At 37.9% G+C, this 144,179-nt stretch overlaps 3 protein-coding genes across 5 annotated transcripts in view; 2 read left to right on the top strand and 1 right to left on the bottom strand.

The window, feature by feature from the left end:
* SPRED1 (sprouty related EVH1 domain containing 1) overlaps window positions 1–16,311 on the top strand; it is a 64,717-nt gene extending 48,406 nt beyond the window's left edge. For both annotated transcript variants that reach the window (XM_029964115.1, XM_029964117.1), the window contains 2 exons: window positions 6,209–6,367; window positions 11,104–16,311. In XM_029964115.1, the coding sequence (XP_029819975.1) occupies window positions 6,209–6,367; window positions 11,104–11,763 (819 nt within the window). In that variant the 3' untranslated portion in view covers window positions 11,764–16,311. The remainder of the gene's footprint in view (window positions 1–6,208; window positions 6,368–11,103) is intronic.
* Window positions 16,312–43,165: 26,854 nt separating this feature from the next.
* On the top strand, window positions 43,166–61,095 carry FAM98B (family with sequence similarity 98 member B). 2 transcript variants are annotated; one of them, XM_018082898.2, is made up of 8 exons: window positions 43,166–43,267; window positions 44,056–44,204; window positions 44,996–45,130; window positions 45,816–45,994; window positions 53,412–53,492; window positions 53,878–53,994; window positions 56,345–56,512; window positions 57,857–61,095. In XM_018082898.2, the coding sequence occupies exons 1-8, from the start codon at window positions 43,203–43,205 to the stop codon at window positions 58,205–58,207; spliced, it is 1,245 nt and encodes a 414-aa protein (XP_017938387.2). In that variant the 5' UTR covers window positions 43,166–43,202; the 3' UTR covers window positions 58,208–61,095. The 2 variants fall into 2 exon arrangements, with proteins under 2 accessions (XP_017938387.2, XP_029820137.1); XM_029964277.1 differs by lacking the exon at window positions 43,166–43,267 and adding an exon at window positions 43,601–43,680.
* Window positions 61,096–62,036: 941 nt separating this feature from the next.
* On the bottom strand, window positions 62,037–102,463 carry RASGRP1 (RAS guanyl releasing protein 1). Its single transcript, XM_029964257.1, has 16 exons — window positions 102,289–102,463; window positions 87,302–87,407; window positions 85,564–85,626; window positions 83,438–83,569; window positions 82,237–82,390; window positions 79,106–79,279; window positions 78,229–78,345; window positions 76,292–76,567; window positions 74,063–74,143; window positions 73,366–73,470; window positions 72,402–72,511; window positions 71,648–71,792; window positions 70,914–70,950; window positions 70,183–70,329; window positions 66,543–66,916; window positions 62,037–65,127 (listed from the first exon to the last, which is right to left on the bottom strand). The coding sequence occupies exons 1-16, from the start codon at window positions 102,362–102,364 to the stop codon at window positions 64,993–64,995; spliced, it is 2,232 nt and encodes a 743-aa protein (XP_029820117.1). The 5' UTR covers window positions 102,365–102,463; the 3' UTR covers window positions 62,037–64,992.
* Window positions 102,464–144,179: the final 41,716 nt, after the last annotated feature.

Genomic DNA, 144,179 nt, shown 5'->3' with positions numbered 1-144,179 from the left:
TAAAATAAACACATATATTTTAAAAACATTCTTTATAAAACGTGTATGTATATATATACACAATATATATATTACAGGTACAAACAATCGTATGTTGTACAAACTATCTTTTATGTGGTAGAACCATCTTTTACATTCTAGATATAAAATGTAATTTCACACATTACATTTGGGGATTTGTGCCATGGATAAGTGGCAAGAATTGCTTGCTTTCAAAAGGCAAAAAAGGTAGCCAGTATCTCTTACCATATCTCTACCTACCAAAGTAAAATAAGTGATACTAGCATTGCCTGTCAATAACAATACCAGAAGAGAGGGGGAAAAAAGTGCAAGGAAGACTGAACACACCCTGCTTTAGCAGGTTTATGTATCAGTAACGAAGCTGTAACTGCAGGGTTATGAATGTCATTGTAGAAAAGCTGCATTTTAGTTACAGGCACCAGGTCTAGTCACCAAGAATACCTTTGAAATACCAAATAGTGTACATTCTCCCTCACATTATTAATTCCTTCCCCTTCCATGATTGATACTGTTGTAAATGAAACTCAATACCCCGGGGTTTTTTAACTGGTGCATTTTTCTTTAAAGATAATGACTGTGTATTTGAAGAGTCATGTTGACTTCCACTCCCCCACTTCTTGCCTCTATGTAGTTTAAAAGACCTAATGATTTTTTGTTTTGCTGTTTTATAAGCTCTTTTACCAAGTCTCTAATAGTATTTTTGAGTAAATTTTGGAGTGTATCTATGCAAGGGCATTTTAGAGTGTGGGTAGAATATAAGGGCAGTTTTGCCTATACTGTTCTAGTCAGCAGGAATCCTGTATTTAGTGTATATTTGAAGTATGAATATAGTATGTAGTTTGTACATAAATTTTATTACCATTGTTTTTGATTTTTTTGTAATGAAGATGACCAGTGATGAAGAAAGCTAAACATGCTTCTTAAGTTATTTTATTTGGTGCTACAGAGAGCAAATAAAATGACCCAAGTAAGATCAAAACTGATCTTCTCAGTGATAGTGTTGTGAAACCTCAGTGCCTCCTTGTAATAATTATTATTACATTTTATAGAAGTAGCAAGCAGAAACAGTGATTGTCCAAAGGTTGTATGTGCATCTCTTAAATGCAGATCCAAAAACTGAATTCTTGTGCTTTCTAGGCTAGCATTTGGCTTCCTATGTTGTATCTTGGGTTACTAGATTTTTTTGGGTTTTATTTACATTTTGTAAATAAAATCAAACAGAGAAAGCACTCTTTTTACTGAAGATCAAATTTATCATTTTAAGAAGACATAGCTTCATTATAGTTTCTTTAACTGTTCTGAGTTCACAAATAATGTTAGTCTCAGTATTAAAAGAATACAATCAAAGGTTTTCATACTTGTTTCTAATGGTTGCTTAAATTATTACGATTATTATTAGTTGTTTAGTTAACCTATTAGATGTAAATTGCTTATATCATCAAATAAGCCTTAGTCTTACCAGATTAATCTCAAATAGAAATATACAAATGAGATAATGAAGAGGTATCTGACTTTGTGAAATGTTGGTAAATTGAGCCTGCAAATGTATATATACTTACGTGGAAATATACACTGGGAATTTGTTTGGGTAGGAAATTTGGATGGTTTTGGTATAAAATGATGCATTTTGAATGTAGTAGATGAGCATCTTGTTTAAGTCAGTTTACTTGTTTGTTAAAATATTGGCTTGTATTCTTTTCCTCTACCAAATATAAACTTCTTGCTCTAAAACTCATATAGCTTAACTGAAGAAAAAAGCCATAAAAATCAGAATTTTTTTTTTCTTAGAATAAATCTAATCAATGAAATCTAGAACTCATGCATTTAAAATTATTTTTATGTGGGTTTTGGATCCTGAAGTGCATAAGTCTTGCTTTTGAGAACTGAAAAATAGAGCAGTTGAGTCTTAATTTCTTTCAGGTTTTGTTGATTCAGCCATACTGGTGTTATTTATAGGCTACCAGCACATTTTAACAGTTTTGAAGTAGTAAGAAATGGATCACTTATGCTTTTCAGTTTCTTAGTACTGGCAGAAGAAAACTGTAGACTGATAAATTATAAGCAGAAGAAAAAGTTTGGCTTGTTCTTTCAGAAGTAAGTAAGTTGGGCTTTTTGCTAATACAAAGCTGGAAAACGCCTGCAACTTACATCATAAGTGGTTTTGGTGCAGTCAGGAAGGACATTAACAGTTCATATGCCTCTTTGTAAATACACTATTTAGAGACCTTTTCATAACTGCATTATTTAGTGACCACTCAATTTATTTTGTCTGTAACAAAAGGTTTGAAGAACTTGTTATTTTTGTATTAAGTATTATTTTTCTAAAATAAATTATGACCTATGAGGAAATGTGAAATAATTTACCCTTGTTTTTATGGAGAAGACAGTACTACATGGTAAATCAGTAAAGATTAGCAATATTTAGTGCAGTTAATAAATTGACTAGGCCCAATTCCTAGAACTAAAAGTAATACTAATTCACATTATCAATTTAAAATAAATCTAATCATATACTGTGCTAAAATATTTGGGTTTATTAAGTTTTTCTGTTGGAGTTGTATTCTAGAAACAGGAGGAATTATATTTTTTCTTCCTCACCCTAACAACCTCTTTGCATCTAGTGTGCTGTATATATTCAGGTAAAACAGCCTTTGAAGAAAGAAGCTTGTCAAATGTCTTATTTTTTACTTCAAACTGTACAAAATATTCGGAGTAATCTAGTTCATATTTCACTCCATGTCAGAAACACATACCTGAAAATAGTAGTTTCTTTGCCAAATATACTGCTCCATCAGTCTTAGAAATAGCTAAAGCAGAAGGAAGTTATTCAGATGTTTTTGAAACCTGTATCATCTAGTCACAATTGAAAAATTAAGGAAAAAACATTTAAACATTCTTGTGTTGGTTAGCATCAAACAGCAGATTTTCAGGCCTCATGGGAAGTAAATGCAAGAACTGGGATGCAACGGAAATGTGGTCTCTCATCCATCCTTCTGTGTAATCATTAAACTTACTTAAAGCAGAACATTTTTAACAATGTTTGCAGAACAATGTTGAATTCTCTCCCGGACTTAACTCTGGCAAACTGGGAGAAGTAAGGAGAGAAAATTTGAAGAAGTCTGGTTTTCATTTTCTCTACAGCTGTCATCTGGCTTTGAATTCTGCTGGAGAGCTACAGCTGGAGTCATTTTATTGCTTTACCCAGCATCCTTTTGCCTGTGCGCACAGAAATGTTTTAGTAGTCTTGGAAAAAAAATCAGAGTATCTCTTAGCAACCATAGGACAGTAATTATTATACCAGCAGCTGGGAGCAAACCAGATTTCCGTTGTGCATTAAAAACTGGCGTAGGTTACTTTACAGATGATACTGAATAACCTATGCCAGTAGTGTACTCTGCAGGCTGTGGTTAAAGGATATCAAATGTGGGCGGTGTAATTGCTTTGGACAGTAGAAAAGGGGAATATGTGCTTCTGTGTTTGTGTGTGATATTCTGTATATTTAATATAACAAGCTTAGTTCTTGTGGAAAACTTTATATGTTTGCTTTTTACTTAAATGGATTTTCAATACAAAAGCCTTTTTGTTTTCTAGGGCCTCCTACTTCAGATTGTCAGTATTTCCATTATAAATGTGGGGTTTCAGGTGTTTATGACCTTATCATAAAACATCAGATTGGAGTAGGAAGTGTTCAATGAAAAGCTTTCTGGATACGAATAAACGTGGTTTGACTGTATCTAAACTACAGTTTAATTAAAACCACAGAATTCATGATTTTCATCTGGCATTTCTGTTGTTCTGCATAGTGAATATTTATTGGCTAAAAAAGATCATAATTGACCTGATTGCTTTTTGGTTTTCATAAATATCAGAAGTTCAGCTGTGTCCACTTACCTGTAGTATCTAGGTTGGTAAGCTGAGCATTGTGCTTTCGAAAAGGCTGTCTTATGAGTTCTTGCCTTGCAAAAGATCAGGTGCCTTTCTCTGTCTCCTGCCACCCCGAAATTTGTCCTTGAAGTCAATTAGCTTGAATTGTGATGTTCATTTTGGAATTTTCTAAAAGCATTCTTTGATAATTGCTGCGTGTAGGGCACAAAGGTTTGCTTTAAGAGTACGGTTTGTTTTTCATACATCATTGTCTGGCACTGTTAGTTAGCACTGAAATAGATGATTGTTGCCTGTGTCCTTCATTAGATGAAGCCTTCCTTGACTGCGAGCGCATACGTGTCCTTTTTGCTCTGTAGTGTAGGTAGTTTACTGCTGAAGAAAAAAGGTGTCAGTCACCTGCAGGGACAGGAAATAATGCAGGCTGTTGCAAATCTCACCCAGGGATAAAGACTGGCTTGCGGGTAGTATCTTTTTTCCCTGGGAAGGAGTAGTAGTTTTTGCAGCTTGCTCCATTCTCCCTAGACCATTCAAATTTATAATAGCAGGGGGAGGGGAGCAAGGGGGAAACAGGGTGCTTATCACTGTGGTTTCTATAAAATGGCTTCTAGCTGTTAGCTGAAATGTTTGTAATAACTTTTAACGTTGTTCAAACCAAAAATAGTTGTAGGCATTTCTTCCTTGTTTTGAATGCAGCTCTTCTGTGGATTGAACCACTGTTTGGAAGCTTTTTGTCGTTGGGCAATATACCTGCAGGAATGCCTTCTGCTAGGAAGATGTTTGATATTGCACTAATATTTGATGCTTTTTGCTCCTAAAATAAATGTACATCTATGAAGTCTAACTGCCAGTCATTTCAACATTTCTTTAATACTCCTTTCTCGAGAGTGTTTGACCAGAATATTGAATTTTGACAATAACAGGGTCAGTTGCTTAGTGTTGTTGTCACACTCAAGGATCTGCAAAAAGTACTTCTTTCTGAAGTTTTGCCTGTCTTCAAAATTTCATGGGAACTTTAACCTGATTGAGTAAGCTATTATCTTTCTTGGGGTGTATGCTTTCTAGTATTCATTAAGCTGATCATTAATTAATTACTAAATTTAATGTTTTTCCACTCAGTGCTTTTAAGCAATACATAAATTTTTTAGTGATGTGATGATTTCCTTTCTCCTAAAAATCAGCTACAGACCCGCTACTTCCAGTTTCTCTAGATAGTCTTAGAACTTGATACATTAGGTTTTTACATACATGAGGTGCTAATGTAATCCCAGAATAAGTTCCTTAAGTATTTTGATAAATGAACCTGACAAAACTTTCAGTTTGCCTCTGCCTCAGTAGTTTTCTGCAGTGTTTTTATTCTTCTCCTCTTAATGTTTTCTTGATATATACAAGTCCTTGTAATAAAGCTAAAACATTCTCATTGCTGGAAGTTGGATGATGCCAGAATTTTCTCAGTGCTATCAGATGATGACAGCCAGTTAACTTTACAGCATCTCTCAATACAAACAAAACATCCTACAGTACATTTTTGGCAGCCCAATGGGATTAGTATCAAAATGTTCTGCTGTATCCTAAGTATACCCCAGTCAGTTAAGCTTAAAGAATGAGGACTGTTTGTTTTTCTATTCATTTCAGAAGCTGGATCACCTCACAAGCCAGTATTCCACGCAAACATACATCCTCTTCTTTATTCTAAATGGCACAGGTCCTGCAGATATAATGATATGTTGCCACATGGTCTCACTTTTGTATCAAATTGCCTGATATAACCTTAATTTCTTTAAAAGTCAGTCATTAGTTGTTTAATACACACTTGCTGTAATTAGATATTGTTAATTAGTGTACGTTAAAACTGACTTTCTGATCCTTTCCAGCTGATCTTGCTTTTAATTTATTAAAAGGTCTGACTAGCTTTTGTCTTATTAGTCTCAGAAGTTTTTTTTTTCTCCAGTTGTATTTTTGTAAATACTGGCAGCCTCATGGGTGGTTAGAGAAAGCATAATCTCAGAGACTGGGCTAATCTCTGCTTCCTTAAAGAAGTCTGATTTGGCAACTGAGTTCGGAAGGTGTGTATCTGAAGTGCCCAGTTGTACCCTCTGCAGAGATGAAACTTTGTATTTACCAAGGCTGACTCATAGTAAAGAAAATACTTGCCTACTTCTAAGTGCTTTAAAAATACTTCTATTTTTAGATGCCTCTAACACATTACATAGAATATTAACACATTTATATGTGAACTTGGTGGGTTTGGTGTGGTTTTTGTATAAATGCAAAATCATTTCAAGGGAGTTCTTATGTGTTCTAGACTGCTCAAGAAAATACATCAGGTTCATTAATGAAAGATCACCTTTTTCAACATGAAACTGTAGTAACCAGTGAAACCTACAACAGTGCGAATTTAAGGCCTTCAGCATTTGAGGATTTCAACACCAGGAGAGCCTGTTTTCCTAACCAACCTAACCAGGTAAGAATACCAATAAAAGAAGCTGTTCTTATTTGCTTGCTGTATTAATGGCACAGTATTTAGTTTCTGACAAGAAATCACTTTGTTCTAAGTCCCTGTGTGTAGTATTATACTCTCAACTTATTGAAATTACCAATATAGGCTTTGCAGCTGAAATATTATAGCATTATTATGGCAGAGATAAAGCTTTGTGAAGGTATTTACCTGTGTTTGTATTGCACCAGACTACATTAATAAATCTTTATTTTCTTTGAATTCAATTTTTGTATTACAGACTTCAGTATCTGCAGCCTTGAAAAGCTGTTAAAAATTTTTCAGAAAATGTTATTTGGCCATGAGCTCAATCTTGGTTATACGTATACTAATAATGTTTTGATTAGAAATACTGAAAAGTGTCTTTAAAACTGATTTCTTGGATGGATTGCAAAGTAGTGCACTTCTGCTAAATATTTTTAGTGAAACATTGCTTATCCTCTCTAACTGCCTATTAAAACTAAAATACTCTATTTTGGTTCACAAAGGAAAAGAATGTATCAGTTATGTATAAAAAGTATTCAGCCACTGGTACAGCTTTTCCTCTAGCACTATACATTTTTCTTTTTTCTAAAGCTCAAAGAATTTGACAGTTTTTGTAGCCTGTAGAAGTAGACTTAACAGTAAGTTGGATAATAATTAATTTGAGGGTCTTATGTCTAGAAGCCTGGGAAGCTTTTATGTCAAGAAGCAAACACATGGGAAGCTGTTAGAATATGTAAATAACAGCAGTCAAAGTAGAATGCAAGTTCAAGTAGTTTTAAAGACTTGTCAGAAATATTTCTGTTCCTTGAAATAGAGCTTTTTAGTACTCTCAGTCATTTTTGCAGAGAAAGATAGGATTGTATTAAAGTCTTGTATCAGCTGCTCTTAAACTGCTTTATTGGGCAAAAGAGGTGAGCAGTATCATCTGGAGAACTAAGCAAAGAGCTCAAAATTTTGAACTTCTGATTTTTAATCATTGATCTGCTCTGGTTATCTCTTTGTGTAAGCCACCTCATATTTTTGTTTGTTCTGTTCATCAAGAGGTACATATTTTTCCCTCTTCCTATTTACTTGCAAATAGAATTGTAAATATTTTTTAGAATAGAATGGACAGGTGATTAGGTTATTGCAGCTAACGTAATAACTACAGTAACCAATGATGTGTGTGCTGTTAGTCTTCATTGAGTTGTAAAGAAAAGTGCAGTAGCTTAAAATACCTGTTTTAAGAGCGTGTATAAAATTGGCTACTGAGTAAATGATAATTTAAGCTGTGGTATACTGAGTAGTTTGTGTCTGTCTAATAGAAATTAAATAGTAATTTTTTTGAAATTACAATGCTCCAATTGAAAACTGCAGTTATGAGAGATTCCATGAAAATTTAAGTAGATATTCTTTAAAATATTCTTATCATATTTTGTCACCATCTGCAACTGATATTCCATGCTTTTTGCATGGTCTTGTGGTACACACATTTAGAATATAGGCAAGTCAACAAAACCTCACATTCTGTATATGCACATGCTGCACTGTCTCAGCTAAACTCCATGCATGTGACCAGGTGGTACAGCAAATCTTGAGCTAATTACCTGTTTTGTTTCAATTTTACGTAAATAAGTTTGAACACACTTACTGTGCTCGTAAGTTGAACAGCTTGAGAAGTGTGCGCTCAAACTAAAGTGATTAATGACAATTCAGATCTTTACCTGTAGTACTTTGGCTATTAGTAGAAAATACTTAAGTCCCTCAGCTTTTCAGCTTCTGATACGTGGATGCATGTTTAACTTAAATTTAGTGGTTTGCGATGATAGATTCAGCTGCTGGTGTCCTCATATTGTGAAGTTGCAAGCTCAGCAAAGACAGGTGTATCTGTTTGGGCAGAAACAGCAAAGGCTACAGTACCAAGCAAGTGACCGTGCCTTGTTTAGAGGTGCATCCCTTCAAGTAAGGTGCAATACTTGTGGGTTCAGGCGTGTCAACAAAAATTTTCTCTCTAATTTCCATCTGGCTAATCATGTTCATAATCAGATTTGTTGTAGAATTTCAGTTTGCTGTAATATTCCTACTCCCTTCCTGCTTCAGCTGGCATACAGAGATGGCATACTGAGTTTTAATTTTGAATGTTTAGAGGACTGTGTCTGTTATTCTCATTGAATTTTGCTGGTATTTGTACTTAACTGAATTTGAATTGTGTATTGTTCTTAAGTTTTCATGTGTTCATGTAGGTCCCATTAAACACCCAACAAGTAAGCACTTCATTTAAATAAAGCTTTTCCAACATTTCTCCAGTTTGCTTGTTTTTCAGCATTTCCCACTTTCTTTCTTAAAAAAATACTTCTCAACATCAGTTGTATAAAGAACGTGTAGCGGTGTGTTGTTTGTAACATGTCAGTTCTTAAATATTTTTAGGTGTTGGGCTGGGGACTCGAAAAAATTAAATGAGTTATGTGTATATGATGTGTTCTGCTCAAGCAAATAAAAAGCCTTCAAAGGCTGAGGAGAGGTCAGATTTTACAGTTGTTAGCATTTGTAGTGATCTTTAATGGCTATTAGCTGTCTGGGGAATGGGAGGTTGAGGGTGGGTTTTTTTGTTTGAGGTTTTAGGGTTTTTTCCTTTAAACAATGGGTTTTATTTAATGTCTTAAATGTGTGCGTAATATTCTATGTGGACAGTGGGGTAACGATCCTTTATGCCTGTAACATATGGGACTCTAATGACATTTTTGCTGCTTTTCCCCTTAAATAAATTTATGCTGTAAAGTGCTCAAGAAAGCCAATTAGCCATAGCTATTTATTGGCGCTAAACAATACTCTTCCTCTTGTTTGAAAACAGAGTAGAGTTGAGAAGAACTCTGCTTTTATAAGCAAAGGGGAAGCCTGACTGCTTGTATAGGAGCCAGGGGTAGTATGGAAGAGAAGCAATGTTAGCTAAATAGGATATAACCTTTCTTCTTCTTATATCCTTGAGACCTTGTGGAAGTCCAACTATGTGGCTTAGAGCCACGGGAAAAAAAAACATTATTATTGTTAGCATATTCCAGTTGAGAGTCTCAGGGCAAAGCAGCTCTAATTACAGTTCTTTAGTTATCACACAAGGATTGTTGAGCAGGGAAGTGATGGTTAGAGCAGGCTACAGATATTCTTACATAATCAGAAGATGGCATATTTTAATAAGTTCTTTCTTCCTCTTTCGCAGCTGCCTTCCCTTCTCCCTCCTCTGTCTCCTACCCCAAAACCAGGACATGCAGACTTCAGTGTAGAAGTAAAGTAGAAGTGTTTTAACATCATTTTCAGTAGTTTTCTGTCACACACTGCAACAGATTAGGAACATGCAGTTCAACTGTTGTCCTCGACTTTGGAATGGTGACACATTAATTCTCATTAATTTGAGTATTAATAAGGTAAACGCTCCCAAAGCAACCATACTGGTGCCAAAGATGCATTCCCAAATAATTCATGATTCTGGAGACTTTGTAAGGCTAATAGGTTAGGGAGTGGAGATTTTTTTGGTGCTTTCTGTGAGGTGGTTTACAGGCTGTGCACTTGACAGAAGGAGAAGGTGGAATTTGACTTGAAGCCCACTTTTAATCTGTCTCTGATTATAATAGCCCTACAGTGTAGGAAAATAATTGCCTATCTGTAAGGTAGGAATACTGGGACGTACTGAGACCTTTGCACTGTCTGCTATTTTCAGGAGCTACTTTGATACACATGCGAAATTTTTATCCTGTCATTATTTGCACCTTTTCTTGCAAGTCACTTGTAATGTGATTTCAGTAACACTTAGTGGCAGTCCACTATCTTACACTTTTATCTGAGGTCTTCAGTATTTCAGTTCAGATGATTCTATGAATTTTGCCACCTTTGACAACTTTCCTATGCCCCCATGCCCTCTCATTGTAAGGCAGAACAAGAACTCTCTCTTATTTCTCTACTGTTTGTTTTGTGCATGTTTAGCACGTTCCTTCTTACCTGCTTTTTAAAGTCTTGAATTATAGTCAGTTCATTACAAGCTGAGAATTTAGGAAGTACTTAGGTGTTTGCTAGTGTCCTAAACTAATGAATTTAAGTACTGTAATTGTAGTAATTTAAGTACTGTAATTGGCTAAGGGGAAATGTCTTTAGAAGCTGATGGATCATCATACTGAATATTATTCTTCACATGATAAAATCCTCATTTAGAATGCAGCTTTGAGAATAAGTAACAAATATTGAGTACTCTTGTTATAAAATGGAGAGAGTTCAAAAATTTAAGACAGGAATAAAGGAAAGCTTCTCCTAGATAATACAAAAGTGAATGTATCAGGGAGTTAGTCCTAAAGCAGCAGATCATCGCTGACGTGAAATCAGCACGTTCACGTAAGGCATAATTAATCTGTGGAGTTAGTTTCCACCGAAAGATGTTAACACCCTAATTTTGAGCATAATTCAAAGAGCAGCATCAAGTTTTGTGTGGATAGCAAAATGTTCAAAGATCTTACAAGGTATTGAAAAGTCAGGAAAGAATACTAAAGCTCATAGACCTAATACCATGCAAAAGACTCATTACTGTGGGGAAGTTTGTAAATTGTGATAGTGAGAAAATAAGCTGGATTTTTTTATTGTCAAGCAGCAAGGAAAAAAAGTGTCGTTTTTTAATTTTCTAATTTGAGTTTTACATTGTAGGTGGATGTAAATTTGAGACTTCACTGTAGTAAACTTCTCTTACTTTGCCATTTCAGGTCCCACTGAAGTCCATCAGACACGTTAGTTTTCAGGACGAAGATGAAATTGTTAGGATAAACCCTCGTGACATTTTGATACGTCGTTATGCAGACTACAGGCATCCTGACATGTGGAAGAACGACCTGGAGAGGGATGATGCAGACTCAAATATACCATTTTCTAAATCAGACAGTAAAAAATCTGACTATTTATACCCATGTGGGGATGGAACTAAGTTGAATTCCCTGAAAGACTCGAAGAGTTCTGTGGTATTTAAAACTCAGCCTTCCTCATCAAAATTTAAAAACTCAAAAAGAAGAAAAGAGGATGGTGAGCGTTCCCGCTGTATATACTGCCAGGAAAGGTTTAATCATGAAGATAATGGCAGAGGAAAATGTCAAGATGCGCCAGATCCTATTAAAAGATGTATCTACCAAGTTAGTTGCATGCTTTGCGCAGAGAGCATGCTGTATCACTGCATGTCAGACTCTGAAGGAGATTTCTCTGATCCTTGCTCGTGTGACACTAGTGATGACAAGTTCTGCTTACGCTGGTTAGCACTGGTGGCACTCTCTTTTATTGCTCCATGTATGTGCTGCTACCTCCCCTTGAGAGCATGCCATCACTGTGGTGAGGTGTGTGGGTGCTGTGGAGGAAAGCATAAAGCTGCGGGATGAATCAGTCTTGTGCCAAACAGAGCTGAAAAATCTTTGTTTCCAGGAAGCATCTAACTTGGATTTGTGGAAGCTTTTTGGCAAGCTGAAGGGAATCTTCTTTCACATAAGAGATACTTGATGTGGAGGAAGCAACAAGACTTGTCAGACCTTGGCATTTTACAAGTGGTAGCCACGCCTAACTATTTCCTTTGAGTGCGTGGCATTTGTTGCGAGTTGTGAAGGAGATCTTGCAAAGGAAAGCCTGTTCTTATTATTGGCTATAAAATGAGTATATAAACTATGATTATACTAAAAGAGATTAACTTTTGCCACTTTGTACATTCATGGTTTAGGTGAGGGGGCTCTTTTAAAAGGATTAAACTTACCTGATGGGAAATTTTAACTAAAAGTGCACTAGTGACAGTTGATTTAAGATTAAGAAAAGTTAATACTTGGCAAATGAGAAATAAAACTGATTTTAAGTGCAACTAAATCACTTATTAATAGTTTTTTGGAAGCAACTTTATGTATAAATAACAAATGTTTATATTTAACTAAATGTGTAAGGTACGAATTATTACATGTTAAACTTTCCTTCCCTCCGATATAGTAGGTATGGACCATATCTACTGTCACATTCCATGGTAGTATTTTAAATATTTAATTAGTTAATTTAGTTGCATTTTTATTCCAGATGGACGAATTGATATTTTCAGTCCTGGTTCCCTTCAGCTACAGTTTGTGTTGAATTGTATCCATACATTCTGATAATCTAAAAACCTTTAAAATATTAATTATTCTAGTCTCAAGTGACCAATATTTTTTGTTAAGCACAGATGTAATTGTCTAAAATGTTCTTGTTAGAACATAACATTTATTTTTATATATAAATGACTTTGATTTCAACATAATAGCAAAAAGGACGTTTTTCTGTTGTTCAACCAGCAAGTTGTTTTCTTTTGGGGTGTCCTCCAAAAATATTTTCTTGCATATTCAGATGTTCATTAAGCAAAAGGTACATTAAGGCAGTTGTAACAAATTGTCATCAGTGTTCTTGTTTATCCTTCTGTTAAACTAGGATCCTGTTCAGCTGTTTATCAAGTACTATGATTAAAACAAAAGATTAATAACAAAAGTGAAATTGTTCTCATTATTTTGAACCACAACTTTTTCTAATTTGAATGGGCAAGAACAAAAGTACTGTGTGTTTTGTTCAAAAACAACAACAAAAGACTTAGCTTGAGAAATAAATTACAGCCTAGGCAAAACTGAGTGAACTTCTTAATTGGGAACTTTCAAGGCGGTGGTGGGGGAGTGGTGGTGGAGAGTGAGAGAGCATGTGTATGTGTGTGTATGCACGATGATATATTGTCTATGATATTTCTTATGGTTTTGGACTTACCAAGTCTTTAACTTTCAGGTAAGAATTAACTAATTAACCCATACAGAATTTTTTTAAAACATTACGTGTTTTGCTCTGTTATGAAGTAACAAACATGTTACTTCTTGTTAAAGACGTACAACACTAAAAACAGTCATAATTTATCAGTGAAGGTGCCTGTTTGACATCTTGGCTGGAGTGGGACAGACTCTCCTCAGTATACCCTTGTTATTAAACAAACGACCTAATTGAGTCATTTTAAAAGATGCACATGACTTACTTTTCTCACTTCTATGCATTTTTTTCAGTATATTTTGTGTAATTTTTTTCTGCCTGTACCAGTCCCCTTAATTTTCCTTTGTAGCCCAGAAGTAAAATGAGCAAATGTAAATAACTTTATCTCTCTGTAAAATACTTTTTGAAAGAAAACATTTATATTTATACTACAGCTTGAATTGGCCACCTTGTGTATATAGATCATCTGAAAGTATTATTTCACATTGAAAAAGAAGACAAATATCTTGATAACTATAGAAGTTACAGAAGAGCTTCTAGTTTTGTATTAAGAGTTGACTGGATGACTCAAGTCCAAGAATATGATACGGTAGCAGCAATCTTGGTTTTTACTGTTTATATATTTGAAAGCTGCTACTCTGGTTGGTTTTCATGCTTCACACATTTTCAGCTAAACTTGGTTGCCTAGAATAGACTGTTAACTTTAAAAACAACTTTCATTTAAAAAAAGGTGATGTTTTCCTAGTGAATGAGAGGAATTTATAATTTCTGAATGCTGGGTTCCTCATTCAAGGTGGCGAGGTATGAACAACCTAAGAAAAGAACTTGCTGGCTGTATAGAAAAATACTATATAATCGTATTATGTATATACTTCAGAAAGAAATTAGTTTAACAGTTTCCTCTGAGCACTATACAACACAGTGAAACTCCTGGTCCTGTACTGTATTTTATATGAAACATATATGCTTTAATATTTTTATTGAATGTGTGCATTAATATTTTTACCTTGCATTTAACCACTTTGCTGCTAAAATGTTTTCACCTTTTGCTTTTCTCTTTGAAGAATTGCTTCATCTAAAAAAGAGTTACTGAACGGACGTATGCTCACTTGTTCTTGTGCTGGAAGTGTCAGCCTGCATGCCTGGTTTGAGAGCAACTAACTGAATGCAAAGCTACAAGATTACAAAAGGGTTGGTGTTAGTAGCCTGCATGTGTACCTTTTTTTCTGGTGTTAAGAATCTTACCCACTGTTGTATTTGGGAGAGAAGTAGTGGAAGGTGGACATATGGCAAACCCATTCCAGAAAAGGCTGCTACATCTGCGTATCTTTTGTTTTTGGTGGCATGTTACATTTATCCTATCTCTTCTGAAATACTTTCTTAAGCATTTGGAAAGAGAGGAATTTCTTCCCCAATCCATACTCTTCCTCTTGCTTTTAATGTCAGAGTTGTAGTTTGTCAGCCATGTAGTAGCAGAGCTTTGTGCTGCTTGGAGGGGACCCGAGCCTTTGGAAACCGTCACTGAATATTAAGTCCCTCGCTTGTTGAAAGCCTCGGTTACCGTGAAAATTAAGTATTTCCCCTTGAAAGTGCGGAAAGAAGTTAAATGACAGCAGCACTCGTGCACCATCTACTGGGGGAAAAGTGACGTTCAGGCGCGGTATTGGATTAAATCGTCATTTAACTGGCCATTGGTGCACGATTAAGTTACACGAATATGTTACGCTTTAGCTATGAATTTACAGGATTGTAATTTGGAATCTTACTGTGATTTCTTATCTCATCATGCTTCTTAAGTGCCATTATTAACACTGAAGTACAAATCCTTTAACCATATATTTTGTTAGGTTTAAAATAGTTACAATGGCCTGTTACACAGGAGCATAAAAATCAGAAATGAAATTAAAATTCTTTTGATTCTGTCACTGAGTTTATAAGAAGTATTTTTTTTATTCTTATTTTATCTATTTCCCCTCTTGAAGTTCTTTCCACAGCAAAGTGATGGAGCTTTGATGTTCACACGGAGGGAATCTGGCCTTTTGGTTTGTGATATAAATCAAGTTTCGAGTATGCACAGGTGGGTGCGTGCACTCACATATGCAATTCAGTAGCTGCGAAAAGTATATCTACAGTTGTGTGCACAGTTAAAGCAATATTTGATAATATCCTACAATTATTATGGTAACTATTTAGTAAACAACAGCAAATGCTGGCATAAAACTCTTCCAGAGCTTAAGGAAGGGATGTTCCAAACAGTCTTAACCAATGCAGTTTCCTCTAGAGAAGGAAAGGTATTTTGAAGAATGCCTTAATTGTGGTTGTTGGAATATAACATTCCCATTTTGGATGAGTTCTCTTCAGAATGATCTGTCCATGTGTACCTGGAGGATAATGTTGAACTCCTATGTAAATAATGCCCAGGTTTAAATGAGACTTTAAATCTTCTCTGAACTTATGGCACAGTGTGCAGCCAGTACAGCTATACATTCTTATTAGTAAAATGAAGATCAGGCTCAGGGCTGGCAATGAAAACAAGAACTTTAAAAAGATGCCTTATGGTACTGTTAGTCCAGCGGTGGATAAAACTTCTGTTTCCTTTGGTGCACTGATGAAAAAAAAGAGGGGTTGGGGGCTTGTTTGGGTTTGTTTGGGGGGTTTTCTTCCCTGAAGGTTTCTCTCTCTTAATTGCAAAAGTTGTGGTTCGTTAAAGAAATCAAACATTTGGTGAAGAAGCAGCCTTCATGTTCAAAGCTGCAGTATAAGCTGTACATGGTTTTCCTTCTTTTGCTTGGTGCCATTTGCTTTCCACCCTAATGACCTCAAAGTGCCTCATGTGTATATTGTTTCCATTAAACCTCAACTGCTATTTGTTTCTAGTAATTGATGTATAATTTAGGTAACTCATCCCATAGGTGTTTCCTTTATGAATATAGCTTGTTACTTTGAGTATATAATGTAAATATGTCTTTAAGTTTGTAACTGGTTTGTTACATCATATCCTTGTAAGTTGACATAGCAGATAACACCATAAAAATTGTTTTAATGTTTTTTTCTTGTAATTACCTGATTAAAACTATCTTAAAAATGAAGCAGCTAACATGTTTTTTCCATTCTGTGCTGGGATTACTCTGAACAGTGCATATGAAATAAAACATTGCAGCTCAAGAACAGAACAGAAAGAAGTAAATAGAAGTATTACTTTCAAGCTCCAGCATCTTCCATCGTAAGAACCACTTTTAATAGCTGTTATAATGTTTTAAAGAAAAATGTGCTTATACCAGCTTGCTTTTTATCTACAGCAGTACTTGTCCTTGACATCATGCTATGGAGGTCAAGATTTCTTTTATAAACCGTATATATATGTTCCCACTTGACCCCACCACAAAAATGTGTATCTGAATATAATACTAACCTTTGTGTAAGTTAAAGAATTAGATATACACCAGAAAACAAAGCAAAAGTAATTATTCCATGAAGAAAAATGAACAAGTAGAAATCTGTGAGGCTATAATTTGAAAGCTCAGTGGTCAGGGTTTAGGATGGATTATTCTAAATTGAAATGTATTTGCCTCTGGGTTTTGCAGATGTTTTATTATTGGTTACAGCCAATAGAGTAATTCTCACTGTTCATTTGATAAGTTGCTAACTTGAATAATTTTATTACTACCAGGTGTAATCATTACATGGACTATTAACTATTGATACTTGAGCTTTTAATTGATGATTTGAAAATGCAGCTCTACAAGAGAAATAAAACAGACAAATGGATTGAGTGACTGATAAGGTGAGGGGTTAATAGAGAAAATTATAGAATTACGCAAAAACCACATATGAGAAAGTGGCTCAGCATTAAACATGGTTTCGTACAAATTAAAAACCTAATGTTACATCTCAGCCAAATCCACCTTAATGTTATGGATAATGCACAGTCTTCTGGTTTTGAACAAGAAGAAGGGATAGGTAAGGAACTCTTCTCGTTATATTCTTTTTTCTCATTCTTTTTTCTTGTTCTTTTCTTTTTTCTCATTTATTTATTTTTTGTTTCTTCTTTTTTTTTCCTCGTTCTTTTTTTCTTTACAGCTACATCAAACTCAGTTGCTGGAACTTATAAAATAAATGGAAAAACTGAAGTTAATCCACAGACTACAGTCTGTAGACCACAGACCTGGTGGCCAGTTTCTAAAAAGAATTCATAAAAGTATACCAGTTAGCCTTTGTCATTAAGCAGTTAATACTCAGTATTTTGCATCACTGTTTCTTGAACCTTTTAGCTTACTGTCATGGATTGATATGTGCTCCTGTACCAGGACAGAAAGACTTCGGTCTGTAGGATTATATCATCACTTCCATCATTTGAGAACACTGAGTTCTAATTTAATAGATTGGAAACAGACATAACAAGTAAATGGATGAGAATAAAAAATAATACCACATTTTATGTCTTAGAATTGAGGCTGGACAACATGTGTGTGCACACACAATGGGATTTGATTAAATTATGCTTTGAGTAATGCATAATGTGAAACAATAACAATATTTTGTTTTACCTAGAAGGGAAAAAAAAAAGAGATAAGTCTCTTCTTCAAGAAGCTTGTATCTTCAGCTATCCATGCCCTGACTTGAGAAGTTTGAGAATATTTGAGAAAATAATGACTATGACAGAATAAGCTGCTCAGATGAATTGTGATTTCAGTTAAGTGCTGGTTTGGCAGACTCCAGGCACATCTCAGTACCCACAAAATATATCCAAAGGGTTTTTAGCAATGTGTGATTATTTATGTCATTTGGAGGTAATGCACAGAAACAACTATTTCGTGTTTGGCATTTACTGTTTGGGGTTTTTTTTAAAACCTCCAACAAAAACCTCTTCTACCTTCTGGTTTTGAGCAATATGTATCATATTTTTGCGTAATAAGTAAGCTGACCAAAAAACTCAGTATTTGGTGGGAGGATAGATGGAGAGGAAAGAAAAAAAACACATGGCCAGGAAAGCTCTTTTTAGTTCCTATCCAGGCTTACATGGTAGGTAGATATATATATATAGGTAGACGATGAAGCAATGCCTAAATGAAAAACTGTTGCAGTAGGATCTGCTGTCTAAAAATGGAGATTTTATAGAAAGACAGATTTAGCTGCTTTCCATGATAATGTGCAACCTCACTATGAGATAGTTCTGATTTCACCATGACGGACAATATGCAGACATTAAAAAGCTTGCGAACAATGCAAAATACTGGGGGGGTGGTGTGATTGTAGAACCATAGTCAGTGGAATCAATAATAACTTTCATAGAATCAACCGGGTTGGAAAAGACCTCTGAGATCATCAAGTCCAACCCTTGATCCAACACTGCCGTGGTTACTAGACAATGGCACTAAGTGCCACATCCAGTTTCTTCTTAAATATCTCCAGGGATGGAGAATCCACCATCTCTGTGGGCAGCCCATTCCAATATCTGATTACTCTCTCTGTAAAAAATTTCTTCCTAATATCCAACCTAAACCTCCTCTGGCACAGCTTAAGACCGTGCCCTCTTGTCCTACTGCTGGTTGTCTGGGAGAAGAGACCAACCCCCACCTGGCTAGAACCTCCTGGCAGGGAGTTGTAGAGAGTGATGAGGTCTCCCCTGAGTCTCCTCCAGGCTAAACAGCCCCAGCTCCCTCAGCCTCTCCTCATAGGACTTGTGCTCCAGTCCCTTCACCAGCCTTGTTGCTCTTCTCTGGACCTGCTCCAGCACCTCAATATCCTTCCTGAACTGAGGGGCCCAGAACTGGACACAGTACTCCAGGTGTGGCCTCACCAGTGCTGAGTACAGGAGAAGAATCACTTCCCTGCTCCTGCTGGCCACACTGTTCCTGATCCAGGCCAGGATGCCATTGGCCTTCTTGGCCACCTGGGCACACTGCTGGCTCATGTTCAGCTTCCTGTCAATCCAAACTCCCAGGTCCCTTTGTGCCTGGCTGCTCTCCAGCCACTCTGTGCCCAGCCTGTAGCGCTGCAGGGGGTTGTTGTAGCCAAAGTGGAAGACCCGACACTTCACCTTGTTGAACCTCATCCCGTTGGAATCAGCCCATCTCTCCAGCTTGTCCAGGTCCCTCTGAAGAGCCCTCCTGCCTTCCAGCAGATCAACACTCCCCCTCAACTTGGTGTCATCTGCAAATTTGCTAATGGTACACTCAATCCCCTCATCCAGATCATCAGTAAAGATATTAAGCGGAACTGGGCCCAACACTGATCCCTGAGGGACACCACTGGTGACCAGCTGCCAACTGGATGCAGCACCGTTCACCACCACTCTCTGGGCCCGACCCTCCAGCCAGTTCTTATCTTTGAAAGGGAAGGAGATACTTCTAAACATAGATCCAGTATTGATAAATCAAATCTGTTTCTCTTATCAGTGCTACAATTAGCTGTAAGAAAGCCTTTTATGATGATTAAATTTCCTGTTTCATGCAAAACTGGCCTTGAGTTTATGGGCTATCTCCCCTACTTCAGTATTGCAACTTGCCAAACCATTCCTGTATGAACTCTCCTTCCAATACTACATTTGTAGGATACAGATCCATTTACAGTTATTTTGAGATCTCCTAGCCGTCCATGTAGGTACCTTGGCATTTTGTATCCCATATAAACAGCAAGTAGTGAAGTGAACTATTTCTTTCAAAGTGAGGATATGAGACTATTTTTTCTGAAGTAAAAAAGAGTTGTGAAAACGTATTACTGCTGTTAGTAGTTATCACTGTCCCTTTGCTGGAGCTGGCTGACTCTTTGTGCCTGCCAATGTGCTTAGGTGCTTTTCTGTTGTTGCTTTATGTTGCCTTTGAGAGGAGTGTTATGGTGACTTGATCTTTCCTATGTTTTTCCCATAATTCATTCCCTTTTTCCTTCTGTGTTGTCTGAAGTCTTCTTCAGCTTACTCTGCCAGCATATAGGGTTTTTACAGGCTGTGTGTGCATCTGATGATGATAGCTGCTGATTACCAAGTGTCCATTATAAACAGTATTCAAAAGTTGTATTGTAAGGTCCAAAAGGTTTAAAATATTGCATCGCTCTTGAATATGGTAATACTGAGACTTTTTCTCTGTTATGTGGGCTTGCAGCCACAGACTGACCAATCCAAAGAATTGGTTTCCAAGTCTGATGTGGTTTTACCTAAGTTTTTTGCCTATTTGCATTTAACTGTCTACAAGATGACTAATGGGCTGAACTCTGCAGAACATTATTGGGTGACTCTTTCCAAGCGGAGGTGCAAAACCAAACCCTGAAGCTCTAAACAATTCTTGGTTTGCTCTCATGCTCTAACAATCACATCAGTAATACAGTTAAATAATTTTTACAGTTGAAACTATGTTGAAACCAACATGGTGGAACAAATTAGTTTGGGACAGTGTTATTGTTTACTTTGGCTGAACACCAGGTATCCTCTGGGCCTGCGCCCAATCCCTCCGGAGGGAAGGGGAGAGGGGAAGGGGCAAAAGAAGGGAAAAAAAAAACCATGGAATCAAAGCTGCTAATATTTACACAAAGAGGGAAGATGTTATAAACACTATTCACGCAGAGAAGAACTAAAAATAAAGATACTTCCCCACAACCAACACTCTTCTCCCCTGAAGGAACTGCCTGACTGCTCCACTGAGCTACCTGGAAGAGAAGGGGCCACTTGCTTCCTTCCTGTCTATTTTATATCTGAGCTGACGTAACATGGTATGGAATGCCCTTATTGGTAAAATACACATCAAATGACCTGTCCTATCTGTTTTCTTCTCAGGGAGAGTAACAAACCCATTACAGACGGTTGTCACTATTGGCCTTCAACAGTACTACGAATGGTTGAGGCACCAGCGGGGCAGGATCCACTGTTCTTGTTTTCCATGATGTTATGGCTAAGTGTTAAAAATGCTTCTTATGAAGAAGAGAGCTCTTCTTCTTTCAGGGCTACTTTTGTTATGAGAATGCTGCAGTGACTGTTCCTTCTTATCTGGGTGTGGGGTCTTCAGTTCTTAAAAAACTGGAAATTAGTGGAGACATGAGAAGTGAGAATGGTGATCCCCACAAGCTGAAGAGGTACACCGTGGGACAGAGGTTAAATTTTATGTGTGGAATCAGGAGAATGGAGAGGGAGGGCAGAGGAAGAGGAGCATCATCTGGGCCCTGTTCACAAAATTAATCTCTTTGGAATGAGTTGACAAGTGATGCAGTATTCACAGGAGATTTCAAACATTCTGAATACAGCTATGCACCTTTTGACTTCCCCAGGGCCTTTGAGTCTTATTGTGAATGATTAGAGGACTGGGCAATCACTAACCACGTGAAGTACATCAAGGGAAAGTGCCGGATTCTGCACTTGAAATGGGGCAACCCCGGATATACGTACAGACTGGGGAATGAAATGCTGAAAAGCAATGCCATGGAAAGGCACCTGGGGGTCCTGGTCGATGGCAAGCTGAAGATGAGTCAGCAGTGCCTTGGCACCCAGGAGGGCCAACCATGTCCTGGGGGGCATCAGGCAAAGCATCGCCAGCCAGTCGAGGGAGGGGATTATCCTGCTCTGCTCTGCACTGGTGTGGCCTCACCTTGAATATTGTGTGCAGTTATAATTATATAGGAAAAATAACAATATAAGAAAGATATTAAGCTATTAAAGAGTGTCCAAAAGAGGGCAAGAAAGATGGCAACGGGCCTTGAGAGGAAGCCATATGAGGAGCAGCTGGGGTCACTTGGTCTGTTCAGCCTGGAGGAAACTGAGGGGAAATCTCATTGCAGTCTAAAACTTCCTTGTGACGGGAAGAGGAGGGACAGGTACAGGACTGTGGGGACCAGTGACAGGACCCAAGGGAATGTCCTGAAGTTGTGTCAGGAGTTTAAATTAGATTTTAGGAAAAGATTTTTCACCCAGAGGATGGTTGGGCACTGGAATAGGCTCCCCAAGGAAGTGGTTATGGCACCAAGACTGACAGAGTTCAAGAAGCATCTGGATGATCCTCTCAGGCACATGGTGTGACTCTTGGGGATGGCCAAGGGCTAAGGGTTGGACTTAATGATCCTTGTGGGTGCCTTCTAACTCAGCATATTCTGTGATTAAGTCTGATACAGTCCATGTCCTGGCTCTTCCATAATAGGCACTGTCTCAGAAATCCACCAAGTGATAGTACAGAACGCTTCTCCTTGTAAATAGTGCATGTCTAGGATTTGCACAGATGAATAGCTAATTGGTTGATATTGAAGGTTGACTGCTCTCCAGACATTTCAGTTAATGCTGTGTTCTAAAATGGTGGTGGTATCCAGACTTGTGAGTAATTCTAGCTTGTGGCAGACTTGCGTAGACATCTCTTTGTTAGCTACATTAATAGAGTAAGCTTATGTAAGTCATGGTTGTGAAGGAGTATCCAGAAGGCTTTAGTGCATTTGGAGCTGGTTGATCAGAGAGGTGGATTCCGAACTCAATCTGCTCAAACTGACCCTGTTTTGGGCAGGCAAGGTTGGACTAGGTGATCTCCAGAACTCAGTTACTGCATCAGCAATTCTGTGGCTTGTTTTTCAAGAAAACTAAATTTTTTGAAGCAAGAGAGCAGGTTCAGAATAAGTGATACGATTTTGTGCCTGCTAAATCTGGTCTCTAATTTGGAGGCAAATACTACTGTTAATGCTTGAATTTTCAAGTTACCATCAAGTTACCATCATTTTAGTCATGTCATCATTATAACTCAATGTTTTTCACCATCAGAATTATTAAAATTTTAATATATTTCATGAACAAAGGCTTTTTTAATATAAGTAATAGGTATTAACATGGTGTTGAGGTGAGGGGGAAAGCTATTCCAACTGTTAGTAAGCTTAAAAGTATGCACAGGTGTTTGTGTAAGTAGTGAACAGCTGCTTCACATGCTCTTTTGGCATAAAAAAAATGTTTTCCCAGAGTTGCTAACTAATTTCAAGATAGCTTAGTTAAAAAAAAAAAAAAATCAGGCCCTCCAAACCTTTTCCAGATTACCAATCTGTCTTAAAAGCATCTCTAAAACCTGTCTGGAATCTGAGGCCTGAGCAAAGCCAGGCAAAAATGTCTGAGCAGTGTTTATTTGGAAGGCACACACACCTGCTCAGACTGAAGCAGCAGCAACAGGGTGAGACTGGATGTGGGTGTGCTAACACAGGCAGAGTTAGCAGCTAGTCAGAGGCTCTGGGACCCTGTACCTACTACAAAATTTAAACTGTTCTTAGTAGCCAGAGCCAAAGGATAGGTGGGGACTTGAGGAGGCTGAGTCATTCTCCTTCATGCCTCTACTAAAAAATGGAAGTAATGTTACTGCACACAAACATCCATCCCATTTTTAGACAAACATTTGTCTCAAGTGAATACTAGAATAAATTTTAACTATATAATTGACAGTTCACATTTCTTAGTCCTGTTTCTCTCTCATGAAGTTTAAAATAATGAAATATGCTAAAAACCTTGGTACTTTTTGTGTTTCTGGAAAATTCAAAAGTACCTGAACTGCATCATTTGCTTGTTGGGTGTTTTGTTGCCTATGGATCCTGCTAGTTTACCTCCAGCCAGCACTGAAGTGGTAAGTCTGGCTCATCAGCTTACTCAGTAACATGCTGATCATGACTCAAGTCCTTCCTGCACTATCCTTGATGATTTAATGCTCTCTGTAGCTTTTCTCTCTATTAATCTACCAGTCTTTTCAAAAAATGTTCTGTTATTGCCTGAAGTCTCTCTTCCTTTTAGACTAGTCCTGTCTTTGCTCTCCCGAGTCCTCATTTGTTCAGCCTGACACCTCTGAACCAACTCACATTCATGAGTGTGGCAGCAGTTCTGACCACTGATAGTATTGTCCTCCAGTATTTATTAATGACGGATTTCTTGGTAAACACTACCATGAGGCTTTACAGTAGTGTAAGGAAAGTAGATGTTTTTTGCCCCCAAACCAACCAAAAAAAACCCTAAAAATACTCCTTCCAGTAAGGTGGGAAGTAAGCTGAAGGATGATGGGAGTGGTTATGTTTGTTTTAATTTTCCATGCTACCACTCTTCAGTCTTGCAGTAATATACCTTTGGACTGGAGAAAATGTCACACAGGCATCAGAGTTAGGATTGTGAGCCACTGGAGCTGTAAGATTGGCTCCAACTTCACACCCTAAAGCTGTGGCCCAGATGTATCTCCTGAAACTCTCTCACTGCAGCAGTTAACTCCATTCCCTCTTCAGCCTCTCTGTTTCTCCCTTTCAATTTCTTTAACACAAACATTTACATTTAGAGGGAAAAGAAGGATGAGAATGTTAGCAGATCTGTATCGTAACAGTTTGTTAGGATAGTTACTATTACTTAGAAGAATTTAGAAAACAGACTCAACCAGTTGAGCTTTTGTATTTCTAGATGACATAGAACAGTTTCAGATCTTCTAAACTAACATTTACAATGTGCTTTGCCCAGTGCAGGTATTTCTATTTGGCTAGAGATCTGCTGAAGTATGAGATAGAAGTTATCTTTAACCATACCCCTGGGGTTTAGGCTTCAGTTACATCTTAAGTGCAAAGCTGCTTGCACTGGACAACTGCTTATTTCAAGTCCTTCAATTTGCTTATTTTTCACTCTTTTCCTAAGCACCTACACTTAAAAATCTACTTTTAATCTTCTGAGGATGATGTAGAAGCCTTCCTCTTCACAGAGCAGGCAATCCAGTCAAGTCTTTTTGTACACCTGAGCAGAACACCATCTGGGCTTTCTCTTCAATTCATGAGTAGCATGTACTAAATCAGTGATGATTTGTGTTTCTATTGTTTTTCCACAAATGACCTTTAACAAATGTAGGCTTCCTTATTAGGCTGTTAGTTAAAGAACTGTCCTTTGCAAGATAACAAAGTGATACAGATTTGTAAATGGACAGACTAGGTCCTGCTATGCGTGTGGACCTCTTCAGGGATTATTTTCCTTCTGAAAATTTTGCATGTGTGAAAAATCTCACCTCATGTAATCAATGATTATATTGTAGAAAAAGTCTTCAAGCATGCTCAGTTTGAAACTGTGTGTGTGGTAACTGGCCGTAAGAACATTTAAATGGAACTGCTCCCATGTGTTACGAAGGTCATTTAGGAAAGGTTGACATCATTAATGATTCATGTCTGCAAAAACAGAGCAACTGACATACTATCACAACATCACTTGAGATAAAAGTCTTGGCTGTTAGAGCATTTGGTGAACACACTGCCTGGATTTGGTGGAACTTTGACATCTGTGATGCAGCCTAAGGGGAATTTCAGATTGCACATTTACATGGATGATCAGATGGCACCTAATCAGCTGCAGTCCATGTTGCAATGATTTTTTTTCTATTTCCACTACATGGTGTAGTTAGGGCTTAACTATATCTCTGGCTTTGAAGATCAACTCTATTGCAGTAATATCATCAGCTGCTCATATGCTTGGGTAGTCACCAAACCTTAAGCAACTTCTGAGATATGGCTGGTAACAACACGCTAATATAATTTTTCAGTGAGTTCTTTGCCTCCCTTTTTGGACAGTAAGTAATTTGTCAATATCACATCTACAGTGACAGTTTAAAGAAGATCATGAAAGATTGTCAGTCCACTCATCTTCATTTTTTACAAAAGTGGAGAAAGCTGGTCAAGAGAAGATCAACTGGTGCTTCTTAGTGTCAGTGTACTCAGCTAGAGTGCAGTTATTCAATAAGTCTGCCATGTCATCACATATCAGCACAATATCTGAAAAATTAATTTCTTACCTTTCTCTGTTTATAATACTGAACTGTTGGATCACAGTCAACAGTAATTTGTAATGCCAATTCAAGACTGCAGGTCTTTCCCAAACAGGTGGGGTTTTTTTGGGAGCATCCTCCAGGTCAATTATATATTGAAATATAGCAACTTATAATGGTCATGCATATTATCCATTCAGGATGTAAAATTGCTTAAAAAAAGTTAACTGGGCTCCTATACAATGTGTTGAATGCAAAGAATTGCTGAGTGCCCAGTCTTGTTCCTTCCAAAAACTTAAGCTTGCTGAAGACTTATGTCCATTATATATGTCTGTGAGCAGCACTTAATCAGTCTGCTAGGTAACATGTAGACAGTATGTTACAGTGGCTTATTAACAGTTTTCTTCAGGTGAAATAGATCCAGGTAAGTTAGTATGGGCTGATGCTAAATATCAGCTGTATAAGGTTGCTTCCATTTTTTCAAGCCATTAACTGACCAGAATGAGACAGCTGAGATGGAGTTTACCTTAGCAGCTTGGTATTCAGCCTTGCTCAACCCCTGCATTAGTTCTACTCTTGTGTTTAACTCAAACACAACCATTTCAGCTCTTCTACCAATGCAAATATCTCATGCAGCACTCTGCAGAGGCATAGTGAAAAGTTTCTTTTCAGCTGGGCAGAGCTGAGTGAACCACAGCATATCTCGAGGAATGGCAAAAATATCCACTGTGGTTTTGAAACAGACTGTGGTATCTCAAGCAAAATCTCCACAGCTAGGAGATTAAGCTTCTCTTACATCACCAAATACATCCCAGAAAAGTGTTCTGGGTTTGGGTTTTTTTCCTCTTGTTCTCAGTCACTTGTTTGCTTACATATAGTATTTCCTGAGCAGCAAGTTTAGGCTTTTATGTTATTTGCCACCTGTAGCTTTAGAAGAGCATTAACTTTGGGAACATTTGTAGAAGTGCCTCATCTATATGTATGCTGCTTTAGAGTTCTTTTGACAGTGTCACGGACAGGTCTTTAGGAGATCTCTTATGAGCCTGAATCTTCAACTGCAAACATCAGGCAAGAACATGATCAATATCACTTGTAGTCTTACAGGTTCCTATGCTATGACTTGAAGCCACCTGATGCTTTTTGTTAGGCTGGCAGTGACAGTGTTACATTTCATCAGGCACCTCTGTGATGATGTACAAACATGACAGTTTTCTTCCAGTCATCCCGTAGAAACAAACAGAAGAAAAGGGTAAAAAATGCATCTCCTAAACAATGTTTCAGGAGAGAAAAAACATATAACAAGGTTTCCATCAATAATACCATAAAATTCTTTAGTTATCAGGTTAGAGGGCAGTTTACCTTCAGCTCGAGGTCCCAAGAAAGGAAATTGATCCATTCCTATTGAAATGCTGAGATCTGATTAGTTGGGCTTCCTGATCTTATATTCATCTTTTTACACCATCCATTTAGTCTTGCCTCAGAGCAATGTGTGACCCTCCTGTGTGGCCTTGTTGTGACCTATTTTTAGCTCAGTTTCAGTCTGTGGTTGTCCCAGTTCCACTTTCCCTCTTTATTTGGTCCCGTACACCTATTCTAGCTGGTAAAAGGCCTCTGAGTTTGTCATTGGATCAGTGAATGAACTACATTGATAATGTTTGTGTAAGTCACATGGAGAAACCCTGTTGAGTTTTTCCTCCCTTACTCCCTCTGCTGTAACAAGCTTGCATAAATTTAAGTGTCACTTAATGAATAAGACTCTTTCAATGCCATGAAAAAGTCATTGAAAGGCCAGTTATGAAAAAAACTGTAATTTCCCTTGAATCCAGTAGAAGCTGTATATATTAATTTTATCTTTTTAGCTAGTAGAACTTCTTATTTAGGTGCTATTATTGTGCTTTACATTTTGAGTGAATACTTTTTTCAAGCCAAACTGCATGGATTACAATTTATGGATTGAGGAATGTCAACAGAGAAACACACTGAATATTTTGAAGATTGTTTTAAAGAGTAAGTGGTTAACGGTAACATTTGTCTAGTGCCAATAAAGTTAAATTTATGTGGCACGTAATTTAGGAAATTGAGTAGGCAGAGAACTGGTGGATGCCTTCTTAGCTAAAAAAAAAAAATGTTCATTTTCCGTTAAACACTCACACACATTTGTCATAGCAACCTTGAAGGTGTCCATAATGCTAAGCAAAATAAACAGTGCTAGCATAATGTTCACTGTAATAACATGTCTCATGAGCTAGTTCAGTACTCCTTTTTATTACCTTATTTTTATTGCTCATTCACTGTGTTGGAGTTCTGTTTTGTGGTTTAATCATTATTACATCATTTTCCTTTCTTAATTTAAAGGTGCTGCCCTTTTCCTGTCATTCCATGACACCTCTCTACTACATGCACGTATTCCCTCTTAACTTGCTTTATTTCTTAACAGTGAGTTCTCTATTCTATTAATTCCCAATAAAGACTAATATTTGGGTAAATTTTTTACAAATCTAATTAGACACTGCTTTGTCATTAGGAGGAAAAAAAACATGAAAGGCAACGGGAAAAGGGCAATACTGTTAACAAAGTAAAACCTACAAAATGCATAGAAAGGTTAATCAAACTCTATCATAGTGACATCTGTGCAAAACAAAACAAAATTCTGCAGTTTATAGCTAATGCTCATCGACTTTCATGAATCATGGACAAAGCACACAATATTTTGCACAAATCCTAAGTAGAAAAGCTGTTCTCTATTCCAGTCTTCTTCTATCCCCTTCTTCCTTTTGTAGGTGAATATGCTTAGGTAAAATTGAGCATTTCTACAGATCAACATAACAGAGATTTCCAGCAGATGGACAATTGCTATTCTGTGTGCCTTCCCAGTCACCCCTAATATATATGGCAAAATCCCTACTGACTCTCCCTAGGGATGGCCACCTGCCAGGTCAGGACTGAAGAGGGACAAAGATTCAGGGCTGGCACCCTATTTCAGTGTTCTTACCTTTTAACAGTCAACATCATGAAATAAGTGAACTGCTTATTCTTAAACAACATCTGTGTACTGCATAAACAGAAAAAAAAATGAAAATGCTTTATTACTCTTTTCCCTAGAAAAAATATGCTAGTTCCTCATACTGGTAGATATTTTAATCTGGTATTCCTCCTCATCTGAGGTGTTCACCTCAAATGGTTCACATAGAGAAAAAGAAATATTCACTTTTCAAAACCCTTTCTAAGTCCCATTTGCTCAATTCTAAGTTAATTTGTGAAAATAGGCAGTTTTAGAAAGGTTTTGTATTGTTCATTCTCTGATATTCTGTCCAAGTGTTTGTGTATAAATGTATGAAGAAATGACCCATGTGACATCCAAAGTACATCTCATAATGTTTAGCCACAGTGCTATATTCATGGAAAGATTACCTAAAAGTGATGTAGAATCCTCCAGGATTAATGAACAGCAGAAGGAACCAACAGGATGACCAGAAATTAAATTTAATGATACATTATGGATATTCACTTTATAAAACCCCAAAGAAAATGTCAGAAATCCTTCCCCCAAACCAAAAATATAATCCAAAGAAAATATACTTGTTCTTGGGAGCTTTTCCCAGGTGTTGGTGCTTCAGCAAGGCTGCTCTCATTTAAGTGTCCGTGCTGAAATTTGATATCATAATTATTGCAATGGTTGTCTCTTTTGTCACTAATGCCCCTCTCCTTGTGCAGTGCTCAGGTACCAGAATAACAGGGTGGAAATGCCATTAGGCAAAACTCCAAGGTCTATCTGTGTGAGTAAGGCCTGCTTGCAGGAGTGTAGATTGAAAGTCTGGGTCAGCTTTGACTAAAGCATGACCATTCATTTATGGAGTTAGGTTTAATTGAATATATAAGCCCTAACCTTTTCATGTAATGGTATTCTGAAGAAAATAAGAAATTAGCTAAGAACTGGTAATGCTCTTTGTCTTTGTTTTGATGTTAATTAGGTTTACTTGATTGTCTGCCATTTACCTCAGACCACAAGATTAACTAAGTGCCCTTCATATTAACTCCCTCATCAGATAATTATCATTGCTTTTTCCATGCAGTATTATTACATACAACATTTACTTTAATTTCCTCCAAATATTGAATAAAAAGTGTATTCATTATACAATGTATTTACTCTTAGAGTTATGAAGTCATGAACTCATTTTAAGGACTGAGGAAAAGAAGCAAATAGAAAATTATTATGGGCAAGACATGCTGTCTGCCTCAGCAGTCACTTTAATGTCTATCATGGAGAAATGTATTTTCCAAGGCCAATTGTGGCACAAGTATTTTTAACTTGCCCTTGCTTACACTGGTTTAAATCTGGAGTAAGCCACTAAAGTTAGAGAGTAGAAGCCTGGATGAATTCCACAAAGTGAGAAACTGCTTTGGCTGCTAGCATATAAAACTAAAGCTGTTAATCTTTAGTCATTTCTTCAAGTCGGTCATTTCTTCAGAAATGTTTACTACAGTTGTAGGATCTAGGAAGAAACTTACTTAACATTTTTGGTTGAAAATGTATGTTCTTCTCCTGAAATCTATATTTCAAGAAAGTGTCTTATTCTATCAAATACACTAACCCACCTCCCTTTCTGTACAGCTGTACTGCCCGTACACTTCTCAATCTTACCAAGTAGTTTCCTTTACAATAGTTCCAGGAGGTATTCCCTTTTCATGGACAGCCAGCTGATTGTGAGCTCAATTCAGAGCAAGAATTTTTTTCCTCAAGTGTCTCTGTAGATACTTAGAGATACATTCAGTTCCTTATCTACTCAACACTGAAAAGCACCTCAAATCATTCAATACCTAATGTTTCATGTGTGAATTTATGTTATCTATTGGCTGGACATACAGGTGCATCAAGTTGCAATCATACCAAACAGCAGGTTGCTTGGCAGCTCTGGGGCTCTGCCCAGGATTCACAAAACAGAGGTTCCTCATAATATTTTATCTATGATTCTTGATTTACTACCTAAAATTCTCCAGTAAGAAGGGCATGTGAGGTAGTCCCAGTAATTCAGCCTGTCTGAGTAACCTATGGGTCCCAGGCTTGGGCCCCATCAGTGCTGTTGGAATTGTTCCTAGATGATTGTTCCCTCCACTGGGTACTCTGACAAACTTCTTTAGTACAGTTTGCTTTCTATGAAACACATATCTGCTGTGTCAAAAAGGCACATTTTCAAGGCATGCTGTGGGTAGGGGAGGACTCAGTTCTAGAAATTTCTCTGTGAAACCAATTTATTAACAATTAACAATTGACAATCTTTATGAAGGTGGCTTGCATGAGAAAGCCTCAGCCATCCTAGTGAGATGGGGACAGGGATGTGATGGGGGGGGTGGGACTGGGGCATGATGTGGGGACAGCAGCCGGGGGGGGTTGGCAGAGGGGTCTGGGGGGTGTTAGAGGGGTGTGACCTGAGGGGTGTGACCAAAGGCTACACATTAGAGCTTTGAATTTGTATCCCCCACAAAGAAAATGCAGAAATAGTGAGCTGAGTATACCACCTCCAACCCTATTTTTTTAGTGATCACTGTTACTCAGAACAACAGCACCACTTAGACCCTTGCATGTCCCTTGACATTTTCTACTGGATAACTAAGCTATCTCTTGCTCAGATCAATCAGTCTTACAAGCTTCACCCTTTGACTTCTAAGTCTTTTCATGCTTTGTAGCATATAGGCTGGGCACTTACATCACAGCATGCATTACAGCTGGTAGCATGCAAAACCTTGAGGAAGATTTGAGCAACTCCATTAATTTGTCTGCAAGAAGATGGACAGAGCTGAAAACTGGCCTGGAAACTGCTCCAACATGTTGTCCTGATTCCTCCCTTCTGTCCACCCTATTTTTCTTCTTGAAGCAAAGCAGTGTCTCAGTGGAATCACCAACTAAAACCACTTTTTTCCATCTAAAAACACATTTCCGCTACCTTTATTTTATATTTATGTTTAAATAGACAGCAAGGAGCACCAACCCTGTGTGAGAAAGGAGTGGTGAAAAGATCCTTGAGTGCCACAAGGTGTACTCAATTTGTCTTAAAGGAGCTTTTCCATTGACACCGTAGTGGGCCATTATCATCTTACTTACTTTGTACGTGTTATGATTTCTAACTGTTCCCAAACAAAAAGCTTCCTGTCCTGCAAGATGCTGAACTCTTCATTTAGTAAAGCAAATAGGAGTTAGCATACCTCAAAGTTTGGTCATGTCTCAACCCTACTTAATTTTTTTTCATATTGATGATTGGAAAACTTCTAGGTAGTTTGGCATCTGAATGGGTGTTTGTATTTTAAAGAAATAAGACAAGGATGAGCAAAAGCTCCAACAAGAGAACTCTTAAATAATACCAATATGTTATAGGTGTCCCCTAATGTTCAGAACAAATAAGGAAAATAATAATTGGTGAAGATCAGCATCAAGAGCTAACATTAAATGTATTAAAAGTAAGTTTATTGCTACAATGGGGGTTTTGAGAGACTATTAAAGAATATCATTCTCAGTTAAGGACCGAAATGGATCTATATATGGGGCTGTGTGTATGGGGTTTACAATGAAAATCAGTTAAGTTGTGAAGCAAACTTATGCACTAGTTTGTTTTTATTTGCTACCTGATATGCTGCTGCAGAAGCCAGAAGGATCTACTGAATCAAAACCCCTCTATGAACCAATGTGAACTGAAAGAGGAGTTAGAAAGAAAATAAGGGGCAAAACGTATATTTTCAAGTAAAAATAACTAAAATTATTAACAGCTTGAATTTAATATACCTTTTCTCCCCAGAAATCCTTTCCATTGCACTAAGGGGAGGTTATATAATAATCACTGTCTATAAAGCCATTCTGTGCACATACATTGTGTATGTGTATATAGTGTATGCATATAGTAAACAGAGCACCATCTACTGACATCAAAAGAGCAAGAAATATTCCTAAATCATCTTCATTGCAGCTCATAACTGTTTGAGATTTTAATTTTACTACATCCCACAATCTGTCTTCGATTTAGCTATGTCTTCCGACTCTAATTCACACTATAACATGTAAAAGGATTGTGAGGCAAATAAAAATATGTTGGGAAGTAATCAGGCTAAGGACTTGCTCTGCCTATGTCTCCAGCCAGCACGTCCTGAATGTGACGGTTTCTGTGAGTAATCCCATCATGTATATAGTAATAAAAATATGAATTAAAACAAAACAAAACAACATTCTTGCATTAGCAGGGAATAAAACATGCATCTGCAGAGGCCATAATCTCTCATTCATTTCTTCAGTCTTCAGAATTTACATAAAATACCAGCTTGGATGAATTCATCTTTCATAGCGGTAGTCTTAACTTTGCTTGCTTGCAGGAAGAAATTGTAGAAAGTAATATATTACATGGATCACTTTATCTGCCTCTCCTGTTAAGGGGAGTTTAAAGGTTTTAGTAGATTGAGAGCTGTTGATTAGGTCCCTCTGTCCTCACTTCCCCCAACAAGAGGAAGTGGCATATTTCACAGTTCCTATTCTTCTGGCTTCCACCAGACACACTGAAGTTGAAATTTCAAGACTGCTTGTAGCAATTTTATTGCTGTCACCCTCCAGATATGAGCCACTATGCCTAAAGTGGCTCAGATAGCAAAAGTTTGCTGATATGACATAGCACAGCTATGTGAGAGCAGTATAAAGCTCTGTGGATAAATGTTCCTATCAGAGGTTTCCCCCCTCCCTGATTTTATAGAATTGAAATGCAGCTCCACAGAAAGAAGGTACGAGTGACAAAGATGTCTTGGAAATAGAAAGGAAGTCATGTCTTCCTTACTTCTCTGCTCTGTAGTATATTAATTTTTTAAAAAAAAATCACGTAGTTCAGCCACTACTTACTTGGTGTATGAATTAGCAATGCAAATAGTGAGAGGGAGAAGAATATATACTGAGTAGCTGCAGGATTTGTGGAAGCGGTCACGCACACAGAATGACAGTGTCTTGGTTTCACCCACATTACTCCCTCTTCTCAGTTACAGAGCCCCCAACTCTTTGAGGAGCAGCCATATGGTTAGGGAGAGGGGAACTGATGCTGCACAGACAGGATTTAGGGTTGGTTTTCTTTCTGTGCTTTCAGACAGAGATCTCCTTGGGGATAAGCTGGGCTTAGGTGGTTGCATAATTTTGCTATATTTCTTAAGTGATTTTTTGCAAGATCTTTTTCAAAGGCTTGTACGATTCTACTTTTCATAGTTTATAATCTCATGTATTGGGTTCTGTCTTAATACTCACATGAAGATAAGCTATTTGCAAAAACTTGATATTTAACAAAGACAGTGCTTTACAGCAAAACTGTATTTTATTTCAAACAGTTATACTAATATTAAGAAGATACGCACAAATCCTGCCAGATTCTTTCTGAAACAATAGAAAAAATTCTGAGCCTCCTGAGCATTCTCCAAAGGCATTTAAAATATAAAAAAACCACTTGTGGATGACCCTTCCAATTTCATCTCACAAACAGTATGTTGAGAGCATCTGAGATTTATGCAATGCAGGAATTTGGGAAAAGGGAGAAGAGACTGTTCTTAAAGAGCTGCAACTGTGCTAAAAATTCCTGTTATTATACATTACCAGTAAGCTCAGAAATATATTAGAAGCATTCTAATAGCATCAGCCATGATACTATCATGTCAAATTGGATCTCTAAAAAGGAAAGTATAAGCAATAAATGTACTGGAAGGTCAGAGGAAGAATTTGGCACTATCAGAATAGACTGGATCTAAACATTTTTTCTGATGGGGAAAAATAGCCATTAGAAAAATGATTGTTGCTATTTATGAACATCAGGTTGCTAAGTGACATCATGTGATGCTCACTGCTTCATCGGCCACCCACAGTTCTCAAGGAATAGCAACAGAGGGGGTGAAAGGGGTGAAATAAAACCAAAAGGCTGAGTTACTATTAAAAAAAAAAAAAAGGGCCTACAGTTCGAGGCAAAACGAAATAAGCTTTCTAAAAATACCTTATTTTTTTTTCTAGGAGAATCCAATAGAATTATGCTAAGAACTTTTCACAAAAGCAATAGATAGGTGAATCATTTGAAAGACAAAGCCTAAGAACCAAAACCTCACCCCAACCTGAAATATAAGTTAGGGAATTACTTTTATATATACATATGTATATGTATAGATGTGTGCACGTATGAGTTTGTACTAGATTTTCCATGAGAGGAAGATTGCATACATTAAGGGCCACATCATACATTTTTTATTGGCTTCTAATACTGTCAGACTTCAATAATTTGGGCTGAAATGCTTCATGCTCCTTTATTTACTCATTTTTTTATTATTTCAGCCATGTCATCCCAGCTGCTTCACACAGATTAGATTATATAAGAAAGCATTTCACTGAATCCTTAGCACTTCCTGTGCTTTGCAGTCTCTTGAAGTTCATGAGGGGAACTGAGACAAGGACAAGATTGAGAAGGAGAGGAGAAAAAGTCCGGATCAAAGACCCCATGAAAGCATGCATGAGAAACTGATGAGCATGGATGGAGAAACAGAGATGAAGAAGAGACAAAAGTTTGCACAATTCATTTATTCCTGTTGTCTCATAAGAAAACTTTTAATGGTATAGGTTTAATTTGGTTAACATCCAAATCACTTCCTATTTTGGATACTCCTATCACTCAGGGTTTAAAAAGAATGGGACATAAACAAGCATGCTCAGGCTTTCTTACTAGTGTATCTTTTTAGCTGTTAATATTTAGCCATTTTTTAATCCTTTTTTTTTTAATCACCTTTCCCATTATGACTTCTTTTTGATGGCTTCTTGAATGCTTTACTTTGCACCACAAACATTAATTTTAACTTTACTGATGCTTTGCTTTAACCTTTAATACTAATATATAAAATGATCAAAAATATAGATATATCCTAAATGTTCCTTCTCCCACCTTCTCACAGACTCCTGTTGCTTCTCTTCAGATTCTTATCCACAAACTCTGGCAGCCTGCATTTTCAATGAGCATACATACAACAGATTATTAACTTAATATCTGTTGTTCAGAGAAAACCATTTAGGATATTGAATTAATTCTCTCTATTCTCACATACAGTGCTTATAAAGGAAAGGCAATTTGGCAGTAGTGACTGCTAGGATAAATGTGTTATACAGGTAAGGTAGGGGGAATGTTTGTTGATTTTTCCCTCAAAACATGATTATCACAAAGTACCCATTATTGATACATCATTATTTACTTTCCAAGTTATACACACAGAAGTGAGTAGCTTGTGTACAGTTTCAGTATCACAAGTTTATCTCAATTTACATTCACGTCACACTTTGATTTGGACCTTAATTCCCTAACTAGGAGGGAATTTCTATCTAATCTTGCTTGTTGAAGCCTTTCCATTACCAGGCTCCCTGAAAACTGCTTGTGTTGCACTACCGAAGCCTTTACATTATTAGTGGGTCTTATTTTGGAGAGGGAAAAGCAAGAATTTCATTGCACACACACTTCTTTTTTGACGTTTTCGTTTGTGCTGTTGAAAAAGACAAACACAACAAAAAGACAAATATGCCCTCAGTTCATTTTCCCATGCTAACAGAGAAGCTTTTTTTTTGCTGTGGCAAACACACCTTCCAGACAGGGAGTTCCATTTGGACTTTAGTGGTTCACTCCCTTCCTGTTTGAGACCAATTATGTCTCATTTGCAATACCATTAGTCAAGGAAGTGGCTATCCCTGAGGTCACTTCTCAGCCCACCCTTCCTAAATGGCACTGGTATGCCTTTCTTCCAAGCCACGGGGACGGGAGGTTGGTACCTCCCTGTGGTGTGGGCTACTCCAAACGTACAAGCAACGTCAATCTTTCAGGACTGGCCACAACTAGTGCAAGTTCAAATGCTCCAAACTAATTTGAAAGCTATGGTTTGAAAAATTACGCTGGCTATTTATTAAAACAGTAAGCATGATCAGACCAAGCCAACTTGATGGTTTAACAGATGGAAGCTTGTTAAAATCTTTATTCCAATATGTTAAGAATCCAGTTTTGCTATAAATTGTGAAGTATGACTTGTGAGTCAAGCCCCAGTGGAATGGATGTCTCATACTCTGAAAGTCTCAGCTTTACATTCAAGATCCAACATTTGCTACCTTGTGATGTTTTGACCTGGGTTTTTTTAAGAAGTAAACTATTCCCATCATTTAATAATATTCCATGTTTCCTATATTTTAACTAAGACAGATAGTCTGATACTTTACATTTTATCAGTCAGGGAGAGTACAATTATTATTATTATTTCTTAAATGTATTAAGTTCTGGTCTACCATCTTTACTACTCGGATAACACTGTTTTTACACCTGAAGCACTGAGCTTTAAGCAATTTACCAAGGTCACACTCTGTAATGGCTAGCACAGAAATAATTTTATCTTACTATATGCAGAAGTTCTTTCTTTCTCTGATTTCTCATCAGAAAGAAGCTAATAGGGAAAAAAACCACAGAAAATTCACTTAATTCCATGGCAAATCCATGAAATAAAGAAATGGGTAGTGATAAAAAAGGTATGAGTTGAAAGAAGGGGCTGCTGCAAATCTATATAGCCAGTTTCCCTGTGGATGCAGCACAGTTCCTGTGTACAGTGTGTACCTCACACACACACTTTCCTAGAGAACTCTGCAGCCTTCCAGTGTTACTGACACAGGTTATCGGGACTCAGTAGCAGGTTTCTGACATCAGAGAATCCCTCTCAGATAACTCACACCCGTGGTCATATACCTTCTTTGCCACTTAAATATTCATAATTTTCTAAGTAAATTTGCATTGGCATAAGAACTATCATAAGACTTATCTCTGTTGTACTTTCTTAAAATGAAAACAGAATAAATAGCAATCAAGCACTTATGCCTACATCATACATGAGTATAAAAGCTTAAAATAAAAAGCTTGTGTACACTTATAAGGAAATCAATTTTCAACCACAAAACCTAAAAGCAGGACCACTTTCTGCTTGGTTTTTCACTCCAGTAACTCCAGTTTTGAGCTGAGATTAATAAAGTTACCTTTCAGTGAAACAAGTGAAAGACAACAGAGAATGGCTGTAATACATAAAGCTCCTCACAATGAAGCCCCACCACTTAACTTCTAAGAAATAATGTCATTGTAAATCATGATGTGATGAATGCTTCACTGAAATGATTCATGCCATATGGACTGAAGAGCAAAACGGGCACAGTTTATTTTTAAAAGAATGAGAAATCTGAACTTGGAATATTCATTGCTTTGTCCTGCCAGGCTGAACATTTGCTGTAGCAGGGGCCAGACTTACTGCAGGTCTGTCTTTTTTTGCTCACTTAATGTGTTGCACTAGTTTGTGGCTTCAAACTCATTCATAATGGAATAGTGTCTAGGAAATTATGACCAGTACTCCGCAGCCTCTTCTGCAAGGAAATGTTCACTGGGCACCTACAGGCTAAATTATCTTCTCACTTTCTCTTTAAAAAAAAAGCCAAGAAACTTCAGAAGTAATTTGTCCTCACGGTGTAGTTACTATCTTGGTAGTGAGAAGACAATTAAACTGAGTCCCCTGATAGAGGTGAAAGGTGCTGGTAATTCCACAAGTCACTCAGCTTTCCCTTTTGTAAAACTGCTTATGTTCAACGCCTGTATTGTCTGTATTAAATGCTCTGTATTGTTGTGTATTAATATATTCAATGTGAGACTCCATTTAAGCAATAGAAATCTAGGTTCTTTCAATAGTCATAATACTTCTCTTGTAATATGCCACTAGAAGAAACCAAAAGCAAATTACTTATATTTATTTAGTGATGCTAAAAGGTACGAGCACATCTCACTGAAATATTTAGGCCCCACACCTACTACTTCTAAAGTAAATGACAAAAATTTCAGTAACTTCAACTATGTGCAAATAAGTCTGTAATATTCAGAACTAGACTGTGCCTTATTCATTTTATTCCAACTCAAGGACAATGAAAAGCCACCATCTTCTTAGTCAAATACTGGAAAAAGAGTACAAGTCTGTATGTTCCAGTCATTGTGCATGGTATTGATGATTGCCTGGTTCTGACCTCTCCCCCACCACCTGTGCAGAGAGATGTGCCCTGAGGAATTAGTTTGAGAGCAGTCCATTGTCAAGAAATTGAGCTTTGAATTCTGCAGAACTTATCACTGTGCATAGTTTCTTGAAGGAATTAATTTTGGATTGACAACTTGATGTCACTACTTCAGGTGGCTTGGTTTGGTCTGGAAGATGTTAGAAGGGTGATTTCTAAATCAAATGTTTATGATGAGACATCAGCTTCAGTAGGGTAGCCTATAAATTGATGGGAAGGATTCTTGTACTTATCAGGTTCGGTGAAGTTAGTATCACATCATTCACATCTACTTCATTTGCTCATGATGGAAGCTGAACTTATCCTATACTAATTTAAACTGATGAAAAAATATCTGTGTAAAGAAGTTCCTTCATTGTAACAATTAAACCTGTTATTGATCTGTTTTGAAAACTCAATATCAGCTGCTTATATCAACTTAAGTATGCACAAAGGGATGTCTTTTCTCAATCATTTCTGAACTGTACTCATAAAATACAGCATCGCACATAGGCGAGCTTCTGTGAGAGGAAAGTGTTGTACAATCGATCCCTTCTCCACTCTTATGATCCCCCCTAGTGGTCAATTAATTGTCTGCTAGATGTTTCTTAGTACTACAAATTATTTGTACCTCTTCTGCATTAAAGCAATGTCTGTCTTCTCCTTGTTTGAATTCAAGGAATTTAACTCACTTTTTATTCATTTTTCATTCCTGTGCTGCATATGAGAAGAACAAAGCACAGAATCTTTTGAAACATGCAGCTAGCACATCTGTGGGCACTTTATTTTCCATACTAGGAGCAGGGGGATTGTACCCACCACATAGAACCCACAGTCTGCTCTGTTGGCAGCGCAGACCAAGAGGTCTGCTGCAGGAGTAAGCAGGACCCTTCCACCCCATTCTTGCCATTAGGCTGTATGAGAATGCCCAGTGCCTATTGCAAGCCTAGCAGAAGGAACACTGCTCAAGGAGTTTTGAACAGCATAACCATTTGTGACTTGTCATATTCATACAAGTAGTTTGGTAAGTGGTTGGGGTTTACCTACCTCAATAGAAAATTGAGTTACGTGTTTTGGTTTTTAGTAAGATTACAGGCAACTTGTAATTGTAGAGATTTAATGTGAATTGGCAAAAGACCTGTCCCTGAAATTCTTGTCTTCATCTCGCTGTGCAGACAGCTGCAGCTGCCATTTTGTATCAGTTCAAGTTGACTCGAGTCACTGTTGATCCCAGCGCTATCTTCATTTTCTAACCTTGGCTATGCACCTCTACTCCTTCCTTATGCTAGTACCAAGAGTTATCTGACTGCTGAGGGAGATGGCTAATGGGCAGACTATTGAAAAAGAATTCCTGACAAAAGCTGAAAAGCTCTAGGGCAATGACCTAACCCAAGCTCCATGCGCCTTTTGTTTGAAAGTATTGGCTGTATGCTGAGATCTCTTCCTTCAATGTTCTTGCTTGTGTGTTTGTGTTTTTATGTTCATGTCTGTATACTGCAGAGGGCACGGGGCAAATGCAAAGTCCACTCCCATGGGCACAGATTGTTACAAAATGTTTTTTAGCCAGCTTTATCAAGATTCTTTTTCTCCCCTCACAGATGGGAAACTCAGAAATGGACATGGAGAAAGCTGTGGAGTGAAAGAATGGCAACCCTGTGGGAAGAACCTAAGTATATGACCACAAGCAAAAATGTCTTTCAATTGTGGGTGTTCATATACAGTTTGTGAAATTCAAACTTGTTTTTCCTCATAATGTCTCTACTATAGAGAAAAGTTATGATTTTTCAAAGAAATCTCGTGCAATTAAAGCAGCGACTGATGCATGTCCTTGGCTATCATAGGTATGCAATATTATCAAAAGAGAGTGGGAGAAATAACTAGTTTATGTATTGTCCTGTAACATAAATTAGCAAAATACTTTTATGGCATGTAGGAAAATGTACAGAGAGATCCAGGGAAAGCATCTCTTAAATTACCAGTTTACTTTCTAGTTTTGATAGATTATGTTATGCTATTTTCAATTCCAGTTGTTCCCAGTTCTTTTTCTTAGCCTGCCCTGTTGGGTGATATGAAAACTACAAAAAACTGTACAGTGATGATTTACTGTAGGTAGCACAGAGATACAGCTTTAAAAAAGAAAAGCAAAAGCAAAAAGAACTGGCTATTTCTGTCTATTTCTGTGTATCTTGTTTTCTCATTCTATTAGCTGAATGTTAATGTTTAAAAAGGAGCAAGAGTTTATGTTCAGAATCTCTGCTCTCGGATGCATACTCCGAGAAATTATCATGTTAACCCATTTGAAACAAAAGTCGTTTTAAAGCTCAGTCATATGGTACATGGCAGTTGAGAGTTGTGAAAGAGACCACCAAGTGTACACATATGGTCAACATAAGCGTATCAGGCTTTAGGATGCTCTTCTTTCCACTAACTGCCATCAACAATGTTTTTAATTTTTAAGTTCCCGTCTGTGGGTGTGGGACGATGCTGGGGTTTGGAAGTTGTTAACTCACTTGTCTACCATTGGTTTCTGTGTTGCCATAGTTATTATATTGTCTCCTTGCACTGGCTAGCCAAATGGCCAATCCCCTCTTTGGCCCAGCAGCCCTTATAAGCTGCGGGAAATTTGAATAAAGTCTCTTCTTCACTACTGGATTCCCTGCGTGGTCTCTGTCTCCTGGCTTAAGTACCTCCGCCGCCTGTCCCTGCCACGAGGGACGGGCGGCGGGGGGGGGGATTCCAGCCCTGAAAACCTTCACAGAGCGGCCAGCAGTGACCCCCCAGAAACCCCTCCAACTGCAACAGGACGATGTCGTGGCTGTCCTAATTCCCACTTTTTAAAGCTTAGCACTCAAGAAAACCATGTCTTCTGTTAAAGAGAAATAATTCAAAATAGTTGCTTCAAAAATTGTGGAGATTTCCCGCATTAAGAATATCTATGTTGTAATTACTTCCATCTGATTATATGTCTTTATGGGTCTTCATCACAGATTCAGCTGCTGGATTTTCTGAAGGCCCATGTAGGAAAACATCAGTAAAAAAACCCAAAAGGACTGTCATGGTTTAACCCCACCCCGCAACTAAGCAACACACAGCCATTCACTTGCTCCCCCACCAGTGGGACTGGGGAGAGAATCTGAAAAGTAAAACTGAGAACACTCATAGGTTAAGAAGTAAGGAATAAAAGCTAGAAAACTTTTGACTTAACTGTAGGTTGAGATAAAGACAGTTTAATAGGTAAAGCAGAAGTCATGCATGCAAGCAAAGCAAAGCAAGGAATTAATTCACTGCTTCCCATGGGCAGACAGCCACATGTTCAGCCACCCCAAAGGCAGCAGTTACTTCCGAAGACAAATGCCATCACTGCCCTTCTTCGTTTTTCTCCTCAGCTTTATACACTGAGCATGAGGCCACACAGTGTGGAATATCCCTGTGGTCAGCTATGCCCTCTCCCAGCTTCCCATGCATCCCCAGCCCCCTCACACATTGGACAGTATGAAAAGCAGAAAAGGCCTTGGCTCTGTGTAAGAACTGCTCAGCAATAACAAAAACATCTCTATATTGTCAACCCTGTTTTCAGCATGAATCCAAAACGAAGCCCCATACCAGTCACTGGGAAGAAAATTAACCCTATACCAGTCAAAACCAGCACAGCAGAATCGAGGAAAGTCAGGGCTACAGGTGCTCTGGAGACAAGGTCTGCACCATCTCGGGCAGAATTTCACAATTTGAGAGATCCCAGAAATACCACTGAGGTCCAGGCCTAAAAACCTGCTTTTTTCAACCATGTCCTAGAGTGGCCTGGGGCAGTTCTAAGGGCTGCAGAGCTGGCTGCCCTGGCATGAGCCACGTCCGGAGGCCCAAACGGTGGCAGTGGTCTCCCCTGGTCCTGCATTTCTCAGGGGCCTGGTGCCCAATGGAGCGGGTAGGTGTCGGGTGAGCCGATGCACCGGGCAGGGTTTGGGCCACGTCCGCGGCACAGCCGCAGGGCCCAGAGACGAGCCCCGCCGGGGGAAGGGTGAGGGCCCCAGTGCGGGAGGAAAGGCAGAGCCAGCCTGGCCTCCACGAAAGGTTCGTCCCCAGCCACGTGCGGGCGGCCCTCGGCGCTCCGCAGCAGCTGCGGCGGGGCGGCCCCGCAGAGGGGCGGGGGCCAGCCCGGGGCCTCCCCCGCCCGGGCCCCGCGCTGCGGCAAGCGGAACGCGCTGGCGGGCGCGGGTTGCGGAGGGCCGGTTTGGGGCGCGCACCGCGCGGCGCCGGCATGAGGGAGCTGCCGCCGGGCCCGGCGATGGAGAGCGACATCTTGGACGCGCTGGAGGCCCTGGGGTAACCGGGGAACAGCGGCAGCTTCCTTGCGGGGGGCCGGGGAAAACCCGGCCGCGCGGAGGGGGCAACGCCGGCCGCGCGGGGGCGGCCGGAGGCCGGGCCGGGGGCGGGGGCGGAGGCGAGAGGAGGGGAGCGAGGGGTCGGCGGAGGGACGGCCCCGCTTTGCGGTGGTGCCCGGTGGGCCCGGTGGGGCTGGGCCTCGGGCCTCGCCGGCAGCGCGGTCACGGGTGCGGGGGGCTCGCCCTGGGTGTGACGGGGGAGGGCAGAGGGGCGCGGCCGCGCCGTGGGTGCGGGGGCGCACACGGGGGCCGGTCACACAGCGGCGGCCGCGCGGTCTGGTCGGGCAGCACCTCGCTCTTTGGTGCCTGCTGACCTTCCGGGATGTGCTTCGGATGCTACGGAGCAGAAACGGTGTAAAATTTAGTTTAATTTTCAGTTGTCTTTTTGCTAGGGCTGTGAATTGCTAATATTAGAAGGAAATTTAACTAAACATTTGAATTAATACTTAAGTTCTCTATTAAGGATGTACTGAGAGTTGAAAGTCCGTTTTCATGTATCATGTGAGAATGCCTGCCTCCTATTTTGTGATAAACTATTTTGTTTCTAAATGACCAATAATTTTTTGGTGTGTTTAAAAAAAAGTCTATATTATTCTTTGACAAAAGTAACTTCCAAGGATTAATTCCTTCAAGTGTAGTTACTAACTAGCTTATAGTAAAATAATTTAAAAGCCTGTAGATTTTATGTTAAACTTGCTTCTTATTGCTAATGTTTATCTGTCTGTGCAGGTACACGGGTGCCCTGTTGGAGGAGGAAGCACTGAACAAAGCAGCAGAAAATGGATTGTCTTCACCAGAATTTTTTGAGCTTTGTGTTTGGTTAGGTTCCCAAATAAAATCACTTTGCAATATGGAAGAAAGCATCACTTCAGGAGATGGTATATGAATGCAAATTTAGTAAAGCAATTTTGTATTTGTCCAGTGGATTTAGACCCATATTGTTCAGCTAACAATGAAGTTACAGTGTTGAAGTTTACAAATAATTGAAAGATAGCCAAGCTGAGGCTGATATTTCTGTGTATGTACCTCTTAGATTAAGGTCTTGTGTTGTGAAGATAGTTTCAAAAGAAAAAAAAGAAGGTTATTTTGGATGGGTTTTGGTCTACATAAATATAAAAAGAAATTCACCCATGTAATCATATTTTTATGGCTTAAATTGCAGTGCCTGGTATTTTCATCTTGTTGATCCAATGCAATGTTCCATTCAGCACTGTGTGTAGATATGTGAGATGCTCAGTAGTGTTACCTGATAATTTCTCTTGAGTGCTGGAATTTGGATGACATTTCATATTACTTATGTTTTCACCAAAAAAGTAGTAAAACTAACTGAAAATAATGGGCTCATGACTCCTGTAGTTTCTTCATCAGAAAATTAACTGCATTGACCACTATTTTGTGACATAAACAGTTCACTTCCTTGGGATGTTCGTTTGCATTTGTGTCTTCAGAGACATGAATTCACCTCATTCAAAGCATGAGTACAATACACTGTCTTAAGGCTTGTCTGCTCATAGGACGTTTTCAAGAAAAAAAGAAAATGTTACTAGTGTGGTTTGTGGTTAATCTTTGTCTGGGCTGTTGAAATCTGCAATTTAAGTGTATAAGTTAAAATTAGATTGCAGTTTGATGTTTTTGTAAAAAGACATAAACTTTGCATTTATTTCCATAGGTATGAAAGATATAGAGAGCTTCCAGCTTGAGATGAGTGGCTTTCTGAGAGAAATGGCTTGTCCATATTCATCACTTATATCTGGAGACATCAAGGACAGATTAAGAGGGAAAGAAGATTGTCTTAAACTCCTGTGTAAGTAGTTACCATTTTTCCCATCTATAATACAGTATTTTACGTGCATGCCTTATCGTTACTGTATGATTTACATTGAAGAGTTCTATATGTGTCTTTAAATTGATGTGTACAATCATTGCAGCTCAGCTAAGCACACATCAGCTCACTTGTGCAGAAGTGGAAAATAGAAAAGTGTTAGAAAACTGGTTTAGCTGAAACTAAAATTTGTTTTCAAACTATGGTTCAACCTACTGAGGCCTCCTGATCCTTCTCTTGATCCAGTTCCAGTTCACCTAAACTGAGACCTTGCTTCCTGCTTTTCTGAGAGGTTTCTGCACAGCTTGAACAGAAGTGCTGTGTGATTTGAAAGCAGTGAAAGCAGGACTGAGAGAAGCAAAGTCAAAGTTTAAGCTGGACAAAGGAGTGGCAGCAGGAACCAGTGTGATAATACAAAACTAGCCAAGGAACTGGTGGTGGAAGTGAGTTGAGCAGTTAAATGCAATTTGTGGACTGAATGTAGGAAGTCAGGTGAGAGGAGTTTAGGTAAAGAATAGGAAACTGATACTAACCTGTCCAGAAGAGAACTGAGAGTCTTCCATCTATCATGGTTGTCTTTTAAGTGTATATTGTAGGTGTATATGTGAATGTGGATGCAGAATTATTTATGTCTCTAAATCTGCCATTATAACACTTTTCTCTTTAGTATTTCTAAGTACAGAACTTCAGGCGTTAAAGATACTGCACAGCAAGAAAATCAAAGGCTCTCATTTGGAAAAGCACAGTGAAATTATTCAGGAAGTGCAAGCTATTTGCGATGCACTGGGTCTGCCAAACTCCTCGTCTTCTGGTATTCCTCCCTTGTTAACCAATGTGGAACAAAAGGTATGGGCTTTTATGTGTTCTCTCTATTGCTAAACTATAAGCATTATCTCTGTAAGCATTCATCCTAGAGTTAAGGGTCCAGCAGTCTTGTCTGTAAAAGCCCTACCTGACAAATGTGAGGGAATTTTAATTCTGAAATCCAGCTTAGTGTTTTAAGTTAAACTGTTTTAGTTATGAGGTGAAGTATTTCAGCATTTCCCTGAGGTTGCCATCTACTTAATGAGACATACTTTGCCATGCAAGTTTAAGGTGTCAGATTTCCTCTTACCCATTCAAATGTGCTGCAGCAAGCAGAAGATTTTGGGTAATAACTGATTGTGCATTTGTGTACCTCTAGTTATTTCTGGCATGTATTTAAATGTAATATCCAAAATTTAAATTAGTTCTTTTTAGTTTGTCAATTTCTTAATTGCAAGTATTGATTTGTTAGTGCCATTGCTTTAGTTGCAGAAGAGGATGAAAATGCCTGAATTGCCAGTAGTCAGCCATATTAAAAGTCAGCCACCTTAAACCTTATTCGACAGGATAGTTCTTTGTGTAGTGTCCCTCCAGGTTCTAATTCATTTCACTGTCTTGATCTTTAGTCTGATTTCCTTACTGCAGAATGTAAATAGGCTCTTGAGGTGGCATTTATCTTTTGTGTCAGACAGCTGAAAGTTTTGCTTTTATTTCTCTCTAGTATTATTTCTCTCTTTAGAGAGTAGGTGACCAACCCCCCCTTAAGAGGGGTTGGTTTTGTTACATCTTTATGTCTTTAGCCTGACAAGACAAAACCTTTTACTTATAAAAATTAAGGTGACAATGAAAATGCCTATTCCTGCACTATTAACTTTGCTTGATCTATTTAGTTCTAAGGAAATCTTTAGTCTTTCTGTTATGTGTTTTTGAAAGGATGAAGAAACAATTCTAGCACTGTTATCTGAGAATTAAAATGTCTGAGTTACAGCTAATAACTAATTGATTTAAACTGGCCTGCTACTGCTGATCTCCCTCTGTGGGTGTTACCTGTGTTTACATTCCTGTGTTGTATGCTGCAGCCATGGCCAGTGGCCTTCCTTGCTTCACTTGTCAGGTACAGATTTACTTTCATCCCATTATGGGGATAGGACTCTAGTTCTGCAGTTGTGGGACAGCAAGACCAGACCTGGTGCACCAGTTCATTCATACACGGGTAGTGATTCTAGAAGATTTTATTTGAATTATTAGACACCTGGTATCTGCCACCTTTTGCAAAGTCTGAGATTTCCTATCAGATAAGACCACAGGCTTCAATTGTGTGTGTAGTGTTGCTGTCACAGTGTGTAAACTGTTATGGTTTCAGAAGTACTGAAGTGAACAGAATCTTTAAAGCATGTTATCTTTTTTTATTTTATTTTTTTAAATAGTACTGTCTGGGCTATTTTCCAGTAGTTTTAAGGTCTGTCAGTTCCGTAGTGGTTATACCACTTGTTCTCACTTCAGAGTCTAGAAATGCAGCAAAAGTAGTTTGTTCATCTTCTGTGCCTCTAAATTAATAGTGTAAATTTTTCTCTGCATGTTTCATCCCTTATAAACAAAGGATTTTTTCCTACCTCTTAGATTTTGTAGAATTTCTACTATCTGTTCACTTGTCCTTCACCCATTATTTTAATATAGGACAGGTTCAGAGTTATTTTGATACATTATAGAGTTAGAGACCTACATTTATAGGTATAGCTGCATTAGAAGGGTAATACCACCAATTAAAGTTCATTGGCTTTGTAAACATTTTTTGAGCACCTTTGTTACCTTTTTTAATATTCTCACAAAAATTCACATGAAATGATTGCAAAATATTTTTGCAAATATTTTGTGCCTTTTGATTTAATTAGATTCTGCATAAAGTTGCACTGTTGATTTTTAGTATTATATCACTCATAATAGAAACTTACATAGTGATCTAGTGTATGTATTTATTGTATCTGTAGCATTTCAACATGTCTGCTCTTTGTCTCTGTCTAGCATCTTCAGCATTCTCAGTAGCTGTGGGAGTAGTTCTGAGCGTAGTTTGGCTGTGCAGCAGCAATCTACCAAAGGGACAGATCACACATTGTGTTTTGGTATGGAATGTTGGAACATTGATTGTTTTAAATAATTTTTAGTCTATTTAAAAGACTAGTATAAAATGAGAATTGCTTTCTTCATTCAAACTGAGTTTCGTAGTAGCTCAAACTTTGAATATACAGTCATAGCTAATATCTTCTGCATCTCCTGTCATTAACTGGGATAGTGGTTATCAACATACATAGGAAAATGTGAGAGAGAAATTGACAGTATTACAGCCTTCTACCACTAAACATATTTTATTTTATTGTATAGAAATGAAAAACTAATAGCAATTTTTTAGTTTTTTAAGGTGCTGTTCCCTTTTAAAGTGTGTTTGTAAAGGGCAACTCTAGGAGTCATTCTGAAATTTAGTGCCAAAAGCCCCATAAATTCTAAAGATTCTGAATCTGATTAAAGATTCAGAAAAGTTTATGCCAATGTTGTGCTTTTTAACTCATGCTCACATCTGGCTTTTTTCCAGTCAAGATAGTGTGAATTTTACACCTAATTACAAAGTTACATTGGAATACTGTTTAGCTGAAAAATGTCTTAAGTTATGCTATTCAAAAGACTTCTAAAATTTTTTTGCCCAAGTAATTTGCTTTCTGATATGTGAAAAGTAGTTCCCTATTTTTTTACATATCAGTAGAGAATGAAAAAAACCTATAAAATATTACCAAAGAAACTAAATCAAAACTAAGCTAAAATAACATTTAAGTGAAGTATGAGAAGAATGCTTTTTAAAATACTTGGGTACATTTCCTAGAATTTGTTAATATTTAAATTAATATGTTGCTTTTAACTGTTGGTGTGTAGTAATTTTACAGATGTAATGATGCCTGTACAGTGGAGTATTTACGTAGTTTATTACGTAGTTTCAGGGAACAAAACAAAAGAGTTGTCCTGTTCATCAGATATAAAGGTCAAACAAAAATGTATTTAAAGTTAGATAAATACTGCAGTTATCTGCAGGTATATGGAAGAGAGGCAGAGGATGGTTAAAATTATTTTGTGATTTTAGGTGATCTTCCTGCAATTGTGCAGTACACCTTATGACTAATTAGGACAATATTCTTTCCTTAAAATGTTAATAGTTTAACTTAAACTAATAAAATTATACCTCTCCCCAGGTCAGGATTTTTCAAAATCTTAGAAACCCTGGAGGTGCATGTATACATGATTATCTGTGCAAAAGGTGTTAAACAAAAATTACTGTGTTTTGACAGTGGATAATGATAATTAATAAATATATTGAACATGATAATTAAATGTGAGCTAAATGCTTTTAAAGGAATACAAAATTACAAACAAGTGAAAAATGTCATGTTCAATACATAAAGATATGCTTTTTTTGATAACAGTAGAATAACTGTATTTTTATATAGCAGATTTTGAAGTTGGTATTTTTGTCTCAAACAGATCCAACAGCTGATTTGTTTTCATTCAATTTTTAGAGAGTGTGTGAACTTCCAAAGCAATTTCATAAATATTTAGTGTTACCAAGGTCATTGATTACACAGTATGTCGAATAGTCAAGTATACTCATCTCCATCTAGTTTTAATTATTTGGTTTGCTTTTTTACAGCTGAATGTGTGAAAACTTGAGGATGATTTGGCTGTGACAATTTGTTTTGCATTTCTTTGAGTATTTTTTCACTGCTCTTTTATCTGGGTGCTGCTTTTGGTATTGTGGTGGGTTTTTTTAAACTCACGCTTATCCTTCTTAATCTAGGGCAACTGTCATGTTTGGGAATGTGGTTTATAGCGTAGATTCTCATATTTATTGTATTCTTGTCCTCTGGCAGACAAGTGTATGTCAAAGTCCTTGTGCTCATAGCTCTGTCACCAGTCAAGGCTGGACAATGTATTCTGCAGCTGTAAGGCAGCTCAGCTTATTTCACTGTTATAGTAATAGGATTTCCCCATGAGCCTGCTGGTGGGAGTGAGGAGTAAAGTGGAGGTTCAGTAATCTGGGTATGACTTTACAGTGTGTCACAAACATGGACAAGTTCACCAGTGAAAAGATTCTTCCTTAGCTGCTCCTTGATTAGTAAACCAGTACTGGAGAAAAATTACATAGGTATTCTCTTTAACTTGAAAAGAAGAGATTGCAGAAATTTGGGGGTAGTTCTCAGTCAATAAAGGATTGTTTTATTTAGCTGGTCTTGTTTCTTTTACTTCCGATTTTCATTTATTATCTTCCTTAATTGTTCTTTCTAAACTTCCTTTAATTTTTCAATCTATAGGAATCAGGAGTATGCAGTGCTGATAGATCTGTGATGGCACAATGTATGGCTTTTGTATGTGGAGCTCAGTGACTTGCAGTAATTCTAATCTTTAGATAATATTCAGCATCACTGGTCTTTAGATCTTTTTTTACATTCTAGCTGCAAATTACATTGAGGATTTGTTTTTGTTTTGTTGTGTTGGTTTTTTGTTCCAGCAACCAGTCTCATGTTGATAAGACTGTCTTCTTTTCAGCTCATTAGAACTTCTGAGGTTATATTTCTGACCTTAATCGTACATGGATAGACACTTCTTACCCAGTAGAATTTTTAATTCGTCTGCTGTTCATTCCTTCTTCTATACTCATTACTGATTTCTTCATCTCTTGCTGTCATACTGATCTTGTTTTATTGTTGATTATTAACTTTAGATTTTGATTCTTCAGACATTTGTATAAATTCAAAAAAGGTTTGCACTTAGGTGCATTTGAATTTTGGAGTGGAATATGAGAGGCACCATGTACGTGCTTCAGCAAAATCAAAAAAAAGTTGGCTACATTTAGGAGATGGACAGACAACCCTGGAGTGCTTTTTGTAAAGAAAATAAAGGTTGTAGAGAAGCAAAAATTATCAGAGAAAGAGGAGTATTGGGCATCAGTAGAGTAAATGGAACTGAACTTTACCTCTTATTTTAATGTGGGTTTTTATACGAATGGAATATAACAGCAGGGAATATTACAATAATTAGATGACTGCTTTTCAGATACTACTAAGCCATCTTTTCTGCTGGAGTCAAAATACTGTTTTGCCATAATTTGCACACTGCACAATATTTTTTCCTGAGGTATTGTGTTTTTAACTTGTTAGTGCTGCCCAGAGGTGATGTAAAATAACAAAATATGTACACCTTAGTTTAGCAATCACTGGGGATGATATTTCTGTAGTATATGGAGCTCAAAACTGAGCTTTGAACCATACCTTTATGATAAATGTAATGTAAATGCCTGTGTGCCTACATGAAGTCTTATAATTCTTGCAGATGTATCTAATGGCTCTCCCAAGCTACAGGTTTTACTGTAGATCATGCACTACCTTAATCCTTCTTTTGACATATAAAAGAAAATTAACACTAGTTTTAGTCTTGTTTTACTTGATTCCCCATAATTATAATTTTTCTCCCATAGCTTACTCCTGAAAAAGCTGGCAGCCCACAGCTTGGACAGGGGCACTCTGTGCTGGGTTAGGAACTGGCTGGAGGGCCGGGCCCAGAGAGTGGTGGTGAACGGTGCTGCATCCAGTTGGCAGCCGGTCACCAGTGATGTCCCCCAGGGATCAGTGTTGGGCCCAGTCCTGTTTAATGTCTTTACTGATGATCTGGACGAGGGGATTGAGTGTACCATTAGCAAATTTGCAAGATGACACCAAGATGGGAGGGAGTGTTGATCTGCTGGAAGGCAGGAGGGCTCTTCAGAGGGACCTGGACAAGCTGGAGAGATGGGCTGATTCCAATGAGATGAGGTTCAACAAGGTGAAGTGCCAGGTCCTCCACTTAGGCCACAACAACCCCCTGCAGCGCTACAGGCTGGGGACAGAGTGGCTGGAGAGCAGCCAGGCACAAAGGGACCTGGGAGTTTGGATTGACAGGAAGCTGAACATGAGCCAGCAGTGTGCCCAGGTGGCCAAGAAGGCCAATGGCATCCTGGCCTGGATCAGGAACAGTGTGGCCAGCAGGACCAGGGGAGTGATTCTTCTCCTGTACTCAGGGCTGGTGAGGCCATGCCTCAAGTACTGTATCCAGTTCTGGACCCTTCAGGAAGGACATTGAGGTGCTGGAGCAGGTCCAGAGAAGAGCAACAAGGCTGGCAATGGACTGGGGCACAGGCCCTGTAAGGAGAGGCTGAGGGAGCTGGGGTTGTTTAGCCTGGAGAAGAGGAGTCTCAGGGGAGACCTGATCACTCTCTACAACTCCCTGCCAGGAGGTTGTAGCCAGGTGGGGGTTGGTCTCTTCTCCCAGACAACCAGCAGTAGGACAAGAGGGCACGGTCTTAAGCTGTGCCAGGGGAGCTTTAGGTTGGATATTAGGAAGAAATTTTTTACGGAGACAGTAATCAGATATTGGAATTGGCTGCCCAGGGAAGTGGTGGATTCACTGTCCCTGGAGTTTTTAAGATGAGACTGGATGTGGCACTTAGTGCCATGGTCTAGTAACCACAGTGGTGTTGGATCAGGGGTTGGACTTGGTGATCTCAGAGGTCTTTTCCAACACGGTTGATTCTATGATTCTATTCTATGATTCTGTTTACTAAAACAAATGAAGATGTAGTTCTTCTCCCCATCAGACTGTATACGAAACTTGCCGGAACAGTATTATGCATGCAGTCTACTCCAGCTGAAAAATCAATTGGCTGGCAAGATACGTACAAGTGTTGCAGGCATTCGTGGTAATGGTTTTAGAAGAGCTGTACCAAAGGAAGTTCACTCAAGAAGAGGAGGTAGATGTTTCTTGTAATGAGAGAGGAGAATGCAGTGGTGTTTGGGAGGCAGAGAGAGCATTCTGGATGGGATTGCTCAGGGCAAGAGCTAATGGAAGAAGTATAAGCAAGGTTGATTTGGAGTGAATGCAAAAGTCTTAAACATAATGTTAGCTGCAGCCAATTATAGGATTAGAGCAAAATTTGAGAGAATGACTGCATACATATCATCTCTACTGCCTTTCTTACTAGCACCCGTCACCAGATTTTGTAGCCCCGTCTAGCATTTTGCAACAGAACTGCTAGCTTCCAGTTGTTGTAGTTAGAACATTTGGTACTGTGTAAAACGAGTAATTTAACTAGTCCTACTTTCTATATCCATTTGATAAATTTGCTGTATAGCTTTGTTCTATTATCAGGAGAAGCAACATGACATAAAATATTTTTGTGTAGAGGTTGGTAATTTTATGCAAGTCTTCAGGAAATCTTCTTTTTATAATGGATCATAAGCCAGAAGATATGTACCTGCTTTTGTGAGTCTGCTAAAACAGATTTGCTGTGTTTGATCTTACGAGTAGCAAAATGTGATTGTGAAGAATTGGGCTGAAATAAATCTAAATATCATTTGTGTTCTGAGATGCATGTGTTTTGTTTCAGATAAAGGACATTCTTGCAAAAGTTCAAAACAAACATGTGGGGAAATCACTGCTAACAAAACCTCTGAATTCTGACCAAGTGGTAAAGAAAAGTTTCTCCATTTATTTTCAGTATTTAACAGGATGTTCAAAATTAATGCATACAGCTTCATTTAACTTTGCCTATTTTGTAGTCACTGTTCTGTTGCTAAGTATTAAAATTCAATTGCTAAGTATTAACTATGATAATCAAATACTTCCAGAATTAACATTATAAAACAGACCTTGTGTTGATTCATCCATTATTAACTTTCGAAATGTTTTCTATATACATACTACTGTTGGATTATATAGTAGCATCTATATAATGTAGTTTATAGTGGTCACCTAGGAATAAACATCTTACTTGATGAATGGGGTTAACTTTGAATTAACTTCTATAACTTTATATATTTGAGTGTTTGAATTTTTTTATTGTAACACTGCAGAAAAGATTGGAAAAAATCAATGATGCTCTTCGGAGTGAGTACGAATGTCGACGACGCATGTTAATGAAGAGGCTCGATGTGACTGTACAATCTTTTGGCTGGTCTGATAGAGCAAAGGTAAATTAAAGTTGTCTTCGCTTCCTGTGGGTGGGAGTCGGCTACAGTTCCCTGGTCTTCCTACAGAATATGCATACCATGTAAATACACTTCATTACTGTTGTCTTTTTTCCAGCCTCTCATCTTGGGTTGTAATATTCAAATCCTAGGTATTGAGGAAGGGGAAGGATTTAATCAGATGGTACAGTCCATTCTCTTTGACTGCTTATAGCTGCACAGTTAGACATTCTAGCATCCTCTGTTGGGGTTTCTCACTTTAATAAGTTTGAATCTCCCTTTTTTCTTTTCTATATCTAACCCCCTCCTATCATGTAAATTAGGAGGGAACTTCAGCATTTCTCATGCAGATACAAAAGGAAGACAAACACTGGGCCTTAACAGAGATCGGGTGCAAAAAGTGACTGCTCATAAAGTCACTGAAATTACAGTAACTGCTGCCTATCTTGCATTCAGTGCTACTGAGTGAACAGCTGGTTGGTTGAACAGGTTGTTTGAATAGCAGCTTGTGTGAGACAATCACACAATTACTTTAATCTTTCAGGTCGCTAAAAATTCCAAAGCGCTCCCTGGATTTGCCCTGCTGGTATCATTTTAATTGTGATCATTTCATTTGTACTATTTCCTAAAACTGTATATTAAAAAATAGTCATGATAGTCTGATATTTCTGATCTAGAAATAGATCTTGTTTCTCTCCAAAAGAATGGAGAGATAAGATACACCAGGTTTGTAATTTGATGAATATACATGTGAGAAGCTGGAGACAGATGTTTTTGCTCATGAGTTGCGAGATCAGCTTTCCTTCCAAAGGTAGAATGCTTAAGGTGGTTAAACCTTAAAACTTGAAAAGCTTACTGAAAGTATGGATTGTTACAAGTCTTCGTGGTGTTACAATTTGTCATTGACACATGCATACTAAAGTCTAGATGAGTCTAGACTGAGTCTAGATGCTGCTGTGCTTTTTTGGAATGGCTCACTATGTATTTTCTGACAGGGTTGTGAATGCTTTTATGCTGCAAGAAAGGAAGAGGGGGGCATTTAGTTCACAGAAACCAGGAGTTGTTCCTACGTGCATAACTTCCTTACAGCTGTACCAAGACAATTATGTATCTTCAAATGTAAAGGATACTTCTAAAATATAGGTGATGTTAACTGATGACTAACTTAAGCAGACTAAAATTTGAGTCACTTGCTATTGTTCCATTCAAACAATGTGAAAAACAATGAATGCACTTTTGCAACAGAAAAATAGTTTAAAGAGCTTTTTAATGATGATAAAGTAGTCACATTATTCATTTTTCTGTCTTTTTAAGACTATTGATGTGAAATATGTGCAGTTACAGAAATAAAAAGGTTACATATTAATTCAAAATTACATATTATTTTTAATCTTTTTTTTTTCCCCTATTCATGTTGCAGGAATATTTGTTCATGACTTCTTCAAGACAGTTTTGGGGATGGAATATGTTTTGGCATTGATATACTTTGGATTTATTTTTTTTAAGCCAAGAGGCAAATTGTTGTCTTTTTTAATTTATTTATTAGCTTGCCATTTTCCCCACCTCTAAATAGGTATTGATACGTTTCTCTGATTTGGATGGTGTGGCATTTTTAGTCTTTATTTTTTTAACTTGTTCAGTCCCCAAGAGGGGTAAGTTTGCAGACTGAAATGAGTCCATAAATGGTGCAGTAATTACCTAGCAAAACAGTCAAGTCAAAGGAACAGCACCTGTTGTCTGGTCTAGCCAAGATCAAATGGTTTTTTTGCTCTGAAGATTATTCTAGATGTTCCCAGAAAGTGTATTTATTTTTCTTTTTCGCTAAACAAACTTTTTTCAAAGTATGCCTGAAAAAATCTTATTTTCTGCCCTTCTCGGTCTCACTTTTTCATGGCTTGCACAAGTATTTTGCTGCATTAATACATTTTCAAGTTTCCACAAATTTACCTTACTTTGAAACTACGCTCTTAACATCACATTTAGAAGTGATCTCTTAAATATGGTTATGTAAAGCTCTTGAGAGAGCAGTGTGGACTCTTAAGTTTTAATCTGTAGACATGTTGGAAGACATTAAAGTATCTGTTTTATGCCAGTGGATAGAGGAGTTTCTCTTATAATGATGCTAAGTTTCAGCATCAATTATACATAATCAGCAGTACTTTTTGTCTAATAGCTCCACCAATATGAAGAGAATTGGTAAAATAACTGGTACTGTATTTTGTAAGGTAATCCTATATTTACAAAAGCTATACCTCATGTTCAGATTGAAATTTACTGAGAGCAGTACATGGTTTACAGTAAATTGGTGTGTTTTATGGATAGCAAGTAAGTTGTGTTTGATTTTATCATTTAGGTAAAAACAGATGAAATTGCACGTATCTATCAGCCCAAGCGCTATGCATTATCTCCCAAGTCAACTATTACATTAGCTCACCTGCTTGCTGCTCGAGAAGATTTATCCAAGATCATAAGAACAAGTAGTGGTTCAACACGGGAAAATACCGTCTGTGCTATCAACAAGGTATACTTTTTGTTTCTGGGATGTGATAAAAGGACATGGGAGTTTACAGACCTATCAAAAGTAATTCCGGAACTATATCCTTTGCTTAGCATTTTCATATCATTTTTTCCAGTTAAGAAGGTTTGCAGTATTCCAGTGAATGTTGCAGCAACTTCTTTTTTTATCTTGCTACACAGTCAGTCATGCAACAGGATGAAACAGTGGTGTGGATGAGAAGGAACAGTGGTGGGGGTGTTCATGTGTGCGCGTGTGCAGGGGGGTTTGTTTGTAAATGACCTCCTGAGTTCAGTGGAACTGCACCCTCAAGTTTAAGGGTATGTGTCAGTATTTCTGGTATCAGTTCCTGGGCTACCTGTTGTCAGGACTGTGTTGTTTGGTTTGCAAACCAGCATTCTTAGTTCATCAGTGTATTATAAATCACAAAAACTTTGGTAGAAATGTCATTTTCCTGCAAAATAAAATTATTTGGTTTGGCTACAGTAATAAATCAACATGGTACTCCTTTCTTGTGTGTGATAAAAGCTGAAGCTTGCAAGCAATGACATTCAAAAGATGACTAAACCTGCTTTATTAATCCTGTATTTACAGATTTTTCTAAAGTTTTCTGCCTCATTTAGATACCCTTTAATATGTTTTGAACCGAAAGACACTGAAATGTCTTAAGTATTTTAGGATCTCAGAGAAAGTTGTTTTCTTTCTTGAGAGGACTTTAGTTTGAGTGCCTGGGACTGACCAGAGAATGTAAACATTAATCACACAGTTTAGAAAATATGAAAACAACAACAAAAACCCCTACTCAGATACCTCTTTGTTTTTCAACTTAACATTTCATGTAACTTTGTCCAGTACAGTCTCTCTTATTTCATGCTAATACCCACTCCTTTGAGAGTTGCACATTAGTTTGACAATCTGGTTTTTTGCCAGCTGATTAGGTTTGAACTTGAACTTTGAGAGTTAAGCAGCAGAGCCACATCATAAGGAATCATTTCTATATGAATATATATATTTGGGTATTCATATGTATTATGTATGAATGATGTACATTGCTTATTGCAATACTAATACTTCACCTGTGTGTAGTGTTCTTCATAAAAATGTCACAAAAATAATATGAGCTAGCTAGCTGTTACGTTGTTTATAGGTGGAAAATGAGAACACTTTCAAAGCTCTGTTGTGGTGTTACAAGCACAGGGAATAGTGATTCTGCTGTCAAGCATCTCACTGAGAGGCCATATTTCCTTAAAAGAGCTGGAAGTGGTTTTCTGTCCATAGCAGAAGAATCCAATGTCTCTTCAAGTTATTAATACTATTTTTTAACTCGAAATGACCTATTTTTCCATATAGGTTCTGATGGGGAGAGTACCGGATCGTGGAGGCAGACCAACAGAGATTGAACCACCTCCTCCTGAAATGCCTCCGTGGCAAAAAAGACAAGAAGGTGGTGGAAGAGGTGGCTGGGGAGGTGGTGGTGGTGGTGGAAGGGGCAACTGGGGGGGTGGAGGGGGTAGAGGAGGAGGAGGTGGAGGTTTCCGAGGTGGTGGGAGAGGTGGAGGTGGCTTCCAGGGTGGAGGTGGCTTCCAGGGTGGAGGTGGCTTCCAAGGTGGAGGTGGCTTCCAAGGTGGCAGGGGAGGTTATGGTGGCAGGGGAGGCTATAGTGATCCATATGGTGGAAGAGGAGGATACCGAAGATACTAAAGTACTGTAAATCTTAACAGAATAACTGGCAAAATATAGTGGTGGTGTTTACTGCTATTAGACATTAGGTATGTTGATTTGGGCTTAGGTTAGAATTAAGTATGACCATATGAATCATTGCATTAGACCAACTGATGTTCTCATTGAGTCCTTTTAGTTAACAGAGCTTTTATACTAAAATGTGATGACTAAAGTCCTTGTTTTTCATATTGCTTATATGGTGTTTTTTATGTCATTTTATTTAAAATAAGCCTCAGAAAACTGAATAAAACCCTTTCTAAACAAACAAAAATATACTAATGTTCAGACTTCTCTAGTTATTGCATGTTGCATATCTACTCCCCTGCTCCAAAATGCTGTGTAAAAAAACCCAACAAAATAGGCCAAAGAACCAGATGAAACCACTTTTAAAAGACTCTAGAATGTTTTCAGGCTTTTTCTCTGCATCTAGTTTTCATGTGGGACATGCAAGTGAATTTTAATTTCAAATGTTGAAATCCTTAAGGCTTTGGTCAAAATTATTCAGTTAGATTGGATTATTCTTCCAGAACTTCACATTAAATTAACATTCTGAATTAATACTCTTACAGAAACTAATAAAATCAGATTGTTTTTTATGGTCATAATGTATTAGAGACTATTTGAAGGTCTGAACATGTACTGTAAACTCAGAATCATGGTGAGTTTTGATAGGGTCTTATTCCATTTTATTGGCATTTCATGAAAGTATTTTAAGACCAGATTGGGCAGAAAACCTGCAGCCATCATGTGTGGTAAGAATTCATGTGGTAAGAATTCTGAATCAGCCTTGAGACATAAAGTTTGAATAAGCTGAGCTTCTTAAGAAAAATCATACCATTTCTTCTTCTCCCATCTTTTTTTTTTTTCCTCCCCTGTCTGCTCTGTGTTTGGGAGTCACAAACTGCCCAGTTAATGACATCTCATACAGCAGTCAGCCTTCCTCAGTGATTTCTCTCTCTCACTCTGCCAATCTGAAAGAATCTCTGTCTTGATACAGTATGGGTGCCTTCTCCCTCGTTCAGTGTTACTCTAGAAGGAGTTAGCTGTCACACAATTATGGCTGTAAATATATGTAGACAGAAATTTAGAGCTGTCACTTAAAGAAGACAGTTTCTGCTGTCCAGTGACTTTTAGATCTCCTCCCCTGCTGTGAGGCCTCTCCTGACAACAGAGGTGGAACAGGGGGATGATGCCTGAGTACATACTCATGACAACATTTATCAGGGTCAGTTTACTACAGAGAGATTCAGAAAGGCATCTGATAAGCCTGGGGGTATCTGTTGATTAAATAATGTGGCAGCCTTGAAGCACCTGTAGCTATAGGCTTAACTGCAGGTTGAACTTTAGGATTTGATTTTGGGTTTATGTTTCACAGTTACAAGTTCTTTCTGCACAAATTTCCTATTGGAGTCCATTGGTATGCTTTAAAGATTTTTTTTTTTACCTTCATAAACACATGCATCATGTCCTGTTTCATTGCCGGCTTTATGCATGAATGTAAAGCTCTGTTCAAAATCAAATTATTATCTCTTTCAAAAACCTGTGCAGTTTTTATTAACTATCCATCACCAACTTTTTAATTTGAAATTTTAATTCAGATAACCTTCAAAAGTTTTTTGCCTGTTATGTCCTCTCTGATCATAGTTTGCCTGAGAATGCTGCTTCTAATGTGATAGATATGACCTTACCCAGGCTTTAGGGTTACAGCAGGTGCCTGACAAAAAGAGGCAGGAGTTTTCCTGGCTTGAACATGTTAGCTTGGATGTGAACTTTTGCAATAATGGCTAAATGTCACCCAACTGCTAGCAATATAGTTCCTTTGCTGGTTTTTTTTTCCTATGCTCCTTTGTGGCCTAAAGCCCTTGGCAGCCTCTGCAGTTTTTATGGGGAGACCCTCATGGGTCACATGGGAACATAGTACTGGTTCTCTTGATTTTGAGCATGGTTTTTGCTTAATACTCTGGAATAGCTCAGAAACTGATGACATACCAAGTGAGACTGCTGGCCTTGAAGTACTGGTCAGCAAAAGAATGGATAGTAGTTTTTAACTACCAAAACCTTAAGAGAAAATTCTGTTTGCTCATCCCAATGTTACTTTTTGTTACAAGTAATCAATAGTCAAGCATGTTGCTTCACCAGGGAAATACACAAGGAAAATCAAACTACTTCTCTATGCTTAAAGATTTTGTTAGTCTTAGGATGCAAAGGTGCACCAGTTTAGTTGAATTGTTGTAAATGTGAAGGTGCATGTGCGTTGGTATTTTTACACTCATCAGTTCATCTTGTTTGTAGTAGGCAGGACAGTTCTGAATGAAGTAAATCGTCGAGTGAACCAGGTCCATACCCATTTGAATTCTAACAGTTAAATTATTTCAATATCATATTTCAATTATATGTGTGTAAACCATGTAAAAGATGGACATTTAAATAGGTTAAGATTTTTTTTCTTAAAAAAGAAAATTTCAGTTTTTCTTAAATAATTTTAAATTTGAAGTCAGGAGTTGAAAACTAAAGTAAGCACCACCACATTTCATAGAGGTATCCTTTGCTGTCCTCTTTTGTCAGAATGTATGCTTTTAGTTTATCAAATGATGCAATAACACCATGAGAATAATTGATTTCAACCTCAAGTTTTGTTTGTCTTGGAAAAAAGTATTTTCAAAAATTCCGTTGTGAGTAAAAGATTTTCATATATATGTTTGTGAGTATTTTTGTGTTTAGTCACACTTAGTGAATACCTAGATGAACACTGTCTTGTTCAAGACCTGAAAAATAGGTTGGGGATTTTTTTCAGGAATTGAGAGAGACACTTTTGTTAACAGCTGTAAACACTGAGGAATAAAGCACTGTATTTGAAGTTAGTTGCATCATCTGTGTAGCGTGATTTGGATCCACGATCGTATGTTCCTCCTGTGTTTGTAAGGAAGAATTTCTGCTGGTGATTTACAAGTTTATGGTAATGAAAAATAACAGGTATATATTGACCAAAATGGAGAAGGCTGTAGATAACTATGTAGGACAAGTTTAACAGGCAGGTTATATCACAAGTATATCCCTATCACATTGTCTGGGATTACTAAGGAATCTCAGTTAAATTTTATCTTAGTAAAAAAAAAAATACATGATCTATATCTATGTGGTCTATATGATCATTACTTTTGTCTTTACGTAAACTAAGGAAATAGTCTCCAATTACTTCTGAAGTTGTTTTTTTTTAGTTTCTGTAATTATGAAGAAAACCTCAACTTGTTTTGTATGTGCAAGACTGTAGAGCATTTACCCATATATATAGGAGTTGCACTTCTCCCCTTCCCTCACATCCCTCATATGATTGAAGATAACTGAATGAATGTTTGTTATCCCACACATTTAAGATAAGATGTTTTACTACAAGGTAAAGAGTAGCAAGTCTTTAGAGTGCTACAGCGCTGCCTTGTGGAATAGGCAGCATTAGCAGACACAACAGAAGCCTTGCTTAAACTTGGCTTTCGTGCTGTGAAATCTGTTCAAAATTAGCATTCTCAACAGAAGTGAGAGATAATAAAGTGAGTGATAATAAAGACTGATGCTTTGTAATACTTGAAATAGTGAGTACCAAAACAGTGTCTATACTGTGTCAACCACTAAAATACCAAAAGAATTATCTGCAAATACCTAGCTTCCTAAGTTTTCTCTGGCAATGTTCCAAGGCTTGTAGAAGGTGAATCTGGACTAGATACTCTGGTACTTGGTTAATCCTGTAGAAGGGGCTCAGGTGACAGTCAAGAAAGATGAATATTGGTTGTATAGATTTCTCTGAGATACAAAGTCAGAGGCACAAAATCCAATTTTAATTTTTTTTCTATTATAAATATTGAACCAAAATCTTACAGTTTATATAAAATCTTTACAATCTGTACATTTTCAATCTTCTCAGACAGCATTTTAACTTTTTCTAGTTGCCATAGAGATCAATTATAACAAAATAACAGATGCTACTGAACAAACACATAGTTCCAAAAACATATATAAGCTAATGTAAAAGTGGTTGTGTTTAACCTGAATATGAACAGTAGCCCTGCTTTGTTAATTGTGGTATTACTCAGTCTATTTACTTTAAATTACCAGAATGCACGCCTAAAAAGTAAATGGGGGACGGGGGACTGGTGCTTATTCTTTCTGTCTTCTTGTATGTGCAGCTGAACCTGGAGAAGGAAAAAGGTGAATTTTTCATTTAAATTAGCCATGACAAGATAAATTTCAATATCAGTGTTTGCTACCATGACTTTTAAACAGCACTTTTAATTGTATCTTTTTTTCCTAACATAAAGCACCTTGAAGATTAACACCGATGCAAGTGATTTTTGTTGGTAGCTTTGTCAGTTTTAACAGTTTCCCTGTGGTTAGGTTCCACTATTAGTCCTTCATGCAGGAAAAAGGAAGTCTCAAAAGAAAGGGCTCACACCATTTAAAAAAAAAATACAAGAGAGGGAGAAAAAACTGTAAATGGCTTTGGGCAAACAGAGAGCCTGAAGGTACTTAGAGAGCTCTGAAATTCTCCAGATATCAACTGACTTCTTTGCAGCAGGAATTTTTCAGCACACTTGTTTTCTAAGACATTCCTGCAGACAGATCTCTTTTAAGTTATTCAGGCTGAACAAGAAGACAACAGAAAAACATCGTTAGCACTTAAGACTGTACAAGTCTATGGTCAGAACTCAATTTTGAGTATTAAATACTCTACCTAGTAACACAGTAGCCTTTGGGTCAGCTGCTGATGTTAGAGAATTTTTCTTTTAAACAAGAGGTTTTGTTCATGATCTCCACCTTCAATCATAGACAAAGTATATGCATACACAAGAATTCAATCAGAATCTAGAGTTTAGACCACAAGTGAACATTTACCTTGGCTGCACAAGATTTATGAGTCTTATCTGCTCTTTTGGAGTATTTTTGAAATATGTGAAAATATATTCAACTTTTATCTCAATTATTGCAGAAAGAGACTTTTATTTGCTAAATGCCTATTAGAAATACACCTTGCTGTAGTTCCCTGAATAGAGGACAAAATCAAGAAGCTTACAGAAAATGGGCAAACCAAGTTTGCAGGCATGACCTGAAAGCCATTCTGATTGCTTTACTGATCAAAGTGCAATTCCATGTTACTGTTAATAGTTCAGGTTTAGTGTATGAGGAAGGAAAAAAGCTGCACAATCTTCAGAGCTTCTGGTTTTTTCCTATGCATTTCAGTTATTTACAGTAATGTAACAGAAAATCTACTACTACTACTCTTTCCATCCATTTGTTTTTACTTATACATGGAGTTGCAAGCACAATCCAATCTCTTCTTCAGATCAAGAATCACTAAACGGGCAGGTAGTTTCAAATTAACTTTCTTTATAAATGCAGCATTCATGTACTTAATTGTGACTGTAAATTGTGAATGGAATGTATATTTATACATATTATACATTTGAACACAAAGCACACATGCTATTGTTATAGGTTGACTAAATTTTAATCTATGAAGGACTTGGTAACAGGAGTTTTGAGGAGCATTAAGTGGACTTTGTTTCTGATGCTTATACGTGTGATGACAAATCTCTGATAAATGCAAGCAAGTTTTATACAACTGTAAGTGTACAGATTCTCTTGAAATGCAAATGCAATTTTAAATTTGGCTGTTCTGACAAGTAGATTTATCAGTAACTTGAAAGACACTTTTGTTGTTTCTTAACAATATGTACACTTTGCATCTTTAAATTACTTCCCTCACACCTTTTACTATACAAAATTTACAGACATAACAGCACGCTTCATCTTGACTCTATGTAAAGTGCATGTGAAATCTAGGAGAGAGAAAACGGAGAAACCTTGTTAGGAGCTCTGGAATACAGTAGCTGTTGCACTGGGATTACTCTACAGTTTCACTTGTATTATGGTCTAAAGGTTCTACTCAACCATGGCATCCACTTTAACGTGAGAGAAAAATAATCAACCTTGTCCCATATCAACTGTATGGGGACAAGAACTTATCCCTTAAGCCAAATAAGCCAGGTCATGGCACGGAATGCAAAAATGGAAGCAGTATTCAAAGTCGAGTCTCTAGTCTCAATTATTTTACCTTAATAAAGGTAAGTGTTTGAGCAGCAGAACTTCTAAAGCTCTGAAAGAGGTTTAAAAAAATTGTCAGTTTATCTTAAAGTTTAAGACTCAATCAAATATCATTAGCTTAACTACTTATTTTAATGTTCTTGTTAAGCTTTGGAAATAAAGGTGACAGTTCATGATTTTAATTGGTTTCAGCCCCGGTGAGAAGGAACTGTTTCTCTTAATGTAGTATTTCTACAGCTTTACTTCCTCAGCTTTATTGAACATTTATTTTCTACAAAACTGATTTTGGGCTAAATTTGAGGTGACACAGTCTTATGAACAGCTACTTTGTCAGAACACTTGTAGACTTAAGGTGTGCTGCTGGCAGCCAAGTCACTGGGGAATCCATGTGGTCTTCAACATGAACAGGGACTTCAGCAACACTCGCACTCCTTTTAAAAGCAAACCCAGAAGGTACTATTTTCATTGCACAAATAATGCTAAATTACCTTAAAAAGTCAAAGGAATGGATTTTTGTGTTTAGGAATGTATGTTTAATAGGGAAATGTGTTGAGTGAAGAGAACATTTCTGCTTAACATCCTTCAGACTCTCTCTCCAGTTCACTTGGTAAAGCAGCTTTATCATAGCCCCTCCTTCAGTCTTACATTCTTCTGCAGAAGATTTTCATCTGCTAGGAGCAGTCTCTGTGTTGTAGACTGTCAACTACGTGGTTTCTTCTCTGGATTGTGAGAGATTCAATTTTTTTATGTGCCTGTTCCAGTTGGATCTTCAAACCTTCATTGTCTGCCTTTAGAATATTTCTTTCCTAAACAAACAAAAAATAGAGAATTGTATTTCATTTTGCATTTGTTTCAGGATGTCTGGTTGTATATTTAGGTTGACTGCCATAAACAGAAGTTGGTATAGCTCTTATCAGGGGAACAGAACCAGAAACTCATTTGAACATTTCCACAGTCACTGGTCTGTCTTCTGTGTATCCTGTTACAACTTCCCAGCAGCAGGTATCCATGTCCACAGCCTGCATTTATCCACCCTCCCCTGCTCCTGTCATAACAGCAGTAGTCTAGGGGAAACAACAACACAGCTCACACTTTACCACTCTACTAATGCAGAAATTGATGTACCACAGTCTAAGCTGTTAATTTATAACATCATCTGCTGTTTAGTAATTGAGGTCGGGATCTGCTGAGGGAGCAAGGTCAAGTGTAAATTGTGGGACTCGTAGGAGCGGGACATTTTAAAGAATGAGTTTTTATAAGTGTGTCCATGCTTCACATCCTTGTTATATTGAATATACTGTTGATTGAAAGGGAAGTGGTCTGTGTTGGAAGATTCTTGACCTAACCTCTGTCTTAATAAACCATTCGTCTTTCATAAAAGATTAATTCACTTGAACAACAGCAAAGGATATTTTGAAAGTTATACTGATCATTCAAAGATCAGGGTGTAGTCCTGTTGGACTGTTTCCATGTTGGTTGTTCACAGAATAGTAGTAAGTAATGAGTAAAGTATGAAAATAAGTCTGACTGTTCCTCATAATTATGGCTGGATCCATACATCAGTTGCATTGTTGATATTGTGATAGTCTCCTTAATCTGTCTGGCAGGTGTTGTTTCTACAAACCTGAATTTGGACCAAATTTGAGGTGACACAGTCTTATGAATAGCTACTTTGTCAGATCTCTTGTAGAGTAAGATGAGACAAAACTGGGCTGATGAAGGTGAAATCTACCAAGAAGCATCACGTCTGTTCACACAGCAAAATGTCTTGGTGACTTACACTTGTCAGTTGAACAAAAGCAGAGTTGCCTGCCCTCCCAGCCCTATATATTCAGTCACGTAGGGGAGCAGAGGCCAGCAAAACCAGGAAGAAATTCAGAACTATGTTCCTCGTTTTATGGAGTAACATCCTATCCTTAGTGATTGGATTATGTTTACATTCCAAAACTGACAGGGATCAGCATGATCATAACAAGGGCTTAAAAATTTATTCCTTAAGCCCTATATTAGTGCTAAAATTTATAATTGAAGTAAAGTATTGCTAGAGTTTAAAGAGGCTGAGAATTTACAGTGCTATTCATGGGTTGTTTAATTTCAATTAAATTGGCAATTAATTACACTGGAGTAAGGTGACACCTTCCCACCCAGCCCCTCCCCTATACCCTCCAATCATTTGATGGTACTGTTATGTAAAATAGAATTTGTTTCATTATGTATGTACCTGCTCAAGTTCCTGGTATGAGGGTTTACAGCTGTGATGCTCCTCCTTCATTTTCTGGCTGGCGTCCTTGTTTTCCCATTTAACAAATGCCTTTTTGCGGCCTAGAAGTGGGCTTGGAAATGTGGATAGTGGAGTTGTCTGGAGATAAGGATTTTCTGGCATCCTATGTTCTTTCTTCTCTCTCCGCTTACGAGATACATCACCAGCCAGCAGTACAGGATCAGTCTGTGTACCTTTATGAACCACAGCAGGTTTCAGTCTCACTGAGATTTTCTGAGCCGAGGAACCCATGAGCATAATGGTTCGGTCCTTGCTGCCTTCACTGTGTTCCACTACTTCCCCGTTAGGAAAGGTGAATGATCCTTCTTCTTGTCCTTTAATAAAATATATACAGTAAACTGAGGCAAGGTCTCATCCCAGGAAAGGAGAAACAGGAGGCATAGTAATAAAACATTTTAATAAATAAAACAACATTTATTCCTTATTGATTTTTACATTCATTGCTCTCCAAAATAGGTGTCGTTAGAAGTTTCTCAATGTTGTGTCTCCTGGAACAACTTTTTGCCCTGTGTTGGTAAGATAAATGTGGATCAGTAAGAAGAAAACAGGTGTGCCATCAAGGTCAGCTAGAGAAAAACCGTGAGATGGGTAAGGGGTTTTATATAGACCATTTACATCAGTGATTGGGCAGGAAGATTAAATGTGGATGCTCATTCAGTGTTACCACAACATGAAGCTTTAAGAGAAGAGCTGGTGGAAGAGCTCGCCAAGCCGCTCTCCGTCATCTACCAACAGTCCTGGCTCACTGGGGAGGTCCCAGATGATTGGAAGCTGGTGAATGTCACGCCCATCCACAAAAAGGGCTGGAAAGAGGACCCAGGAAACTCCAGGCCGGTCAGGCTGACCTCAGTGCCAGGTAAGGTTATGGAGCAGATCATCCTAAGTGCAATCACACAGCACCTACAGGATGGACAGAGATCAGACCCAGCCAGCACAGGATTAGGAAGGGCAGGTCCTGTCTGACCAACCTGATCTCCTTTTATGATCAGGTGACCCACCTGGTGGATGAGGGGAAGGCTGTGGATGTGTCTACCTGAACTTCAGCAAAGCCTTTGACACCGTCTCCCACAGCACACTCCTGAAAAAGCTGGCAGCCCACGGCTTGGAGAGGGGCACTCTGTGCTGGGTTAGGAACTGGCTGAAGGGCCGGGCCCAGAGAGTGGTGGGGAATGATGCTGCATCCAGTTGGTGGCCAGTCACCAGTGGTGTCCCCCAGGGATCAGTGTTGGGCCCAGTTCTGTTTAATATCTTTATTCATGATTTCGATGAGGGGATTGAGTGTACCATTAGCAAATTTGCAGATGACATGAGGTTGGGGGGGAGTGTCGATCAGCTGGAAGGCAGGAGGGACCTGGACAGACTGGAGAGTTGGGCTGATTCCAATGGGATGAGGTTCAACAAGACCAAGTGCCGGGTCCTGCACTTTGGCCACAACAACCCCCTGCAGCGCTACAGGCTGGGGACAGAGTGGCTGGAGAGCAGCCAGGCAGAAAGGGACCTGGGAGTTTGGATTGACAGGAAGCTGAACATGAGCCAGCACTGTGCCCAGGTGGCCAAGAAGGCCAATGGCATCCTGGCCTGGATCAGGAACAGCAGGACCAGGGAAGTGATTCTTCTCCTGTACTCAGGGCTGGTGAGGCCATGCCTCAAGTACTGTGTCCAGTTCTGGGCCCTTCAGGAAGGACATTGAGGTCCTGGAGCAGGTCCAGAGAAGAGCAACAAGGCTGGCAATGGACTGGGGCACAGGCCCTATGAGGAGAAGCTGAGGGAGCTGGGGTTGTTTAGCCTGGAGAAGAGGAGTCTCAGGGGAGACCTGATCACTCTCTACAACTCCCTGCCAGGAGGTTGTAGCCAGGTGGGGGTTGGTCTCTTCTCCCAGACAACCAGCAGTAGGACAAGAGGGCACGGTCTTAAGCTGTGCCAGGGGAGCTTTAGGTTGGATATTAGGAAGAAATTTTTTACAGAGAGAGTAATCAGTTATTGGAATGGGCTGCTCACGGAGGTGGCGGATTCACTGTCCCTGGAGTTTTTAAGATGAGACTGGATGTGGCACTTAGTGCCTTGGTCTAGTAACCACAGTGGTGTTGGATCAAGGGTTGGACTTGAGAATCTCAGAGGTCCCTTCCAACCCAGCTGATTCTATGATTCTATGATTCTAAGATACAAATTACCCACTTTATAAAAGTGAAATAATGGTGGTTTTTAATTTTACCCTGCTTTTGTATATGTCATCCTAAAATATTTTTACTTTTGCAATTAAAAGTAAAAACAGGGGGAGGGCAAACCCACAGTGTTAGAAGCCATGGGTAAAAGATGTGATTAAAGGATTTTAAAAAGACCTGCTTCAGTAATTTCTATTGTTAGGAAGAAAACAGAGTAAGACGGTATGTTCAGGCATGTGGGGAAAGAACAAGCAGTCCAGTAGGTGCTTCAGGCTCTGGAGAATTAAATGGGGATATGGATGAACAATTCATCTGTACATCTTCAATCTAGACCTGAATTCTCATGCTTTGACATGACATGGTGTTGAGAGGTACTACATTCTGGTGTACTGGGTGGTGATGGACCAGGCCACACACTACATTTCAGTCTCTATAAGCATGACATCCCATGAGCTGGTTATTAGTGCTGCAGGTGCAATCATAGAGCTGCACATAGTTATCAAGAGAAATTGACCACACTGAGCTTGATGTGAGTGCTAATAGGAAAACTAAGACTGAATCCAGGAGTATGAATATTAAGTACAACAGAAAAGATTGATAATTCAAGTGGCAGGAAGCAGATTTGAAGAATATTAGATATAGGCAAAGAGCGGGAGAGAAATTCAAAGAAAGTGAATATGGAGAGAGTTGGAACATCAACATCAAAATTAAAACAAGAGTAGCCTGATCTTTTTCAAGGACAACACTTACTCCTTTGGGAGCCTACATGGTAATACACAATATGAAATGTTTATACAGCTTGTTTGATACAAGGAGAAAAGAACAGAGAGGTGTAGATTTTTCATTTCTGATTCTGTGAAAAGTGGACGGATGGAGAGGAATTACAGATTCACCTACCAAAGTGGAAAAAATAAAGACAACATCTTGGCTTTCCTATCACACAAATATATAAGTAAACTGACTTTATAAACTCCACATTAAAATTTGAGTCAGAATTGTAACAGTGAGATAGTCAATGTTACAACAGTGCTAAAAAAAAAGACCTGCTTGTCACAAGGTGAGACAATTAAGGGAACCTGTCAGCTGTTCTGGTCATAGCATCTAGTTCTCGTGAGAGTCTGGCAGAAGATTTACTCTTTTTTTTTTGTGGAATTTGTGTACCATACATTGCGTAGTGTGACAAGAGATCTCCCAGAAAGGGAGTCCATCTTTATTCAGCCTAGAACTGCAATGGTGCTACTTGACACGAACTCACTTATACCTGGTGCTTGTTTCTATGTTGATAAAACACTGCAGTTAATTAACAAAACCTAAAACTATGCTGTATAACTCAGCCTAAAAAAAAAAGGAGCAAGGGAAAGATTGTCTTGATCTTTTGATCTTTTTAATGTGATCTTTTCAATGTGATCTTTTCTTACCATGGAATTGCTCTTTGACTCCTACTGGGCAGAGGCTTGATGCAAGAGCAGATGTTGGGCTGCTGTCTGCAACTGAAGTTTTGGGTCTTCTCTTGCACTCTATCACAACCAGGTCTTTGCACTGCTTGTGACAGTTCATTCCGCAGTCTATAAACAAAACAAAGTTTACATGATTCAGTGGCTCTGGTGTAGCATCTAAGATAGCTCTCACACTGTGTTGGCTCCCTGGGAAGCATGAAACCTTTAGTGTTCTCTACGTATGTTACCTGTAAAAACATACATCTGGTAAACAGACCAATGATATCCCTTTACTATGTACGTCTGAAACTCCCTTTCATTATGAAAATACAAAATGGCAATACTCAGTCACAACAGTCTTCTGACTGTAGGAGTTGCAGAGAAAGCAGATGAAGAAGAAAAGTACAAAATATATGTTGGGAATGTGCTGCACAGTATTCAGAGAGTGTTGATGTTTGTGCCCCAGGGTCTGTTCCCAAACCTTCTAAATTCAGTGATGTCTTGCAAAGCATTAGAGCTGATATTTACAAGTTCCTTCATCTTTGCATTTCTTCTGTACCATCTGTTGTACTATTCTTGAATCAGTCTTCTCCTCTCTGAGAGGTCAGATTAAATAGGTCCATAGACACAGCAATGGATCACAGGATGATCAGGGGTTTTTGCCATTCAGTATCAATTATAGTTTAAAATTAACAAAGTATAAAGTACCTTACCTTTGCATCTGTATCCTTGTTTAATGACTCCCCATAGCTAAAATTCAAACAAACAAATTAATATATTTCTCTGCATGTTTGATACCTCCAAATATAAAAATACACTAAAAGCTCCACTTGCAGAATATCTTGTTTTCCTGCACTTTTAATCGTAAGGTCAAAATCTGAACTATTTACCTCTTTAGCATAAGGTAAACAGAGTATTTCATGTGTGTTCCTCAATCTCAAGCAAAATACTTTGATCTAGTCACTAATGAACACATCAGCAGATCTGATAGCCCCCCTTGAGAAATTGTGGAGCTGGAGTAGATGGAGAATTCTTTTATCTCAGCACCCTTGTCTGATCCCAGCTGAACAGAAGATTGGTAGGACAGTCAGTTTTATTAAATCTTTCTATGCCACAGGCAGGGGGCATGTTATGTCTGTATAAAGACATGAGTTCTATCAGCCCCGTGGGGTGGAAGGCTCTGGATTTGGAAGTCTTGCCTGAGACTGTGTTTGGTGCACAACCAAAGACCCCAAGGTATGATCCATGTTTAAAGAGATATTAGTATACTGCCAAGAGGCATGTAAAGGATACCTTAAACAGCTACACAGACACAAGTCTGATGTTCTATATAACTTCACTGATGTTTTACATAGATCCATTTCTGTATATGACACAAGGTGATTATGGGAGAAAAAAGGCATTATTCCAAAGAATGTTAACATAATTTACTAAAAAGTAAGCTTACAAATCCAGCACAGTTGTCACAGAAAGTAGGCCTTAAGTAAGTGGTCTCTTGGAAGTTGTGAGCAAAGCCAAGTCCTAATTTGGAGTAGATTGAGCTAGCCCTCATAAAGTAAGCTGTTATTTCATCCCTGCTAATCAGACCTTCCCTGAAAAAGAAAAAAAAAAGTTTTCAGATATATATTTTGTTAAAAGCATAAAGAGAATTAAATATATCTTTGTTCACATAATAGCAGTAGTTTAATGAGCGAAAAATTGTTCCCAAAATATACAGAAGGCTATCTACACATTTAAAATGCAGACTGTAAGGATAAATGGAATATCTGCATATGTCATGCAATCTCAAAACTACTTCATACTAAGCATCTGAATAATCACTATTGTAATTTTTTACGCTTCAATATGTTAAGAAAAATTTTCCTAATTTTATCAAAATACACATTTGCCAATTATCTATTTTTTAGGGACAGCTTTATCTTACAAAATATCTTTCGTAGTATATACTAAATATTAAAAAAAAATAGTTCTTTTTCTATTTTCTGTTCTTCCTTCTAAATCAGCTTGGTTACCACTGCTGTAAGCCCTTGAAGATGTCATTCACAACACATTTAGAAAATACTTTTGTCAGTCGTTTTCACTTCTGTTTGGGCATGAAGAGGATGCTTTTACCACTCTAATGTTAGAAATACAATTTAAACACAAAACCCCCCAAATCCCTCCCAAAACAGATGCTACAAAGTTGATAAGCAGGTACTCACCAGTCCTTTGCCATTACACAAAATGAGAATGGAAAACTGGCAGCTATCTTTTCAAATTCTTCCTGGGAGATATATCCATCCTGATCATGGTCATAATTTTTGAAGACAGACTGCACAAGGTAATAGCAGAATAGTTTATAATGAGGATGGTCTGAATTACTGCTTCAGAAAGTCTCTACATTATTTATGGATTTCCTCTTCCTTTCTCTCCCAGTGTCTATTAAACAGTGCAACAGTCTAATTTCTTTTTTTGCTTGAAACTAAAGAAGAATTATGATTTCTTGATTTGCAGCAAAACATGAAGTCAACACAGGCTGCAGTGTTCCTTTTTACTTTTGCTTTAAGATCATTTTTTCCAAGCCCACATATACAACTTATACTAATGGTCTCAATTAGTGCTCTCAGTGATGATTTCTGTAGCCAAATCAGTGTAGCTGCCTAGCTTATTTTATCAAGTCAATGTTATGAGAAAATCAGTTATATGACGGAATTGTCAGGTAGACACCTGTTTCCACTTGTGGAATGCATTACTGTTTGTCTCTGGCCCTAAGGCAAGGAGGAAACCTAGTCAGATTCAGAAATACATTCCAAAACAGCATGTATCAAAGCATGCTTCACAATGTTAGAAGTTCTTAGAAAGAAAAGAGATGAAGCAGGCATGCAAAACCAAACTCTTTAGAAATTGACTCCCTGGCTGCTTGAAAGAGTGACTCTGGAACTATACAAACCAGCATTCACACTTCCCACTAGCTCCTCAGCCATTTAAGAAATTTCCATCCGTGCCTCACTGGCCACTGCTGCTCTTTACAGCTAGGCAAAAATATCTATTTGTGAGGACAGAAGTGATCACAAGCTCAGCACCACTTTGAATGCATTCATTATTTTTTCCCATCCCTGTACCTTTTCATACCTAGAGATTGAGACTACGACTGATATGTAAGGTACATGGGCCAACCTTACTTACATCTACCATCCTCTGAACATGTTTGCTGATGGTTTTTGGATCAGGTTTTGGGGCCACTCCTGAGGCCCAGTCTGCAACTACTGGTGGTTTGCAGGGTGTCAAAGGCTAAAATAAATCAAATGGAACTTTATTAGTACCACATGGAAAGATTTTCAGTATTACACTTCTGTCATTTGTGACAGTGGACTATGTGATACAGGACTGCAGAAATGACCTATTGGACCTGACATCATACTTTCGATAGTTACATGGTGTTTCAGAGGAAGCTCTTCCCTGAACTGTTCAAAACAGCAGTCATTCCTTAAATTGTCACAGTTCACTGGCAGCCCTGAAAAATCACCATCTTTTCCACATTTATAAAACAGGAAGAAAACTACCATGTAACACTCATGGGTCTCATCATTTGAATCATATAAGAATTCTTTATTTGAAAAAAACAGTATTAACTGCCAAGACTGAGACTGATGTTATGTCTCTCCACAAGTGTCTTCATTTGTCTTTGTGTTCCCATTATAAAACCTGATATGGTGTCAACTCTCCCATGTATTCTAGCTTAGACTTAATCGTCAGTCAAATAATTTATGCTTCACTCAGTATATAAGGCTAAAAATCTTTCAATTTAGCATAAAATAAAATAAATTAACACAAGGGATAAAATTTACATTACTCATAAAAAAACTTTTGTTAAGAATCTTACAGCAGCTCGGTGACTTCGTGGCTCTCGTGCATATGAAAGCTCATAAATTTCATCTTCTGTGTAGTAAAGGTCAAGGGACAGCTGAAAACAAACATATTAGTTTAATCCCAAAACAGCTGGTACTACTTTATAAACTTGTTTCTGGAGTGCATTCATATTTTTTGGTGCATTATTTTTTAATTTAGGTTGCACCTAGAAGAGTGCACTTGAGCTGCACAGGTGTTCACAGTGATTTGAAATGGGTACAATTCTACATTCCAGACTTCTATTGCCATTATCTGGACATCTGTAACATTACACTGCTACAGTCATTAGCACAGCAAGTGACTGCAGGCAGGATCAGCAGTCACTTAATACATAACCTGAAAAACACTGTCGCTCCCATAATATTCAAGTGGTCTACTGTGCAGCTAAGTACAAAAGCACCATTCCAGTGAAACTGTCCATCTCAAATTCTCAGAAAACTCTTGTTTAAACATTTCACATGTGACTGTGTTGAGCTAAGTATAAGATGAGGATAAAAGATGGACTAGGATATATTTAGTGAGAACATTTAGCTGTCAACAGCAGTTATGTAAAGGGAAGAACATTATACCTGGGTAAATATTATCAAATTTAGCTTTGCTTTTGCATGTGTCCTGGAAAATAGTCTAGCAAATATTTTATAGACTGGAAACAAATTTCAAGCTAAGATGAAGAGTGGTAACATGACAGTTTTTGAATATTTGAATAGAAAGCCAGGTGTAAATGTGTTATGAGCCTCAATGTGTGACAAGTCCAAAGAAAATGTAAACATTTTACAAAGAGTCAAAATTGCTGCAGTCATATGTATATAAATTAAGAAACAAAAATAAGCTATTTTATTCAATGAATAGCCTTATTCAAGTTCCAGATATGCAGTAACTTTCTTGTGAACAACTGCAAAATTACTTTTGTACTCAAAATAGTCAATAATTGTAGATTCTTGGGGAAATCTTAAAGTAGTTTCTGACACTCAAAAAACAAAAGTCCAAATGTTATGCTACTTCTCTCATGATTTATGTATGGGATTACTAATACCTCTTCATACTGATTTGCCTGCTAATGGGAAAGCATATGAATAAAGGAAACAGAAGAAGGAGGAAGACTGTTGAAAAAATCAGGAAAAAAATGAAAAATTATCTGCCCTAGAGTATTAGAACTTCAGAAACTCCTGCACTGAAATGAAGTATTTCTTTTCAATTATGTCCTGTCATATATAGCTGTATGAAATTGTGACCTAAGTTCTACATATCTGTAATAGCCATTTTTATAAACATTATTTAAAACTAAAAAAAAACAGTATAATTTCAGACAAAACAAATAGCAAGAAGAAGTAAGAAATTCACATTGCTTTATTTCAGGCCCTGGGCACCTGTGCTTAATTTCACACAAGAGTGCTCCCAGAGATAACAAATAACCTCAGGCACATAAGCATTTTTATCTATTAGCTTTTTCCTGAAACAGGGCTTATAACCAGAAAGAGGAAGTGGACCATTTAGTTTTTCCAAGGTGAGATACTTGTCAAGGCTAAACAAAACTGAGAACCCAAAAGGTGGATTTACGATTTTAATAAAAGGTAGTATTTTAACTTACTAGGAGAAGTTAAAAGTACTGTTGTAACAGACGTCCTAGGTAGTATCAGTTTTTTTAGTAGCACAGCACTGACTAGAATGTGACTGGAAGAGTAATACAACAACTATATTTGACTAATGTTTATGTCAGACAGTTTTTTAAGTACCAGAAGAAACCTGGCTAGAAATGTGGTATCTTGAGGGACTGAACTTTCACATAATTGTGTGAAAGTTTGTATTTTCAAGACAAGGAATATTTGTATGCAATCTTCTGCCTCCAGGGTGCATCTAAGGAAGCTTTCCGTCTTTCTCCCTGTTTAGGCTCAATCAGCAGAGGATTCAGAGCACTTCTTTCTTGAAAGTACAGAGAGTGCACACTACTATAGTGAAGCAGAAATAAACAATTCCTTCCCTCATAGAAATAACTGGAAGCATACTGGCACCTCTGCTCTTGCTGACAGATAAATCAGTATCAGGAGCTTTTTCTCTTCTATTACTGTACATTTCTCCTTAAGGAAAAAAAATCTTACAATATTACGTATTCATAATTAATTAATTAATGGAATTCTCTACTTAGTTGTTTGAGAGGTATATGAAATTTTTAAATGGAGGTATTTATCTTATGTAACAGACTTACTGTAAGCAAATGAACAAGGTCCATATTAGCCTCCAGGGGAAGTGGCATTTCCTGGAGTTGTATCAACTCATTTATGTGGTTATACAAGGAGTATAGTTTGTATATGTTAATTTTTTTGTCCTCCAAGTAGTCCGGCATGCCCTCATAAAGTGATATCAAGTCTTTCAGGTGGACCCCAAGGATTGGGATCTTAAAGTTACTGCACTCGTTATAGGCCCGTCGGTAACTATCATAATTTCTGTAGGATGAAAGCAGTTCTGTCATTTCATTAAACACCTAAAAATAAAAAGAAAACAAAAAAATCAACACTGGTTACTGTTTCTTTTTTTGTCATACAGCACAAGAACTTCTCACGTTATTGTGAAGGAGTTTACTCGCAATGACTCTTGAAACAGGTTTTAAAATTTTAAACGAAATCTGGATATTCTAGATTTCCTATACCTCTAATCTAGGTACTAATATATAATTATAGATAGTTATTCTACAGCCTAATCTATAATGCTGGTCTCCCTACATTCCCCATTTAGTCAAATGGAAAGAAGATCCTCTCAAATCAAGGGGCTCTGTATGCAATTAATGCATAAGCACAAGCTCTCTGACATTCATAAAAGCATCCATCTTTACCTTAAAACATGGAATGCACTTCTCTGACTTTCAAGTCACCAGCTAGCATTGCTGGAAAAGTCCTGGCAGAGAAAGCCTATGCTGTGCTATGATCCCATTGCAGTGTGATAAGAACTTGTACTACGGTTCAAGGTGGCGCATCTGTGCTTTTAAGAGAAATTCTTCCATGAATTAGAAACAATATATTGGGGTTGTTGCGAAGGCTAAATTAATCTTCAGTCTAGCAGTATAAATATTTCCCTTGTTTAATACTATAGAAATACAAAATTGACTCTTAACGTTATAAAATCAATGGACCAATATTTTCTTTGGGAAGTTCCTTTGGGATTTGTTACCTTTGCAAACTTTGTCTTATAGTTAAACCTTAAAATGTGTTCTCAAGTCACTAATTACCAGCCTGTTTTTATCTGCTTCCTGTTAGTGCTTGTATATGATTTTTTGATACAAAAAGTTACTCAAATGATGTATGCAAATGTAGTCCATATAATGACAAAATGTGAAAAACAACATGTTTATAAAATAACCTTACTAACTGATTTTATAGATTCTGAGTGCGGCAACCATTACCAGTGGGAGGACTATACTCCAGGTATGCACTGTTATTCAAGCTGATCATACAGTGATCAAAACATGCTCATTAGATACTTACACAAAATCTTTCAGGCCCCAGACAAAATAAAATAATAAAGTAACTTACTCTCTTAAGAAGCCATTTTATTGCTAAAAAATATGCTTTCATTCACATTTTTAGTAGCTTTCATCTGTATTTCACAAGAATTTACCTGGAAATTAAAAGATTCCTAATATTCCACTGTATTATAATGTGTGTATTAGGGCTAAATTTGTTCAAATCTGAACTAGATAAAATCCATCACTGGGAAAGATGTGATAAACAAAACCAGTCCTTTCAGTTTTAAAGAGCTCTCACAGAAGAGCTCTCAAAGAGAAGAGCTCTCACAGACTCAGGATGGTCAATGTTGCTATGAATGACAATAGTTTTTTTCCCAAATGTTCTAGGATCCAATTTTCTGTTTTCATGTTTAAATGCTATTCGATACTACTGCATATACATGAAAATGCAGCTTTGTCACATCTAAGGATTAAAAGAGAAACCTTAGAGAATCTATACAAGTCTTGAAGAAAGTTGGGGTTGAAAGAAGTGTAGGAGTAACTGGTGATGTAGAGATGAAACCCAAGGAATTTTTGTTCTGTCTTTTCATCTTATCCAATGAAGCAAGGCTGTTTTTTGTGTGTGCAATGACAAAAAAGTTAAAGGTTATCTTATTTGTAAAACTTAGAGAAGCAATACCAACCTTAATTACATCATGAGGAACACATGAGCTTGTTTCCTTAAGCCTGGAAATGGAACTGTGACAGAGACCTCCTATCACTGCCATTAATGTATTGAAATTCTGCAGCTGGTGGAGCTTCTGTATTGACATACAAAAAATCAGTATTTATTATTTAAAGTTTCGAGTCATTTAACATACACACAAATTTTACATTTCCTCTATTGTCTTACTCTGAAGTCTTACAAGTTTTGTGCCATTTGACTTCATGTATTTTGGTAATGAATTGTGATTTTACTGGGTGTAACATGGACTTATCCTACTGTTATTAAATCAGATATTAAATGTGCAGATACAGTAAGTCTTCAAAGTACTTCCTCAGTACTTCTCCCTCTTCCCAGAGCCCACCACAACCAGTAAACATTTGTATTATCTTGGTTATGACTGCAGCTGAATTAGTATGGGAAGAATATCAATAGGACCATAGCTCTGCTTTTATCCGGAAGGGCGTTTCTGGTGGAATGCTTTTAATTATGGCCAAAGGCATGGGAGTGATTTATGCATTGGAAAGGTACAGCTTTCCATTCACAGCTTAGAATCTCACCTGCTAGTTCTAAAGCAAGTCTAGTTTTTCAGTTTTTTCTAGTTTTCTATTTTCTCACAATGAATATGAGAAAGTCCCGGTGCCCTGACACTGCAATATCTGAATACTTGATATGACAGCACAGCGTACACAAATACACATGCGGTGTGTATGAACCAGGAGGCCAGTGCCAACACTCCCAGTTGTCTCCACAGTAGTAGCATGGGAAGAGCAAAAAAATGGGGTATCAAAGTATCTAAATATAAAGGTATCAGAGAAAGACAAAATAAACACCAAACATGTCAGATTTTAACCGACCTGTGCAACATGAATGAACTTGATAAACACTTCAGCCCGAAGCTGTGGTGTTGGTCTGCTGAGAACCATTAGCTGCACCCACTGAGAGATACCATTGCAAAGAGAAATTGATCTTTCCATTGTTGGATTCTCTTTCACACAACTATTCACAATGTAGTTCTGATAATCTGAGAACTTAAACAAAAGAAGCGCAAATGAAAATTCATGTACAGTTTCATGTACCTCGTGATCTGTGTGCAGAAGACTGCTTTTCAAATGAAATATAAAATATATATTTTATACCTTAAATATCCATAAGACTGAAATCTTTCCTTTGTAAAAGATTTTTTTTTCAGTTCAAAGCAGAGGCTTCAACTAATTGAATTAGCTGAAAGCATCTTTTTGCCATATCTCAGGAGCCTTGGCTCTTATAGACCCTAGGATGAGTAGAATTGGGGCTTTCCCTCCAGCTTCAGTGGCTTCATAGATTCATTGAGTCTAGGCTTCTATAGGGAAGGTTAAACTGAATTTAAAGTGTAATCTAGTAAATCAGTATTAGTTTAAGGGAGTTCAGTGTCCAGTTTATGTAGATAAGGCACACTTCTAAATTAAACTACACTAATACAAAAAGCAATTTCAATGAGATTAATACGAAACTGAGATAAGACCATTAAGAATGAGGGTTACAGATGCCCTGGTATTTTTAATACAGCTTGTGAGATTCCCTTATTTAACTAAGGCAATCTAAAATTATTCAGTAGATACCTGTATGTGACGCACAGATTTTTTTTTAAGCCATTCTCCCCTTTAAGATCAAAGAGAACCAATCATTTGCTTTTGTTGATGCAATGTTTATCCATTGTCTTGGTTTATCCATTAGCAAAAATACACAAGAATTTGAATAATCAGAAAGCATGATATAGGATTTATACATTCATTCTTTACTATCACCTCTAATACTAACATCTTACCAAAAACATTCATAGCTGTAATAGACATATATTCCTTTCTTAAGGCCACCGGAATATGCTGAATGGCACTGATCCTTAAAGAAACATCAGGCTGGTGTTAGTTTCTTACTCTCCCTCTCTCACTTTCTCATAACTTTATATTTTTTTTCTATCTGTTTAATAAGAACTATTAACACTTTAAAAGCATATATGACAGCTTATTATGTCCTCTTATTAAATTAAAAATGAAGAAAAATTGACATTAATAAGTAGAGCTGTCTCTGAGATTACATGGTACTTACATTACAACAATTACTGTTTGAATTTTGAACCCCAGCCATGTTTGGCTGGATCTTGAAATTTAAGCATCTACTCTACAGAGATAGATAATTTTTCAATATCTGACTCCATAATTATAGTCTTCATAGCTGTTTCAGTACAATTATGAATCAGTTTATATTTTGTTCTCAGCAGCTGTCTCCTTCAGAAAAAATTTTCTTTTCAATGCTGAAGAAATTTACATCTAACCTGCTACTTGAAAGTTTTGAAATAATTTTGGTGCACAAATTTATTAATAAGGTCAAGATTGTTGACACAAGATTGTTAGTGGCAGATATGGTAAAGAAGCTCAGGTACTTAAGTAATGCATGTCTGTTATTGCAATGACTAACTTAAGAGCCTCAACAGGAATGCAGGATTCAGATTCTTACAAAGAATGTAGTGTCCCTGTATTTTATGACTATAAATTAAAATGGTTTCCAAGAACCAGCATGCCTGCAGTCATGAACACCACTCCATTTTAATTTGCTGCAAGATACATGGTGTCTCATGCAATATTTTACTGTGTGCTGGGTATGTTCAGGGGATCGAGTATTCCTTTCTGACTCTGAAATGAACAAACCTTGAAATAGTTATTTCTGTGACTAATGACACAGCAGGTCATTTGCAGCTTTTCTCCCAGTAAATGGTGCCATGTGAGAAGAATAAAAGGATTCTGTGGCTCACCATATCACGAACACATTCTGTAAAAATGTAATTAATATAGCTATTTATTAATTACACATTATTTTCTGACCTGAAGACTTGGTCAACTCAATTTATACCAAAACATATGCAGAAACCCTGCATATAAAATGTATATATGTATGTTACTTTTGGAACCACATGACACATCTGACACTCTGAGTAAAACCATATTTGTTATACTCAGTAATCATTAATTACCTTATACCTGCTCAGAGCTTGAAAATGTTAACGGTTATATAAGCTTTGCATATTATTACTGCCTACAGGCAGCAATCTGTGCACGACACTGGTTCTACAGCTTTTTGAATTTAACACAAAACATAGAGTCATGTACTGTCAGCTCAAAATAAAGTACACTAACACATGACTGTGAAATCTTCCACCATTTATTGAGAGACCCTTTCCTTGCAAGGGTTCATCTTCAATTGTAGTGTTACAAAAAAAACTTATCAGCTACAAACATAGCTGAGAAAACAAATCAAATGAAAAAAAACATAAATGAGACAAATCCTTAAAAATTGTTTGTGTACTTGAAAGCTTGTCTAATAAAATATTTTAACCCCCCTTACATTAAAAAATGGTATTTTCTAAAGTGCTTTCTTATCTCTAGTCTTTGTCACGCACAATCAAAAAAGGCAAGCAGAGTGCAGTGGACAGCTTCTATACAGTCCATTAGTCACTACACAGGAATGTTGCACTGTTCCCTATAGCCACAGAGAGTTACCATTCTAGGAGAATATTCCAGGTTTCCTTCATCCCATTTCAGCCTGATTACTGATTTGAGTCAAAGGAGGCTACTTGTTCCTATGATGAATGACATCACCTTGTTCTAACAAAAAGAGACACTCTGGAAGAAGATCCTGGATTTGGAAGAAAGTTTACTCCTCTTCCTTCCAACTGACCTTGCCCTGATTCTGTTCCACAGTTCAGGTTCACTCTTCCTCTCTCAAATGGCTGTAGCAAAAGGGTACATACTCAGAATTAAGTTCCACTGTCCACCTTCAACACTAGTAAAACAAAGAAGAGTCTGGACACAGACTCAGCTTGTCAACAGCTTGTGTGGCAGTTAGTCTTATAATACACCTCTCTGCCATATTTTCTGTGTCCTTCCCATCTTTGCTTAAAATAAATGAATAAATGGATAGATACATAAATAGATAAAAATTAATCACTTACTGTTATTCTTCTGAAAGACTTAAATTCAAGATAGGTAAGGTGGTCTGACAGCTCCTCTGGCTCAAGGTGATCAAAGAGAAGCGAGACTTTCCGTTTCTTACTGGTGTTGGCCTTTACACGCTGTGTCAGCTTTCTAGACCAATCCCTAGAATTGCTTTTAAAACAGAATTATCATGAGTTATTTTCTGAAGAGCAAAATTTTCCTATTTCCCCAATACAGAGGTAACATTGCTTTCATGCCTTACTGCAATAAAAAGTGAATTATTCGAATTTATAAACAGCAAGCTCCTTTCCTGCAGTAGAGATTATATGAAAAAATATTATTGTTAATCTTTATTGTATTGATGTAGCACATTAAGTACAATACAATTTTATTACTAAACAGCATGAGATTCTGTATTGCATTTCCAGAACAGCTTTCTGTAACTTTATCTTCATTGAACACATCCAGCATTCCTCCATTTAATAATTCTTACAGATTTTCTCAACCAGCCCCTGAGTATAAACTGTCCCCCTCTGCTATTCACCCATGGAGTAATGAAATTTATTTGGATTTGAAAAACTAAATATCCTCTTTTATAACCAGATATAAAATGTATGCCAAATTCTGCTCTGCTTTAGCCTGTGCACTTCCACCCAAAGTATGAATTCACACTGTTATACAGTTCCACAGACCTATCTTACTCTCATATAACAGGGAAAGTTTTCTTCCCAAGAAAGAACTATATGATGTATATCTATAGGATTTATTCTTGATAGGACAAGTATTTTATAACTAAAATCATATAAAACAGTATCAAAAGTCACTCAGTGTAATAATCTATATCCTCATTTACATTTGGTGCTAAAATATAAACACACTTTTTTACCTCATCTGTTACCCAGTCAAATTGTTTGCTCCTCATTGGCTTCAAGTGATCTTTCAAAATTGTTAGGCCTCTACAAATTTTCTAAGTTCCCTGGATAGACTAAAACTTTGGTAGCACAGAGAATCAGCTCAAAGTCTATGCTGCAGCTAAACTCAACCTAAGCCATTCCTGGAATGCATTCTGTTCCACTATATAATATATATTTTATCTGTAATGAAGTATAAACTTTTCTAAGGATAGATACCTATGACTTATGAGAGACATTACATTCGAATAAAGACAATTCAGAGATAAAGTTTGTTTTCTGAGCATATTCAGACTTTGGCACTCACATTTGAGATGTGTCAATTAGACGACAGTGTAACTCCTCACCGTTAGCTCTAACCAGCTCTTGAAATTCCTCCATGGTTGTGGATAGTTTAGAGTCCATTTTGAACATAATCCAGAACTCTGTAATCCAATACCTATTGCACAATTAAAACACACATATACACACAAACATGTTTTGTTCTAACATCAGTAAGGCTGAAATTTAGATTTGTGCTCCTGTTTACAAGTTGTATTTCTTCTTTACCAACTTTGGGAGATAAATCTTGCTTTTAGATGCTTTTGCTGGGCTACCTTGATTTTACCAAAAATCAAAGTTTCAAGGTTAAAACAAATTAGAAACTATCTGACTTGATGCTGTATAGCACTATACTAGATATATGTTTGCAATAAACTCAATATCAAAATTTCTAGTTTCACTATAAATCTAGATAATATGCATGCTGAGTTTTTCTTCACGAACTTTTAGATTTTCTGCATTCCTTCAAAACTTGAGATTATTTGGTCTGTACATCAGACATGATGACTGTGGTAGGCACAAAAATTTACTAATAAAATCTATTTAATAGTTTACAGGTGATTCAGTCTCACATGCACAAAATCTTTTCAGAGAACTATAATTTTCATTGTGGGGCATTCATATTGTTTCAGTCATATATTTTATATTTCAATTCCTATATGTGACTGGTCACTCGTGGTAGGTTGACCCTGGCCAGGAACTAAATACCCACTCAGGTGTTCACTCCCTTCTCTCCCCTGCAGCAGAATGGAGGAGAGAATAGAAAGGGTGAAAGCAAAGGGTGGTGTGTGGGCCAAAATAAAGACAGTTTAATAACTGAAGGCAATAAAAAAGCCAAACAAAGAAAAACCAAGGAAGTGATGCAAAGGCAAACACCATCTCGCACAAGATGCCCAGCCAGTATCCAAGAAACAGCAACTTTGGAATGACTACTCCCAACTTTTTATTGTTGAGCACAATGCTATATGGTATGGAACATTCCTTGGTCATTCAGGTCAGCTGTCCTAGCTGTATACCCTCCCAACATCAAGCTCCCCACGATCCTACACTGTGGTGGGGGCAGAGTGAGAAACTGCTCTGGATGCTGTGCAATCACTGTTCAGTGATAGCTAAAACGTTGATGTGTTTTACTCACAGATTCAAAGCACAGCATCATAGGGGCTGCTAGGAAGAAAGTTAACTCCATTCCAGCCAGACCCAGTACCCAGTACTAGACATGTAAAAATCTGTGCTTGTTGGAAAAATGGAAATGCGCGTTCTTATGGATGCATGCATGTATGAATTTACCTACAAGCAAAAATGTTACCAGATCTCATACAATACCAAAGCATTCTAACATAACCAGTAATTTGCTCTGAGATAATAAAATCATCACAATTTAAAACAAATTCTACTTTCCCGTTACTAATTATTTCCCTTTTGTTGTAAAAAAGAGTATCATCAATCAATTGCGTTTTTTTCCTCTCCTCTGTTTTCTTTAAACTGAGATATCAAACTTTATTATACGTAATGAAAGAAAAAACAAAACAAAAACAAAAACAAACAAACAAAAAACCCCAAACCCAAACCCAAACCCAAAACAAAAAAAAAAAAAAAAACAAAACCAAAAAACCCCCAAAAAAACAAAAAAACCAAACCAAAACAAAAAAAACCAAACAAACAAACAAAAAAACAAACAAAAAAAGGTGTTCCAGGATCATTGCAAGTGACTGAGTAGAACTACTAAGGAGAATTCCCTATCAAATGTAATAGAGTTTTGCTTAATATAAAAATATCTGAAATATCCCACTTCATTTTTAGTAGACCTATATAGTAATATTAGATACAATGCTACCAATTCCTGAGAACTGACAATTTTCATGGATGTTTAAGATTCAGATTCATACAGACTCCATCCAAAACTGTGACCCAACAACTCATGCACTGACTCAAGCACATCTCAAAGCCAGTTGTGTGGGTCTTTCTGTGTAAAGCTGCTAAAGTGAACCTTGGAAAGCTGAAGCAGAATACCTGTTTCTATTTTTAATGTCAACTTAAAATATGCAAAAGCATACTTATATATGGCACATGGATGGCTGAAAACTAATACCTACCAACCAAGAATACACTTACCTCACAAAATAGCATATCTTTACACACAGCATGGAAGAGTTATTTTCTAAAGCATTAAGATAGGTAGAAAAACTTTTAAGGAAAACCACATCCATTCACATATGATATGAAACGTAACATGCTTGATACTTCCCAACCTGTAAGCAATAGGAATCATTCTACTGATGTTATATAATATCAGATTAGGATTTTACACAACTGTATACAAAGTATAAGGCAAGGTTGTGACCAAAATTTATTGCAACTATGACTACTATGAGTAATACTGATGCAATTACTCAAGTATTGAGTAGTGTTAAGTAGTGAAACAATTCTGTTTTCTTCAGGTTTCTTTGCAACATGTCTCACAATTTCTAATAAAGCTCATGCACTTGCACATCTCATTAAAATTTGAAACAGTAATACCAAATTTACGAATCACTGCATTTATGAAGAAATCCTTTTCAGCTAATTACAATTCACTGGAGCTTTTAAAAGAAAGATGTTATTTTCTTTTAAACATAACCAGTTGTATACATTGGTAGAGCAAAATGTGACATGCCTCTCCATAGTAACCTTACCTATCTAGCTACGCAACAGTTTTCATTTGACTTGATGTGGTAACTGGAAAGAAACACCCATGTTTTTCATCTATTAGCTCTATAAAACATGTTTTGATATTGTCGCTGATGTCTGTTGAAGAGATGGAAAATACATTTGGAAAATGTATTACATGTCTTGATTCTTCTGATGTAGATGACACACACATTTTCATGTCTGAAAACAAAATGTAATGAAAATACCTTGTGGATCCTCTCACAGTCTGACTGAAAGTAACTGCAGCCTAAATCTACTGCAACTGAGGGGACATACCATCCACAATTTAACCAGCCATATTGTATGCTTACATCAGGCTGACTATAGAACTGTTGAGGCCTGAGTAAGTTCCCACATATTTTGAAAGGTCCCAATTTGAATAAATAAATGCCTGTTAGACACAGAGTTTGAGGAAAGAAAGGATTCTCTAAATTGAACCAAAAATGGCTGTGGATTCTAAGCATGACAGGTCTCCTGCCTGTACTGTGCTCATATAATTAGGAGTAAACATTCTGTAAAGCTAAAGAGTCAGGTAACATATCCCACAATTAAAGATTCCTAAGAAAGGCTAGTATTGTTAACATGATCTAGCAGCTATGTTATGAAAAATCTAATAACCCAGAAACACACGTGTATCAGTCTAGGCAATTACCTCAAAATGAGAAGAAATAGAAAGGAAAAGCTTATGGTTTATTTCAGCGCATTGTAATGTTGAGTGTGTGAGAGAGAAATAATTTTTGTTGAAAATTTTCATAACCAGATGATAACACTTCTGTTCTTTGCTCTTTGACTTGTATGAAGGACAGAGAGAGAAACAGATCTGAAACTTGGGCCCAGGTTTACAGTACCTAACTGACGTGCCAACATTAACCTAACACCTTATAGACATTTCCTCTGCAGCCAACAGAGGGTGATTTATCCTACTTAAAACCTGAATTGGAGTTTCATCTTTTTGCTCTGTGTATGACAAGCTAAACCAAAAGACATACAAAAAAACCCAAACAAACCACACCATAAAATCAAAAAATGTGAAGAACAAGTATACTATTTAATTAGTGGTACAGTAACACACCCATAGAGTAAATATCCTCTGCTTACCCGTCTCAAACTTGTAAGGCTATCAAATATTACCTTAACAGCAGGTGAATATTACAAAGGATATAGATCAATGAGTTTCTGAAGCATGTCTGCAGAGGAGATGATAAACTGATGCATGGCAAGAATTATCTTTAGCAGCTGGTTGTTTTGATATGCATTTCCTTCTAAATCTGAAAAAAAAAAGTATTTATATTGAAATCTTGCTGTACCTCCAATAAACAACTTATAAGAGGCTTTTTCAGAATCCTAATTCTAGTTAGGTCTGTTCATGTATGCTGTGTCAAAAATAGCAGTAACTTACTAACTTAGGAACTGAATTATTTTTCTGATGAGAGCCATATAACAAGAAATATATTTCACTACAAGGTTTTGAAGACCCTTAAAAAAAAAAAGAAAAAGGCAAATAAAAAAGTCTCAAAAATTAAAAATATCCAGATGATTATACAAAATTATCTAAGCCCAGCAATGCACTTAAATGCTTAGCTTTAGGCATATGAGTATAAACTTTGAAACAAATTAATGAACTGCAGAGCAAAAGAATTCAGTTAATGATCCCTATGAGTCGGTGGCATGATTGAACTTATCAAACAGAACAGCAATATTCTTAAGTGTTTGTACAGATGACATGCATAGCACTAAAGTACACACTCAGGTTGGGATCTGTACCAAGATGCACCAATATCTCATGGAATGAGATACAACACATGCAGGAAGCCCATAGGTTTACCTATGCATACTCCCTGTGATGGACCTAAATGTCCTACACATCTTCTTCAACTATGCATTACAAGGATTTCGCTTGAATAAAGTTTTTAGACTACTTGTCTTCTCGGTCATGTGGGTTTTTTTTCATATTCTGAAAAGATCAAGGACATCGAATGTAGCAGAACACTTAAAAAAAGTTTCCACTTCTGTAACAAAAACAGTAGTGAAAGTGTTTGTAAACATTAACTGATGAATATTTACAGCCTTCTACAGCCTGCCATGAGAACCTAAGTAGCTTGGAGTTAGACACTCTTTCAAATGGAAAAGAAAATTTATCTTTTTGAATAATTTTAAATGCATTAACCTCTACTAGGATAAATGTAGTTACCATTAAAAAAGCAGTAACAGGAACAAGATACAGAAGCAATGCACAATAGGGCAAAATGGAAGAGGGATGTGAAACAGCATATTTGCAACATATAAAATTGCATCTATTACTAGGTAAGGGGGAGAAAAGTCATTTTTAAATTGCACATCACCAAAAAAGAACATTAAATTTAGCCCATTGGCAAAACAAGATAATCCCCATTAGTTATTGAGCAAGAACTTCCATGCCCTTCTACAGGAAGGTACCGAATGTGAAGAGAGAACCCCAGAGTCCAAGCCTTTCCTTTTCAGCAACACATTGGATCTCTGGTAGAACTAATGAAACCCAATTTCCTCCAGATCTGTCTCCTCTGTTCCTCATTCCACAACAGCCCCACTCATGCCCTTTATAACTATACTCTCCCCTGAAAGTCTTTTCATTCTCTTCCTCACAATGATGCCATGCTTAAAGCTATCAGCTACACAAAAGTAATACATGTTGCAGTTGACTCCAGGCTGCCTGACCACAAAGCAGATCAAATCAAACCAAGTCTGGGCTCACACAGCTGCTCCTATATCAATGTGGGCACTTATCTGTACGTCTCTCTTCCACACATTCTTTGGTATTCCTACCTTTCCATCAAATTTAGTTTAAACTGGAAGACAGGCTGACTCTATTTCATACAAAGTAGATGAAGTTTAGTAGGAAGGTGACACAGAAGGGCCTAGATCTGTAGTTCACAAGCTTTATTGCTTTATTGCTTTATTGCTTTAGCTGACTGTTTGGAGTCCTGAAAGCAGAGGACATGCTGCGTATCATATAACTAGTGTGGGTAACTTCACTCTTCTAGCAAAAGCATAGTCAGTTTGCAGGAAACTCAGTACAATAAACACAAACAACAAAATATCTTATTACAGTCATCCTCTCAGGCAAGACAAGTAAAAAATCCTGAACAGTAAATTCTGGCAGAGACTATATGAATAGCAGCAACTGCTCAGCACTAGCAAGCCCAGGATGAGAATTTTATGTATCAGATGATCTTCAACACTGAACATGAGACACCATTTTCTGAAGTTGCCTTCTGCAGTTACACTTAATTGTAAGGAGCAATTCCACATTCAGCGATACAGGTGAGGGGAAAGTCTGCCTGTCCTACAGCCCCATAAAAGGGAGCAGTGTAGACCCCAAGTAATAAAAAGTTCTTGATCTGCCTTTTGGCTTATGCTACAAGTTCTCAGTTTAATAGCATGAACCAAAGTTTATGCGTTCCTTGTTTGCATTCACACATAATTATATTTATTCCTGGAAGAATCCTTCTGAGATATAAACTGCCTAGGTATTACAGCATGAGCACTTAGGGCAAAACAGCAAATTATTCAGGTAGAGAAGTAGGAAACTTGCAGAGGAAGGCTGGGACATCAAGAATCAATACATATTCAGGCCTTTAGTATTTGGCATTTTGTACCAGTGTCTTCAGGAAGAGTAAAATTTTTTTAGGCCTTGCACACAGAGGCCTGTATGAATTTTCATGCATTTTACAAAACTTGGTGTTCTGCCAGAACCTCCTTCCAATAGCTCCTGTTTAATCAGAAAAGCAGTTCAGTATATGCTTAACTTGGAAGCCAAATGATTACATGCACACATACTATTAAGAATATACAGATGTAATTAAATCACCAGCTTTTCATAAGTGCTCCATATAGATCACTTTCAGATGACAAAGACAAAAAATAACTCTTTCTCCCAGCACTTTCACTGTGTGTATTCCAAAATTCTCTGCTATGACATAACACAGGTACCACTTGGCATCAGGTTCCAAATCAAACTTCTGTCTTCCAGAAGATCTCTCTTCCATTTTACCTTTTCCATTTCACAAAGACACGGAAAAAACCAGCATGTTCTGCATACTATTAGTAAGTAGATCAACACATTTATGGTATTTTCTTGCATAATAAAAGTGCATTTATGCTTCACCACATCCAAATCTAATTATCTTGCAACAGAGGTAGACTTCACTGCAATGACATGCCATTATTTTGCACATATTAAAGCAGTACTAGGTTTTGAGCTATGCATTCTCTCACCCAACTAAAAGGCTCACCTCCACAAAGAAAAAATATTGTATTAGTGATGGCTCAAAAAACAAAATAAACACTATGCAGCAAAAAAAATCTAAAGGTTACCAGCACAGTTCAGCACTGAACAGCAAGCTTGGATGGAACTGATTGTATCAGCAATTTTACAAATGTGCAGTATATTTAATGTCATCTTCCTTCCCAATTTTAAAATAAAGCACTTTTCAACTACATACACCATGATAAAGCAAATAGAAAAGAAAAATACTAAAAGAAAAATATTGAGTCTGATTTCTCTTCCATTTGCATACAACAAATTCATAATTGAAAAAGCCCTAGTGGGCCTTAGGTGAGAAGACATTCCAGCTCAGTTTCAGTTTTAGAGCTGTCATTGGATCTTCCACAACGCTGACCACAAGGTCACTACTTTTTTGAAGAGCTCACTTGATGTATATAAGGAAGTAACAGAAGTTATGGTAAAGCATCTTTGTGCAAATGGTGGAGCCAGTAAGAGGGCTTTCCTGACTGTGCTGCATGAGTGCCTCTGACTGCCTCTGCAGCATTCTCATGAACCTCCAGCAGTTTGTTTTAAAACTTTGCGACTCATTTTCATTTCCGTTTGTATATCTGTTTCTAACCACACAGCCTGCGAGCAAAACCACAGAGTGAATACTAAATAAAGTGGAATGGGTGTGTTTCAGTTAGGTCATTTACCTTCAAGAAAGCTGCAAAATACTGCATAAGTCTTAGCTTTGTTTCACTGCAGTAAAATACATATAACCAACTGGTTGCATGCTTTTCCTTCTGTAAATTCCCTTATTGTACTAAAATTTTAATAAATATTCTCTGAAACAAATAAGAAAGCAGGAGTTGAATTTAACTCCATGAATGAAAGCACAGACATGTAATGATAAATATTTTATTATCTGTGTAGTAACACAAAGCCACTAAAATCTACAATTACAAAAGTTCCATTTCTTATATGAGACTCAGAACACACAAGGATAAGAACATTTTAATCTAGGCACATCAGCCACTCTATTGCATATCCAATTAGTGACTCCTTGTAATCCATGATATAGAAATAACTCAAGTATCACTAGTTCCTTGAATACTTTAGAGAAACAAATCACTCAAGAATTAGTAAGTAAGACTTTAAGAGCAAACTACCTGCTTTTCACCAGGTCCTGATGTCCACAACTCTGTGGTAAATATACTTAACAGAAAGAGTATATTCAATAGACAAGATCGTTGCACTGAGACCTTCCCCTTCTACTCATGATGATAAGGTAATAGTAGGAATGCCACAGATGGCATTCCTTAACTGAAATGAATTCTGCAAGAAAGAAAAGTTAGCTTTCCTAGGTCTAAGAGGCCTTTATTTCATGAACACTGTCTATTTCATAAGCAGGTTCCAACTGTATTACCTGGTGTACAATTTGAAATGAATCAGAAGTGAATCACCGAGCACTGACATCACGTGATCAGTGACTAAGCTACTAAGAACATGAACAACTTCTTTTAAACTCCCTCAAGTCTTCCAGGGGGTATCAAAAAGTAGCACCAAAAAACAATGCAATGCAAGAAAGCATCAAGCAATTGCCAGAAGTTATTAAGTGCGAAGCTGAAAGTTGTGGGTTGCTATACTGATGTGCTACACAGCATTCTTCAAGATTTCTGCAATTCCTTTTTCCCGGTAATGAAAAGAAGATGGTGTGGGGATGGTGCTATAAATGTCTGCAAAGGTTTTTAAATCAGCGTGTGATCTGAAAACTGAGGGAACTGATGTTCTTAAGGTCTTAAGGTCTCAAAGACATTGATGAAACACAGAGACGTACGAAATAGATACATGTGGGAGTACATGGTAGGGTTTAGTGACTGAACTGAAACAGCTGTAACTCGATGCCTCTGCCCCACATGAGAGGTGCAGTAGTAGAAGATAACCTTAAAATGGCTAGAAGCAACCAAAATGAAATAAAATATTTAATGAGTATTTAGTGGATACTCCCTGGAAATTCCCTTTACGAACAGGAAACACTCTGTTCCCCTTTAGCTTAAAACTTGGGCAACACTTAGCAGCCGTCTTACTACAGGCTTATTATTGCTGTGTTGGAATTTGATACCCTGTAACAGAGGTAGTCACTTAATTGTCTTCATGACATTGATCACGTTTGGTCAGAATCAGATTCATAAGAAGCCACCATTCTGCTCATCAGTTATGACACCATCACTGAGGGTCAGCCAGCAGATTCAACTTAGGCTAATTTTTAATGACAGCTGAAAGCTCAGCTGCTGGCAGAAACCAGGGATAAGAGCTAATATATTCCATTTCACTGCTCCAATGCAGAATCAGATTTCTCGAAAACAGTATGCTTCAGAACCAGTTTAATTTGTTGTTAAAATTCTACAGTGATGGGGACTTCACAGCCCCTGTAGGTGACTTATTACAGCACTTGAGCATCTCCATCATTTAAAAATTCTTCTTTCAATCAAATCAAATATTTCAGGCAACTTGGGCAGCTTATGGCTGGACTCCAGAAGACAGAAAAAAAATTTCATTTTCCTTATCCATCTATTTTCTCTATTTAAGGATTGCTTCCCTGATGCCTTTCTGAGCTAAGAAACACCAAATTTGTCCTTTTTAATTTTTTTCCCCTCATAGGCCAGGTTTTCTAGTTCTTGGGTCAACTTTACTGATGTTTTCTGAATAGCCTGCACCTTTATGAAGCAAATCTGAATACAGACTTCAGAGGAGTTCTTAGCACCAGAGTTAAAATATCATTTTTAATATCCTGTACAGAATATCTTTACACACACATTTTAATATACATAAGTGTACATATATAATGTATATAGAAAATATAAAAGTACACACATCCCTCTATGCCTCATTTATTGCCTTAGAGTTTCTGCAGTGATACAACATCATTAAATCATTTTCAGTTTTAAAGTCCAGCTTCACATTGAGATCCTTTTCTGTACTAACGATGTATATGAAGGATTTTATGATACTGTTTTTACAACTGATTACCCTAAGTGTAGAATGTCACACTTGTCCTAAGTGAATTTTTCTTTATTTCAGATCATTATCTTAAGTGCTTAACATCTTTCATAAATAATATGGCTTAATTAGAATGTCCTTACAAAGATGACACAGTAATTAGGTAGCAGAATGCTTGTTTTAATTTTAGCTGCAGCAGAAAGCAGGTGGAGTCTTGAGCTCTCCAGCTTACATTTAATTCTGTACAGGATGGTGGTACTCCCCCTCAGGCAACAGGAGTGACGTGATGTTTAGCAGACAGCATCAAAATACTCGGGAAATTGTGCTAAAGTTTTGGTTTGATTTTTTTTGTGTCTTTTTTAAAGTGGCTTATTGTCCATACACACTTGCAACTATTGAGTTATACATAAATTTATTTACACAAGTAATTGGTCTTAGGAAAAAAAAATCCAAAACTAAACTTAGAACAAACCAGTGTTTTCCAGAGAGGAAAGAATCACGCTACTTTGTGATCAATCCTGGACCAACAGAACTCTAAAAAAGCTAAATAACTGCAGATGTTAGAAGAAACCACATAAACTGGCTGTTTCTTGATGTCTACTCCCTTCAAACTCCCCAACAGGGGAGGGGAAACCCACTGCTGTTCCTCCAAATACTCATAAACAATGCAGATATATCCAAGACATAAGTGAGGATAATATGCATCCAAAAAGGATAATGAGACTGTTCTGTGTGAAGGTAGGGAACATTAGGGGAGAGAAACCTCAAGGGAAAGCCATCACCCTCACTCAGAAACAGCTTTTGGAAAGCCACATCTTGCAGAAAGAGCTCTAGGTGGGTAATTCTTTGAAATGAAAACAAGGAGATAAAAGCTCTTGTCAAGGGGAAATGGGATGATTTTCAGAAATTAAAATGTACTTTGAGAGAAACCAAATGCAATGTGGGTGGAAAGCATTCCATTAGCGTTGGAAATTCAGATGAGCTACATAGAAGAGAAAAGTTTTGCACACACGGACACACATCATATATCATTCTACAGGATGTTTAAAACATTGATTTTAGCAAATTTAGATGCAAACTTTTCAATTGAGTAGTCTTTTTCCCCAAAACCTACAAAACATAATTTTAGCATTCAAGATTTATTTCCAAAAGCTTTGAATGGTGATACTGAAGTGCGTCTTTTGAGCTGTAAGAAACTCTTGAATAATTCAAATGTAGTGCCTGGCAACGCAGCTGTGCTGGCATAAGTACTGATGGATAAGAGACTCCCAGAACAGAAGCAGAAACTTCTGAGGCCAGTATCACTGTCTGACCACTGAATCCAGATGCATGCTTAACATGCATCCCACACAACTGCGGTGTTTTACAACAAGCTTCTCTCTAACTGCATTGATTGATCCTGGAGCAGCTAATCACCAGATCCAAGGACGCACAATGTCTGTCCCATCCAAAGGTTCAAAGTGTAACAGACTAATAGACACCAAGTTGCTTGCCACTCAAGGACTTGAAAATGTTGCAGATCGCTTGGGTCCCACTGACCTCGATTTTCATTAGTGGTGCATGTTCCAACCCTACTCCTGCTCTAAAATTTTTGACTTACTGTTTCAGATTTCCCTCATGTACATACCTAAGCTTCCTAGTCTCGTTGTATCAACCAACTTCTAGATATATTTCTGGAACTGGTGTTTACAGACTTTGGCAAACTAGTTTCTAACCTGCCATCTGGGGCATGACCTCTCACACTGCCCCACCAGCGAGGAGACTGGGGGTGGGCAAAAAGCTCAGAGGGGACAGAGACAGAGCAGGTGACCCCCACTGACCACTGGGATACTCTATACCCTATCATGCAATGCTTAGCATATAAAAACAGACTGCAAATTTGCCAGGGCTACTGTTGCTTGGGGACTGTCTGGGCATCAGCTGGCTGGTGATGCAATTAGAGTATTTCACACTGCATGTTGTTCTGGGTTTTTGGTTGTTGGTTTTATTTTAACCCATGAGTTTCCTCAGCTTTACTCTTACATTTCTCTCTCTCATCCCGCTGGTGGTGGTGGTAAGTCAGCAGCTGTATGGTGCTTGGCTGATGGCCAGTATTAAACCACTACAGTTCATCCTTGGACTGAAACATCTCTTGTTCATCCTGGACCCTGCAGCTTCACTCCAAACTTAAAACATACCTAATCACCAGGTTGCACTGTCAGATATCTGCATTGCTGGGTGAGAATGAATCTCAGAATTAATTATTATCTATTATTGTCTAAGCTTTTTTGCCTTGCTAAATAAAAGTTGTATTGATTTTTCCTGAATTTATATTTAAAGGTATGAAGATATATTTACCACATGGATATGACTGAAAATTCTAAGTAAATAGGAGACTGCTTTATAAAGCAAAATGTCTAAGTTTTTTTCATTTTGTTTTATTACTTATTTGTTGGCTTTGGAAAATTATATTGAAAAACTGAAGTCAAATTAGCTACATAGAATGTTATAGTACATATAAAGATAACTAAAGTTCCTTTCCTTTGGGAAAACTTTTTCACAGACATCAGGTTAAAAAAGAAATAATTTTCATTTTGGCACAATCACAATTAACTTTAATAGTTAGCTAAACAGTACTTAGTATTCTCCAGAGCAGTAACTACTCTTCTGTTCCCACAATGTCATGAATTCGACAGAACAGTAATGACTCTTCTGTTCCCACAATGTCATTAATTGATCATTAACGTCGTTTCTGTTGCCAAGCAATACTAAAGTTTCTGCACTGTATTTGACCAAATCGCACTCAGATTACTTAACACACAATGATCAACAGCATTTTAATGCAGAACAGCATTATGAATAAACTTTAACTAGTTTTGGGAGGATTGGAGACCTCAACATTCAGCCCAGGCCTCAAGGGCAAAGGGTAGAACCCTGCAAGTTTGTGCAGCATGAGATAAAACCAAATGACTGTTTAGGCAAACCTAACAGAAAAAAGGAAACTACCATAGTGCATATATGCCCTGAAAGACTTTACTGCCTTTGAATCAGAATTCTATGTTAGAATTTGGTATACAATAAATTTGATAAAAGGCTAAACTTGGTACTTGAACCATGATTGTTTTACTAGTTATTTTATGTTTTAACTAGACTGGAAGAATGTATTTAAGTTAAGAGTAGAATGGGTTTTTCTAGATAACTGAAAGGGGAATAATAATAACTGGATAAAATTTTCAGTTTTTCTGTATTTTAGAGGAGAAGATGGGTAGAGCTCCAAAGAGTGAACTCTAACTTGCCAGTTTCACTGTTTGCAAGATGGATGCAATGTGGAACTAGCTCTCAAAGAATTCCTAAGACTCAGTATGTTTTTGCATTATATTGATATGAGCGATATAAAAATATTATCAGTTCACATAACTAGACAGCTAAGCTAATGTAGTTATTTTTTATTCTAGAAAATGTTAACTATGATTATCTTGTACAGTTTTAGGCAGCTAGCATCTGAGAGGCAACCAGCACCATTGTCAGATTTCTATCAAAACAATTCCGTGACATCTTTCATCCAGATTAGTCTGGATGTAGTTTTCAATGTTTCTAAGGTTTGTTTACAAACATCTCACAGTATCACACATTGAGGCAGCAAGCTAGTTTAGCAGTGATCAAACACTGCAGAACAACTTACATCACAACCTACTCTTAGACCTAACTGTCTAAGACCACTGTGACCATTAGAAGTTGCAAATTATATTAGGTTCACATAAATTCTATTAAGAATATTGCCAATCTTCTAAGTCATGATTTTCAACTTCCTTTAGCCCAGACATGCATTTAAATACTTCTTTTTTTTAATGAAAACTGCCATATCATTATAAACAAATAGCTCCACTGGAAGCAGTTTGTCATGGATGAGATTCTACACAGAATTATGCTACGTTGCTCTGGGAAATAATGTGGTTGCTTTCCTAAAGCCCATTACTTACATTTTTTTCAGGAAACCAAACACAGGGACAATGCACCCTGACACGCATTTAAAGATGATATTTCTTGATTTCTTTTTAACTGAAGTTCCCGAATTGTAGAATAAGCATAGGTCTTCCATGTGCTACAGTAAACATACTTCCAGCACTCAAATGTAACAGGCAAAGAGTATGATCTTGCACTGAAAGGTTACGTACAGAAATACCTTCATGACATTAAAATTTTGAGATCCTAGGGAATTCTCAGCTTTTAAATTCTCAGATTTTTTTAGGAAGACACAATTGTTTCAGTAAATTACGACTTTCAAGTGCACTCTTGGAATTGTTTGTTAAGTAGTTCCAAGTAACATTTTGGGACTTTACTGCAGACAAAATGGGGAGATATCAAATTGGCAGTATGCTGAATATACATTTTGTCCTGATTGTAAGAGAGTTTTTAAACACTTTCAAAACCAATTTGTAAACAAACATTTTGCGTGGGTGAAGAGAAGGCTCTCTGACCCTACATGGTCTATAAGCTTGAACTCATGTTAAAACAGTTCATTGAATCTTTGAAAGGTGTGTTTAAAAAATAAGCACACTTAAACCTTACTCAAGATTAAGAAAGGTACATTTATAAGATTAAAAAAAACACAGTCAAAGGAGAGAAAACAGAGACCTCTTACCATGCACAAACATATAGTGAAGTTACAAAGAGAAAAAAAAAATTTTCTAGATTAGAGACTGACTTGATAACAAATAGTCAGAACTTCAAACTCACGGTAGCATGATACCCTAAGGTGATAAATGTCATGAATATTTAGCAGATATACAGTTAACAAATTAAGGTATCCAGTGAAGTAAACACTGCTGATGATTTTTTTCTCTCTGATCTGTAGCACTTTCTGGACTAAATATATGTTATGCATTTATGCAGTCTCACAAAGATGACTTAAAAAAACAGCAAAAAGTAGGGCTGTGCTACTAACTATATGCTTCCTGTGTTCTACTGAACTGTTAGCATTAGCAGTCATTGTGGCCATGGACCAGCAAACTAGGGCCCACTCTGTCTCCTTTTTGTTGCTAGTTACAGACACTTATGCTTAGTTTTGAAACCGACAAAGACATATTGACTCTCAGAGAACTGTCTGCCAGTCAAAAGTACATTCTTTTCCAGGCTTTTTATATACTACATAATGGAAAAACATGGATGCAGGGGGCTAAAGTCACTGTTCTACTTACAATTCCTCTCCAAAATCAGTCACTAATGAAGATTTCCTCCGCAATAAATTATCTCCCTCCTGAAGCTGTCATAGTCCAGGCCAAGACCTATTAACTACTTCTTTGCTTTCCTGAACTCACAATTTCAGCCATCTTGTTGCCAATTGAACACTACTTTAAATTACTTCTTTATGATCTTCCTCTCTACACACTCTCCTCCCTTTTTTGCTTTCTCTTTCCTTCTCCTTCTTTTCTAAGGCAATCACATGTGATGCATTTACTTGTACTCTTCAATTCTTGTCAATCCAGATTACAGCAGTAACACCATCCTGTAGCTACTTATAATGTTGAGAGATCTTCCAAGTCACGTAAAACATGTTTTGAATCACTGTCCTATCTAAGCAAATCTCCTCTCTTAAAACTAATGAGAGTGGTTTCAAGTCTCTACAGATCTTCTCATAATCTCAGGACCAACATTCCTTTCTAAGACACTTCCTGCCTTCAATCTCTCATCATACTATTTTTAAACTGAACTCTTTCCCTCACTTACATCCTTGCTTTTTTGTTGCCTTTACTTTTGGCAACCCATTTGCAGGATGATTCATCTTACTCATCCTGATTCAAACTTTCATGGGACTTGAAGAAACCTCTGCTTTTAGCATCTCCTTCTCATCAGGCTATTGAAAAAACATTGGTATAATGCTGATCTTGCAGATGTAGTGATCTCCTACATGACTTCAGACTACCTCATATGACCCTCACTGTTTCTGTCTCTAAAGCACATGCCTGTCATTCACCAGTTCTAGCTAAAGAAGACCAACTTTAAGAGGTGAAAGAGCACACACTAATCATCCCAAAGCAGGTATTTAAGTTAACTGCACTGACTAAGCTTCTGACCTTTTCAGAAAAAAAAAAGAAGAAACAAAAACAAACAAACAGAAAACTCAAAACAAAGGCCTTTGAATTAGTGGATACACCACCACCATTGTAATTATACTGTTCTATCCATGCTCCAGTGTCATCTCCTATCTAGATACTTCTACAGATATTAACTCCAAGATACCGTCTTTCTTCTTTACCTCCTTAGTATAAGTTTTGGATTAACTTGGTTCTCTGGACAAAACTTGTCTTTCTACAAAACATCCTGGAATCCATTTACAACACTGCAGCAAAGCTTAGTCCTCTCACTTTTAATTTCAGCTTAGCATATCCCACTTTCTCCTTTCTTGTCCTTATCCCTGCTGTAAAATACTTATACTTGTCTTCTTTACAGCTGTGTGTATTAATTCTTAATACTTTCTTGGTTAGACCTCCTTGTGGGAGTCTCTGCATATACAGCAAAAGGCTGCCAACTTCCTTACACGCCATTCTTGACAGCAGTCTCTGTTACACGTTATTTGCTTTCTCCAAACTTGTATAATTGAGTCCAGGAGCATAAACTCCGCTAAACACATTATATAGGAATTGTATTTGTAAACACAGTATTAGCAAGTGCAGTATAATATTAACGTAACGAAGTATATCTTGTGAAATATGATGCATCACCACCTCTATCTACTGCCTCTTGTTCTCTTTAACACTAGACAACAAATAAATCTAGAAAACAAACTTAAAATCTATAATGTCTTGAGGGTTTCTGTATTTTTAACATTTAAAGAAAACTTGCTCAGATCACGAAAATGAATTTTTAGAATAATATACAAAATATTATAGGTCAGTATATCCAAGACTGAAGATATAATCTCAGTCTGAATAGAACTATTAGCATACAAGGTAGAAGATTTACTTCAGTACTATGCATGGGAAGAAACTTGCTCAGTCTTTCAGATTGCTTGTAATCATTCTGCAACCATGCTTCCCCCCACCATTTTTCTCCATACCCCCACCTCTCTTCAAAATCCCAAATTAAAATTTTTTTCATCTCTTCCTTTATTGGCTTTATTCACAATAATGTGAATGAATTTTGCATTGTGTTTTTATCGGTAGCTACAAGAGCATTCTGTAATGAACTTCACTATGTAGGTTATCTACAGTTGTAACAGTTGCATTTTTATTTAAATACTCTAATGGGAAATTCCAACAGAGTGTAAGAACATGCATAATGTCACAGAAGCTGTATAACTATACGAACTGCCCAATGAACAGTCTAAAATTCTGCAGCACGCATCATAACTCTAGCAGTCCTCAGTGAATTATAATAATGTTTGCAGATGCACTAAATTCACTTTGCTAGACCTACGTACCACTTATCCAGGTTCAAGAAAACCCTATCTACTGGACTATATATATATGTATATATAGCTGAACTGGACAGGTACACTTAGTTTTCTTGGTCACCTTAGTTCTTTTAATATATGGATGTCCAGGAATCTGACAACATAGAAGCATGTATGTTGTTATGCAGAGTATTAGACAACGATAATCTCCCATTCAGGGTTTCACCTACATTACTTTAAATTAATAACCTTAATAATTTTACTAGATTTTTACAATGTTACATTTATACTACCTTTTTCAAAAAAATATGGAGCATTAATATTGGTAAAGTAGTAACAATATTAAAACCCTCTGAAGGTCTTGTGTTTTAGATGTCTTATCCCACTCTTAGTGAACCAAAAATTATAAAAATAAGAATCAATGCTTTTTAAGAAATTAGGGCTTTACAGCAGTTCAGTGAATATGTCTTTACAACATTTAAATGGAGGAGAAAAGAAGCCAAAAAGAAACAAGACATTACTGACAATTACAGGTTTCACCAGCTTTTCTCAGACATGCATTTCTCTGCACATGCTGATTAGAAGGCTTTAAAGATAAAAAAGAAATAATTTCCAACAAATGTGAAAGATTAGTAATTGTTTACACAAGTATTTATGTTCTGTACCACTTGATCAGCACGATGTGTTACTATTTAACTATATAGATTTTTTTTTTTTAGAGCTGAGTGGGTGTTCAAATACATTTATTTTCTAAGGACTACTCTGCAACCAAGACTTTGCCACATATACTTTGAGAATCACTCATAGCACTGAAAGACTCAGCACTAACAAACAGACATGTTACTTATAAGCAAATCATTCAGAATCATTTTGAGTGCCTTCAGTACTAAAATATTTTGATAATATAAAATATAAACACGTGTACTAATGAAAAAGTTGGAAAAGCAAACTAGGGATACAAGACTTAGGCAATAATTACGGTTATCCATACCACAATTCTTATTGTAAAAAGACAAATGGATAGGTATACAGTTGTGATTTCTTTTTGAATTCTTTTTCTTTTGTAGAGAAGCAACTTTAAATCTACACTGATAATGTAAAAAGCAACCCAATGTGACCTCATGTAGTTTAAAAATAGCTTTTCTCATTTAAAAATATTTAATATGAACACATTGCTTACACACATTATGGGAATGTTACTGCAATATGCAAAGTATGATTACTTGCTGAAGTTTACAAAATCGGTACTTGAAGGAACAACAAAAAACATTCATAGAAGTATAGATGACTAGAATTTGTCTTGTTCCCTGAAGAAAAAGCAGCAGTCATAATAATCTCTTAGCATCTGTTACACACATATGCATAAATACATCCACCAACCTAAAAAAATACAGTCACCCACAGCATAGAAAATTTTCAGTTAACACCTTTCTACTCCACCAGTGAATCAATGTAATTCACTACTAAGTGACCTAAACATAGCCAGGACAGAAACAAATTAATATGATTCTAAAAACCTCCAGACACTCACCAAAAGACTGAATGCAGGTTTCAAGAAGATCTTCCAAAGTGGCTCCTTTGGCTAGATGCCCCAATGGCACCATCATGACCTGAGTATGATTTGAGAGGCTGGGACAGTGACTGATCTGCTTCAGCTCCAGTGCTGATTCAGGGGCAGTGCTGCATGCTTGAGCAGATTGCCTAAAGAAAACACAACAGTGAAGTAAATACAAGAAGACAGAGTGGCAAATTTTACACTGCATGGGAAAGGAGGAGAGATTTAAAGGACAATTAACTCCTTCTAGCTAGGGTACTGAACGACATAACCCTCCCACTCAATATGTACACCAAAGGGACTGCTCAGTAAGTGCCTTTTTCTTTCTGCTAAACGTGGAGTGCAGAGTGCTTGGTTACAGAGCTCCCTGAATCATCTGTCAAGATTACCAGAAACCTTGTTTCTTTGTTGGGGAATTATGTTTACATTGCAGTTTCAGCACAAGCATAAAACCCTCTCAAACTATGTAACAGCAATAGTGTCATGCAGTAACCTACTACCACATATTTTTGTGCCCACCAAAAGTACAGGAGAAAAAAAATAACTATAATCAAATATTAAACACATTGGAAAACACCAGGCTAGCTTTATTAACTTAATTTGGAAAAAATCACTGTTAAGTAAACACAATATCAGCACAACCTCACAGTGGTGTATTTCACAATTAAAACAAATATATTAATTTGCATCTATTCTATACTATTATTTCCTATGAAGTTATTTTAAAATAGCATAGACAAGAAAATAAACGTATTTAATAATAAATGTAAAAGAAACCAAAATAAAGCATATATCTAATTTTAGGTTTGTGTTTTGATCATATAATACCCTAGACTTCAAGAATGTGCATCTTTACAGATAATATTAAAGGCTGTTCATTGCTTGCATAGTTCATAATTCTGTATGAAGTGGTAAATAGGCACAATATTATATTGATGAAAAGTTCTGCAACATATTTGCCTGAAAGTAACAGGAACCACTGCAAAATCTGACAGAAGAATAAACGTATAGTTCACAAAAGAACAACCACTGCTGTTTTAATAAAACTTGGGTTTATTTCAGGGACTTCTGACTTTTCAGGGAGTGCCTGGGTTTATTTCAGACCCTCTACAGTCTTCCTAAACAAGTGACTCCAGCATCTTCAAGAAGTTATCTTACATACAACTACATGCTATCATACAACTTTCCTTGGAACACTATGCAAGACTTTATTAATAAGTTGACAGTCCTGGCAAGAAAAGGTATAGAAATTTATCCAGCGTGCATATTACACACAGATAACAGAAGTAAACTCACAAACATCCCCAAATAGGCACTCCTGGATTAAGTTGGAAATATGTAGGCCTTATGAAAACAGACTGGACCCTACCTCATCCCACTGAATGTCAAGCCTTATCCATACCTTTCTGTCTCATTTGAATGCTTGGAAAGCCACAAAACTACCCACGGTGTCACTTACAACCCAACACTGATCCCAGGTCTCTAGCGTTTCAAAGTCAGGAAACTACAAGCCTGACCCTGCAGAGACAGTGACCATCGCTGAGTTCCTCCGTAGGCTGACAGTGGCTATGCAAATATTCTCTTCCCTTCCCCCTTTCTCTAAATTTCCCTCTTAGCTTTGTGATATGACTTCCTGTTCTCATTTAAAAAGAACAAGAGCCTGATCAGCTTTCAGGGGTTTATTTTCACAGGCTTAAACCCCTCTCCTAGCTTTATTCCAGCGACTCTTCAACATTGGGCAGGGGATCCTAGCAATGCAGTAGTAATAAAATACGGTTTAAGGCAGAAAATATTTCGGGTTTTGGCAACACACTGGAGGAAAACTGAAGTTTCTACACCCCCAAAAAAGTTTACAGTAACACTGTGGCCGACTTGGCCATACCGGATAGGCACGGCTCAGCCAGAGGCACATCTGGCCATTTCTTAGAACAGATCCTCGCAGCAGTCACCCGACATGACAAACCGGCGAAAGCGGAACCGGGGGACGACAGGGGACGCCCGCCCTGTACTTCCACTGCACGCTAGCGCCGGTGGGGAAGGCACCAAAAATAAGTGACCACGCGCTCGTGGGGTGACAGCGGAGCAGGTGCCGCTCCCCCGGGGGCCGGGACAGCCCGCGCTCCGGCCCCTCGCCCAGCGCCCCCGCCCCTGCCGGCCGTGCCGCAGGTGACCGAGCACGGCGGGGACGGCACCGGCCCCCCCGCTCTGCCCACACCGCACCGTGAGGCTCCTCCATCCCGCAGTGAACCGCCTGCCCGGTGCACACTGGCGTTCAAAGGGGTGAAACAAAATCCTCCCCCGCACACCCCCTCCCGCGCTTCTTTTCTCTCTCTGTCCCACCCTCGGCTGGCCCCTAAGGAGCTCCGCCCGCCGGCGTGCCGCCCGCGACTCGGCAGCCCCCCAAGCCCCTGGCGCGGGGGCAGCGCCGTGCGCCGTGCCCCATCCCCCGGCGGGCAAGCGCAACGGTCTCGCGGGGCAGGCGTCGTGAGCGACCCTGCAACGGCCGCCGCGGGGAGGCGGACCGGGAGCGTGAAAACAACGACGGTGAACCACTGATTTTCTCTTCTCTTGTCACCCTAAGGTCCCCATGCCGGTTTCGAGCCGCGGCTGCCGCCGCCCGGCGGCTCTGCCGCGCACAGGCGCGGAGCTGCGCCGGGCGGGAGGCCGGCGGTAGCGGCGCGGCCGCGCATCGCCTCCTACCTCCCGCCGCCGCTCTCCGCGCCCGTGCTCGCCTCGGAAGGCAGTCTGAAACGATCAAGTAGGCAGGCGCGCGACCGGGCGCCACCCGTGACGAGCGCTGGGGAAGATCTTATCGGCAGGAGGAAGTACTGAGCTGGGGGCTGCTCTTCTCTGAAGCCTCCGGGTTTACCAGGTACCGACACGCGCTCCGGGCTCTCACCGCCGGGCTCTAAAGCCGCCGCAACTTTTTTTCCACGGCACAACTCCTGTCAGGCAGGGCAGGCCCTCCTTTCCTTTCCCCTCCCCTTCCCCTGCCCTCCACTCTGGGGAAGCTCCCTCCCCAGGGCGGGCTGAGCTGCCGGGGCTCACGGGTGCCTCCGCCGCGCTCCCGGAGCACCCCCGTCCGCGGCCGGCACGGGCCCCTGCTCACCTAGCCCCGGGGGTGGGCGGCAGGGGCCCGAAGGCGACCTGGCTCACGGGGAGGCGCCCAGGGCTTTCCGCTCCGCGTGGTACACCCAGCTGGAAGGGAGCGTCTATGCGATGCTCAGATGGGGACACAAAACTGAGATACCCACCTTGACGATTGCCACTTTAAAGGCTCTGTGCTTATTTGGCACCTTAGACTACCCCTCCAGTTTAATCGCAGAGCAAGGAAAGGAGACCCAGTATTTTTCATGGTTCTTGTATCACCTTTATGAGTTTGAGAGCTCTTCCAACTCAACATTGACGACTTCTCCACTTCTGAGAAGAAATGGCCAGGCAGGAAATCTGAAAGGGCAAACTCACCCCGTATCATACAGTTTGTCCAAATGGTCTTTTGTTGACAAATACACTCAATGGACCAATACAAAAGTACTGAGTCACAAAGCATTATCAACGGTTTATTTTAAGCTCTCAGTTTGTATTTTTAAACATTACTTAGTCATCATAATGCCATTGTGCCACACACCAAGATTCAGACAGATTCAATGAACTGTTTATTTAATTTTAAGACTAACTGGCAAGGTTCAGGTATTCCAGGTAATTATCTGACCAACAACCAGAGCACATTTCTCTTTGGGTCTCAAAAATGATCAATTTTGCTCACTGGCATTTTCTCAGGGGCAGTGGTAAATACCATTATCACCACGGTAACTGGGGCAACCTGACTTTTGCTTTGCTGAAGAATTCCAGGTAAAAGCAAAAGCCCTACATACTCCTTGAAATCACATTCAGTATGTGACATTCTTCTGAGTAAGTTGTGAACTCATTCCTAGCATAGAGCTTGAAGGCCATTGTGGTTTAAGAAACACAAATACATTAATATATATCCAAGATCACATGTCATGTGCTCTGTGGTATTATCTGTAGCAATTATGTTGTAGCAATTATGTTAATTGTACTTCAGAGAAGTACATCTCAGCCATCTTTGCTTTTAACACATGTTCCCTGAGAAGTTCACATGCATTCATACACACAGAAATAAATGTAGGTTTGACAGAAAAAGCACTCTCCAGCTTTGTGGTCTGAAAGTAAACAATTAGTAAATCTTACAGTACACAAGCTTATACAAATATTCATTTGTAACCTACATGCCCAGACATACTTCTTCAGATGAAATTATCTCCTAGTGTAAAGTATATTCGTGCTTGTTTTGTGTCCTCAGAGGATCAGAGATTTACTCTGTGGAAAGGCAAGGTATTTCTTCTATTATCAGAGCTTCAATCAGTAGATGATTACTTAAAAGTATAATTTATGACTAAAGGAGCCATGCTAACAGAGTGAGTAGTATTCACTTAGATCTCTTTAGCATAGATCATTTTAAAAGCACAGCCTTCTGAATGTTTTCAGTGTCCTTGTGGTGTGGATCATGAATGAAAAGGTTCCTTGGTGCTGACAGTGCATCTGCTATGTGGCAGGATTAGTAGACAACATTAGAAAGGCAAGCCAGATCATCTAGTGTAGGAAGCAATTCCAGAAAAGGAGAAAAGCTTGCTAACATAATTGGGAAGGAAAACAGCAAATAGAAACCTAAAAGTCACTGTATGAAGTGTCAGCATAGCTTTTGCAAACTAGGTAGTAATCAGAGTCATAGGGTTTAACAAGTGAGGGCCTCCTAGCAATTGCACATGAAAAAAATTTCATCTGAGCTGTGATGTGCTAAAGGTGTGGCTGTCCTGTATCGTTAGGCCTATTTAAGGTATCATCTAATTTTACTTCTAGGTTATAATTAAGGTTTATATCTCTTAGAACAGGTTGTTGTCAAGAGTGTTGATTTCTGTTAAAGCTAGTAGAGCAGTTCTAGTATTGTGTTCCAAGCCTGGGTCATACCTTTTGATCAGGATGATTTAGGCTTTGGGTACACTCACCAATCTATCAAATATTTGCATTTTTTGGAATGCAGAGTTAATGAAGATTCTGGTCTGATAACCCCATTGAGGTTATCAGACCATTGCCATGGTCCAAGGGGGGGTGGGGCCGTGACACAGCATGGATGGGTCCGGAGACAAGGTAGGGGTGCAGATGGAATACTTTATTGAGGCATGCATGGGATTTTTTATCAGTTCAGGCGGGGAAAGGGCTAGAACATGGGTGGAGCGTGAGACAGACAAATGGGGGAACAAATCGGGATAGGGACACAGGCAAAAGGGGGAGGAATGTGGGAGAAGCCAGGGAAGGAAAGGGCGAATGGCGGCTGCCTCCTCTCCACAGCTTCTCCGGCCAGTCAGAGAGGGAAGCAGGGAAGTGGGCAAGCCTGGGCGTGCCCGGGAGATACAAATCCTGGGGAAACATACAATGTGTATATACATAATAACTGTAAAGTCTGTATCATAAAGTCCTTTCAATCACTGTACATCTTTTTCCACTCCTGAAATCATTCCCATCCTGAATCTTCCTCCTTCACAGACCATAGTAATTCTCTTGCTGTTTTTCCCTTCACACAGCTTTGCCATAGTGGCCAGGGATGGAATGTTACACTTTCTGAAGCAGTGTGACCTGTAACAGTGTTACCTTTTGTGGCTTTATCACAAGCATCTCTCTTCAATGGCGCGTGCTCCAGGGTGACTTTTTGGACAACTACAGCTTTCATTTATAAGAGGGACGCAATAAACTCATACTCATTATTGCAAAATGGGACCTGAAAGTGTAAGACTGTAGGATTCAGAGAGGGGATAGTAAATCAAGAAGAATGTGAATCCTGTTTTTAAAAATGTTCTTTAAGTCAGGTTGAAGAAAACCGGACTAATCTTACTGGAGTGCTTTGGGTTGTCAATAAGGTACCTCTGAGTTTCCAGATTTTCTGCAAGAACAGAAGGAAGTGAGAGCATGTAGTAGCCACTGCCTTCTTACATTTAAGGACCATATGTTTATGTACATTATAAGCAAGACGTCTTAGTGTCTTAGTAGTTAGACATCTTAGTATGTATGGCCAGTCTTCGCGAGTGAAGATTTGGGAAAGGTCATTAACCCTTCGAGCCTGCGCAGTGGATTTTTTAGGTGAGACACAGTGTGCGCTGAACTGAGCCCACCCTTTAATCCTGAGGTTCATCTGCTGGGGCTGAGCAAGCTTGGACAGTGGCAGTGAGGTACTCAGGTCGTAGGTTTGTTTAGAGTGACCTTCTCTTAGATGGATGGCCTTGCAGGGCTGAACGAGCTCCATCTGCCCGGGGGAGTTTTTCCCTGGCCGGGAACTGAACTTGACATCTTAGTAGTTAGTACCTAACCAATCTACTTCTATACTGACATTTCTTCTGTAAAGGTTGCTTCTGTTAAACATATTAACATCCAGAAGTCAGCCTTTAGTTGAACAAGGTGAAACAGAGACACAACTGGAATTCATGAAAGCAGAAAAGGAAAAGCTTAGGAAAACTGTCAGAACCTAGAGTAGAGCATGGAATACTGGGTCTTGTTGGTTTTTGAATTTGCCAGAGCATTTCTTGGATTATTTGCCAGCCATGGGTTCCCCAGCATTCTCAGTGAACACTCAGGCTGATCATTACAGCTACTGTAAATTTGTTCACTTCAAATGCCAAAGGTCTGTGGGATGTATTGAAAGAGTCCAGTCCTAGTAATGATCCATATAGGTGTAAGCATGATGCCACTTGATGGAACATCTGTGGGTTTTCGTCTTGGAAATTATAGGTAAGAGATAGCTTGTAGGTAAAGGCAATATCTTTTATCAGACCAACTGTCACATTTAGAAAACTACATGATTTTGAGTAGACTTAACAAGCATTTCTGCAGAGAATCTCAAATCACACAATGACTGAGTTTGGAGGGGACCTCAGGTTCAGCCTTCTGCTCAAGCATGGCCAGCTGGTTGCTCAGGGCTTTATCTAGCTGGATCTTGAAAGCCTCCAAGTCTGAAGACTGTGGTATTCATGCTTAATTAGATGCTGCTACCTTTGGTCTGTGTTTGGCCCAGCCACTTGTGAGAGTCTGTTCTTTTCCTGCCAAGTTATGAGAAAACAAGCACTGATAAACGAGAACTTTGTCCTCGAAGGAAGCATCTTGTATAAACTAGAATTAATTGGTACCTCACTATTGGTTGGTGGCCCTTCCAGGGCATTTGAAGGAGAAAGTGAAGAGGAGGAGGATGAAGTAAGTTCCCAGACTCATTTAGGAAAGACCCCCTGGGATTGAGCACGCAGACGCGGGGAAAATGCACAGAAGAGATGCCACTTCCATAACAGGGGAAGGGACCGAAGGCCTCTAGCTGGGCTGTACTGGCCACACCTGGCCAGGTAGACGCCATCAATTAATTGTATGAAAAGCAGATAGCTCGTGCTGGGAGTGAACACAAGCTTCACACCAAAGGACAACGTTGCCTTTTGCGAGGATGCCCGCTATCTTGTGAGCCTGCCGACACTCTGAGAACGCAGCTTCTGCTATGGGTAATTCTAGGCATTCTGGGGTCGGTAAGATAACTGGGGTCGTAAGTAACATCTGGGTGAGAGGGGGAGTCATACTGAGGGCTTATTTTCCTCCTCCTTCCTCTCTATCAGGTTTTTCATTTTGTTGGCCACCTCTTGGTAATAAATATTGGTTTTGTTGAGCTTTCAGTGGTGTATGGTTTCAGTTTCTGCATCCTTCCCCGCTACAACTGCACAGGTTCTCTAGCCAACCTGCTGGAATATTTGACTGTTCTCCTGATTAAAAAGAAAATCTTCAAAATTAAAAAAAAAAAATCTTCTTTATTTCTAATTACTGTCTTTGCTTGTTTTGGTTTATTTGTTGTCTCTCATACTCCTTCTGTGCACTGCTGTGAAAAAACTGGTTCCTCCTCAATAGCCTTCTCAGAAGAACAGTCAGTTTGCTATTACATCTCCCCTGAGACCATCTCTTCTCTGAGCTGAAAAGGCCCAGTTCCTTTAGTATCTCTACTCAGCACAAGTTTTCCAGCATCCAACAATCTTAGTGGCCCTCTGCTGAATGCAATCCAGTTTGTCAATGTCCTTTTGTACTGGGGAGCCCAGAAATGGCTCTGTGCCTGTGAATACAGCCCAGGGTGCTGTTGGGGCACACTGCTGGCTCACGTGCTTCTTGCTGCCTCACAAAACCTCCACCTCCTTTCCAGCAGTGATGTTCCTCAGATGGTCAGTCCCCAGCCTACATTAGTCTCTTCCTTCCTAGGTGCAGGACTATGCATTTGTCCTTGGTCAGTCCATTCCTCCAGCCTGTCTAGGTCTCTGGATTGCAGCCCTGGCCTCAAGGGTACTGAGTTGTCATCCCAGTTTGATGCTGCCTGTAAACCTGAGGAGAGTGCACTCATCCCCTCCCCCAGACTGTAGATAACAGTCCTAAAATGGGCAGGTCCCAGGGTAGACCCCTGTGCTGCTTGTTGCCAGTTCCAGTTATAGTACAACCCCTACTCCCTGAGCCTAAACATTCAATATGCTTTTTACTAGGTGGGTATCTAGTTGTCCACCCATCCAGATCTCACTCTCTGAAACTGAATGCAATAACATTATAGGAAATCACGTTGAAAGCTTTACTTAACTTGAAAAATAGCAATAGCATGACATCCGTGTACTTTTTCCTGTATTATACTATTTGGTCTAATAAAAGGTGTTATCTCTCCCTATAAATCTTGTCTTGATTGTGTCTTTAAGCCATTGCAGTTATGACAGTGTTACCATGTAGAGATGCAGCTTGAAGACTTGTGTTCTTCAAAATTAGGAGATTCATGTCTCGTGTGTATGGGTGTCAATACTGTCAATAAAACAAGATATATAATTTCTTTCATAGCACCTTTGCTTCCTTTTAAACCATAGTATGGGTAAGTAGTAGGGGCAAATAAAGATGCATACTGACAGGAGTTGTCATTTTCAATTGCTTTGGTTACAGAAGTTAGATCGCTTGTAATCACTAGGGAATGAGGATTAGAAAAGTGAAATTATTGTCTGATGACTGAGATAATTGAAAACTGCTTGTGCATCTTCTTTGGACTCTTAAAATTCCTAGCTATTCAAGCAATGATGCTGAAAAGAGCTTTCTACATATTTGTTGGCTGTATTCCTCAGGATTTGGTTGCTGCCTGGGCATTCTTTTAGCTGCAGAAATTGCAGAAATCCAAGCATTCAATAGTGAAAATTAAATAAAAACATGTTCTTCAATCATGCAAAGACTAGGTAATGCTAACTAATTTTTTTTTGAAAGAAGGTCCTCATTGTCTCACTTTGAGTACCACAACTTTTTGACCCTTCCCTTGTGCCTTTGCTCCTCTTTTTTTAATGGGAAAAATAATCTCACTGTACTTCACAAGAATGAGTAATAAAGTCTTTTTTTGATTTACAGTCATGTTGATGAATATTTATCCAATTGCTTAGTAATATACTCTGAAAAGAACTGCATTTGTATTTGTGAAAGTGCTCATATATTCCAGGGATGTACAGTATACATGAACGCATAATTTTGCAACCTAAATTAGAGGTTTCACATTCAGTGCAGGAAATTTGACACTGATAGATGGATATATGCATCAGGTAGGGCATATATAGTACTCCAGTACCTGAGTTTCATCAGTATACAGATAGGGATTCTGAGCAGAGACAAATCCATGTAAAATGGCCAAATTCCTCTTCCCTTTTTCTTTTCAGACAAACCTTACAAGGTGAAGTGAGCCAGCCCAGTACAGTGTAGATATTTCTAATTTTTAATAACTTAATTTCTCATTCTGTTTTCACCTGGACTCCCTCACAGACTTAAAAGTCATCAGAGAGTCTAAAATTTACTTTAAAAACTATGCTTAAGTTTATCATTAGTTGTTTGTACAGATAATTTGCAAGCTGCTGATTGACAACAGTCTTGCACTGTCAGCTATGTGTAACTGAAACTATTAGAGTTTGTTGCTGTTTTTAATCAAGAAACAGTGGACTGTTTAAATAACAGTGGACTAAAATTAATTGTTCCTGTAAAATTAAAAAAAAAAAAGCAATTAGCATATATCTTGATAATATATAAAAACATCAAGAAGTCTGGTGAGTTAGAAAATGTTACTCACTGGTGCCATTCTTCTCAGTAAAATCACACTTTTATTTGTGTACCTTTCAGGCTTAGTCTCCAGCCTTTCTATTGATTCAAGATTTTGATATTTTTCTACTTAGGATAATGCTGAAATACAGTGAGCATTAATCAGCTGCCTATAAGGATCATCTGCCTATCTTGCATTAATATCCAGCTGTTCCAGAAGCAGTACACAGGGGGGCAATATGCAGTGAAAGGTAATGATATTGCTAAGTGAGATCTGTGTTCTGTATCAATAAAACCAAAATCACATTTAATTCTGGCATCAGGGAAAGATAAAAGTTTTTATTTACTATAACTGAATCCAAGAGCATTGTCTTCATAACTTCCATTTCGCACCAGTGCTCCATAGCAAAATAGTTTTCTCTCCTTTATGATCTTTCAGAATTAAGGTACTTAATCAGTTTTCATTCAGGTCATCAGAGTGCTTATGTGTACATACAGTTCACCAATTGATTTTGGTAAGAATTGCACAAAAATTAATCTCCTTCTCTTCCTCCTCCCACTCCCCCCAAAACCCCAACATGCTGCAACACCTTATTTCTTAAAACACATGTGTATATGGATAGATAAGGTGACAAACAGCTGGTACCCTTGAAATAACCACTGTCCAGAAACAAGATACAGAAAGGCAAAGCATAACAATACTACTAAGAATGCTTCTTTTTGATTCACCATCTGATTTAAAAGAACAAAATAGCTACTTAAACAGGATGTTGATAACATCGTCCTAAACATCCCTTTGTAAACATTTTCCAAGGGGGACAGTAATTAGCTACTTCCTTTACAGGATATCTCTTGGTCAGCAGCAAGAGGCCAGACACCACTCTCTAGAGATATACTAACTGTATTGTTTTAACTTTAAAATTGGTTTCACAAATAAATTCTTGTGGATATAACAGTCCCTGTGAAAGTATAACAGGATGAAAGTTGGGCTTACAGAAGTGTTAGGGTTTTGAGTTTTTTCGATGTAACGTTTACTTAAAACTTTTCTGTTTAGCAAATAGCAGTGTTAATGGTTTTGCCCTTGTTATTTGCAGTGACAAAATCAGTGGCAGGGATTGTGTGAACAAGCAGGAGTGATAACTCCTGCTGACTGTGAGGTGAGAAGAAATGAGGAGTAATCAGAGGGTTTTCACAGGACATGAGTGTGACGGAAGTGGTGTTTCTCTCTGTCCTTTCTGATCTCACCTGCAGGGCAGGAACCTTTTCCAAGGGGATTTCACCCTGAAATGCAAAGTTGTGCTGATTTGAACTGAACATTGCTGAAAATGTAAGTGAACATGATAAGCCACATAGACAAGGTCCATTCTTCTCTGCTGAGGGACTCTCCTTTTCCATCAGTTTAAGACAAAAGCTTTTCTCCCTTCTCACCAGGTTTTGCTTGCTCCTCTCTGCTTCTCTAATATGCTCATTATGTGAGTCAAATGGAGAAGAAAGGAAGTGAGGAGGGAGGAAGAGCATCTTCCCTCAAACCCATTCCAGCAACTCACCAGAGCCCATGGTTCTGAAGGATCAGAAGGAAGCAGAACAAGGCTAACAAAGTCTGTGTGGCTGCAGGTAATAGTGGCTGCCAAAGGCTGGCTGTCTTCAGTTGTAATTGGTACAAGAATTAAAAATGAGTTGACCATTATTTAAAAGGAAAAAAAGAATCTTAGTTGTGGGATGCAAATGGTAAATTTACCAGCTATAAGTATGCTTGAAGGAAAAGATTAAGCTTCTTAAGGCTCCCGTTGTCTTATGTGCTCTCTTGTTCTCAGTTAGTCTGTAAACTTATGGCTTGACCTGGAGGCTATTTGCTGCACATATACTGCAGAGGGAAGGGTGTTTGACTGAGGAATTTAATTGATGCCTTTTCAGTTGAAGAGAACTGATATTTCATAACATATTTGGGACTAGTTAGAAAAAATTCTGGGCTTTTTCAAAGCTGTTTACAAAATTTGTTACACACAACAGTCTGTTGTTGAATTACTACTTTGTCCCTGAAGAATATCATTAGGATAGGTCAATACACTAGTCAGTCTCTCTAGTTCTTATGGCTATTATGAGTGAATGGTGAAAATACCTTGGAGAGGTATTTCACCATTCACCATTTCACCCGTAAAACTGTTCTCAAACTCTTTATAGGAGAATACTTAACCCTCCTATATTGATACCATCAGACTTCTACTTATGGGAAGGGAACATAAAACCTGTTCCTCAGTTTCCTGGATTTAATAGGCACTTTGCAATAAATTCTGTTTGGAATAGGATGAGGCAAATTAATGCAATAAAGAAAATTGTGAGTAAGGAGAGAGGTAATAGACATTGTGGTCTGTTGTGGCTAGATGTGAAATGAATAGAGGGCAATGTCAATTACTTAGACCTAAAATGATGCAAATTTTCCTGAACTCAAAAAATCTTTTCTTTTTCCCAGTTCTTACCTTCTTACCTTCTTGACTTTAAAACATTGTAAATTGTTTCCTGTTTTAAAGGACTGCTCAGAATATTGTCAAGTATTACTGTCACTTTTCTGGATTAGAAGCCCTATCTACTGTTGGCTTCAGTTTTAATCAGGGAGAATAGCTGTAGCAGTACTGAACAGAATGTAATTATGAATATATACCAAAACCAGTGTTCAGTACCATATCAATAACCCCATCATTTGAACATATTTAGGCAGCAATTCAGCAAACACATTTAAACCTGCTCTTAATGGCAAATGTCACACAGGGACAGGCTGAAAATTCATATGCAGAAAATTAATTACGTTTAAAAAAAGTCCTTATTTGTCAGGAGCTACTCTAGGGGCAATATTAAGGGGTAAAGCCCTAGCCCAAGTATATTGTTAGGTTCAGGAACTTAATCTGTAAGTATAACTGTCTCTGTGAATATCTAACTTAGAAAACAATGCAAAATTGTCAAGATATACTAAGCACTTTTAGTGCTAATATTTCTGGCTGTCAGTCTACAAGAGGGTTAGGTAAAATATCCAAAGCTTTTTGTAGCTTTATCTAGAAGGTCTTTCAAAATCATTAGTTTGCAGCTTCTTATTTTGCCTCCTTGATTGTCTGTAAAAAAAATTAACCGTACCTTTCTCAATCCCACACAAAACCAGGACAAAAACTTCTGAAACTTTCTAAAATCATGTGGTATAAACATGAACAGTGAAATCTTGTGACAACCTGAAAATAATATGGTAGTGAAAGTTAGAGATTCTATTTCTGTCTGAAAAGTGGTTGTTTGGGTGTGTTCCCTCTACCTGTCTACCTGTCCTATTTCCTCACTTCTTTGGAATTTTGAGAGGAAAGTTTGTTAATGTTTGTTCAGGATGACTCATAGGTTAAAAAAACAAAGTGTGCTATTTCTTCATCAAATACAAGCACATTTTAAAATTTGAGTTTAAACTTAGTGGTATCTATCTTTAAAAGTTCAGAAAAAAAGAGGATGGAAAAACATTGTCAATAAACTGTGTGACTAATGAATCAGAGTAACTGAACTAGTATTCCTAATGCAGATTGGTTTATGTCCCTTTTAAGAACATGCCAAACATTATTATTCTCAGCATCAGTTACAGAGTATTACTTAAGGCTGTGGACAAAAAAAGGTTTTATGTGTGTTTCCCTAGTAAACCAATGACAATAAAGAAGGAAAATTGTGCCTAAATAAACATGTCAGATTCTATCAATATTCAAACCACTATTTTAAAAGGTGCAAACTATTTATATTCGGCCAGGAAAGTTGACTAAGTGCTTTTGTCTCAGTGTGTAGTTGTGACAGTGAAAAAATAGTTCAAACTCATAAAATAGGTCTGTAGATCCCTTGGATTTTTTTGCAGGGTAAGTGGCAAAAAATACATAGTTGCACACTATCAGAGTATTTGCTGTTTGGGATTCAGAACCTCATATGTCTTTTAGCCTAACTTTGGTGATGTCTCAGACACACAGTGTATTTATGCAGTAGTTACTGAGGATTCAGTTTGACCCACCAGTTGGAAGCATGCACATGGCATGCTGACTTTACATCAGTGTTCATCACCATCAGAAGTTGGGCAAGTAGGTAGATGTGACAGACCATCTCATTTTCATGCAAACTTCAAAGATATGCTAGTAATTGTGGTGATGATGCTCACAGAAGCAGATGTAATTTTAGTGTTTGACATGCTTCCATAGGAAGTTGTTCCTTTGGAACTGTGTAGATTGCAGAACATGCTTAAGTATACCATAGGGAATTGAAAGAGTTATTTAATTGATTTTTTTTAATGTTTTATTTTAACTGCCTGTATTTACTTATGTACAGCATGAATTACTATGCAGCCACCTATTTAGGCATTGTTTGTTTCTCTCAACACTACTTTCATCATTTACCTTATTTTCCTGTTCCTCGAACTCTAATTTTAGTGCTTTTGGAAACATCAAGGATAAGGGGAAATTCAGGAAGTCACTCCAGCTATTTAACAAGCTTATCTCAATCATGAGCCTTTTCTTTTTCATTTTGGTGCAATTTATGTATAGATCAGAACATGTTGGGGTTTTTTTAAATTTTACTTTTATCTGTTTTGCAAATATCTCCTTTTGCCTTTTTATTTTTTTTGTATCTCATCTGTCTCTTTGGCTCTCACAAGACAAATTATTTAACAAAGCAATTATTCAAAATGTCTTAGAGTTAGTTTATGGAATATGTTTTGAAAAGCAACAAAAAGTTCCCACTATACAAGTCCCTGTGCTATCATTAAGGGATTAAATACTATGCTTTTTGCAAGCTTAATTCTTTTAATATTTTTAATACTTTGAAAAATTGCTTAGAGGAATCTTCTAATTTGAAACTGATTAACTTTGCTAAATCTTTGTCAGTTTATTTTTATTTTCCATGGCCATATGGTGGCAATTTCTGATATTCTAACAGTTTTAATGTAGTTAATCACACAGAACATGGGGCAAGTAAGGAACTACCAATGTGGTCATTTTACTAACGAACAACTGTTCAGCAGGACTGATATCTTAGTCAATAGAGTATTTTGTCTTCCAAATTCTTTGGATCCAATTTAAAATTCTTAATATCCTGACATAGCCGCTTCCTCAAACTGGTGGCATTTAAGCTCTGTTTCTAGTCAGGCTAGTAAGCCCTCAACAATCAAAATCCATAGGCTATTTGTTCCTCTGGCCATGTTGCTTGAAAAGCATGATCCAAGGACTACTTAATATTAAATATAAGAGAAATGGAACCTAATTTCTTCCCTTCCCAAGGAAGTGTTCTGGTAGTTGGCAGTGTTAATGTTGTGTGCATTCCCTGTGCACACAACGTTCTTTAATTATTGAATAGCAGAGATTAACAGCATGCTACCCTTTTAAGCATCCTATAGCCTGGTGTTTAAGACATTAAGATACGATTTGAATTTTTACAAGCAGTGGAAGGAATTTAACCTAGGCATCTCATAGAATGATATCATGAGTATCAGAGCATTCTCTACAAGTGAGCACATCTCTATGAGGGCTCCTAGCATGTGAGCCTTTGAATTTAAATACATTACAAAACCAGACACTTAACTTCCTTGCCCTTTGAAGCAAATCTGTCTTGAGAACAGATTCCATTACCTCAAATAAAAGAAGTGCCTCCTTTCAGCACTCAGATGCTGTCTTAGTGCTTTCAGCACTTGTGCACCTCAGATGATGTCTTAGGATATGATCTATCAGAAGGAATTACTATTAACTATGTTCAGCTCAGAATGCAGTCTGTAGCCAACTTGAGTAACTTAAGGTTCTGGATTCTGCTCCATGGCCAAACACCTCAAATGGCTTGTAACTGCTCATAACTTTTAGTCAACACTGTGTTTCATTGTCAGGGTCACAAAAGAAAGCTGTGGAAGAGCAAGATACTGATTTTAAATGTAAAAAGCTGATGCTAGTATCTTAACCAAGAGTCAGACTTCCTCTCTAAAATATTTCATCATAATCCAATAAACATGTCTTAAAGATGCTGTTGACTTATGCTTCTGTCTTTCCTTGATTACATCACTTTCTCACATTGCAGTTGTGTTGCTACGGTCTGGAAGTACCAACCTCTTTAAATGTGTAATTGCAGTGATTGCACAATCAGTTGTATTCATTACTATAGCAACAAGAATAAAAATGTTCCCTAGCCCATCCCATGTAAAAAAGGTCTTAGTTTCTCTCCTTCCATTTTATTCTTATGCTGAATAAATGTTTATGGCACAGTGGAAACTGTGTGCTTTGGCTGCTCACATTAGTGAGGGGGGGAAACTGAATTATGCTGGAACCTTTGTTTTAAAGGGGGAAATACAATTTCTGACCTGCTAGGGAGTACTGGAAACACACACACCAAACATACGTACCCTCTCTCCAGCTTCAGTCTTGGCAGAAGATACTCTTGGCAGGGTATCTCACCAGCAGGAAGGGGAACAGTGCTTGTAAAGGAGCAAGTAAGTTCCAACATGAAACACATGCTTGAACTGCGTATTCTAATGTTAGAGGTTGAATCATTGCCTTTCTTGAGCCCCAATAAGGCCTTGTTTACACTGATACTTTTGAGTAAACCTTGCCTCATTATGACATCTGAGATCACTAACATAAATATTCTCCATCATGAACCACTCCAGTTTTCATCTCTGTTTCCTCTTTCTTTGTTTAGGTACATCAGTGAGGCTTTCTGCTACCATGAGTTTTACCCTCTGAAGCACAGGGGAAATCTGAGTGGTCTTGTGGCTGTTCATAAAGACATGACACCCACAGACTGAGAAGAGAAATCTATACACCATCCATTAATGAGCAGTTATTCTAGTTTGTTATTTTATTACTAATAAAACTATATTTGGCTTTCTTCCTTTAAGCTCCAGTTCCTAATGTTGCATTGTTTCATGAGATTCCATTTTGTTGTTGGGTTTCTAATTCGTAAATTTCTTACTACAGAGGAAAACTCTAAAACATAGCTGAAGAAGTCAGTGCCTGATTCTGTTAACATCAAAACTAAAGTAGTGTGATTTCTGTCACGTGAATTTCTTGCTATCGGGCTACAGCCTGGCATCTACAGCTGTCCCACTATTTTCACCACATTTGTATTACATTACCTTTGAGACCAAGACTTTTGAATTATGTTATCTGTGAGACCAATACTTTTTGTCCAATTTGCTACAGTTTGCCAACAGGTTCAAAAGTTACTACTGGAACATGTGTGTAGCCACCCATACATATCCACTGTGATTGCACAACTTTCATTTCCTCAGGAAACTAGACTGAAAACAAGAGGCAAACCCAGAGAACTCAAAACTCTGTCTCCTAGTCGGATATAATATCCACATTCTAGCAATCGAAAAAATGGAGTTTCCCGTGTAAGTCCTACATGTAAAAAGCAGCCTGGTCCACTGCTTATCGGGTTTAATGCAGGAAATCCTTTGTTTGCTATTAGTCAGTTGTGTAATTTCGCTCAAATTCTCATCTCTTATTTCCCCTTTTGCCTGTTTAGACACAGTGTGGTCAAAGAGGAACAAGCACTTTGTCCATGTCTTTACAGTACTTGGCATGCTGGTGCCTATGAAAGACTCTAAACTTTAATCAATTCATAGTGCAACATTCCTTTTGTTCATTATTGTATAATTAACCAGAACAGAAACAGCATCTGAGTACTTCAGTCAGCAACACACCAGAAAACAGAGCTGTTCGCAGCTAACTTTTTGAAATCTTCCTGAAGGTTAGAGGGGATTTACCAACTGTGTGGACAAGTTTAAGCTGGTACAGCTTTTCTTGGATCATTTGAAAGAAAAAAAATCAAATAAGCTACTCCTTATGAAGAATTAATCTAAATTACTAGTTTCTTTTAAGCACACTTCTTAGGGATTCTTCTCTTAAGCACTCATTTATTTAGCTATTTAGAAAATGAAAGGATCCTAAGAAGGAATTGTGGTCTTACTATTTTTTGTGTTTCTAAATTGAGAATAAAAATATATTGAGAAATTCTGTGTAGTTTTGTTGTAGCTGGTGGTGTAAGTGCTGATACCTGAAGTAGAACATTTTAAGTGAGTTTAAAAGCTATATAAGTCTAGCTTACTCAGTACCTTACTGAAAAAAGGTAAAGGGCTGGGTTCTGTGATAAGGTAGTAAGGGCACACCACACCCTACATCCAGTTATATCAGAAAAAGTGACAGGTTTTCATTCACATTGCTTCTCTGATATACTTTTTCTTCCAGCACAGACTAAAATAATGAATTTGTGCCTTAAGTTTAGAATCTATTAACAAGGGTTCTGAACTGTTAAAAAGCCATCTGGTTTAACCATAACTGATAGTCTCATTTTGCATGAGAAATATGTGCTCTGCTTTGGATTAATTCAACAGTGATCCCACAAAGCCCATGCAAGTTATGAAAAACAGTCAGTGAAATTTTAGCTTACTTTGGATTAGATGTCCATCATTCTCAGTTTATGTTAAACCAGTAAAATGTTTATATTGACAAGTCACCTCCTTCCTCCAATTACTTTTAGGTCTCTTTCTTTTGTAGAGTGTGTTTACAAAAGCCAATTTTTCTGTCATGCGCTATTCTAGGAATTTCCAATGTTCAAAAACCTCTAAAAAATGATAACTAATTGGAATTTGTTCCTGATTCATAAAAAGAATTTTAAGGAAAACAACTTTGACAACGAGATACAACTAGCATACACAACATCAGTTAACAGCCAAGTACTAAAAAATCCCTTTAAGCTGGCATTAACTGATGTTGCATGCAAATGAACATGAAACACAGTATCAGTGAGTATAGTTAAGCTGAGGAATAAGGGCTGGAATAATAGGAAACAAATATGTTGTGTGTGCTAGGAATGTGGGAACTGTCATTCTAGAATGCATCAGTGCTATTTCCTTTCAACCTCAAATCTGGCATTTTCATCATGAGTTGTTGTAGACTTTATAATAGGCTATTTTATACTTGGATTGCTGCTTAGGAAAGAATCCCAAGTAGCTGCAGTCCACCTTGTAATGAATGCAACAGTACTTTCATGAAACAGGACCTTTTCAGATCCCCTCAGAGGAAAAAAATTCACTTTGGGGCTTAATTATGTTTCCATTTTTTTTTAGTTTTCAAGTGTCATGTGATCTTTGAAGCAGCACACTGTGCAAATTTTGTGCAGTAACTACAGAACAATCTGTTCTTAAAAAATAGGTAATGCTTCTGTATACTGAAGAGCTGAAGTGTCAGGGAACTGCTGTCAGGGTAGGCATATAAAATACCCTGCATAGATGTTTTCTGTCACTTAGATACATGACACTTGTACCCACACAGCTGTAGATGAAGCAGAGAAGACTCTTTTTCAGGTCTTGGGCAGGATAAGAGAGATATGTGTTTTTTGAACAAATTCTTACAACTAAGTGAAGTTGCTGTGTAAAAATCTTCAGATGATAAATATGGCAAATAACCTGACAACACAGAAAACATTACTTAGCATTGTTTTGAAAAAAAGCACAGCTATTTATCCTTTCTTATCAGCACATTTATGAACAAAAGAAATTTACCAAGCTTTGCACATTTATAAAATCTAGCTCATACCTTACTGATGCCGGCATTTATTAAATATTCATTATTAGACTTCATCTCTAAAAGTGACTCATGCACCTGTATGTAGAATTTCAATAACATCCCAGTTGCTAGGGTACATGTGATCACTCTGACATATAAAGTATCTGCTAGAAAAAGATTCTTTAATTATATAATGATCAAATCTGTAGGGTTTATTTATTCAATAAATGTTTCGCCAGCGGTTATTTATTTAAACAACATGACATTTTATGCCTTTACATAAATATTGAGTTGTATTGCACACGATCTCTAACTGATGCATATGACTTTTTTTCCCCATGTCACTGAACAATTTTTATTTCTGCCATATGCATATGATACAATAGTTTCCTGGGTGATTTTCCTTGACTTCTTTTTTTCCCCCTCTGGCCCACTCTGTCAACATTGTTCCTTGTCTATAAATGGGTTTTTATCTTTCTTTCAAGCTTCACCTATATTTTTCTGAGGACCAGTAAAAAAAATTACCTTAAATGTGCATATGGGTTTTAATATGTGCTTCTATGTCTTCATCTTAGAACTACAGGCTTGTTTATGTACATGGCTTGGAGTTTGTCCCTGCATTAAATGCTTTCTGGTAGAGACTGAGGCGATTTGCTAGTGCTGTGCATTAGTCTAACCTTCTCCAGGATTTATGCTCATGACACAATCTGAGCTTTGAGACCAGAGCTATCTCTGCCACACTGCTATTTAATTTTAAATTGTGTCCTGAAAATCCTGTGGTAAAAGAATACTAAATCTGCAAATTCATGGGATTAGCATATGAGAAGACAAGAATTCATGTTTTCTATAAAACTAGAGCTGGGTTAAATAAATTATCTTTTTCAGTTCTGTTGCAAAATCAAAGTGATCAGAAAGTACATTCATTTTATGTCAATCCAAATACTTTTTTTCTTCTAGTCAAATTATATTTTTCTTAGTTTGGATTCACAAAAATACTTCATTGCGATTTTATTCATTTATTCCGTGGCACATTGGAAACATTTGATCTTTTCAATTGTTTTTAATTTAGTTGAGTAATGAAACAAGGCATGATTTTTTCAAAATGAAACATCAAAAAATATTTCATCATATATGAAACAAAATCTTTTGCCCTAATAATAGTAAAAAAGATGGTTTAGTACTTCATACCTCTTAGCGTTATGTATCAGATTCAACTAGAATTAGTATAGTAGAAAAAGATATTTTTTATTATTTAAAAAAGTCCCTAGATTTATGTAAATTTTTACTTTGATCTGTAGATAAACATGCATCAATAGAGAATCTTTACCCAAATAAGAACATATTAGTTCTGCAGGACTCCTGCCTAATGACTGAGCAGTCAGTGTACAAGATAATCAAAGCTCACTGATTATTGAAAGCACTATATTGCAAGGGATGAAAGTGGCACTGAAAGGAGAAGTGCTGTTAAGCAAGTATTATTACTGGAGCTCTTAAAGGGTCAGCCTCCAAACAGTACTTGTTTTGTCATTTCATTAAAAAGCTTAGTATGGAGATGTGAGAGTGTGATAGTTGAGTTTGCCCATTTCAAAACATATGTCTATCATTGACACAGAAGAAGGATGAAATGTCTTGGAAGACCTGCATGACTGTAAGAACTGGAATCACATACAAGGGATAACATTTAATACTATCAAGTACAAGTATTTTTTGGGACTGATACTGAGAGTTTCTGTTAATTTGTGAGCTTACTGGAAACAGCTGCGGAGGGGACCCAGTGGTTGATCACACATTGATTTATGAGTCACCAGCGTGATATGCCTGTAGAAGAGGCAAGTTCTCTAGATGATACTGGCTACAGTAGTGTTGGGAAGCAGTTTTGTTATTTGATGAGCAGGAGCTATCTCACCTACAACAGTTCTTGGCATCCAAGCTCAAGAAAGATGATTTCAGAGTGAAACAAATGTTTATTTCTCTGCTCTAATCCAATGTGTCATAAAATCTTCGTCATTTAGCTGAATATATGACATTTCATTCTAAAACAAAACGTTACCACAAGAACAGATAGAAACTTCCCGTGAATAAATTCAGATTGAACATTAGAAGTTCCTGGCAAAATGGTCAGTAAAATCTAGAGATGAATAGGTTATGGCTTCTCCTATTACGGGCAAGCAATTCAATAATCTTTAAAATCAATTTGGAACATTTAGGAAAAGGATTAAATTGTGTGGTTGGCTGCAATTGCAGGAAATTAGATTTAGAGACCCGTAGCATAATTTAGGTCTAATGGTTTTATGGTCCTATGAATAGTTTTCTATTTTCCACAGTATACTGCTCCGTGAATTATTTACAGTTTATTGCAGTCTGCACTGAATACAGAAATTGTCTTCCATTTTACAATTTCTGTTGTTATTACTTAATCAATTTTAGTAAAGATTGAAAGAAAAACCGTTTATATTGTGTATAAGGAAAGCCAAAGTACTAAGAATAAAACACAAAACAGTTAAAGCAAATAATGTTGGGTGTCCCATCTAAGATATCTATAATTTGGTTTTCCAAATATTTAGAAATTTATATTAAAATCATACTTATCAATAACTTCTGCAGAGGAAACTCAGTTCTACTGCAATTCAGGTTACAGGTGCCTTATTTTTTTCTGTGTCTTGACTGATACTTAGATTGCAGAACTGTATGGAAGAGGCAATTTAATATAAAATCCTCGATTATGTTCTGTAAGACTAGTTTAAGCTGTAGCAAAGCACCATATTTCTTTCCGCCTGATTTGTCCCTATCAAGTAGAGATGTTTTTGCAAGCAATGTTTTATCTCAAGGTGACTGTTAAGAGTTGAAACAGAAACTGTGCTGAGATACATCTTATGCAAAGGATTTGCATAAGACAACAAGATTGAATTAGTATAATTTGATAGCTGCTCTGATCAGTCACTGTTATTATCCACCTGAGTCTCTGTTTAGAGGACAGCCCCCACAGGCTCCAGTTCCACTCTACAGGGCTTCAGTGGTAATGCCAGTCTAAGACACTTGTCTTTGCCGTGTCTGGACATCCATTACTCCAGTGCTGCAGTCCACATCCCCTACCTCATAGCTGACTGTGGGACTGCATTGTGAGCGAAGTCAGAGAATAATATGCCTTGTTTGTGTATGTTTTCTTCCTTTCTAATGTAAATTATTTGAGTTCTGCAGTTCACAGAGTGACTCACAAACTGTTGCTCTGGCTTAACCTAGAAAGAGGACATGTACCACCACATGAGTCCAGGAATAATCAACTTTCTCCTTAAGCCACCCCTCCGTAGAGCAATGACTTCTGGATATGTCTGTGTTGGACACTAAATGTGTGACCATTGCTTGGGTAGACAAAGGTGTTTAACTGTGAATTGTTATTTGGTAAAAGTGGCTGTAGTCATTACAAAATTATCATATGAAACAAGTTTTAATCAGGGCAGGCAAATCCACACCATCATCTTGGTGAATTTAACAAAGCCTGAAAAGATTCATTATAGGTTGATTCTACTATTTAATCTTTTCAGTCTACAGAAGTCTAGAAGGTAATTTAATGCAGACAATATGGTGTATTTTTACTTGATTTTACTGTCAAGAGTGGGTTCCATCATAGTAGCTGAAATTTACAGAAATATCCAGCTAGTAGCAAGCAGTGGCCTGAAGAATTTCAGCCTAAATAGTTGTAGTTAGCTAGTTAGAAACAAGAAAAATAATTTCTTATTACGGAAAATCATAAGGATTATAATGCTTACCAAATACTTACCCTATAAGCATTGCACCTACAGTCCTATTAAAAAAAAAAAAAAGGCAGGAATATTGGTTTTAAGCTGTGGTTTTACTCTGCCTGCCCTTGCTCTGCTTTGATTTTGACAGTGCATGCATAAGTGCTTCTAAAAAGCATAATATGACACGTCCTTTTAAAGGTGGTTTCTGAGAAATCTTTGTGCCTAACAGGTAGCAATTTCATAAAATCTGAAAAAAAAGAGATCATTAACCTCATCACCAGATAGCAGTTTCTTCTTTAACTTTCTTTCTCAATCATGTGCAAGTAGTTTCAGTTTAGTCAGAATTCCTGAACAGTCAGACCTGAACTTTTCTCACACTCTAAGGTGCTGCAGATTGCACAGGTGCATTTGAGAAGAGTTTTTTCTCAGATGTTTATTGAAATCTTAGATTTAAGCCAGAATACGTATGTTCATGAACTTCATGTTACATTACTTTACCCAGCTCACCTGCCATATGCTTTAACCAAGAGGGTCATTCTGGTTTTGATACCATTCCTTTCAAAGAGAAGGTAAAAATCGGCCATTTTAGCAGATGAATTAATTATACTAAAAAAAAAATTTCTTTCTTTTTGAATATGCTTCTTATAGGTATCATGTAAGGCAAGTACCTATGTTTTTGTTTTACTTAGTGTTGATCAGTGAGTGGTAAGTTAAATGATAGTCTTTCAAGTTACTTTAATTATGGAAACTGAGAATGACTGCTGAAAGATGAATCTATGTTGCCAGCTTTGCTGTATTTTGTTTATTTAAATTCTGCTCACCAGCTTGTTTGGTCTTATATTGAGTCTGAAAAAGGCACATGTGACAGCCAGATTTCACATGAATTAACTAAACTAGCCTAACTTGAATGTAAATGCTATATGCTACAACATTGTGACATCTAGAAGTCTTTAACTCATTTATAGCCTAAGTTTGTGCTGTAAAAAGCACTTGTTTCTGGTTTGAAAATGGGGAAAACGTATACATAAAATCAGATATTGAAACATTAATTCTAAATGAGTAGTAGCTGAAGTCCCATTCTCAATCTAGGCTTCTGAGTAAAGGAACATCATCCATATTTCAAATCGTAAATCCATGGGATGAAAACTGATTTCTTCACATTCCAGCTTAAAGTGCAGACAAGGCTTCATGTAAGGTAAATACTTATACCATAAGAAAAGTATCATAGAAAATTTACATTTCTTTAACAAATAGACTCTACCTTTCTATTTGTATGGCATGTAACACCTGACAACAAAAAAAAAAAGCACTGTAGTGTTTGTTGTTGTAGCCTGCATTAGCTATCTCAATGTGTGTTACGTAAAAGAGTATGAAGACCTGGCTAGTCACCCTGGGGTGCATATGTATATGCTCGTTCTGCAACACATGTGGCATCATCAGGGTGATTCTGGTGTGTTTTATGAAACATTACTGAAGAGAAATAGGCAGAATGTGCTGAGGTTATCTTCCCTTTTTAATTCTAGTTTTGAAAGTGAAGATTAGTGAAGGAAACCTGCACTGATATTCTTAGGTTTCCTTTTGAAATATCCAGAAGGATAATGAGCTGCTATATCCAAGACCAGTCCTATGGATTTCTCAGGAAGTTTATGGGCAGCTTTGCATCCCTTAAGAACATGACACATAAAGGATTTGCACAGCATTTCCAGTGATGGAGGAGTCTATCAGACAGTCAATGCAATCAGAATGCCCATCATTCACTGCATGGTTCTCACACACAAAGTCATAGATGAAACCAAACAGCCTAAACATCTGAAGAGTACTTTTTGGGAAATGACAAGGAAAATCAATTAGGAAAAAAATCAGAAAAAAAGATATTTGTAAACATACTGGGAGGAACTCACAACTGGCTTAGATACATATACTTGTGCAACAGTTTTGAGCACATAGAGGGATATGGTGACTTTAGGCTTCCTCTCAAAGGAAGTGTTCATGTCTTTGTGTATAATTAGCTCCACTGTGAAGAAGACTTGAGAAGAAAAAGGCTTGGTTATCTTGTTAGACTTGTGGTTCAGAGGGGGGTGGGGTTGGTAAAAGAGAAGGTTTTGCGCTTAGTCATAAGTGGTGCTGGGAGCAACTAAAATCATTAGTATAGACTGGCTCTGTGTGGGATTCCATTACCAGCAAAGAAGGAGAGATTCACAAACAGAGGGTGGTTTCAGAGAAATGCCACAGGGTGGAAATTCCATTCCTTCCTGAGCTCTGAACCTATGGGCTCATTTCCATTAGGGAACAAGAAAGAAGCAGAAAAATAAATTTCTATGCAGAGAAACACCACCTGTGCATGAGATAACACAACTAGACACAGATGTGATTTACATTCCTGATGATAAGTGAATTTTTTTTCCTGTCAGTTTTTTGATATTTTATAATATCTATCAAGAACCTTGTCATAAAATGCTACTGAAGAGGCACATAGGCAAGTTCAGCATGAGCACCTGTATGTAAGGAAATCGATTGTTTTTTTAGGAAATAAACTGAATTAGTATCTAGATAATTTGAAAAACAAGTTAGAAATAAAATCAGGTATCTCACTTTCCTGCCTTTTACTGTTATCTCTGTGGTTTTACCTCATGTAATTTTAACTTGTGTTTCTCTTCTGTTGTTGTATGAATTACAGCATAATGAAAGGATCCACTTGACTAAAGTATATGTGATAGGTCTTCATAGATCTGATTTTTCATAAAGTAATACATAGCAAAACAAAGAAAACCATCTTCATTTTACTTTTTCAGTGGTAGTTAGCTAAAAATAGAGACAAGCAGCTATTTAAATTGCAAGCTGTTTTTAATAGGAAAAAGGGCTTAAAACTTTTTTTTATTTAAGAAGGAGGAAAGAATACTAATAAACTAGAGCCCTGCAACAGTAACATCCATTAGATGCTTTATTTGTATTATATGACCACATACAAAACTGTTAATTGTAAGAGTATATACAATTACATCTCCACCTCAAAAATATAAAAAACCTGCATCTTCATTCCATCACAAATACACATGTAATGATGCTGATGCAAAGATACTTGCACGAAAATATATTGTTTATTATAATACTGTATAGGTTTAATTGATTTGATAAAGAGTAATTGGAGCGACACTGGAAATTACTAACTTCCCCTGAAGTTATGGAAAGTGTTTGAAATGCTCTGCCTTCTCATCATAAGATCCTCAGGGAAGGGACTTTCCTCATTCATGTCTTTACAGATTTTTTTTAGAAAAAGGAAACAATTATTTCCACTCTCAATTTTAGGCCTCCAATTTGGAAGGCTAAGTTAGTGTTCTACAGTCAATGACAGAAGGCAATTCTATGGGGCTATTCAGACCATCTGTGTCAGAAGTCAAAGTGCTGCCCAATTTTAGGTGTTCTGAATCACCTTATGGAAGATTCCCATATTTCCCCATTAATACGTACAACTTAGGACACCTGCTCACCTATATAGATACTTAATGTAGCTGCATGTAAATTGGTCAGTACTATTAAAACTCCTTTCTGCAAAACCAAGAAATTATTGGTCAGTACTATTAAAACTTCTTTCTGCAAAACCAAGAAATTATAAGTATGCACTTCACAGTCATGAAATATTAAATACCACTGCATCATTTTTACTCTATTGCATTTATTTACAATTGAACCTAGTCTCCTACATTCTCTTTCTGCTCTCCTCCATATTTATGTTTATTGAGAATATATACACATTGTCTTGTTTCTCCTTTTAAAATCTGACATGACACTAATGATTCACTTTTCCACATAAACCCTTCTCTACCCTGCCCCCACCCAAACGAAGAAGCAGAATTAGAAAACATTGGATTAGAAATTACTTTTTGAGTATTTTTGCCTTTTACAGGCAAACATGAAATCTCTTTTGTAAGTGTAATAAGGTGCCGTCCTAAAGCCAGTGAGGTTATTCACCCCATTACTCTTACAAGAGGCACAGGAAGTTCCACCTGAATATGAGGAAGAACTTTACTGTGCAGGTGACTGAGCACTGGAACAGGTTGCCCAGAGAGTTGTGGAGTCTCTCTCACTGGAGATATTCAAAACCCACCTGGACACAATCCTCAGTAACACGCTCTAAGGGACCCTGTTTGAGCAGGGAGGTTGGACTAGATGACCTCCAGTGATCCCTTCCAATCCTTACCCATCCTGTGATCATATGATTCTGTGGTAACTGTCAGAGATCCTTTTCACCACCTGAAGCCATGTAACACTTTTTCTTCTCTCCTGTGCACCTTGTCTTTGTACTCTGTCCCTCGGCTGGCCATGTAATGCTGATAGAGCCACTCCTGCCCCATGCAGCAGTCATGTTCCTCCAGCACGGGTCTGTATTTCAGAGGTGCACCAAGTGAAGTGCGGATGGATGGAAAGCCAGGACCAGCAAGCCCTGGAGATAATTTTGCTTGGCTTCCTGTGCTCGAGTCCTTCATACACAGGCAGGTTTCAAATATAGTGGGGAGGAGACAGGGGCAGCTTGGCTGAGCCATGACTGTCTTCTGGCCCTGGCATTATGCAAAATTCCTGGGGATTCGATTAAGAGACCTTTTTTGTGGACAGTTAGAAGGTCTAGGTTTAAAGGCATTCTATCATATGTCACAGAGGCCTAGCAGCATTGAACACACTACTGCCTAAATACTTTTAGAACCTAACATAATAAGGTCATCTTCTGACAATGTATTTTTAAGGTTTTAAAGTTTAAAGTATTTTCATTAATTAATCATAATAATTTTAATTATCAGAAAAAAATTGAGTTTAATTTGGAAATTAAATACACTGAAACTTTAGCTTGGAAAAATAAGTAGAAAACTAGGAGCCATCATCACTGGGAAACGAATAAAAAGTCAATATCAATTAATATATTTTAAGTAAAAAAACCCACAAAACCAAACCAAAACACAAAAAACCAATCTGCTAAGGACCACAAGTAACCTGTTGCTTTCTTCATATTGTCCTTTTCATTGTGAGTCATGTAACAGACATTATCCTGGCATCATGGGTTTGAATCTCGGTAACTCCCTTGAAAAGAATGGGAAGGATTTTATTTTTTAACAAAAGCAGCTGGTGAAAAGTGACTTGGTAAAGATGAGAGTTGACTGGAAAAAAAAAACCAGATGCCTACTCTTTGCCGAAATGCATACTCTTTGGAGCAGCTGGAACTGAACCTTTTGACAGTAAAGGATGCTTCACGTTTTGCTTCATGCTATATCATCTCATTCAGCAGTCTTAACAGCATGCATCAGACTGTCTTTGACAAAGAACATACAAAACATTTACAAGTTTCTCTGCTTTAGATTCACTGTAACACTCTACTGAAAGTGGAGGACCTCTCAAAAGGAACCTTTTGCTCTGTAATTAGCTCATGGTTTCTCAAACAGGAAATCAGCTTCAGGGGTGGTGGCTTTTCTCCAGCTATCATAACCGAGGTAGGAATTGTCTGATCTTTGTAGGTTTTTAAACGGATACTTCTGTGCAGAGTTGATGGATAGAGTTAAGTATGCCTGTCACTACATGAAAATTTCTCATAAAGCTATAATAAGTGCACGTAATTACTAAAATGATAATTTCTTCACATTCCATTGTAGTTGTTTTTTTTTAAAATTCTGCATTTAGCTGTCTTGAGAGTTTGTATATTTATGAAAGATCGAAACCAAATAGAAAAAAACATATGCTTATGCAATAATATGCTAATAATTTTGTTTCCTCTTGTCCTGGTTTTAGCTGGGATAGAGCTCATTTTATTCTCAATAGTTGGTGCAGTGCTGTGTTTTGGATTCAATATGAGAATAATGTTGCTAAGTTGTACTTACCCTAAGTCAAGGACTTCAGCTCTGCTCTGCATTGTTGCAGCCTCACCTTGAATATTGTGTGCAGTTTTGGTCACTGCAATATAAGAAAGATATTAAGCTCTTAGAGAGTGTCCAAAGGAGGGCAATGAGGATGGTGAAGGGCCTTGAGGGAAGTCAAATGAGGAGCAGCTGAGGTCACTTGGTCTGTTCAGCCTGAAGAAGAGGAGACTGAGGGGAGACCTCATTGCAGTCTACAACTCCCTTGGGAGAAGCAGAGTGGCAGTCACTGATCTCTTATCTGTGGTGACCAGTGACAGGACCTGAGGGAATGGCCTGAATTTGTGTCAGGGGAGGTTTAGGTTGGGTATTAGAAAAAGGTTCTTCACCCAGAGGGTGTTTAGGTGCTGGAATAGGCTCCCCAGGTCACAGCACCAAGGCTGACAGTTCAAGAAGCGTTTGGATGATACTCTTGGGCACATGATGTGTCTCTTGGGAATGGTCCTGTGCAGGGCCAGGAGTTGGACTTGATGATCCTTGTGGTCCCTTCCAACTCAGGATATTCTGTGATTCTGTGACTTTTCAGCGTCTCATCCTGTGCAGGTGAGGAGGTGCACAAAAGCTGGGAGGGAGTATAGCTGGGGCAGCTGACTGAACTGACCAAAGGGATATTCCATTCCATAAAAAGTTATGCCCAGTGCATAAGCTGGGGGAAATTATCTGGAAGGGAGGTCAATCGTGGCTCAGGGACAGGCTGGGCACTGGTTAACATTTGGTAAGCAATTGTACTGTGAAGCACTTGTCTTTCTTGTGTTTTATCTTCCTCTCTCCCTCTCATTTTTATCTCTGTTGTTATTATTATTATTATTATTTTTATCATCATTATTGTTTTTTTTTCCTTTGTTTCAATTATTAAACTGTTCTTATCTCAACCCATGAGTTCTATTTTCTTTTCTTTCCTGATTCTCTTCCCCATCCCATCAGAGGGGGAGAAGGGGAAGTGGGTGAGTGGCTGCGTGGTATTTTGTTGCCAGCTGGGGTTAAACCACAACACGTCTAAAACATGAACGGGGGAAGTTTTGCTTGTTTGAGGATTACATGATGTAGGTTATTTAAATAAGTATCTGACCTGTGAAAGGAAAACTATCTAATTTGAAAAGGGGAAGAGCAGTGCTACATCTGTGACACTGGTGCTGGTGGATGCCAGTCTTCCATTCCTGGCAAAATTCCTTCCAAGAGCATGTGCAATTAATAGTCTGTTTCTATTGGAAATGTTTCATTTTCACTTTTCTGCCAAAAACAAATACCACCATCTGAAAAGTGCAGTATTCCATTATTTTGTTGTGTTCCTTTTAAAAATTATTTATTATTTATTATTTATTTTTGAAGGAAATACGGATTATAAACATTTACTTGATAGAATACAGGACTCACGACATCCTGTGGCAACTTAAAAGTAAATTAAAATTGGATGTAGCGTGGGAAGCTAGGATGACACATAGTGTTTTCACCTTGACAGCCTTTCACTGGAGGTGGCACAGCAAAAGTTCTTGACACATCCTGACACCAGCATGAATGCCTTCAAGTGGAAGGCAGGTAATTTTTTTCAGTGCAGTAAGAATCTAAACTGATCGTTAGTCATGAGACAAAAATAAAAAGAATTTCTGTATTTCCTAGATGAGTCCTGATCTTATGTGTATTTTTAGGAGGAAAAGTGAGTAGCTAAAAATAAAATAGATTTTAAAATAACATATATGAAAATAGCTATATATACATAATTAGAACTCATTTGCCTAGTAGAGTAAAGATATGGAAAAAGTCCAGCATGGCAATTTGAAAATTTGATATATTTGGAAATATCACAATAAAAACATTGCAAAATTCCAGAGATCACAAAAAATGGGGAAAAAAAAAAGCATACAGCAGTAGGTTCTTATTTGCATCTTTCATTAGCTGTCTTACAAAACTTTTATTTTTTTCTTCTCAGTTGCTTGCTTCTCATCCTCAATTAATTTACTCTTTTTCAGTTTTCTGAATAATTGAAAATAATAGATGAGCAGACAATTCTAATATTGTAAAAGACAGTTTTCATACATGAAATTTCAAGTTTATTTTTTGGGGATTGCTGGCTATGTTAATATTATATTTATCTAAGGTAAAGAGTGAGATAACAGTTAAAACATACATTATTTAATAGTTAGGTAATAAAGCTAGAAGAATATATGATGAGATGTAAAAAAGAAAAGGGTAACCACTGAACACTCAGTGGGAAGTGCAGACAGTTTCAAAAGCCTGCAGGCTCACACAGTGAGGTGTGCCACAAGCATGTGTGTCAGCGAGGGAGACTGCAGGCCATAGGCATGTGGTGCTGCCCTTGAGTAACAAAACCTGTGTCCCAAGCCTGGGTCACAAATGACCACACCAGACATACCTACACTGCAGAGATCCAGTTCCCATAGTTATACACAGAAAGATGACCTGACCTTCTCTGTACTCACAACATGCCGAGTCTGTAAAATGGATTAAGATCCACCCTTAAATAATAGGTGTATATGTGTAAGAGGTTTCAGGATTGTGGCTTTGTAGGTAACAAGACTGTTTCTAATCTACAATAACATAAATCCCTTATGACAGTGCTTTTTGTCAAAGTAACTATAATGAAAGTATGATCTATAAATGTGATCATGCTACTGACCCCTAAAATACTGCATGTTTGTGTCTGGTTTTCTCTAAAAGTTTGTCAGTAAACTAATTCAGATACAAACATAGATGATAAAGAAGTTATATTGTGGTCTCTTGAAACAGTTGCTATTGTCTAAATCAAGATCTGTTTGGGTTTTCTCCATATTTACTAACCAGTCCTGACTTGTGAAAATGTACTTGGTGCATTGGTTGAACTGTTTGTGTAAGCTTATTTGAAGGACTGCTCCCTTTGCTGATTTACTCTCCAATATGAGCTGGACTCAACAGCCATTAGAAGTCTCTGTAGGTATTACAAAGGTAACAGGATCAGGCCATATAGGAGAAATGTATGTCTATGTCACACACTACCACTTTTTCTACTCAGAATTACTGATACTTTATGAAAAAAGAGGTTGTGTAGGTCAGTGTGTGGTTAGTGGGACTAAATTTCATGAGATCTGGATTCTATATTTAGCTTAGCCATTAACCTTCTTAGACAAGCCATATAATTGATCTGTGCCTGTTCTACCTAATAATACCTTGTTTATTTGGATGCCAAGTTTTTCTTAATAGATCCTGCTTCTTACTGGATTTACATAGCATCTAGCATAGGGAGGCTCAAATGCTAAGTCCAGAAGGCACATTTGTAATATAAATGTGGAAAAACAAAAGGAAAGTGAACATTCTTGTTCATATTCAATTATCTTTTCTAATAGAGGAAAGAAAAAAAGACAATTGGTATAAAGAAACTAGATTAAAACAACTCCAAACATGAAGAGAATAGAAAAAGAATTAGGTAAATATATTAAAAAAACCAACAAAATAATCATCTACTGTTCTTTAAACATTCAGTAGATAGAGTAGATAGAGATGGAGATTTAAGAGGCTCACAGAGCAGGAGAAAGAAAGAGTTAGAAAAAGGGGCCAGATTTCCTGTCCCAAGCACTGGGGTATCATAACAACCCCAAACTTACCAATTGTGTAACTGATGATTAGTGGGAAAACTAAGGAAGAAAAGCCTGTCTGTGCTTTTCAAAGTAAGTTGGCTCAAAACTACACATCAGGTTACTGTTCATAGGTCGAAGTGTGCACTTTGATATGCACAGCAGAGCCCTCCAGTGACATGTTCCTCACTATACAGTTTATTAAATGGAACAACAATATTATCTACAGATTTTATTTCTTCAAATACTCTCACTGTTGGTATATTTAAAATGCTTATTTCTGCCTCACTGCACACAAGAAAGTCCCTTTGCTCTGTTTCTCTTAAACAGAGAATGGAGTTAAAAAGGGAATCTGTGGTTTCTGTTGTTTACTCTATTCCAGTAAAGTTCTCCTTTGAATTGGCAACTGAAATTTAGTTACTGCTTGTTTTTGCCCAACCCCAACTTTAGCCCTAGGTACAGCAGCACAACCCTCAAGCCTGCGCTGAGTTCTTAAAACTATACACATTCCATTACAAAATGATCCAGTGATCATTTTACCTAGTGATACATTACATTGTAATCTGTTAAAATTATAAGGCAATTGTGAGAGTAGTTTGAGACAACTGATCTGTAGTGATGAACTATACTTCTGCAACATTTAAATCCTTCAGCACCCTTCAAACATTCAAAAAACTAAAGGACACTAATGGTGTAGGCATCACTTTAAGCTTAAAAACCTTTTTATGCAAGAAATTAAGTCCTCATCAAGAAAATAACTGTTGAAATCTTAATACCTTTCAATGACAGCCGCATTTGAAGAGCAATTTTATAGCATAATGATCCTTGTTGCATAATTTGGGCAGACTATTGTTCTCATTTTAATTTCCCATACACTGCTTGCTTTAAGATCTCTCCTTCCCACACCAATTGAAGGGGAGAGATCAAAAGTCAGGAAAGAAAACACTAAGATTTGGGTCTGGAGTTAAACTTCTAAATGTTTCAGAACAGCTGAAACATGCTATGGTTATCTGACTGAAGCATTGGGTGCTTCATAGAAGACTGGGACAGCTGCATTCCACCTGAGATCCCACTGAGACACAAGTCCAAAATAGCAACTTTAAAATCCGCACTGCACTTTGACACGGGCAAGAGTGGGGGCTTTAGACAAAGTTTAATAGAGAAGCCCTCCCGTTGAGTCACAAAGTGCAAAAAGGACCCCCTTGCTCTCTAAACTCCCTCTTAGAGAAGAGCCTGGGTGCAGCTGGATCCAGTCTTAGACCCAGACTTTGTCAAAAGTTTAAGTACAACTTTTTCCTGCAGGATTATAGATGGCAAACTGGATATATTTATATAGAACAAATTATTTATTATGACAAATGATTAGACAAAGGATTGTAATTGGAATTATTTACTACACAATACAAAAGCTATAACTCCTAGTAGTGTATAGTGCAATACAGTATAGTGCAGTATACCAAAGCAACTATATTAAAGCAATTGCATTAAAGCTAGCGAAAAAGACGGAAATAAATATTAAGTGGAGATTTTATGTAACTCACCCATAGCAATGCTCATGGGCAAATCTCTTTCTCTTAACCTCCAGGAGTATCCTTGAGAAGTGTCCTCACTTCAAGGGAGAAAACTCCACACACTCCAAGAAGAGTATGTTAGATGAAATCTACCATATGAACGTGGAATTGGACTTTTATAGGATGAAGTGATTCCCTGCCAGTCATATGTCTGTGGGTCATCTTAGCAGCTTATCTGACAAATCTTTGCCCCAGTATCAAGATGTTAATTTGGGGTTGATGTGTCAGACTGGTTTTAGCATAATTTAACATTAAAAATGGCACATGATGCCCCCCTCTCAGCCCACCACTGATGGCCTGCAAAATAGGGCATTGTTTGAGTTGTTTAACCACATTCAAGGGCAGAGTATCCTGCTACAGCTTTCACCCAGGACTAGAATTATCTAAACTTCCTGCTCTTTGATTTTTATTATCTTGAGGCATCTAGAATATGAACCTGCACAAAAGATATGCCAGAAGAGGTGGCATTTTTTTCCCTTCTATTTTACCTCATACCAAATGTTGCCTGGAATCTAGAAATTAGTTCCTCATTCTAAACCTTGCTTTAGAAATGATCTGACAGGTTTCCTCAAAATAAGTTTATAGGACTGGGTAGACTATAAAATGGAGTTTCAGATTCTTACTTTATTATCAGCTGGAGGAGAGGTTTATACCATCTTTTATAAAATTTCATAGCAGTAACAGAATTTGCCAAGGAATGCAATTTTCACTTTTTTGTGCCCAAGAGAGTAAAACATACATAATTTTACCATTAAAAAAAAATACCTAACCATCAGTTGTTACCCTGAGTACATAAATTGCTGGATTGTGATATACAAGAGGTCACACTAGACAATCTAATAGTTATTTCTGGCTTTAGACTATGATAATCTGTGAAAACTTATGTGTTGCCAAAAATAAATAAATAAATAAGGCATCTTATCCTTCTGGAATATTTGTGACAAGTTCTGTGACACAAGACATGATGTTCAGTTTCCCATCTACCTTTTTGCCTTGGGGTATGCTCAAGTCAATGCCTTTGTATTTGCAACTGATGGAGGATTTCAGCAGGTGAGCTGAGTCCTATATGTAGTTTTTGAAGCGCTTCTGATCTCCAGTACTCCATAAATGTGGAGTAATATAAGATGAATTTTAATTTCCTTTCCATTTGCAGAATTATACCAGTCTGAAGCTTTTATTTTCTCCCAAGGAAGTTTTATTAACCCTTAAACTCTAGAACCATAGGTCTTCAGAATGAATGCATTGTCTTAGTAGTGCATTCTCAGCATGGTTGCTTCAGTGGATCAAAACTGTATCTCTTCAGAGAAGAAACCTCTATTGGGTTTGCATGGCAAGATTTTGGCAGCAGAGTGGCTACAGTGATGGTTTCTGGGAGAAGCTGCTAGAAACTTCCTCCATATCTGACAGAGCCAATGCCAGCCGGCTCCAGGATAAACCTGCCTTTGGCTGAGCCCACTGACAACAGTTGTAGTTGGATAACATATTTAGGATGAGGAAAAAAATGCTGCAGAGCAGCAGCTGGATACATGAAAGGAAACAGCTCTCAGACACCAAGGTCAGTGAAGAAGGAGGAGGAGAAGGTGCTCAAGGCACTAGAGCAGAGATTACCCTGCAGCTCATGGTAAAGACCATGGTGAGGCAGGCTGTGCATCTGTTGGTGTTCTCCATGGTGGAGCAGAGATCCACCTGCAGCCTATGCAGGACCCCACACCAGAGCAGATGGATGCCTGAAGGAGGTGGAAGCCCACACTGGAGCAGGCTCCCAGCAGGACCTCTGGCCCCATAGAGAGAGGAGTCCATGCTGGAATAGGTTTGCTGGCAGGACCTATGACCCCACAGGGGACCCACACTGGAGCAAGTTGTTCCTGAAGGACTGCCCCCTATGAAACAGACCCACACTAGAGTAGCTCACTGATGTGGTTTGAAGCTGGCTCCCTGCCAAGTCTCCAAACCTCACCACAAGAACTTCCCCCCCCCCCAAAACCAAGGGAGAAGAGAAAAAAAAACACAAGAGAACCGAAACGAGAGAGAGGCAGCTAAAGGAATATATATAAATATATTTACACTAATATTACATTTATATACAATTGAAATATATGTACAATTTCAAAAGGAAAAGAGAAAGGGAAGGGGGAAGGGAAAAAGGAACACAAAATAAAATATACACGATCAATAGCCCAAGATCTAGCAACTAAAAGAATTAGCAAAAGAATATCTTACTACTCTCCTTGGGACAACAGAAAGTCGCGCTGGAATGCTCACCGGCAACCTCCGTCTCCCAAGGTCCACAAGGCCTTACCAGGCCTCGCTCCCCAACACGACAGACTCAACAGCAGGGAAACCCGAACCTCCAAACCGCTGGAAGGAAAGAAGGGGCGAAAGCCTCTCCTCCTTTCTTCTTATACCCCGGCTTACGTAAAAATCGTAGGGAATACCAGGTAATACCTTGGTTACAAACTGGTCACCAAGGAAGGCCTAGACTAAACTACCACACTCATGAAGAACCGCAGCCTGTGGGATGGACTTGCATTAGAGAAGTTTGTGGAGGGCTCCTCTCCCAGGGGGGAGACTGCACACTGGAGCAGGTGAAGAATGTGAGGAGTCCCCACTAAGGAGGAAGGAGCAGCAGAGACAATGTGTGAGGAACTGACTGCAATCCCCATTCCCCTGTACCATGTGGCAGGAGGACAGAGAGGAAAACAGGAGTGAAGCTGAGCCTGGAAAGAAGAGAAGGGTGGGGGGCAGGTGTTTTTAAGATTTGGTTTTAATTCTCATTACCCTATTCCAATTTGTTTGGTAATAAATTAAATTAATTTTCCTGAGTTGAGCCTTTTTTGCCCATGACAGTAATTGCTGAGTGATCTCTCCCTGTCCTTATCTCACCCCATGAGCCTTTTGTTGTATTTTTTTGCCCCCATCCAGCTGAGGAAGAGGGTGATAAAGCACCATTGGTGGGCACCTGGCATCTGGCCATGGTCAACCCACCCAAAACCATATGGCCATTGGTTCATTTCTCAAAGTTAACTAGGTGATGCATCCATATCTTTCCAACTGAAGTGGAAACTGAGAAGATACATCTCTTGAAATATGGTACACATATAATATACACATATAATAGACATAAGGCACTTGAAATACTTATGCAAAAGCAGAAAAATACAGAACTCGTCACTATTTACTGATAGTGGATGGGAAATCATTTGTCCACACAGCAAATACTGACAAAATAGTTCAGCAATTCCTTCTCATTTATAACCCCTTGGGGGCTGACAGCTACTTCCCTTACAGCTCAAATCAGTGTCACACAATTATACTCTAAGCAGTTACCCAAATAAACTGAATTCCTGACACAGAGGGATTTTTAAAACCTGTATTTTGCCTTAGATATAAAATTTCCAACCCTTCAATGAATTAAATATTCATTATTTCAAAATTCAAGTATCTTACCAGAAGCAGCCTATAATCGTTTAAAAAACGCGGTCTCTACTTACACAGATTTGAGAAAAGGAAACTAAAATAAACTAAAATTCCTATTACCTGGGTTTTATCCTGAAGTTTTAGGATTCACAAGATATCAAGAGGAGACAGTTAATGGAAAAAAAAATCAATTTCACCTTTATCTAGCAGGAAGATTATGAAAGGGATGTACTGAAAAAAGAGCTTGTATTAAGTGCAATTTAAAAAGAAAATGGAGGGTGAGAAGCAAGAGGAAGAGATGTTTTTTCTTCTGAGTGCCACTATAGACCCTTGATTCAGACTTGGTTAGAGGAAACTATTATGATTTGGAGGGGTTTTGTCTGATAGCAACATTAAATCTATGGTACTGCATCCTTCTTCTCTTTTATTTCTTTTTTTTTCTTCTGAAAGCAAAACCAGCATTCTCTTAAAAAGCCCTAAAAATTCTCCAGAAATAGTATGTCCAGTTCAGCAATTGTTCCCTCTGAAGACTAGAGGTTCCCTCTGAGAACCAGTTGTTGAGATGAATCCTATCCTCAGAGTGCCCTTTTAGAGTGATTACTTAAAACAGCACAATGACTATTATCTGTGCAGCACTAAGGAACTGCACAGTAATATATACAATACAATATATTGTAATCCATATTTAAGGAGTTTGGCCATTTATAGGGCCACAGAAATGATCATGGGGCTGCAGCACCTCTCCTGCAAAGACAGGCTGAAAGAGCTGGGGTTGTTCAGCCTGGAGAAGAGAAGGCTCCAGGGAGACCTTATTGCAGCCTTCCAGTACCTAAAGGGGGCTTATAAAAAAGAGGGAGAACAACTTTTTACATGGACAAATAGTGATAGGAACTGTTTTAAACTAAAAGAGGAGAGATTTAGATTAAATGTTAGGAAGAAATTCTTTATTCTGAGGGTGGAGAGGCACTGGAACAGGGTGCCCAGAAATGTTGTGAATGCCCCATCACTGGAAGTGTTCAAGGCCAGGTTCAATGTGTGGCACTGTGAGACTCTGGATTACTATATTAATTATTGGCCCAGACCAGCTTAAATGTGTGTGTCAGATTGGCTGGCACACCAGAAGTCCTGCCGCAGGGTAGGGGCAGATTGCCCCAGAGGGCCAGAGCGGATAAAACCAGCACCATGCAGCCATTGTGTGATCGTGATCCTGCCATCTCCTGGACTCCTGGTTGCTGGATCTACACTGGATCTGGGGTAATAGCTGTAATTGTCTCTTTTTCTCTCTCTTTCTTTACTTCTCCTTCTTCTCCTAATCTCCTTTCTTGATATTTGGGTAACTAAAAGCTGGATGGTTGGATTTTGCTAAGCTGTATGGGCTAGCAGGTGTTAAGACAATGCTTTGTGAAATGCTTTATTTTGGTTGAATGTTGCCCTTTAAACTTTTGCCAAGTTCCTTTTCTTCTAAAGTTTCCCAATAAAAGTGTGTTATTTGACCTCTTGAGAAACATGTGCAGCACCTTCTCCCATGAGCTCTCTCAAGGTATGAAAGACCTGAAGACTCTTTTAACAGATCTGGTGAGCGGATTTTTGGAGCTTTCTGTATTTTTAAAGTGAAACCCTTTGATGAGCTCATAGCTCGAACCTGGGATCTTACAGGCTCTGAGCAATCTGATCCAGTCACTGGCATCCCTAACCATGGTGAAGGGGTTGAAACTAGATGATTTTTAAGATTCCATCCAACCCAGACCTTTCTATGATTCTATGAATTACTATTTTGCTCTGCCCTGAAGACCTCGCTTGAGACTGAATAAGCTATTGTTGTCCCTGTGTTTAGAGAACAAGCAGACTTGCAGTAGATACCTTGAGACCATGCTGGGGAGATCTGCAATCTTTGCTGATGCACAAAGAGATGCAGCAGTAGCTAATACCCAGATTTCCAAACAAGCTTATATCTCTGCAAGATACAAACACACAAAGCATTTCTGTACACTAGTGGCAGGGCAACTGTCATTATCCTACCTATATCCCTAGACTATGTTTGTAGATAATAGGTCTCGTAAGACCAACTGGTATAGGTAGGGAAAAAGCAACCAGATAAGCCTTTAAGCACTTAGACACTTTTTCAAGTCTAAAATAAAAATACTGGCTATAAAAGCTAGTCCCCCTCCACACCCCGCCCGCATCAACACACACTAAACCAAAACAACAACAAATCCGAAACAGAAGCTGGAATTTATTTTAGGCTATTATTAAATAAATCTATCAAACCAGGATTTAAAACTGCTTTTACTTTGTGTTTCTTGGAAGCAAAAACCTAAACACAGAATTGTTATTCTGAATAGAAACAAAAGACTGCTATGAGTATCTTCTCTGAGAAATGGAGCACCCTAAGAAAAATGAATGAGGGTAAAAGATTATCCACCCTGTGAGGACAGGTATGCTGTATACTGCTGTCATTTGATAAATGTTCCAAAATTTCATTAGAAAAACTTATTTGACTACAGCACTAGTACATATAAAAAGTAAATTCAATTACTGCTTTTCACAAAATCCAAAAAGTTTTAGAATATTTCAGACATAATACTGATGATTCTTAGCATGGAATATTTAAACCGAATGAGCTAGCTTTGATAATCTGTTCCTGTGAAATCTGTATATGGAGCAAGCTCAGGTACAGAGCTAAAAATTTATACAATTGATACTAAGGTTTTAAGATCATCATATCTAGTTTTCTGCAACAGTCTCTTCAAAAACCTGAAACTTACCATCCTGAAACAGGTAAGCTGAAACTAATTCATAACCCAAGTGAAACTTGGGTTAAATAGGATTATTCTATCCTCAAACCATGGTTCAGAGGAAACTCATCTTGAATGTCAGTTTAGAGGACTCTCTCTCTAACCTTATTTCCTTACTTCAAATACAATTTAAATCCTCTTCCTTACAGTTTTCTTGATCTGTAAATAGTTTTCATCATGCTAGTCACAGAAGTAAGGGATATAGTCAACCTTAAATGTTGATGGTATTCAGAATATCCAGATTGTTTTGCCTCTGACATAATTCAGAACAGTTGCAAGTAGGGACAACATTGCATATGTCTGATCCCCTCTCAGCACTTTCAGTCACGGGCCAAATTCTTTACTGAAGACAAGACAAAGCAGCAGGGAAAGTGGAAGATAGAAAAGGAACATAACTAACAGAAGTGCAGGCTGAACAACATGGAAAGATGACAGCAGGGAGTTGGAATAAATAATTCCTCATTAAGAGAGAAAGCCAGGAAGAAACAAGAATGAGTAAGGGTGTTCTGAATAAACTCTGCTAGTAGTCAAACTCTGAGGACATCAATGCGTAAACATGCCTTGTGCAGCTACTTTTCACAGTTTCTTCTGAATGGTATGGTCTGACTTTCTCCTCTCATGATTTTTATTTTTCATAATCTCTCCTTATGATATTTCTTCCCTCAGCTTGTTTGTTTGAAGAAGTAAGGCAAAACAAGCCATTGTACTGCCAGAACGAGGGATACTTGAACTCCTTCCCACCAAGTTCTGAGTTTGTTCAGGGAGGGGTACTTCAGATTAAGGTCTGGTTTTCGTACTCCTCATGTTTCCCAGCTTGTTGGAGTAGCTTGGTTTTGCTTATCTGGCTGATTTTCTGGTTGGTTTGACCACTAACTCTTCTGAGTGGTTATCAAAATGAGACTATTAGTAAACATTTGACTTCTCTTTCAAAGGCCTCATTTCTGGTGTAGCTTCCACAATTCACAAAATGCCACGCTAAATGGCATGTAGGTGCTCGTGTTTTGGTCTTTTTAGTTCCAAAATGTAAACATATACCTATATATGAATAATGCAAAGAGTGTCTGTGTCTGTATGTGTACAAATACATTTGTGTATTACAAGTAAAAAGAAGTGTAAGCCTGGCCCTCCTGATGACAAAAGAGAGTTATGTAATTTACTTCACTCAGGGCAGGATTTCACCCAGAGATGCTTAAAAT

The sequence above is a fragment of the Manacus vitellinus genome, unplaced genomic scaffold, assembly GCF_001715985.3.
Source record: "Manacus vitellinus isolate BGI_N305 unplaced genomic scaffold, ASM171598v3 scaffold_6_pilon, whole genome shotgun sequence".
In the NCBI taxonomy this organism is placed as follows: Eukaryota; Metazoa; Chordata; class Aves; order Passeriformes; family Pipridae; genus Manacus; species Manacus vitellinus.
Note: the sequence above shows the minus strand (reverse complement) of the source record. Positions and strands in the feature narration are given on the sequence as shown.

Bases quoted from the DNA above. Each gene is read 5' to 3' on its own strand.
- FAM98B (XM_018082898.2), top strand. From the start codon at position 43,203: ATGAGGGAGCTGCCGCCGGGCCCGGCGATGGAGAGCGACATCTTGGAC. The intron at 45,131-45,815 runs GTAAGTAGTTAC...TTTTCTCTTTAG, and splicing joins AGATTGTCTTAAACTCCTGT to TATTTCTAAGTACAGAACTT. The intron at 53,995-56,344 runs GTAAATTAAAGT...TTTATCATTTAG, and splicing joins GCTGGTCTGATAGAGCAAAG to GTAAAAACAGATGAAATTGC.
- RASGRP1 (XM_029964257.1), bottom strand. From the start codon at position 102,364: ATGATGGTGCCATTGGGGCATCTAGCCAAAGGAGCCACTTTGGAAGAT. The intron at 82,391-83,437 runs GTGAGTGCCAAA...CTGTTTTAAAAG, and splicing joins CTAATTGACACATCTCAAAT to CAATTCTAGGGATTGGTCTA. The intron at 71,793-72,401 runs GTGAGTACCTGC...TTTCTTTTTCAG, and splicing joins TGTGTAATGGCAAAGGACTG to GGAAGGTCTGATTAGCAGGG.